Source organism: Phascolarctos cinereus, unplaced genomic scaffold, assembly GCF_003287225.1.
Source record: "Phascolarctos cinereus isolate Bilbo 61053 unplaced genomic scaffold, phaCin_HiC Scaffold_4;HRSCAF=312, whole genome shotgun sequence".
Lineage (NCBI taxonomy): Eukaryota > Metazoa > Chordata > Mammalia > Diprotodontia > Phascolarctidae > Phascolarctos > Phascolarctos cinereus.
In genome coordinates, this window is record NW_027555847.1 from 445,828,655 (window position 1) to 445,972,833 (window position 144,179).

Below are 144,179 nucleotides of genomic sequence, written 5' to 3' on the forward strand. Positions count from 1 at the left end.
CTTGTGTTTTTAGGAAAACCACTTTAGTAGCTAAATGAAGGATAGATTGGAATGGTGAGAGACTTGAGGCAGATAGAGGAACAGGCTGTTGTAATAATTGAGGTGTTAGGAGATGCGTGCTTATGCTAGAGTAGTAGCAGTATCAGAAGAGATAAGGGAGCATATTCAAGAGAAAGGCAAAGGTAAAAATGGAATAGCTTGGATATGGAGGGTGGAGGAAGGGATAATGATGACTCCTTGGTTGTGAGCCTGAGGTACTAATAAATTAGTATTGCCCTCTACAGTACTAGAGAAGGTAGTGCAGGGGTGGGGGTGGGGCAGAGGGGATAGAAGAACTTAAGGGAAAGATAATGAATTGTGTTTTGGACATACTGAGTCTAAGATATCTACTGGACATCCATTTCAAGATGTCTTAAAGATAATTGGAGATGTGAAATTGGAACTCAGGGAAGAAATTAGTACAGGAGAGGTAGATTTAAGAATCATCAGCATAAAAATAGTAATTAAATGCATGGGAGAAGATGAGATTACCCTCTGAAGTAGTATAGAGGTAGAAGAGAAGAGGACCCAGTATGGAAACCTGAGGTTTCCAGCTACAGGACATGATCTAGAGGAATATCCAGCAAAGAATAAAAAAAAATGGAGCGGTGAAATAGGTAGGTGGAAAACCAGGAGAGAATGGTGTCCTGAAAAGCTATAAAAAAAAGTATATATATATGTATATAATATTAATGTATGTAATTAATATATTCCTGTATAAAATATGTAATAGGGAAGAGAATATTAAGGATGATAGAGTGATCAATGGTGTCAAAGGCTGCAGAGAGGTCAAGGAGAATGAAGACTGAGAAAACACCATGCAAGTCATTTATATATTTATGTATGAGACCATATGATTTTCTCACTGGATCCTATGACACTAATGTCTAACCAGCATGCAAAAATCTGCATAGGATGAACTGATTTTTTAGCTGTTCTGAGAGTGCTGAGGAGGCCTACCATGAGATGTTAATTTCCAGTAAAATGGATTTTGTTGAGTAAAGCTGCTTATAAATGAACACATGAATGAATAAGAAAATTTTGGGAAGCCATGTCCAGTTTAAAAGGTGCTTTCACGCAAACTATTCAATATTGTTCTCCAAACAGCCTTGCAAGGGAGGTAGCAAAATTATTATTCCTATTTCACAAATGAGGAAGCTGAGGTATTGAAAAGATGGGTGACTTGGTCAAGCTTATTCTGCTAAGAGTAGGAGAGCTGAGCTATAAACCCATCTTTTGATATCAATTCCTCTTTTTTTACCATGTTATGCTGAAGAGACATTAAGTTTTCTGTTTGGTTGTTTCTCTTCAAGTGCCCACCTCAGGGTTAGGCCCATAATGGATCCAGCACTTGTTTGGTGCTGCTGCTAAACATATCATCATGATGGAATCACAGAATTGGAAGATATTTTGCATTCCATCTTTTGTACTCTACTACTCACAGAACTAGGACTCCACTTTTCAATATACCTAAGAAGTAACTATCTAACTTTTTTTCCCAAGTCCTCATAGTGAGAGGGACCTCCCAAAGTATTTAATTGTACTTTTAGAGAGTCCAAATTGTTAGGAAGTCTTTTCTATTATCAACTCTAAATTTGTGTCTTTTTAACTTATTTTCATTGCTTCTAGTTCTAGTTTTGATCTCTGGGGCTACTCAGAAAAATCCTTTCCTTCTTCTATGGGATGGCCCTTCAAACATTTTAGGACAGCTAAAATAGCTGTCCTATTTAGCTACAGTGTGCCCCACATGCACTTGCAAACTTTTTTTTAGGCTAAACAGGAGTCTTTAATTCAAGTAATCCTCATGTGACATGATCTCAAAACACTTCAAAATCCAGGTTATACTTCACAGATTTTTTTTCATTTAAATATTTTGCCAAGAATTGCATACAGTATGACAGATTTTTCTCATCAGAGCAGAGCAGAACAGAGCATCATCTCTGTAATCTCAGGTAGTATTCAGATCTAGTGTCTCCTGCTCCATGGATTCCCTAAACTATTAGAGCTGTTTACATCCCCTCATAGTATAATGTGTTTATTTTCATTTAAACAATTTATTTTAATTAAAAAATACATTTTTTTCTCTACCTATACTAAGCCCTATGTTTAAAACAAAAATAAATCCCCCTCTCTCTCTCTTACATGGTTTAAGGGTGATGGGACCCCCAAAACATCAGGATACAGGTCGGTGTCACCTGGAATGAAATCACATGTTCAAACCATCGTCTAGTCAAGTGGCAAAGTTTTATTGAGATGCTCTAACGTGAGCTAAGTTCTTTAGGGAACTTGCAGACTGACAGGGGTGACACTAAAGCTTATATTAAAAAAAAGGATAGAGAAAAGAATGTCAAGTATGCTAATTAGATGGTCTGGGGCAGGAATAGAGAGTGGTCAGTCTTCAAAGGAATACACAAGAAGTCCCAGGTGCATTGGTCGCAGGCACCAGTGGTCTGGACTTCTGGAGTGTGAGGAGTCAACATAGCTATCTCTGTTGACATCAGATAACTGGGGAGAAGGGACAAAATAGTTCTGTTTACACAAAGGGTTGCAGAGGCTTGGTCCTTGGAGACAAGGTGCCAGAGACGGGATCCTTGGAATCACAGGGTCAAGTCTGTATGTGCTTGAAATGAGGAAATGATTTCTTACAGAGGCCCACTGAGACAGTGGGTTGCTTCAAGAAACGTGGTCTTTCCTTTTGGGTTCCCATCATTATCATCATCTCTCTCTCTTTCAATACATACACACATACATATATACAACTATATCCATGTGTCTAGATACACAGACTTAGACTGATGATAAATTATTATCCTATCTAAAGCTATTTATAGATACATAGAAAGATCAAGCACATCTAATTCCCACATTGGAATGTGCAAGGAATATATAGTTCATTTTGGAACTTGAGTCTATTACCTCTCTAATCATGTTGGATAGCTGTGTGTATTTATTTTCCTGATCTAAGGGGGTACCCAGTAAGATCAGAAAAAGTTGATGGCATGTTTAAAGTGTACCTTTTTCTTGTCCCACTGAGCCCCCCTCCAACCCAGTTGTAATAGTGAGTTTATAAGTAGTTTATAAGGCAACAATAGTAGGGAGTAAGATTGCAAAAGGCAGAATTTAAAAGTCACTTATAAACTGTCCCATAAATTGATGGAGTACAATAGTTATTTGTAAATTGTCTCATAAATTAGGGGGGCATAGGAGTCACTGGCAACTGCCAAATAAATTAATTGAGGCCATATCCTGAGACTATGTGTTAAGTTATGGAAGCCAGATAGTCCCATAAAAAGGTCCCTCTAACTGCCCTCAGTCTGTAATTGCAGGTAAGCTCTTAATGTGCACAGGAAGACCAGTAAAATGTTATGGAAATCAGAGGACCCTAAATGGTGTGGATAACTTCTAGATTATGTTAATGAACTAAGCTAAAGGTGGCATGGATAAGAGTTAGACCACCTCCTACCACCAAACCCTATAAAAATAGGACCTAAAACTTCTGCCCCCAGAGGACTGCTCCACCTATAGGTTCCTGCTGCCTGAGTGTTCCCGACTCCAATCTGTCCACCCCTATTATTATCCCCATTCTAGATACACCCTTCCACTATTCTCTCCCCCATTCCACACTATTTCTTTACTCTCTAAGACATTTGTCTCTGTAATCTCTGTGTTGTTTCCTCTGTACTCTATACCTACATGATCAAAGCATTATCCCCCTTGCTGCTATCTTATTTTTTCATGGCCAGTATCCAAAGAACTGGGAATACTTGCTGCGACTTAAAGAAAATCCTTTGTGGTTTCTTCCCTCATTTCATAAATTGAGAGTACCAGAATTGAGATTTCATTCTGTCCCACAGCCACCTCTACAGGCAACAAACATGGCACAATGAATTCATTGATAGAATGCAAAGGTGGGTAGGTAAGGCTTGTGTCACCTTCTAGGAGATATTTTCCCATTATTTAGATAATAATAATTCCATAAATCAATTAATAATTCAAAGGCCTATTAAGTTTAAAAGAAAAAGACAATGAAATCTAAAGGGGAAAGCCTTTGGATAGAAAATAGCAATTCTACACCTCAGAAAGTCTGAGTTATATGTGTGAATAGCTCAATCATATAGGAATAAGTAAATGAGATAGTGAACTGGCCTCCTGGGGAAAGACTCTATTCATACCTTTGCCCTCAGACACTCATAGAGATAAGATCCCCAGAGAAGCTTATAAGGGAAGTTGAACAGACTGAACTAAAATGATCAACCTCAGGCAAGGTAGAGTGGTTCACTGTGGGAAGGGCCTTTTGAGTTGGGGAAAAAATGTCAGATTGTAAAAGCTAAACTTCTCCCATTTCCTTTCTAGAGGCTATGAAGGAATTAAGGGAAGTGTCTTCTTTGAAATCTAAGCAAAGAGTCATTGCCCCAGCAAAAAGAGCTCCATAGTACTGTAGCTGAAAAGTATGATACTTGTCCATGGTGATATCACAGCTGAAGAAGTATGGTATCCCAACCCCCACTCACACCCTCCACCCCCCAAGTCCCCACCTCCCCACCCCTGGCCATCTAATGGCTGAAGGTAGTAAAACAAACAAATAGAGAAAAAAAAATGTCCTTCAAAGAGTGAGCCCAGGGAGTCCAGAAGATTGATTGGAAACATAGAGTACTATAAAGAGCAAACACAACTGAACTGCCCAATCAATTGCCACATTGCACCCTGCAAAGAGCCAACCCAGCGAGAATAAGAGCCACTCTACCATCACCAATGCACTCCCCAGACCCTCAATCAAAAAAAAAAAAGAGGAGGGGAAGGATCCTCTTGAGAAAGGAATGGCATTGGGGCTTAACAATTCTAGAATTGTTAGTTGACTTGTACACACATGTTTCTTACATATGTGACTCCCTACAATTGAATTTTAAGGTCATTCTCACTCTTGTCCCTGTAGATTCTGTAAAAAGTTGTAGAAGTATGTCCTGTTTTCTGGGTCAGGGGATGCTTATAAATACTGTACAGTTATCTCTTCCACATGGAAGGGATTAAGAGTGTGATACCTGGGGATCTGGAAAATCTGCATAAAAAATTTTGGCCCTCCCTTCACATCAGAGAAGAAGTCTGAATTGTTATGGTATTAAAAGATAAAATAAATTTATATTCTGTAATACTACACACATATTTTATGCATTTCCAAACTTTTTCTGTCATCTGTTGGCCTTTGTGTTGTCCGTGGTTTTTGCAAAACTCAAAAAAATTCCCATTTAATTTTTTATGCCAACTCACCATACACTGAAATCACAATGGGGAAAGTCACCATGTGGAAGAGATAACTATACTTGCTATGACATTTAAGTAAATGTGTTAGCTAAATAACTGAATCTACTGGCTTAAGGTTAAGGGGATGTACCTTTTTGGGGACTCATGAATTATTGTTAGGATGACCAACCACAGAGTTACCCAAAGAACATTAAAAATAATAGCAGCCAAACTACAAGGGAATGAACCTACTAGTGTGAATGGGGAATGAGTGAGTGATCATAAGTAAGGTGTTACACCTATATTTTGCATTTATTTATCTGTATACTTGATGTTTCAACTCAATAGAATATAAGTATTTTGAAGGCAAATTTGTTTTGTCTTCCTGCTTCCTATACCTAGCACATTGTCCCGCACATATTAAGTGTTCAATAAATAAATTCAATAATGCAGTCTAAGGTTAGTTTTTTGGTTGCCGCAAGAGAAGATTGACTCAGAAAATTTGCAATTCACAATAAACCCCATATGATCTAAATTTATAGGCTGTACCTGAGTTTCAGTGGTGCCTTTCATAGGCATATGAGCAGTCAGAGGTTATTTTCAAGCGCATATAAAATGCTCTATGAAATTGAAGGGAAAAAAAAAAAGGATCTTCACATTAAAAACTAAGCAGCCCACTGAATGCTTTCTTCCAAGTTTTGATTTTAATGTCAGGCAGGAGCCTTAAGTCCTTTTTAATGGCTGAGTTGTAGCCCATTGATAGCAGGGATGAAAATAATGATTCTCACCATTTCATTAACTACAGTTGACTCCAGATGCTCCACAATGACTATTTTTGTTTACAGTTAATAAGGTCAATGTAAACTTTTTTGTCATTAGAGCAGATAAAGTGCAATGACAGAGATTTTTGATTTGCTCTTGCCTGGACCTGTCCACTCTTCAGGAGGCTTGGGTTGTTTCTCCATTGCTCTGGGTACTGTGATCTTCACCCTTCTCCTGCTGCAGGCGAGCAGGAGAGTTCAAGTATCACTTTGCTCAGTTAATCTTTACCTTACTGCCTTGTCTTCTTTGGGTATTAAGGATTCTATTCATTTTTCAAGTACACCCGAAATAAAGTGGCAGAGAAGGTAGCTGAAACAAAAGAAAAGGGGGGTGATGGTGAGACACATATATACTCAACATAAAAATGTCATTTCCACAGTTCAGCATTTTAATTACAGCAGGAAGAAAGCAGGGGCTTAGCTTAATTCTTGAGGAGTCCACAGAGATTCTCTCTGAGTTGCAGCAATTTCAGTGGTGCCAGGACATTATTTGCCAGGCAGGCAACAGCCTCAGTACAGCCAGAATCAGCTCCCAAATGTGACCAGTGAGGCAAGTTAGATCTTAAATAACAATCGTGCCCCGCTGTAGGAAAACCTCCCAAATGTGACCAGCGGGGCACATTAGATCTTAAATAACAACCATGCCTCTCCGTTTAGAAAATAAATCAGTGTTTAAAAGAAACCTGTCCATGCAGTATGGTGTGATTAAAATTAAGTGGAATTAAGTGCAGTGAAATTGGATGGATTTTTTTTTCTCCTTTTGGCAGTTCATACAAAATCGCAATACCTAGTCAGCCAGGTGAAATATATTTTCAGGAGACATCAGGCATGCAAGAAATATTCTGGCTACTGGGTACCCTTAGGGGTTCAACGTCTGCCCTGTTCTTTCACTAGTAATTTGCAATGTGATTTCTATGTACTTTGGTTATATTGAATAAGAGACACATTTGCATATAGCTATTGATTGTTGCTCATTTCTGGCCAAATGCTGAAATTTTCCAGGCACTTCACTGTTTAAGTTCTTTGCATCTATATTGTGCATATAATGATCATAACAATACCTTCAATTTGTATGGCCCATTTCTTCTGATGAGCTCAAACAACTTAATCCATGATCAGCCGTATTCTTCCCTGAACAAAGCAAGTAGGTGAGCCATTTTAAGGGCATGAAAGACATCCTTATGTGTTCTCATGCCAACGAAGGTAATTGTGCCATTCCCCACATCCCCCTCCCCCACATCTTTGAGCTGCATGCCTTATTGCCAAAGTACCATGCATAAAGCATACCTGGTCTGAGACACCCATAAAGGAAGCTTGTGAAAAAGCCAGAGGATAGCAGAGGCAGCCCAGGGAGCACTTGTAACCACAACACAACTGTGCCAACTTATCCATCTGGCAGCTCTGCTTCCAGGCAGCTCAGAGGCATAGTAGGCTTTGCTTACCTGGCTAGAGTCATAGGCCTATTTGGAGAAAAGAAGCTTAAGTCAGAATGGCAGTCATTAGAAATCCCATCACTCCTATCTCCTGCATCCCCTGAATGAAGTACAGCTGATATTTGCCTGGGCATTAGTAGCCCACGAGAGCCCACTGTGGATGATTTTCTTTTTTCTGTATATGGCATCTGAAGTGCTGGGGGTGAAAATCTCATGATAATCTTCCCACTACAATACTTACCATACTATTCTGTGCAAAATGGGAGAAAAAAATACTCTCCCTTCTCCCCACTTCCCATCTTATTGATTTCAGATGCACATGGTGTCTGTGAGGATCTGCACTTCCCTTGATTCAGTCAGAAACATTTCTTCACAAAAGGAATTTAAGTTCCTTAACAAATTCATAGTATTTATGTTAGGTGAAAAGCAATAAATGCTACACACAAACTACCAAGTTTGACTGGGATGTTTGCCACCACAGGTAATATGTCAATCAATCAATCAATCAATCAACATTTATTAAATACCTACTACGTGCCAGGCAATGTGCTAAATATTGGGTATGCAAGAGAGACAAAAGACAGTCTCTGACCAAAAAGAATCCACAATTTAATAAGGAGAACAACAAACAAATTTACACAAACAAGCTATATACAGGATAAATTGGAGATAATGAACAAAGGGAAAGCTTTATAATTAAGAGGGGATGGGAAAAGTTTCTTGAAGATGATATATACTTTTTTTTTTACTTTTTTAAACTTTATTTTTCTTGTGGTTTTATTTTGGTCTGTGTTTTCTTTTACAACATGACTAATATGAAATATGTTTTGCATGATTGCACACATACAACCTACAGCAAATTGCTTGCCTTCTCAATAAGGGAAGAAAGCAGGGAGGAATAGAATATGGAACTCAAAATTAAAAAAAAAAAAGAATGTTAAAAATTGCTTTCACATGTAATTAGAAAAAAGTAAAACATTTTGAAAAAAGAAAAATGAACTAGTTGATCGGTTCTTTTCAATTCTCTTGCCTTTGAGTCACTTCTAGTGCCGTATCTAAGTTGCAACCTTTCTCTTGCACGTGGCAACCCAGTGAACTTCTTGGAACCGTAGTCTTTCTTTTGAGTCTGAGTCTCTTTATCTTGGGCTGGCCAAAGTGCAGTGGCCACTCATGAGCCAGATCCAAGTGCTGATGGGTATGGGAGCTTTGATTTACTGTTTCTCACTTGGGCCAGTTCACCCTCCCTTAGACAGCCTACAATCAACTCCTGCCATCATCCTTTGCTCATTCTGCTCCACACACACTCTGAGGAGCTCATACTGATGTTAGACATAATGTGGACACCCAGTTGGTTTTTAGCTCACTTGCAACTCCAAAGTGCCAAGCTCAAGTGATCCACCAGCCTATGGCTCTTCAAGAACAAAGATAAAGAGGCATGAGTCACAACACCCAGCTGAAATTGCAGTCTTGTCAGGGCAGAAATGCTATTCAGCTGAACATTTTCCCTGGGGAAGCTTTCCTGGTTCCCCATGTTCAACAGAAGTAGCAAGTGTGCTATCCTTATTAATAGGTGGTATGACTCCTTCCTCAACATCTCATCCATCTCTGTCCTGTCCTGTTCACTTACCATATTCTAACTTGCACAAGCTACTTATATAAATATTTTATCCTCCTATTAGAGGATAGGATTAGAGGCAGGGATTGTTTTTTTATACTCCTATGGGATTATGTCTTTTTTTTTTCTTTTCACTTTGTATTCCCAGTGCCTAACATGGTAGCTTACCTATAATACTTAGATTGTACAATAATACTTAGGTAACAATAGCTCATACAGAAAAAGCACCTTTAAGTTTCAAAAAGCACCTTACATATAAGTATATTCTTTTATTCTCACAACATTTTTGTGAGGTAGGTACAATTATCATTACCATTTACAGATGAGGAAACTGAGGTTCAGAGAGGTTAAGTGACTTGTCAGGGTCATACAGTTATTAAGTGCCTGAGTTAATATTTGAATCTAGGTTTTCCTTACTCCAAATTCAGGAGTTTAGCCAGATGCCACACTGCCTTCTAATCTGAGATCTCTTTGGTATGTATGTTCCCTCTACTGGTATTGATTATAATCTCATCATATCTTCCCCTCTCAGGTACACAGTAGTTGCTTAATAAATACTTGTTGGTTGTTTTTTTTTTTAATATAAATTTATTTATTTTTAGTTTTCAATATTCACTTCCACAAGTTTTTGAGTTCCAAATTTCTCACCCCTCCCCCCACCCCAAGATGGCATGCATTCTGAATACCCCTTCCCCTGGTTTGCCTTCTCTTCTATCTCTCCCCCCTCCCTTCTTTTATCCCCTTCCCCTTCTATTTTCCTGTAGAGCAGGATAGACTTCTGTACCCCATTTCCTGTATTTCTTATTTCCCAGTTGCATGTGAAAACATTTTTTTTAAACATGTGTTTTTAAAACTTTGAGTTCCAAATTTTCTCCCTTCCTCCCTCCCCACCCACCCTCATTGAAAAGGCAAGCAACTCAATATAGGTTGTACATGTGCAGTTATGCAAAACACTTCCTTAGTAGACATGTTGTGAAAAACTAACTCTATTTCCCTTAATCCTATCCTGCCCTCCCATTTATTCTATTCTTTCTTTTGACCCTGTCCCTCCTCAGAAGTATTTGCTTCTGATTACCCTCTTTCCCAATCTGCCCTCCTCTCTATCATCCTCCTGCTCTCTTGTCCCCTTCTCCCCCTATTTTCCTGTAGGGTAAGACAGATTTCCATACCCAATTGAATGTGTATGTTATTCTCTCCTTAAGCCAAATCCTATGAGAATAAGATTCCCTCATTCCCTCTCACCTTCCCCTGTTTCCCCTCCACTGTGAGAGACTTTTCTTTTCTGTTTTTTTGTGAGATAATTTACCCCATTCTACCTCTCCCTTTCTTCTCTGAGTATCATCCTCTCTCACCCTTAATTTTATTCTCCAGATATGACCCTTAATCTTCAACTCACCCTGTGCCCTCTATCTATCTATATATACATACATACAATTTTTTTCCTTCAACTACCCTAATACTGACAAAGTTCTCATGAGTTACAAATATCATCTTTCCATGCAGGAATGTAAACAGTTCAATTTTAATAAGTCTCTTATGATTTCTCTTTCCTGTTTACCTCTTCATGTTCCACTGGAGTCCTGTATTTGAAAGTCAAATTTTCTGTTTAGCTCTGGTCTTTTCATCAGGAATGCTTGAAAGTCCTCTATTTCACTGAATGACCATTTTTTCCCCTGAAGGATTATACTCAGTTTTGCTGGGTAGGTGATTCTTGGTTGTAATCCTATCTCCTTTGCCCTCCAGAATATTATATTCCATGCCCTGCAGTCCTTTAATGTAGAAGCTGCTAAATCTTGTGTTATCCTGATTGTGTTTCCACAGTACTTGAATTGTTTCCTTCTGGCAGCTTGTAATATTTTCTCCTTGACCTGGGAACTCTGGAATTTGGCTACAATATTCCTAGGAGTTTTCCTTTGGGGATCTCTTTCAGGAGGAGATCTGTGGATTCTTTCAATTTCTATTTTGCCCTCTGGTTCTAAAATATCAGGGCAGTTTTCCTTGATAATTTCTTGAAAGATGATGTCTAGGCTCTTTTTTGATCATGGCTTTCAGATAGTCCAATAATTTTTAAATTCTCTCTCCTGGATCTATTTTCCAGGTCAGTTGTTTTTCCAATGAGATATTTCACATTGTTTTCTAATTTTTCATTCTTTTGGATTTGTTTTACTGTGTCTTGATTTCTCATAAAGTCACTGTCTTCCAATTGCTCTATTCTAATTTTTAAGGAAGTATTTTCTTCAGTAATCTTTTGGACTTCCTTTTCCATTTGGCCAATTTTGGTTTTTAGGGCATTTTTCTCCTCATTGGCTTTTTGGACCTCTTTTGCCATTTGGGTTAGGCTTTTTTTAAGGTGTTATTTTCTTCAGTATTTTTTGGGTCTCCTTTAGAAAGCTGTTGACTTGTTTTTCATGATTTTCTTGCATCACTCTCATTTCTCTTCCCAGTTTTTCCTCTACTTCCCTTACTTGCTTCTCAAAATCCCTTTTGAGCTCTTCCAAGGCCTGGGACTGATTCATATTTTTCTTGGAGGCTTTGGATGTAGGAGCTTTGATTTTGTTGTCTTCTTCTGGTTGTATATTTTGATCTTCTTTTTCACCAAAGTAAGATAATATAGTCTGACTCTTTTTGCACGTGCTTGCTCATGATCCCAGCCAATTACTTGAGTTTTAAACTCCTTGTTAGGGTAAGAGTCTGCTTCCAATGTGGAGAGTGTACTGTCCCAAGTTTCAGGGGTTTGTGTAGCTGTTTTCAGAGATACTTGTAGGGACCTGTAAATTTTCAGTTCTTCCAAGGTGGTATGATAAGGGGCGAGGTGTTTACTCCTTTCCTGGACTGCGACCACAAGTATTCCTCTCTGTCCTGTAACTTTGAGGAGGGGTTCCTCTCCACAGCCACTACAAGCTCCACCACACCAGCACTGCCGCCCAGAACTGTGACCCAGATCCACACACGGGCAAAGCAAGAGATTCCTGCCTCAGCACTGGCAAAGAGATCCCTGCAGTCCCTCTCTGATCAGCCACTGGATTCCCACTCAGTCTGTGGGCTGGAAGCTTGGGAAGCAGCTGCCCCTCCCAGGGCCAGGCTCTTGGGGAATGGAGCTGAGACCCCACCTTCCTCTCTGACCACCTACAGAAACAGACGTTTCCCACTGACCTTCTAAATTGTCTTTGACATTTGTGGATTGAGGAGTCTGGAAATCTCCACAGCTGGCAGTGAGTCAGTCGTCTGAGGCCTGCTCCAGGTTTGCTGCGGCCTGCGCACCCATGCCACGCTGCGCACCCAGCCGGCGCCATACACCTTTCTGATCAATCATCCAGGTTGTCTTGGGCTGGAAATTTGTTTCACTCTGTCTTTTTGTGGGTTCTGCTGCTTCAGAATTTGTTTAGAGCCATTTTTTATGAGTATTTGTAGGGGTTTGGGGGAGAGCTCAAGCAAGTCACTGCTTTCCTTCCAATCTTGGCTCTGCCCCCAAGATGACGTATATATTAATGAGTATTCTTCGCAGCCACATATAAGGGGAAAAGTGAGAAAAAGCCTGAAAGTTTCTACCTCTTTTAAAGTCTCTCCTAAGCTATGAACTCCAAGGCTTAAAGTCTCAGCATAAACCCATAGAAATTACACTAATATACACTGTCTTTTGGTACCACAAAAAGAAACAAAACAAAACAAAACAAAAAAAAGGAGAGGAAATTTGGGAATAAATAGTTAAGTCTTGGTATGAGAAATGGTAATGTCTGAAGCAGATGGTTTAATTATGGGTCCAAGTGGAAGACCAAAATAGGGTTTCTGGACAGCTAGGACTCAATCTGATTAAAAATAAAATACCTGTGGTGAGTAATGAATAAAGATGTAATCCTCACTCAGGTTGGGATTCAATTGAAGTCAATAACCAACCCTGATAATATCACATTTTGATCTAGAATAGTCATAATCATTATCATTTGTTACTGGTGGCCAAATTGGTGGCCCCAATTTGATCAAATTTCTTGAATTTGTGTCATCAATTTTTATCTGCTTCTTCCTTTTTTTTTTAAATCATTTCCCCATTAGTGACTTAAGGTAATATTTACCCCAAGCATGTGAGCACTTCCTCCAGTGGAATGGGCAGATGAAAACAATTTGTTCCAGCAGCTATGAAGGTGACTGAAGCAAACACTGTGAAGTGCTTAGAGCTTAGTCAGACATCAAAGACCCCAAGGTCATGCAATACATCCTGGGCCATCAACAGTTGTCTTGACTTTTGTCTTGCAACTCTACTTTGTTGCCTATGGAAGAGAGAATGAGGTTGATGATTTTGTGCAAATCTGCTTCACTTAAATCTAATTTACTCTCAAGTCAAGACATCACCCTGTGTTGTCATTCGATCTCTTCAAGAACAAAGGATGAACACTACCACCAACCCATTCGGATCAACATGAAACTATGCAGATTAACTAAGGGATTTATCCATTTTACTAAAACACAGTTTCTATGTTAATAGTTCCTAAATAATTGAGAACATTAGTGGTTTTCTTTCTTACTTTTTGTTGTTAGGTAATTCCTTATTTTTTCATTTGCTTTTCCAGGGAATCTCTTTAATACTCATATAAAATTCACAGAAAAGATTACTTAAAATGCCTGACAGCAGGGATAACTTTGTTTGATAACCCTCTGATTTTCATTATTATTATTATTTCAGAATAATAACTAATAATAGCATTTGTATAGTGATTTAAATTTTGCAAAGCATTTATAAATATCTCATATTATTTGTACAAAAATGGAAATGCATGTTCTCTAAATCTATTTACTCCTCACCTGAGAATGTCCATTACAAAATCTAAGTGGAAGAGAGGTTCCTTTAAATGTGGAAATCCTCTAGATGTCACTGTAGGTTGATGACATTATTCTGACTACATCAAAACCAGGAGTATTTAAGAGCCCCTAAATTAGATCCATAAGCAAAATATTTTAGCACATTTATCTATCAAGGAAAACAAAATGGATAAAGAATGCCAATTGCTTAGGTCATGTGCTGGCTACCTAGGTGCTGCCTTTTGACTAAGCACAAATTTTACGGAACAAATCATTTTATTAAGGGGTTTTGTTCTGTGAAGTTTGCTTTCATTTAAATGGCTCCACTTGAGGACCTAGAGGGTCACATGTGCCCTCAAGGCCACAGGTTCCCCACCCCTGCCCTGGGGCCAGTTTGCCTTGTCTAGATGATACATAGGTATAGGGACGGTATATACATTTATTTTGAACACATACTGTAGATAGAGAATAGACTGGAGCCAGAATTCATTACGAAAAAATAATAGTAATACATAAGTTTGAATGGAAGGCACTTCAATGGCTGTTCAGTTCATCTGGTACCCCCAAAAGTATCCCATCTCAACTTTTCAGACACATTATTATCTATGCTCTATTTTAAAGACATCTAGAGGGAGTTAACTCATCATGATCTGAGACAATTCCCATTCTAATATTGGGTAACTAATTATAGCAACTTTTTATTCCCCTAACATTATGCTACTTAAAGTTATGCTCACTATACTCTTACCTTGCCATATTTTCTGAAATTTTTTTCTACATTTCTTCACCATCAGGCTTCCCATCCTGGAGAATGTTTCTCTCTGAGGGCCTATTCAATCATGGATTAATTACTGAATCTCTAACTTAGGCTACTATTTCTAGAGAGGACTCAATCATGTGCAATTCAATCCTAGATGGACTCTCCAATGACAACAGCTTTGACTTTTAATTTCATACCCACTTCTGCTTTCTAGTCCTGTTTATATGCTACCTTCCCCTAATTACATGTGAGCATCTTGAATATATTAAAAAAATATATATCTTGTTGGTTTGTGTCTATATCCCTAGCATTTGGTGCAGTGCCTGGTATATAGTAGCACTTAATAAATTATATATCTGTCTATCTATCATCTAGCTAACTAGCTAGTTAGCTATAAATCTAAATTTGATTGAAATTAAGGGCAGCAAACTAATATATAGTGGCCTTCGGGGATATTGATCAGCATTTTTGGTGATCACATGCTTCTCCTTGAAACAAAAATCTGCCTTTTAATATTACTAATAGTCTCCCAGCCTCTGACATGTAATGAATGTGTGATCTTTTAACAAGTCATTTAACATCTCAGTACTCCTAGGCCAATCTCCAAGACTATAATTTGAAGATAATATCAATCTACACTAGTCAAGGGCATATCATCATCTGTTAGCTCCCCATATCAATGACCACAAAGGTGCATTCCTCCCTACCCAGTCTCTGTTTTTCTTCCAGGCATACCTTATGACTGTGAATTTTGGAATTATGTATTCTTTGAGGAATTGAAATTGGATGGCTCTCAGTGATCAAATGAAAGCTAATTGGAAGTCTAAATAGATTACCACACATTAATAAAATTATTTTTAAGTAAAGTTATTGTAAATAATCTAAGTCATTGGTAAGTTGTATCTTGGGGTGGGGGTGGGGAAGAGATAGAACAGTCTAGTGCCAAGAATAAAGAAAATGAAATGGACAGCTATATTGGGATTGGCAACTGAGCAGTGTAGAGGAAAGTTTCAACATTGTGTTGACCATTGTAGAGGTTTCACGGTATTCGAGGAGATAAGAAGAGTTACACAAGACAAAAAAAGAAAAGATGGATTTTAATTTGCACCACAGGAAAGACTTCTCATATCTATGAGATTGCAGAGCCACTATATTATTGGAACATTCTCCGTCATAATGAAACATTGTTCACTGAATTACTGTGAACTCTGTGTTGCCAATGAGAAGTCAGTCTCAGTATATACTAGGGGCACCATACATATGCTTTCACAAATTTTGTAGATGAGAATGAAAATTGTAAGACTGAGAATATCCTTCCAAATATGCGTTTGTCATTTTTTTTCACAAATGAATCTTTGACAGAAGGGCTACAATTCCTTTTTGAATAAGACAAATGGACTGGTAGACTCAAATAATCTCATAAACATGGGATGTTATTTAAGCAAAACATTAAATGAAGTAATGAATGGTATCCTTATGGATAAGACAGATATATTGACTAGATATGATACAGTGAGGGGGATTTAGAACTTTTGGAATGATGGTACAACTAGTAACCTATTGATGATTAGTTGATTGATATTATTCTAGAAGGAGGTCTATGATAGAGTGCTAGAGATCTTTTTTATTTTTGCTTGTTTTGAGCAATACTTATTCTAATTACTTGGATGACAAAACAGTGTCAGCATCTGAAAAATGAAAAATGGACTCATAGCTAACATGCATTACCACAAAATTGGGTTTTCAAAAAAAAAAATTAACAGACTGTACTAGGCCAAACCTGATAAAATGAAATTTCATAAAGATAATTCTAAAGACCTAAATTTGCATTCAATCAACAGAGCAAGCATTTATTAAATGTCTACTGTGTACTAGGTACTATGCTTAATCTTAGGAATACAAAGACAAGAATAAAATAGTCACTGTCCTCAAAGAGCTTATATTCTATCAAGGAAAATGTTATTTAAAAATATACACATACAGAATATAGTTTAAATGAATACAATGGTAGTTTCAGGTGGCAATGCACTAGTAACTTGGAGGAGTCAGCAGAGTTTGAGCTGACCTTTGAAAGAAGCTAAATGTCTTAAAAGAAGAAGGAAAGAAGAGAAGTGCTCCTGAGAAAGGCAGTGCCTATACAAATGGCACGAAGACAGAAGATAAATTATATGAGAAGAAAAGCAAGAAGGTCAGTTTGGACCAGAAAATCAACTGTGTAATTACAGGATTGGAGAGATGTAGAGATATAAACATTTATGTGAAAAGAATCTATCATTTTACCGGATTTCAATTTGAATATGAATTAACTGTGTGGCAAGGTTTCTACAAAAGAATATGATCCTCAGTTACAGCCAGGAGTGATAGGAGGCTCAAATGAGAGTGGATTCAAAGAAATTTGCAAACTTTAAAATTTTGCATAAATGCTAGTTATCCTCTTCCTCCTCCTCCTCCTCCTCCTCATCATCATCATTAATATTATGAAACTCCTGTCACCAGGCCTCCAATTCAGGTGATAATTTAATTCCCCAAGTTGTCTGAATCCTTCTATTTTACTCCTGATGAAAGGTTTATAGAGCAATACATGGTGTGCATGTAAATATTTATGAGCTAGATAGGAGGTAGTTGTATCCGCATTCATTTAAGTTTAATGTGTATTATTAACACTTTCTTAAGCTTAGACAATCAGAATAAAAAATCAAGTACTGATTTTTAGCACTACCAATTACTGAGTTGAAAAAGCTCACACTGAAAATTTAACAATATGCTCTTGCAGGCAAATTACAGTTTGCTCCTGCACACCCCTGACTATCCTCATAGAAATCTAGAATTCAGAAGGACAGTAGATGGAAGGAATAATTAAACTATATTTACTAATGGTGAAAATTAAGATTATTTTGCTCAGCTTTGGACATCATATTTTAAGAAGGGCATTGGAAAGTTAGGATATGCCCAAAGGAAGGAAACCAGGGTGATGAGGGTTCTCAAAATCATGCCATAAAATGATGGAATGAAATGGAAATGTATATAGCTGAGAGAGAAGAGAAGAAGTCTTAGAGGGAACAAGCTTATTTATCTTCAATTATATCTGAAAATCAGTCATATGGAAAGTAATCAGGCTTACTTTACTTGGATGCAGAAGTCAGAAGTAGTAATAATAATTGATTATTGCAAAGAGACAGATTTCAACTCAATATAAAGACAAACTTCCTTATAATTATTTTTAAAGTGGACTGGGCTACTTCAAGAGATGATTGATTTCATTGTAACTTAAAATCCTTTAGTTACAAATGAATGACTACTTTCTAATTCTATTTCAGTGGATATATCTGCACGCATATGGGTTTGACTAGGTGACTTCTTAGGTTCCTTGTAATCCTTCCAATTTTATTATTTTATTGTGATATGAGATGATCTGGTGCTTAATTTTATCCTAAGCCTAATTTGTTACTAATGTTTTAAAAAAAACTTGAGATAATAATCTGAACACTTAACATCCCAAGTTTTTGGAGGAGGGGTAGTATTTGAAAGGACTTTAGTTAGTTCAAATGTAGCCTCAGACACTTACTAGCTGTGTGACACTGGGCCAGTCACTTAATCTCTGCCTGATTCAATTTCCTTATATTTAAACTGAGGACTACCTATCGCCCAGTACTGTTTTAAGGATAATCTATGTAAAACTCTTTGCAAACCTTAAAATGTTCTTTATAGTAACTGGAATTATGAGGGGGTAGTTGCATGTTAAACATTGATGATTGAGTTCACTCAGATTTTGGAGAGGAGTCTGAGGGAATAAGATGATGAAATTGTATAAAGCCTTCTCTCAACATCCAACCTTTTTGGCAACAGGTGATGCTAAAGCTTGTGAAGCCCAGAAACCCACTATACAACAGCAAGGAGAATGTGAAAGTTTCTGAAGAACATTATGGTGTGTGGGAGGAAAATGTGGGGGGAGTGATTCTAGACAGGAAGTTGGAGCTTACAAAAAGAAGTGAATCTTGTCTGGGAACAGTGTTTGTATAACTGAAGAGGAGCCAGAGATCAGCTCTGAGGCTGAACAGGCCACCCTGGAAAGATTCAGATTCAAGGAGACCACATTCAGGCAGGATGAATTGTGCTGATGATGAGTCAATGGCAAAGGGTACAAGTAGTGAAGGCTGTGTCTGAGAGAAGCAGCTGTTTCTAGGAATGAATTTCTAGGGGCAAAAACATTGGCCATAAGTGGAAGTATTTGTTTGTTTGTTTCTGTTCCAGATATTTTACCAACCTTCATGAAGTCATATTGACCCATCATATTCCATATGTAGATGATTATGTAAGCTTAGGGATAGTGGTTGTTTAAGAGACAGGGGGGATGTGTTGGCAAGAGGACATCTGAACTGATTTCAAGGGATATGAAGGTTCAACTACTTACTCTGCAACCCATGAATCATCTAACTTCGGACAAGTCATTTAAGCTATCTGCATCTCAATTTCTTCATTTGTGAATTGGAGATAATACTTGCCATACTTAGCTCAGAGGGATATTGTAAAAAGCATGTTTTTCAAAACTTAAAAGTACTGTATCAATGGGAGTTATTTTCATCAAAATAGTTATATTGAACACAGTAATGATTCGCATCTGCTTAATGCCTTCCTTTTTCCATGCAAGTCACAAAATTGAAAACCAAACTCTAAATTTGGAATATTTCTTATTGCTATGTTTTATATCTAACAATTGAATTTTTAAAGCAAAAATCAGTCCATCAGTTTTCAAGTCTTTACAATTTATGATCACTCAAGTGTATTATTTAAAGAATGATTTTGGCCACTATGTTCCCAGAAAAATATTAGACAAGTAATAAGCTCTGTTTACCTGATAAACGCTCAGCAACATGTGAAGATGGTATACAGTCAAGAAGTTAAATATAAACATAGGTGTATAGAGAATAAATTAAATTGAATTGTATTCTCCACAACTGGATAAAGCAGACCTTCAAGAAAAACTCTGGAGAAATCATGCCCATCACATGCTAAGGGCAGGCAAAGTTGGCCTATTCTAATGAAGAAAAAAAAAGGCTTTTATAAAAAGACTATGATTTCCATTAATCAGTTGCAAAGGTCATGCTTATTTTCATGCTTCTATTTCATGGAAAATGAGTTTCTGCAGTCTCAGAGTGAGTTTAAAAACAATATCTTTGAAAGGCAATGCAGCTAATACCTCACTGGACAAAAATTAAAAAAAAAACTTTCTCTCACAATATTAATTAGGGATCCAACTCTGACTAATAACCCAAAATGAAAGCAGATGTCTGGCCTCCTGTAGATTATATTTAATCTAAAGAGTTCTTTCATTACTTTTCAACTGACTAGAATAATTGTTCTGGTTTTCAAACCTTCATAGAAGATAGATACAGGCAGAAATCAAGTTGAAAATCAAAAGTGTTATAATGTTGTAATTATTATAATTTAATATCAGTTCTATCTTTTAGATCAATGCAATTTATCTCAATCCAATTGGACATGCATTTATTAAGTGCTTACTGAGTACATGGTAATATTAGAAACTGAGGATTCAAGGACAAATTGGAACAATTCCTGACCACAAGGAGCTGGCATCCTACTAGGGGAAATAATATGGATACAGATAAGAAAATCCAAAATACATGCAAAGAATTTTTGGTGGTGATGGAGGTTGGGTGGGGAGTGGAGGAGCTAACCACTTTAGACAACAAGGCAGCCCTGTTACAGGAGTTAGAACAAGAGCTGATACCTAAGAGAAATGTGGGAATCTAAAGAGCAAAGGTGAGGGAGGAGAATACTCAAGCCAGAGAACAAAGAGAACCTGCGCAGAAGGCCAGAGGTAAGAGATGGCTTTCTTGCTATGGGAATCAGCACATGGATCCGTTTGGCTGAAAAGCAAAATGTGTGAAGGAAGTAATGTGAAGTCACTCTAGTCTAGAGTTGTAGAGGGCCAGTTTTGGGGAGTTGGAGACCTTAGGCCAGCCCGGGTCTTACCTATAGTTTGTACTAAGCCTGACAGCTGTGAAACTCAGGATGTTGGCTCACCACCCCCCTGTTCCATCTTGAGAACAGGATGCAGGAAGAGAGGAAACAGGGTACAGGACAGGATGCAGGAAAGAAAGCAACAGACTAGGTATGAGGAAGTAAGGAAATCACTTAATTAGGTTTCTGCTTTTTATAGAAAATAATGTTAGTATTGCTTGATCCAGTACCATATAAGCCTGATCAATAAACACAGTTTATTCTTCACTGCTCTTACGTGGGCCATGATTCTTTCTCTCTTCACACTCTGCCGGCGTCAGACCACTGCCCGGGTGGTGGTGCAGGAGCTCCCGGCATTTGGCACCTCAACAGGGACCTGAAAGGAAGGCTTCCTCTGGCAGAGTAGCCCTGGACAAGTTGGGCTGTTTGGCCAACAGCCCTAGAAAAGGATCTCCGGTCATCAAGAAATGACGGCTAACAAGGTAGAGAGATAATTTTCCTATACAGTTTTTTTATTTTTCACCAGTTAAGCGGGGATTAAAAAGAAACGAGACTGCCGCTTATTGGGGTCTCTTAAAGTGAAAGTGAACTTCAGAATGAGACCGGCCGCTTTTCAGCTTCTCTTACTTAAAGGGAAAGTAAACTGCATCAGCTAAGTAGTATCCTATAAGATAGTTAGCTAATATGGGGCAGAGCTTGTGGGCAGAACAGAGAGACAGACAATATTATTTGAAAGTGTTCAAATACAGGGGACACAACTAGAATTCCAGCATGCAAATAAGAACATTGTCTTTCTTTAAATTGTCAACTGCATCTTTGTCATTTCTATTGAGAACAACCAAGTGCCATCTGCTACTGAAATCTCTGCATAAGATACCTGTATTATCCAACCATTGCATTGCAAGTCATAGCTGAAATCAGTCCAGTGTATCACCAAGATTCAATCTGCTGACGATTTTGCTCACCTATTCCAAGACTGTACTAGTAGCAATGTTGATTACACTAGGAAATGGCAGTGCTCAGTCTTTGCGGTGTTGCAATTTTCACGTATTTGCTATTTTGTTGATTATTGTATGAGAACTTAATGATTATATCTTGGAATTATTTTGTATAGAAAATATACTTATAAAAGTGGTTACCATGCTGCTGTCCTGTTCTTGTTAAAAAGTCCCATGTGTACAAGAAGAGTTTCCTCATGTACAAGAGTCCTTTTGTCAGGTGAATATTAATTATTCTTCACATAACATTAAAACACAGCATAATTCTGGTAATTTTTAGTTGTTAAATAGAATCTACCAGTAGTTCTGGAAAGCCTTTTTTGGTTTCCTGGGTACAATTTTATGTAACATATATAAAAACTGAAGTGAGATTCATAAATATTCAGGACATTGGCAGCTGATCTCATTTACAAAGTCAGTGTGTAAGTGAAGTTATTACTCCCTACATAATGCCTTATGGACAAGCAGGAGCTGTGATGTGAAGCTACATTGTATTTCCCATTTTACATATGTCTCCCTATTTGATTTTATTCAAGTTATAGTACATTCTGAAAAAGTTGGCCTTAGGTGTGTGTCATTGTGGCATGCAGAGTTATGATGACTTTACATTAAATGTTAGAATTTTTAGTCATTATGAGATTAGAAATTTTTGTGGTTTTCAAGAGTCTCAAAGAAAATTGTGTATTAACATTTTTTGTCAGCCATCACATTTCCAAACAGTAGTTTAAAAAAAAAAAGGTAAATGCGATATGGCAGATGAGCAGACTAACCAAAATCAGTGGTTAAGGGTATTTCATTTTAGATCCTTTTTAATAATCAAAGAAAATTGGACATTTGCCATATATATATAAAGTTTTATTGAAGTTAGAGCTAAGATAGCATACTTAATTTTATAACTTTTGTAGATACAGCCTGACAGCTGTGAAGCTCAGGATGTCGGCTCACCACCCCCCGTTACATCTTGAGAACAGGATGCAGGAAGAGAGGAAACAGGGTACAGGACAGGATGCAGGAAAGAAAGCAACAGACTAGGTATGAGGAAGTAAGGAAATCATTTAATTAGGTTTGTGCTTTTTATAGAAAATAATGTTACTATTGCTTGATCCAGTACTATATAAGCCTGAGCCCTCAGATCAATAAACGGAGTTTGTTCTTCACTGCTCTCACCTGGCCCGTGATTCTTTCTCTCTTCACATTCTGCTGGCACCAGAACACTGCCGGGGATGCAGGCACTCCTAGCATAGAGTGATGGGTTAGAGTCAGATCACTCAGAGCTTTAGAAGTTTAACTTAAGAGTTTGTATTTAAGGCTAGAGATGATAGAAGACTACGAAACTTCTTGAATGGGAGAATAATATGGCCAGTTGTGTATGTTGGGAATATCAAAACAAGCTAAATCTAATCCCCCTTTTACATAATAGTCTTTCTTCATTGGAAGATAACTACAATGCATTATTCTTCCCATTCTCTTTTTCAAGGTGTAGCCTAACAATTTTTTTTATGACCTAGTTTCTCATTCACATCCCGAACTCAGCTTTCTTTTCTAAATTATCATAAACTAATTGTTTAATAATCTGTTCCTAGGTTCTGTAAAGACTGAAATTCCAAGATATGGTGGTTTCTCATAATGTCTGCATTAGCAAAAACTAGAAATTCATTGTTTATCAAAGTTAAATACAAAATGATAGTTTTTTATTATTTTCTGTAACATCTGAAATATTAAATTGTCAGTAAGTCACATGAATAATATATCCAATGTAATACTTTTTTTGCAAAATAAGATATCCAGTAGATGGCTAGATAGTAATTCCTTATCAACAGGGTAAAAAGAAGCAGTGGAAGCCAAGAGGAATTACAAGGGTCCAGTAGTTTAAAAAAAAAAAAAAAGAGCTTCTGAAGCTCAACTAGGATGCACATGGATTTTTGGTTTTCTTTGCATTTTTTTTCTCTCTCAGTAAGTGTCATTATTTGTCCATTATTTTATTACCCATTATAAAATTAAGGAATCTATTTACTAAAAATAATTTACATGCTGTTTTAAGGTTACATAGACTTTCACATATGTCTTTTCATTAAATCCTCACAGATTCCTGAGAGGTAGGTGATATTTTTATTGCCATTTTATAAAACTGAGGTTGAAGATGAATTGTTCTCCCACCCCATGGGCTCATTCAGATAGTAAGTATCTGAGGGACAATTTTATCTTAAGTCTTCCTGACTCTAAGTTAAAAATTCTATCACTTATGCCACATAGCTGCCTCCAATTTCAAATAAAGTAATCATATGAAAAATTCTGTCAGCACCCAATATATACTCTAATAAAGCAAATGTTAAACACCAAAAAATACATTTGTTTAAAATAATATTTATATTCATACAACATATGCATAGTCATATAGACAGAAACAGAGATATAACTGTAGAGACACATTGAGATATAAATAGAGAAAATTTAATTCACAAAATTCTAAAATCTAATTTGCCATGAACTGAGAATTTAGAAGTTTTTTCAACACTGTAAGAAAGTTCCTTTCTGCTTTTTGTGAGTGTTTCAATCTATTTTCATCATATACAACTGCATATTTTATGAATCAAGTGTTTTTTAAAATGCAGATTTTTACAAATAAAATTTTGACTTGAGAGATTGGAGTATAATTTTATTTTACTATGCTTATATGTGTGTGTGTGTATGTATATGTGTTTGTATGTATGTATATAACTAAATGTTAATCATTCTTTAATTACAAAAATAACATTGCATGGTATTATGAATAATGCTTTCCTAATGCAGATTACTAAGCTAGCACATAAGCAAAAGATTGTAGTTATAACCTATATATGTGTATATATATAGATACATATATATGTATATATGTATATATATATGTATCTATATATATATATATACATAATGAAAAGTATTTAAATATTTTAATTGAATTTTCTCTTAATTTTCAAATAAACAAGATTTCACGTCAAGGTTTTAGAAAATGGAAATTTAACATTCCAGTTAAAAAAAAATCAGCTGCAGGATTTTCCAAGTGAATAAATTTTAATATGTTGCATTAAAAGATTGTTGAAAGGGAGACAGCTTGATAGTATAGTGGATAGGGTATTGGACTGGAAGTAAAGAACTGAGTTCAAATTTGGATTCAGATACTTACTAGTTATTAAGCCTGGGCAAGTCACTTAAACTTTTTTTTTGCCTCAATTTTCTCAAATGGAATCACATTACTTACCTCACAAGGTTGTTTTGAGGATTAAATTAGATAATGTTTATAAAGTGCTTAAGACAGTACCTGACCAATAGTAAAGTGCTATATAAATACTTATTTCCTTCCACAATATTTTTTTGTAAAGTCGTTATATTCCAGGTCAAATTTTATATGTATTTACTACACCAGGCATTATAATAATGTGAGACATGACTTTTGGTTAGAGGTTTTTTTTTTTAATGTCCACCAATTTTAAAATATGTATTTACCAATTAGGAATAAACATTTCATTTCTTATCCCATGCTTCATTTCTATAGCCGGTACAATACACATATAAAATACAAGTGTCTATACACACATATGTGTATATGTATATGTATGTATGTATATATATGTGTGTGTGTGTGTGTGTGTGTGTGTGTGGTGTGTGTACATGTATGCATATATTTTAGATATTACTAAAAGCCATATAAATGGTTTTAACCTGTCTGAAAGGTCTCTCTTATCCCTTTCCATCCTTTCTTCTCTTGTCTTCTTCTTCTCCCTCCCTCATCTCCTCTCCTCTCTCTTTCTTCTCCTTTCTCTTCTTACCTGTCTTCATTTCTTCCTTGTATTAATTAGGGGTCATTTTCCTTCTTTTCTTTCTCCCACAGACAAGGTCTCAGTAGTACTCCCAATTGCACTGTGATGATTTTATACTTGCTTAGTAACCTACTTAATTAGAAAAATATTATTCATGTTATTAACACAACCAAGCAATGTGTCGTAACATACCTCCAAAAAACCTGCCATTTCTCTCTCCTTTTATGCTATCATAAATAGTGTCAAACAAGCAATGAGTTGTTGCTAGTTAGGGGTTTTAGGTTATTAAGAATGGGGGTGGGATAGGAGTGATAAGAGTTTTAGGCCCATGACAGAGGGAATGTCTAAGGTAAGTGAGAATGAGTAGAAATGCCAACTTTTGCTGCAGGAATAATAGAGTTGTATGAGAACTCAAAGACTATTCAATTCAAGACCTTCATTTTAGAGGTTAGGAAACAGAGGCACAAAGAAAGTAATGTGGAATATTGATAAATTGTTCCATTTGGGTTCAGGAAGACCTGAATTTGAATCTAAACTTAAATAGTAGCTACATGGCCTTAGGAAAGTCATTCCACTTCTTTTAGTCTCTGTTTATTAATTTGTAAGCTGGAGATATTAGGAGTACTTGCCTCAAAGGGTGGTTGTGAGAATCAAGTGAAATGATTTTTTATGAAGGGCTTTGAATACCTTAAAGTGCTACAGAAATGTAGACTATATTGATTATTATTCTATGGTTGGTATAATATTACTTTTACCAACTCATATAATTATAGAATATTAGAATTTAAAAGATTCATTAGAGATCGCCATTTCTAATCCTCTTCCATTGTAGAAGAGGAAACTTGGGCCTGCACAGTTTGAACAATTTACCAAAGGTCATTGACCCTTGCACATGATCAGAATCCAGGATTTCTTACTGGAAGCCCAATGTTCCTTCTGTTAGGCTATGGCTTATTAACATAAAGCTCTACTGACTTTACCCTTCTATTGAATCTGTTTCCTTTCAATATTACAGTGACTCAAGATTGCACAATGCATTGTTATTTCAACATTTAAGGCCATTATTATCATGACCTGTTATTTTCAACTGGAAAACATCAAACTCCTCTAGGTTATTTTTTTCTCCCATATCTATGTCACATGAGTTTGTTCTTGCCTCTACTTCTAGGCCAGATGTACTTCTCACCCAGGCTTTGACATTATACTTGGGGGTTGAAGTGTCTCTCAACACTACCATTGACTAGATCCACCAATGGAGTTTCCTTAGTTTTAGGGTCTAAGAACTCTACTTCCATTTAATTACTTAAGAGATTGGCTTTTAGAAATTAATTCATTAAATAAGAGATAAGAAAGGACAGAAGCTTCTACCTTGACATTACCAGTTATTCTGAAAATAAATTATTCATTTTGACTATTTAGCCATTGTTCTTTATTTAATATTGTGTACAACTTGAAATACATTGGTTTGGATAAAATGAATATTTGCTTCAATAATATTTTAAGAACAAATATAAAAATATTTCCACCTAACATGGTGATATAATTCCTCCTATAGCAGGTAGGTCTCTGGGCAGGAGAGAGGGATTAGGTGCAAAGTATAACTTGCTTCTTACATAGCATTAATTCAAATAGGTAGTCACTCCATCCCTGATAGCTTGTCTTCCCTGATAGGCTGGCAGCAACATACTGCCTAGATTCCTGGGCACTAACATGCCCCTTGGCTTAAGTTCCCAGGTGGAAGACTGTACTCCCCACAAATAGAATACAAAAAGGAAAAATGAAAGAGATTAAAACCTCAAATCCTTTCCTTCAGGACAAATGGCCTGGGGGATGTGTGTATGGGAAGGATGGAGGGAGAGAGAGGGAAACTAACAGATAGAGACAATCAATCACAGTGATAGAGAAAAACAGACTATCCCAGTCAGATACAGGCTGCAGGTGGTTCTGGATATAATGGAAAGAGGCTTCTTCCAACCACTTGTGGTTTGCAAACACCAGTCTTTCTCTTCAAGAAGTAGGTCCATTGCATTTCCTACATGTCTCCACCATTGATAATTGGGACATATACCAAACCAGTTATATTTATTTTTATTTGTTTAAAATGTTATCTTTATATCCTCTCCCTCTACCTTAAACTTTAAATTGTAACCCTCCTAATCAGGTCAGCAACTTTCTGCCATATCTATATACTCTACTTTTGAAAGATCACTTTATATTTCAATTTCCCTTCTCTCAGATTTTGTCAACACATACCTACTTATTTCTCTGTGTGTGTGTGTATGTGCTTAGCCTTTTATGCCCTATAGATGATAGACTCTTAGATGTAACAGACATCATATAAAAAAGAAAAAAAAAAATCAAGCAGACCTCCATGAGAAATGAACCAAGTTGTAGAAAAGAACCCAGGAAGAAAAAAAAAAGTATAGTTGCCAAACTATGAAATCACATGTAGGTCAATAAAGCTTCTAAACAAAACTAGATTCCAATACTATTCAAAATATGGAGAGAGAGAAAAAAATAGTAAAATTATTTACAAATCTTTAGTGAATAATGCAGAATTCTATGGAAGAAATTATGTCTTACATACTTATATAAAATATGGCATTATTGCAGGTAAATGTTTATGAGTAGAAATAAATTTAGAGTTGTCCTGCTATATATCTATATACCTATGACATTTCATCAGTGCAAGCTCTGTATTTATTTATTATTGATCTTCAATGGAACTGCTAAGAAAAGTAGGTATCATTAGACAGTAGTACAATAATAAACAAGAAGTAGTTGTTTAAAGGAAAATAAAATATTGAAATGTCATATTTTACATTAACTTGTACTGCAAGATTTACATTTATCAGTAATGTTTGATTAATAGAATCTTTCTTATTCTGCTCATTGTGTATTGATGATATTGTTTAATCATTTTTGCAATATAAATATAACAAAGCACTACCAAATCAGCATGAAAATGTAAGGTTGAAATATGGCTTAATCAACAGTTCAAATGTTTGTGGATATTAATTAATTTTCACCATCTTTTCCTTAGTTCTTTGACTTAAAAATAGGTATATTTTAGTCTGTCAGATACTAGAAACAAATTCTTCATCATGTGTCATCACTGAGGATGCTTTCCATTGAAAGATCTAAACCAATGTATTTCAGGTTGTATACAATATTAAATAAAGAACAATGACTAAATAGTCAAAATGAATAATTTATTTTCAGAATAACTTTGATGTCAAAGTAATAGCTTCTGTCTTTTCTTATCTCTTATTTAATGAATAAATTTTGTATCATTACATCAAGAGATTTATGATTTTGTCACTGTGATTATTTTCTTCAGTAATTTAGATCCCAACCAGTAAATGCTTTTCCATCCTCCATGACTCATTTCCACATACTCCCACAAATTAATCGCAAATCATCCACTCCACATGCTCTAAGAACCTCAATTTTCCCATAATTTTATTCATGAAACCCCATCAACAAACTTACCAAGGAAATCTACATTCATCTCATAGAGAAATATTCGGCATACAGATATAGCTTATATGTGTATATTTTGACCTTATTTTTATAATAGTATTAGAGAAAGCTTGACAGCATCATGACCATCTAGAAAGAATGTTTCAGCATGCAAGATCATAATGTTGAGTACCAATCAAGAAGAAGCAATGCAATTGAGATATGCCTTAAGCTGCTATGTAATATTACAAGGCAAATAGATACTGTTATCAAAATAGTTTTTATTATAATATCAGAAAACATAGGTTACCTGATTTCCAAGTAGATCATATTTCTCCTCAATTATGTTTACCTCTTTGGAAGAAAAATTGCATATGAACTAACTCACATAATTTTCAACATCTTTAGAATTCAATAAATATTTGCTGAATGGAAGTATGTTGGAGAAAATTTTTCTTGTATTATCAAACATTAAAATCTGTTTTTGATAATGATGATATCAATGGAGAACAATAAGGATGGGTCAAATGCTACTTGAACAAGTTCAAATATCTGTATACCTGCTTGTATATGAGCCTTTATTAAATAAAACACTAAACTAAATAATATAAATCCTAGCTATGAAGATGAAAGTATAATACTTGTAGAGCTACAGAGCACCCCCCCCAAAAAAAGGAAAGAAAATAGTAATTAAAGCTCTTAGCCTGAGACAGTAATAGTCTGATGCATTTAAGACAAGGAAGTATAAATGCAAAAGTTACAGAATGAGCTAGGTAGGTGAGAAAAGGACACCAGCAACAACAACCACAGCAAAATAGTGTTTAAGCCATATTTGGGAAAAAATAACATGAAAGAAGGAATAGAGTCCCTTCTGAGGAGAGATATGATGATGGTAATAGACAATGGAGTGAAGACATTTAAGTACTACTTAGTTAAGAGCTACTTAACTCTTATTTAGTTATTATTTTCAAAATTAAAGCTAATGTAATTTGTTTCGTATAGAAGAAAGTTGATGCTGAAAATGAATTAAGGATACAGGAGAGGAGTTATCTAGCTGTTGTTGATAAGTTATAGTAATAAGTCAAGGTATTCCTTTTAGTATCATTGAAAGATTATGGAGACTGAAAAAGGCAACTCAGCACTGGAGAGGGGCATATATTTTCTCAACAAAAAAAAATATATATATATATACACACATACTTTCTCAAATTAAAAAAGAAACATGATGGATTGGACAAATAACAGGCCTCTGAGTTTGAATTGCATGAATCAAAAAGATTCTGGAATGTATGTTTACAGAACTGCAATTGTATTATGGGTCAGTGAACAGGTACAAATTCTTGCTGTATTTACTGTCTGTGTGATAGATACATAACTGCTCTTTGAGATCTTTGATACTATGCTTGCGGTTGTGTTTCCTCGGGCATGGTCCCCCTTAGTTCTTAGCCACAACTCCTTCTGTGATAAAGCATGCATGTGCCGCATTCTTCCAGTTCCTATTTTGTAACTTCTTCTGAGCAATATATTTAAAATTCATCATAGGAGAAATAAATCATATGTTTAAGCTAAATGCAAATTTACTGGCACTCATGTTCAAAAATGAAGTGGTCAGTGTACAAATAACTTTTTATTATGATGAATGGTGTTATGTACATTGCTTCTATAGACATACACACATAGATACATACATATACAGTATACATATGCATACAAATATATAGAAATGTATCTGTGTGTTCATATTACATGCTTATATATCAATATAAATATATGTGTATATCTAGATCTACATCTATAATCTATCCATGGATATCTATAGATACAGATATAGCTATCTTGAACTGGATATCCAATAGACATCTAAAACTCACTATATCCAAAATAGAACACATTATTTTCCCTCTAAACCCTGCCCCCTCCTACCTTTCTTAATGCTGTAGAAGACAGCACTATCCTCCCAGTCCCTCAGACTCACAAGCTAGGAATCATCTCCATTCTCTCATTAATACTCCCATCCAAGCTGTTACTATGGCTTATCAATTTAACTTTGCAACATTTCTTGAATATGTCCTTCTCTTCTCATATACTGCCACCATTCTAGTGTAGGCCCTTGCCTCAGCATCTCACACCTTGACTATTGCAATAATCTGCTCATGGGTGCCTACCTCAAAGACCTCCCATTTCTCTCCACCCTCCAGTCAGCTCCTAAAGTGATTTTGATAAAGTGCAGGTCCAATCATGTCACCCAGATCCTGCTCAATAAATTGTAAGTTGTTCCCTATTCCCTCCAGGATTAAATACAAAATGTTTTGCTTAGCATTGAAAACTCTTCATTACCTAGCCCCATCTTACCTTTCCAGTCTTCTTATACTATATTCTTTAATACATTCTCTTACATCCAATGATGCTTGCCTCTTGACAATTCTATGAAGAAGAAACTCCGTCTGCTGGCTCGAGGCATTTTTTCTGGCTGTCCCACATGACTGGAATGTTCTCCCTCCTCCCATCCAACTACAAAGCTCCCTGCAATTCCCAACTAAAAATCCACCTTCTACAAGAAGTTACCCCCAATATCTCCTAATTCCAATGCCTTCCCTCTATTATTCCCTATTCATGTTACATATAGCTTGTTTTGTATGTAATTGTTTTTATGTTGTCTCCCTCATTAGATTGTAAACTCCTTGAGGGCAAGAACTTTCTTTTGCCTCTGTTTTCACAGCACTTAGCACAATGCATGTCATAGAATAGTTGTTTAAGAAATGTTTATAGATTGATAGAGATATACGTGGGTATATGTATTTACATCGTATAATTTATACTAATAATAACCAAACTTGTAGATTTTTTTGATCTACCCAAAATGACAAAGAACCCATCTCTTCTTATTTTTCTAGCTGTGCTTATTGCATATGCAAAACAGGAAGGAACTGCATTTTGATAGGATCAGATCTATGCCTATTACAGAGTCAAAATAAGGCCATACAATTTTGGATAGGTGCTTCTTGAAAAAAAAAATCATTACTTTAGAAAGAATTAAAGAAAGAGAAAGAAAGGAAGAGAGAAAGAAAGAAAGAAAGAGAGAGAGAGAGAGAAAGAAAGAAAGGAATGAAGGAAGGAAGGAAGGAAGGAAGGAAGAGAAAGAAGGAAGAAAGAAAGGAAGGAAGGGAGGGAGGGAAAGAGGGACTGGTTGATGTTGCCCTCCTAGAAGCTAGATATGGGCAATAAAGAGGCAACAAAGCTACATAGCATAACTTGGGACAGTGTCTTACATGCTGATATTCATATTTGCTTTCATTGGGATCTCTAGCATATACCAGAATCCAGGAAGGGTATGATGAATGGGGGTAACACTTTATGCCTAGCAATAATAGATCACTTTACTGCTGATTTACATCTGACCCTGGATATCCTTCAGTGAATACTAATAGCTTTATATTTGTAAGCTTTACTCATGTAGTCATTTCTATCACCTAACAATTAGGAACTTAAACACTACTTAGATATTTGACAGCCAAAAGTGATATAATTAAGGATAATTTAATCAGATATATACTAGTAAATGTTTACCAACTGGCTCTTCAAAAATGAAAGACACATTTTTTAAGTTTAATCTTTATTATTATCATTATTATCATTTTGCTTTTTGGTGAGGCAGTAGGGGTTAAGTGACTTGCCCAGGGTCACACAGCTAGTAAGTGTCATGTGTCTGAGGCCAGATTTGAACTCAGGTCCTCCTGACTGCAAGGCTGGAGCTCTATCTACTGTGCCATCCAGTTGCCCCTAATCTTAATTATTGATAATTTGTTCATTATTTTCTTAATTTTAGGCAATAAAGAAACCAATAAACCAAGTCAATTTGCTGACTTCTGAGATTGAAAAGCTCACAACAAAGATTTAACAATTGGCTTTTTCAAGCTAGTACAAGCAGAGTATGGAACACTGTTGGGGTTAATGAACATCTAAGTAATGAAAGAATGATTACAAAAGAACATATGTGGCCTTATCCAGAGAAGAATGTGTCTGCCTCAAATTATTTCATTTCTTTGACAGGGTTTATTAATTGATGGATGAGGAAAATGTGACAGTTTACATGGAACTTATCAAATCACTTTGCAAAATCACTTTGATGGGATACATGGAAAAATAAGGGGTAAGAAAGAAAATTACTGGGAGAAGAGGGAAGAGAGAGGTAGAGTGGGGTAAATTATCTCATATGAGAAAGTGAAAGGAAGAGAATGAGCATTACTTAAACTTTACTCTCATTGGATTTAGCTGAAAGATGGAATATTTCAGTATTTTTATATATTATCAACAAAGTTCAGCAGCAAGAGACAGAAAAAGAAATTTCTTTTAAAATAATTGTAGACAGTGTAAAATAGTTGTGAGTCTACCTGCCAATATAAACCCAGGAACTATATGATTACAATTACAGAGCACTTTTCACACAAATGTATTCAGATCTAAACCACTAGAAAAATATTAATTGTTCATGAGCCAATATAAAAAAGATGACAATTCTACCTAAATTAATTTACTTATTTAACACCACTTCAATCAAACTACCAAAATTATTTTATAGAGATAGAAAAAATAATCACAAAATTTATCAATCACAAAAACTCAAGAACATTGATGGACTGTGAAGTAAGGTGGCTAGCCATAGCAGATCTCTAAATGTATAATAAAGTGATAATCATCAAAACTATCTGGTACTGACTAAAATAAAATGGCATATTAGTGGAATAGATTGGGCACACAAAACTCAGTAGTAAATGACCATAGTAATCTAGTATTTGATGAAACTAAAGACTCTGGATTTTTGGACACTATTTGAAAAAAAAACTACTTGGAAAACTAGAAAACAGTAAGACAGAAACTAGGTATAGACCAACTTATTATACCACGTACCAAGATCGAAATGGGTAAATGGTTTATACCTAAAGAATGATACCATAAGCAAATTAAGATAGTGATGAATAGTTTGCCTGTCAGATCTATGGAGAAGGGATTGATTTATGACCTAACAAGTGAGAGAGTATTAGGAGATATAAAGTTTAAAATTGAGTATATTGATTATATTAAATTAAAAAGGTTTCATACAAAAAAAAAAAACTAATGCAACCAAGATTAGAAAGAAAGCAGAAAGCTGGGAAACAATTTTTACAACAAGAGTCTCTTTTAAAGGCTTCATTTCTCAAATATATAGATAATTGATTGAAATTCATAAGAGTACAAGTAATTCCCCAACTGATAAATGGTCAAAGGATATAAACAGTCAGCTTTCAGACAAAGATATCAAAGCAGTCTATAGTCATAAGAAAAAAATGCTCTGAATCACTATCGACTAGAGAAATGAAAATCAAACAATTCTGAGGTATCACCTCACACCTATTAGATTGGGTAATATAACAGAGAAGGAAAATGATAAATGGTGGAAAGGATTTGGAAAGGAAAACTGAGACACTAATGCATTGTTAATGGAATTGTGAACTTATCTAACCATTCTGGAGAGCAATTTGGAATTGTGTCCAAAAGGCAATCAAACTGTGCATACCCTTTGATACAGCAATACTCTTACTGGGTCTATATTTCCAAAGAGATTTTTAAAAGGAGAAATGCCCTCTTTACACACAGATATTTAGAATAGCTTTTTTGTTGTGACAAAGAATTGGAAATTGGGGGAATGCTCATCAATTAAAGAATGGTTGAATAAGATTTGGTATATGATTTTAGTGGAATATGCCATAAGAAATGATGAGCAGGTGGATTTCAGAAAAAAAAAAACATCTGGAAAGACTTACATTATCTGATGCAAAGTGTAATGAGTAGAACTAAAAGAACATTATACACAGTAACAGCAATAAAGTATAATGATGAACTTAATGGTTTAGCTATTCTCAGCAATACAATGATTCAAGAAAATTCCAAAGGACTCATAATGAAAAATACTATCCACCACCCGAGAAATAACTGATGGAATCCGAATTAGATTGAAGCACACTATTTTTCACTTTCGGTATTTTTTTATGTTTTTTTTTTCCTTCAGGACTTTTCTTTCTTTCATAACCTGACTAATATGATAAAATGTTTTGCATGACTGAACATGTATAACCTATATCAAACTGCTTATTGTCTCAGGGAAGGGGGAGGTGATGGAAGAAGAAACTCATTTTTTTGGTTTTTGCTTTTTGGTGAGACGATTGGGGTTAAGTGACTTGCCCAAGGTCACACAGGTAGTAAGGGTTAATTGTCTGAGGCTGGATTTGAACTCAGGTCCTCCTGACTCCAAGGCCAGAGCTCTACTCATTGTGCCACCTAGCTACCCCTGGAACTTATTTTTTAAAATGTATGTTTACATTATCTTTACATGTAACTGGGAAAATATTATTTTAAAAACAATATTTTTTAAATAAAATAACAGAAGTATGAAATGCATTGAATGCATGATTCAGTGACATGCCTATCAAATTTGAGAATAACAAAATGCTGGGAGAAATTGCAAACTTATGGGATGTTGGAATATGTATCAAAATAGTTCTTGTCAGAATAGAACATTGGGCCAAATAAACTAAGATGATATTTAATAAGAATAAGATCTTTATAATTTAACTTAAAAAGTTTTACAAGTGAAACCAAGAAATGTGATGGACAGTAATTTTTTCTGAAAAAAAAGATCTATGTGTTTAGTTATATTAAAAGTTCTATATGTGGTTATGATTATAAATGGATAGGGACTAGACATATGATTCCATTACTATATGGAACTCTGGTCACTGAGGTAATGAATTATAGAACTGTTTTTTCATCCTGTCACATCTAACCAATTGATAATTTTCCCCACTGTCCAAAGATTTGTTCTGCTTGGACCTTGATGGTAGACCTAGGAGCACATGTGTATATCTGTAATAATAGCACCTGAGCAGTAAACATAAAGTAGTCACACTTTAGTTGTCTCATTCTACTACTAAAAAAAGATAGAGTAAATTTCCCCAGTGGTACAAAATAATGGAAATCACTTTCAATAATTATCTCGAAACTCTCAGGTCCTTATAAATAAAATTATTCATTAATTAACTCTACAAATAAATAAACAAACAAGCAAATGAACAAATAAATGAATGAATTACATGTAATGTCCTGTGTTCATCATGGAAAATACAAAGACATATATGACACCAATTTTGTCTTAAAGCATGCTATAATTTAATGGGGAGGAAAGGTATGCCCAAAAATAACTGACTGGAAATGAAATCATCAGTGGAGGTGGGGTTGGGGGGTAAAGCATTTATACAGCACCTACTATATGCCAGCATTCTACCAGCTGTTTCAGTTACATATGACTCTTCATGAACCCATTTGGGGTTCTTAGAAAAGATATTTCAATGGTTTATTATTTCTTTTTCCAGGTAACTTTATAAATGGGGAAACTGTGGCAAATAGGGTTAAGTGACTTGTCTAGGACCACATAGCTAGGAAATGTCTAAGGGCAGATTTAAACTCAGGAGGCTGAGTTTTCTGTACTACAGGCCCAGCACTCTATCCATTGTACCACTCAGATGCCTACTGTGTGCTAAATGCTTTTTAAAAATAAATATAAATAACATCTCATTTGAACATCATAACTCTGAAGTAGGCTCTATTTTTTATGCTCAGGAAATTGATGAAAACAGAATTTAAGTGACTTGCACAGGTCACACATCTAGTAAGTATCTGTGGCTGGATTTGAGTTGAGGTCTTCCTGACCTCATTCCCAATGCATTATTTACTCAGTAACCAGCTACCTCTAAAGATAGGAAGCTATTAGCGAAATTTAGGTGAAAAAGAAATGAAGGCATGAAAAAAAGGAGGTTGCAGTGAGATTTGTGAAAATGATATGAATATGATAGTTATGGTGGCAGCAGAATTGACAGCACTTGGCCACTGATTGGAGCTATAAGCAGAAGGATATGGCAGTGTCAAAGGTCAACATTTTTGATAAGCAACAAGCAGGACTGATTAAAAGTACGGTGTGTTTTAAGAATACAATCTCACATATACCATTGTGTTTTAATATTTGCTAAGTATTTTGCTCAAAACAACTTTTTCAGGAAATTTTTATTAGTATTATTATACTAGCATACATCTGCCAGGATACCATAACCTACCAATCACAGGCATGTTATCATATGACGAGAGATCCTTTTAACTTTGACTCCCAGAAACTATCAAAGGAGTTAAGTCATTAGTTTGGGGACTCATCTAGATCTTCAATTTGTCAGAACAGAGGTTGAATGAGTCAATCCTCACTTTAGATATCTATTTGTTCTGAGCCCAAGATCCCAAACAGTATTTCATCCTAATCCAACCAGTGATAAGACATGATAGCCTAGCCAACTTCATTAGCTTTTCTTTCTCTCATGACATTACGGTGGAACTCATCACTTGCCTTCCTACATACCCCACTTTTTGAATCAAATTCATGGAATAAAAATGAGCATAATGATAACATCAGTATTAGAAGAGCATAATAATTTACCACTATAGGATCCAAATAGAAAATCATTAAGACCAAATCACCTTTTTCTGGTCACCATTTCTATGTGTGTCCTTTCTACCTAGGAGATAATGTTATTTCCTTCAGTGTAGGCACTATCTTATTTTTCGCATTTCTATCTCTCATGGCACATAACAAATGCTTAATAAAAATTTGTTGAATGATTCATGCTTGGTGCCCATTTCACAAATGAGGAAAATGAGATTTACCAGCTGTGGCAGTTTCTGGACTTCTCAACCCATGAACACCAAAGACAACTTAGATGGTCAGTAGGAAAAGTCTGTGTCTGTGGTGAGAGAGAAGGACAGGGTCCCAGCCCTAGTCCCTGAGCATGGCCCTGGAGTGGCGGCTACCTTGGGAGCTTCCAGCCCACAGACTGAGGGGGAATCAGGAATCAAGTGGCTGATCAGAGGGGGATTGCTGGGATCTCTCTGCTGGTGCAGGATTCTCTTGCTTTGCCTGTGCTTGGATCTGGGTCACAGTTCTGACAGGTGGTCCTGGGGCAGGGAGGAGTGCTGGCGCTTTGGAGCTTGTAGTGGTTGTGAAGAGAGAATCCTTCTCCCAGTTCCAAGACAGAAAAGAGTGCTTGTGCTCACTCATACACCAGAGCACAGGCCAGGAAAGGAGTAAACATATCGCCCCTAATCATACCACCTTGGAAGAACTGAAAATTTACAGGTCACTAGAAGTATCTCTAAATACAGGTGCACAAAACCCCTGAAACTTGAGATAGTACATTCTCCACACTTGAAATAGGCCCCTACCTTAATAAAGAGTTTATAACTCAAATAATTGATTGGGATCATGAGCAAGCAGCACAAAAAGAGTCAGACCATAGAATCTTACTTTGGTGACAAAGAAGATCAAAACATACCACCAGAAGAAGAAAACACAGTCAAAGCCCCTACATCCAAAGCTTCCAAGAAAAATATGAATTGGTCCCAGGACATGGAAGAGCTCAAAAAGGATTTTTGAGAAGCAAGGAAGAGAAGTAGAGGAAAAACTGAGAGTGATGCAAGTCAACAGCTTGCTAAAGGAGACCCCGAAAGATACTGAAGAAAATAACACCTTCTAAAATAGCCTAACCCAAATGGCAAAAGAGGTCCAAAAAGCCAATGAGGAGAACAATGCCGTAAAAAGCAAAAGTGTCCAAATGGAAAAGGAAGTCCATAAGAAAACTTCCTTAAAATTTAAGAAGGAGCAATTGGAAGGTAGTACCTTTATGAAAAATCAAGACACTGTAAAAGAAAACCAAAAGAATTAAAAAATAGAAGACAATGTGAAAAACAACTGACCTGGAAAATAGATCCAGGAGAGAGAATTTAAAAATTGTTGGACTATCTGAAATCCATGATCAAAAAAAGATCCTAGACATCATCTTTCAAGAAATTATTAAGAAAAACTGCCCTGATATTATAGAACCAGAGGGCTAAATTGAAATTGAAAGAATCCACCCTGAAAGAGATCCCCAAAGGAAAACTCCTAGGAATATTGTAGCCAAATTCCAGAATTCCAAGGTCAAGGAGAAAATATTGAAAGCAGCCAGAAAGAAACAATTCAAGTATTGTGGAAACAAAATCAGGATAACACAAGATTTAGCAATTTCTACATTAAGGGATAGCAGGGCTTGGAATATAATCTTCTGGAGGGCAAAAGAGATAAGATTAAAGTCAAGAATAATCTACCCAGAAAAACTGAGCATAATCCTTCAGGGGAAAAAATGGAAATTCAGTGAAATAGAGAACTTTCAAGCATTCTTGATGAAAAGACCAAAACTGAAGAGAAAATTTGACTTTCAGATACAAGACTCAAGAGAAACATGTAGAGGTAAACAGGACAGAGAAATCATAAAAGACTTATTAAGGTTGAACTGTTTACATTCTGCATGGAAAGATATTTGTAACTCATGAGTCTTTATCAGTAATAGAGTAGTTGGAGAGAAAAAATTATATGTTTGGATAGAGAGAGAGAGAGAGAGAGAGAGAGAGAGAGAGAGAGAGAGAGAGAGAGAGAGGGCACAGGGTGAGTTGAAGATGAAGGGGTGATACCTGAAGAATAAAATTAAGGGGTGAGAGAGGATTATAAGAAGAGAAGGAGAAAGGGGGAGGTAGAATGGGGTAAATTATCTCACATAAAGCAGACAAGAAAAGGCTTTTACAGTGGAGGAGAAACATGGGAAGGTGAGAGGGAATGAGTGAATCTTATTATCATCAGATTTGGCTTAAGGAGGACATAACACACACATGCAGTTGGGTATGGAAATCTATCTTACCCTACAGGAAAATGGGGGGGGGAAGGGGCAAGAGAGCAGGACGATGATAGATAGGAGGGCAGATTGTGAAAGGGGGTAATCAGAAACAAACATTTCTAAGGAGAGACAGGGTCAAAAGGGAGAATAGAATAAATGGGGTCAGGATAGGCTGAAAGGAAATATAGTTAGTTTTTCACAACATAACTACCATGGAAGTGTTCTGCATAACTACACATGTATAACTAGTATTGAGTTGCTTGCCTTCTCAATGAGGGTGGGTGAGGTGGGAAAAGGGAGAAAACTTGGAACTCAAAATTTTAAAAACAGTAGTTAAAAAAATTGCTTTCATATGCAACTGGTAAAAAAGATATACAGGAAATGAGGTATAGAAATCTATCCTGCCTTACAGGAAAATTGAAGAGGAAGGGGATAAGAGAAGGGGGGAAGACAGAGTGGGGAAGACAGATTAGGAGAAAGGGTACTCAGAATGCATACCATCTTGGTGTGGGGGGAGGGACAAGGTGGGGAGAAATTTGGAACTCAAAATCTTGTGGAGGTGAATGTTGAAAACTAAAAATAACAAATTAATTTTAAAAAAAAAGAAAATGAGATTAAGATAGGTTAAGTGATATTCTCAGGATTACAAAATTAGTAAAGTCTGAGTGAGGCAGAATTTCAGCTCAACATCTCTACTGGTTCTAAGTCAAATTTCATTTTCATCATGCTATTGTCAGGGAGAGAGACAGACAGAAAGAGAGGGAAACAGAGAGAGAGAGAGAGTCAGAGAGAGAGACTAAGAGACAGAGAGACAGAGAGATAACAACAGAGACAGAGACACAGAGAGACAGAGAGAAAGGGACAGAGACACAGAGAGAAAGAGAGAGACAGATACAGACACAAAGATACAGACAGAGACAGAGAGAGACTGAGACACAGAAAACAAAGACAGACAATGACACAGACAGAAAGACACCATGAAGAAGAAGATGGAAAGCTGTCAATGTGATTTTCCTACTCAGAACTCAACAAGCTCCACTGGTTCCCTATTACTCCCAAGATAAAGTACAAATTTGTTTGAAATTTAAAGATTTTAAATTCTTCACATTGACCACTATTCTTTCTTTCCAGTCTTCTTCTGCTTTATTCCTTTATCCTTGCTATTCCTCCCATATAACACTACAGCTCCCAATTCATTTTCTTTTCTTTTTTTTATATTCCTTTTCTTTACATTGGCTCTGCCCCCATGCCTCGATTGCTTTTGTTCTTCACCTTTTCCTTTTTTCTGGCTTCCATATCTCTCCACAACAGACTGACAAGATCTCCAATCTCACACATCCAACTAGTTTTTCAAACATCTCAAACTGCAGTCCAACAGATATATTAAATTCAATGTGTCCAAACAGAATTCGTTAACTTTTCCTCTAAATACTACCCCACCTCCTTCCCACCTTTCCAATTATTATAGAGGGCAACAGCTTTCTCCTAGTTCCTCGAGCTTACAACCTAGGAATCACCCTTAATTCCTTGTTATATCTCACCACTCCGAATCCCCATCCCCCATCCAAACTATTGCAAATACCTTTCATTTTCACTTTTGCAACATCTCTGGAATATGCTCCCTTCTATCCTTTGACACTTCCACCACCTTAATTCAGGTCCTTATCACCTCATAGCTGGATTCTTGCAATAGCCCAATAGAAGTTTTGCCTTCTTCAATTTCTCTCCATTTCAATCCATCCTTCATTCGGTCACTAAAGAGATTTTTCTAAAACAGAGATCCAATCATGTCACTTCCCTACTCAGTAAATTGCAGTGGTTTCTATTGTCTCCAGGAGAAAATACAAAAATACTCAGTTGTGCATTCAAAGCCTTTCATAACCTAACCCCCCTCCTACCTTTCTAGTCTCCTTATATCTTACTCTTTAACATATATTCTTTGATCCAGTGATGCTGGTCTCTTGGGTATTCCATAAACAATACACAAAATCTCCTAGCTGCAGGCATTCTGTCAGCTTTTCACTATGGCTGAAATGGACTCTCTCCTTCCATCCAACTACTGACCTCCCTAACTTTCTTTAAGTTCCAAGTAAATTTCCACCTTCTACAGGAAACCTATCCCAACCTCCTTTAGTTCTAATGGCTTCCTTCTGTTAATTATTTCCTATTTATCTGTTTAGAGCTTTCTTTCTATAAATGTGTTGGCATGTTGTCTCCTCCAGTAGATTATATGATCTTTGAGAGCAGGGACTCTCTTACTTTTGCTTTTTTTTTTGGGGGGGGGAGTGCTGGTATCCCAGCACTCAGCACAGTGCTTGGCACAGAGCAGGTACTTAGTAATTTTTTTAATCTATTGATTCCACATTTCCCTTGATACTTATGTCAGATTTAGTCTTCTGAAAGAGACTTTCCTGGTCATCATCACTGTTATTGCCTTATTTCTAAGATTGTATTCCATTTGTCATGTATGTGTATGTCTTTAAATAAAACATATTGGTAGATTGACAAGAATAGCTTATATTTAAAGTTTTGCCATGTGTATTATGAATATACACCAATCCATTGTCAAGACCTGCCAATTTTACTTTTGTAATTTCTCTCATATATACCCTTTTATCTTTTCTGACATAGGAACCAACCTGGTGGAAGCCTTCAGAATGACCTTAGTTTAGCTTTCTCTAATTATTTTTGGAACTTTTTTTTTATGTCTATTGATGGCCTTTGTCTCTTTTTTTAAGAACATTCTTTTTAATATCTTTAAAATAAGCCACTCTTAAGCATTTAAAAAATAGATGAAGAAACTGAGTCTAAGAAGGGCTAAATGATGTGCCCAGAGTCAGATGACCAGTTTGTGTCTGAGGTAGAATTTGAACTCAGGACTTCCTGACTCAAGTTCAATTTTTATTCATTTTAATGGGTTGAACAGTGGGCAGAGAGAAAATAGATTTGTTTCTCAAAATTAAAAAGAACCCTTTTATTAAAGGTTCACATTAAATGGCAACAAAACTCTAATTAAATGCAATAGACAATATCACCCATTTAGGATTAAAGAGAATCTTTGTTTTAGCAAAAAGATACAACAAAATATTGTAATTACTCTATTTTATTTTGCTTCTTTTTGGGAAACATACTTTGCAAATTTATGTTTTTTAGCTCTATTAGAACAAAAATTTATCAATGAAAATACAATAATATTTAAAAAAAAGGAAGACTAACAAATATAGAAACCAAGGAAAGAACAAATATTGAAATAAAGTTCTCAGATAAAGAGGAAGGACTAGAAATTAAAAAAAAAGATATCCATGGGTTTAAAAATAACAATTCAGAGGAAAACAACTGAAATATTTTTTCCTGGGATTGGACTACATAAAGAGAGGGTGCAAAAAGGGAGAGCAGGAAGAGAGAAAATGAAAAAAAAAATTGTAATATACTTTAATCAAGTCAATGATAAACAAAGAAGTGAAAATAACCCCTTTATTCTCTCAGGAAGAAGAGAAGCTAGGGAGAATGGGTGAAGTAGCAAAATGAAATACTGAAAGAGAGGAAGAAATCTTCATTCAGTGGTTGAAAGAGGATCCATTGAAGAAAATTCCCATGGGAAGGGAAAGTTAAACTGTTTCAGGAAATGGGGACCTTGAAAGGGTATGATCTGTAAGGATTTGGTACATACAGAGACTCCTCCCTCTGAGAGTTGTGTTTCCATGGACAGCATCCTGTCTCAGAGAAAGTGGCATCAGACCTTATGAGGAGCAACTAACATCAGGATGGTTGGAGAGTATGGACCCAAAGAGTAGCTTTTACAGCAAATAAGTAAAAAGGATTCATGGGGAGGGAAGGGGATAATAATGATCCACACAATCTTTTACACTGGAAAATTGCTGTCATTTAGCAAAACTTCTATTATCTATGTCACCAAAAGGTATTGATACCTCTAAAAGGGAAACACAATAGCAAAGAGAGTGTAATGGCCAAAGTATACAAAGCAACAACATAGGCACATTTTAGAGGAGGGAACTCAAAGTAATGCCTAAGAAGCTTTAATTCCATGAAAAATAAAGAAACTAAATAAAGGCTAAATGAATATGACAGAATCTTCACTTAAAAAGTTTAAAATATCAGTCAATTAATAAATATTAATTGAGTGCCTTCCATATGCCAGGCATTGTGCTAAGCACTGAAGAAATGAAGAGCAAAGGGCTATCCCTGATGTCCAAGATCTCAAAGTATACAGTAATGAAGGGAACAATATACAATTATGTAAAAACACACTATTTATAGGAAAAATTGGAGATAATCAACAAAGGGAGGACACTGGGGTTAACAGGGATTAGAAACAGCTGCTTGTAGGAGGCAGTATTTCAGTTGAGGGAAGCCAGGGAACACAGGAGGAGGAGATGAGGAAGAAGAACATCCCAGGAATGGGGGGCAGCTGGTGAAAATGCCCAGAGTCAGGAGATGAAGTATCTTATGTGAGGAACGGCAGGAAGGCCAGTGTCAGTGAATTGAAGAGTATTTGTGCGTGGAGAGTATAAAGATTAAGAAGAAGTGAAAGGTGGGGGTGGAGTAGGTTATGAGCCTGGGGTAACAGGAAGCTTTATTGAGTATATTGTGTGTGTATATATGTGTCTGGAGGGGAGAGAGGCATTGACATGGTCAGACCTAAATTTTAGGAAGATTGTTCTCATAGCTGAGTGGAGGGTGGAATAGTGTTGGGAGAGATTTGTGGCAGGCAGACCAACACAATAGTTCAGGTGTGAGATGAACCCTTCTGAGACTCAGTTTCTTCATCCATTTTGTAAATGCTTAAGAGTACTATATCCTAAGGATATGAAAAAGGCTGTTCTTAAGAAAAGAGACTAAAGCCATCAATAGAAACTTTAAAAAAATTAAAATAATTAAAGAAAGCTAAGTAAGGTAATTCTGAGGTCCTATCTCACACCCAAAAGATTGGCAAACATTACAAAAAAAGGGGGAAATGATAAATGGTTGAGAGGCTGTAAGAAAACAGGCATATTAATACACTGCTGCTGGATCTGTGAATGGCAACAACCACTTTGGAAACCAGTTTGGAATTATACACACAAAATTGCTAAGAACATGTGCTGTTTGACCCAATTGTACCACTGTTATCCCTGTTATTCTTATACATTTGAATCAGATCATTTGTAGAATTTATTTTCCTCATTGAAGTTGTTAAATTTCATCTTTATATATCTTTGAATTTGCAACATATGGACTTAAAAACACCTTCACCCCATCGTCTTTCCAACAGATCTATGGGTTCTTTCACTTGACATTTTTATTTTTATTATTTCTATTTACAGAGTGATGTTTATTTTTTTATTTGTCATGTCCTTCTGAGAGAACTATGATGCTTAATTTTTCTTCAAGCATTTTGTCTGAGATTAATATGTTTCGCTTATAGAAAGATCGTATGTCCTTTTAACTGGTTTTCTTCCTGGTGAGATCTTTGGTAATTGCAGTCTTTATTTCCTCTAACCTTATTATCTCTTCTCACTTTTTTCCCCCACTTCTTCATGGTGGCTACCCTGAGGACTACATCTTAAAGGCATCTAATCCTTGTTTCACACTGCGGGATTCATTTTTTTCATAGGCCTAAGAGTCTTTCCCCAGTGACTACCGAGGGGATAGAATTGACTTCAGCTGGGTACCAGATTCCCTTTTTACAGAGCTGATGGTGTCCCTTCTACTCTTTTCTACACATGTAATTACTCTCCTCCAGTTCTTCTTCCTTATTTCTCTGGGCAAATACTGTTCCAACTTTTCCGAAAGGGATAGAGGGTAAGTTGATTATTCTCACTTGTTTCCACAGAACAGTTCAGTGAGAAGTGGTGTAGTGAGGTGTATTAGCGGTCAGTTCCTCAGTTAATCATGAACTATTTATTAAGAACCTCTTATGTGCCAAGCCTGGTGACAAACACAAGTGAAAGGAGTGTAACCTGGGGAAGAATGAAGACTCATTTGGTCCAGAGTTGGAGTGAACTTAGAGAGTGAAGAGGTTTGTGGGACATTGTAGAGAAAGTCTAGGAGAGACCAGAATAGTCTGGAGATAGCATAAGTAGAAAAGAAATTGCTGAGGGATTGTTCCAAATGCTGGGATGAAGGGGGGCTGTCAATGATTTTAATCTATTAATTTCAAATTTTTTTAAAAAATCATTTATACACCATCTTAGCTTTGTGGGAAGATGAAAGTCCAACAAATGCTATTAGAGGGAAAAAAGCATTTAGAAACCCTGGGCATTTGCCTATAGAGAAGTTTTGAAAAGGTCTCAAGTAAAAGGAGATAGATCTTGGAATCTGTCTTACACTAAATCTTGAAAATAGTCTGAAAGATGACCGTCCTCTGTTTCAGAATAGAGTGAAGGAATAGAAAGGAGTTTAGAAAACTTGCCAGATTTGCTGTCCTAAACTACTACACCACCCTGATAGAACTTGAATTTAATTTACATATTGCAAATTTATTATTTTGTTTCAACATACATCAAGAGGTATGTAGGTAAGTAGATGAAAGGTAGAAATTATCGAGATGACAGGGACAGAAAATTGAGAAACTGTTACATGCATGATTATCCAATCATAAGTACAAAAAGTGTGATCAAAATAACAATATAAATGATTTGGGTCTTAGCAACCACTTGGGATTATATACACCATTATGCTCCTTTTCCATTTACCATAGATAATTGAGAATTATCACATATGAGACTTTTCCTAAGGTTCTTTGATACTTAGTGATAAGATTCAACTATCTATAACATTTTTTTAAAATCTAATTGCTCATTAAAAGCAACACCACAAAAGCCTTTATCCTTAAGATTTTCTTTGTGTTCTCATTAAACTGATATATCTACTACTGTTATGTTACTGGTAGAAGGCTAATTTGCAAGAGGACAAAAATAAATTTAAAGAGAATTAGCAGTTATTTCATTGTGCTAAATGGAGTGAATCATCAATAGCAATGAATGCTAAAGACAACAAAAGCTGTATCAAGATTGACTAATACAGAAACAAGGAGAATATGGCTTCCATCCTGAATAATTAAGCTGTGAGGGGCTGGTGCCAAATTCAAAACCATATAGGAATACATACCTTTCTTATATTTGGAGACATATTTGCATTCTGTTCAATTTTTGTCCATTTGTGGTATCAACAGCATCCAAAATTATTAATGAAGTTATTGGATCATGATATTTTGCCAACTATGATATTTCAAGCATGCTTCAACCATTAAGAAATTACAACTGCTGAATGAATGCAATGCCCTGACATTTCCAGAAACACTTGTATGAAGATAACCTTACCTCCACCCATTATAAATATTTCTACAAGGAAAGTACTGAACAGGCAGGAGAGTCATTTCTTAGGTCCTAGGTAATAGCAAGCTTTGCAGGGGACTTGAATGCTTACTAGTCTCTGAATACACACAAAGATGAAACAAAATAGCTAGCACACTGTGATTGGAAAATTGAAAAGAAGCATAAATGATGCTGCTGAAAGGAAGAGCATAGAGGAAGATTTATTAAATTTTAAATTAAAGATTTGGAACTGATAATTAAAAGCCTTAAGAAAGACCCTTTATCAGGTTTTCCTAATCTGTGGCCTAGGTAAATTAGTTATGCATAATATTCAGGGTAAAATCTTACTAGCTGACTGGACCTTGACCTCCTCTTCATCAAGCCTAAATTGCAATAAGTTAGCAAATATCTGTTAAATGCCTAATGTACACAGAATACTGAGCTAGGTCAAAGGAAAGTACATTTTGATAAGAAACATTTTCTGCCCTGAAGGAGCTTAGGCTTCGATAAGGCAAAGGATGCTTTCTCTGATAGTTAACATGCACGATAGTACATGTTGATTCTATGAGAATGAAGCAAATCAAAATGCTTTATAGGCTCTAAGAGGTTAAGGAAGTCATTATTGATGATGGTGGTGATTATGCTAGCTTCCAAGGAAAGGTACGAAGAGTCATAACATGCCAGGCAAAGGACATAGTAGAAAGGGGAAAAGAAAGGAATAAACACTTATATGGAAACTCCTATGTACCAGACACCAAGTTAAGTGCTTTTGTTTAAATATTATCTCATTTGATCCCCACAATAATCTTGAGAAGTAGATATCATTATCATTATCATCACCATCACCATCACCATCATCGTCATGATTTTACAATAGAGGCACTTGAGGAAAACAGTGGTTAAGTTACTTGCCCAGTGTTATGCAGTATGAATAAAATCAAAATTGTTCAAAGTAAAGAATGAGTTCATGAAACAAACAGTAGAGTCTGCTTCAGTCATAGATAGAGTAAAAAGGAGAAATACAAAATAGGGCTATACCATAAAAAAGTACTAAACTGTGGAGGTCTTTGACAAGTAAAGGAGTAAGAATGCTGCTTCCAAGCTCAAAAGGTTTTGCTTTAATTTTTTTTTTTTTGTCTCCAGAGTCTAGTGCCATGTCTGCCACAGAATTGTGAATCAATAAGTGCTTACTGAATGAATGAGTGAGTGGTATTATCCATTAGGCCCATGGATACCAAAAAGTGTGCGTTGTTCTAGAGTCCTTCGGTAAATTCAAAGGTGTATTACAGGAAGTTCTACATTTTCTAGAGAAACATCAAGCTACTCTACAACTGTTGGACACTGAGTATATTATTACCTCTACATAGTACATAGTTTCAAAATTAAATCTTGCTGCACCCCTTTTGATGGTTTTCTGTAATGCTGAGACCTGGTTTTTTTTTTTTTGGTTACTTGTAAATTTGGTTATACACACAACTTGAACTTTCTTGTTTAATATATCATATCCCTGAAAAGCTAGGCTTTTGGTAGTTTCTGTTTTAAAAAAGCAGGTGACACATGAAAATCAACATAACAATGGAAGTGGGGGCTGTAGTATTGATTCCAAATTTAAAAAGCTGTGTGCTGACCAACTGGCACACACTTCCCATTAATGAGTAATGGTGGTTATTTAGGAATTATCTTTTCAATTTATGCAAATTATTTTTCAAAGATGAATAAGTCGTTAGGACATAAATATTTATTAAGTTGTTTGGACTTCACTACTTAATCAATGTAATTTTTAGGTATGTTTGTATAGATATAGATGAGAGATGATATAGATAGATATAGATATAGATATAGATATAGATATAGATATAGATATAGATATAGATATAGATATAGATATAGATATAGATATAGATATAGATATTGTTTTGTCCTAAATTCACTTGAAAAAATCACTCTGACATTAAGGGCACGGTGAACAAAAAAGTGTGAGAACTTCTGAACTAAGCAGCAGGAAATCTGTTAAAGATTTTCAGAGTTACATACTCCTACATACAGTTATATAAAAATAAAATAAATCTAACAATGATGTGAAAGATGGGTTGGGAGAGATGATAGATGTAGGAAAATATATTAGAAGACTATCACAATACTTCAGGTATTGAAGATTATGAAACACGTAACTACTCAGACACCCAGATTACAGTATCACAGTTTACTTAAGGCAGGGTTTCTCAATGATGTTATGTCTGTCAGGGATCCCTTTGGCAGAATGCTAAAGCCTATAGGCCCCTTCTCAGAATAATGCTTTTTAAATGCATAAAGTAAGATATATATACTTACCAAGAAAATAAATTATATTAAAATTAATGGATTTTTTTTTGCTCTAACCAATTCTCTGGACCCCTTATATCTATCCATTCAAGTATATACTATTTGAATACTATCTATACAAGTATTGTAGACACTAAAAGTTGACTTTATTAATTTGTATAATAATAATGTTAGTTTGGTTGCAAAGAGATGTAGAAGATGCTAGAATATAGAGATGTATACTTCTGTAAATAATAGCTTAATTGTTGGTATTCTAAATGCAAGATCCTTATTTAGTGACTAATGAATCTACTATTTAGGGAGAAAAAAACTTAATATCACATTAATTCTGACATTCTCATGATAAATGAAAGCAGTACACAGAATAAATTTTTAACTAATTGGAGGGTGATCTGATAATTTCTCCTTGGAGAGGCAAACAATTGCATGGGTAGAGTTGTTCATTTTCCAAAGGAAATAAGAGATGCCTTTTTTTTATGGGACAATTGGTTGTCTCAACTTGTAGTACTTCTTGTAAGAATAAGCAAAAAGAGAATTGTGGTGATAAATTTGGCTTCAGCAGCTGTATCTGATATAGAAGATGAGAAAAGTAGAGAAATTGTATAGAGTTTGACAACATTTCCCAAACCGAGTGAAAACATACTGTGACACTTGATGCCTCCAGTGTGAAGGTAGACTCAGGGGAGGCAATATGTTGGAAAATGTGTTTTGGGTTTAAGAAATGAAAGATGATAAATGCTTTTTAGGTTACTCAGGAAAATTATACCTATACATATGATGAATATTGCTGTCAAGGAGCATAAGAAAAATTAAATTGACTACATCTTAACAGATACAAAACATCTAGTTACACATTCAGTTCAACTAAATAAACGTTAAAATGGTTATTTTCAAATATTGTGCTATGCAATGGGGATGCAGTGATAAAAATTTCTAACCTAAAGGAGCTCAAATTCTACTTAGAACCACATACAACTGGTACACAATAAAATATGTTCAAAGGCACACTGAGGAGAGAAATAGGAGACCTGTGTCATAAGAAAAGCACTTTGTATTTATCCTTATATGAAGGATGAACTACAGAATATAGGGACTTTATATAGGGAGGCTAATTAATAGGCTATTACAATGTTACAAGCAAAAGGTGATGATGGACTGAAATATGGTAATGATTACTTAAATGGAGAAAAAAATCAATTATAAAGTGTAAAAGTAGAATCAAACGACCTGACTCTTGATTGAAAATACTGGTAAAACAGAAGGAAAAGAACAGAAGAATCCTTCTGTGGCTATGAGCCTTTGGGATAGAGTGGTAGTAATATTAATAACAATAAGAACATTTGGAAGAGGGGAAAGTTCGGGTGGGAGGGAAATGTGTTTCTATTTTAGATGTACTGAGTTTACAGGTATTATTTTTATGTAATTAGACTAATTCTCATAATTTCTCTGCTTTACAGATAAAATATTATACAAAATGTGACACTCTACCTGCCATGAACAGGGATAGGGACAGTTCTGTTTCAGACATACCAAGAATCCTACTTACGTGGAGGACGATGTGTCCGGTGAGTAATTGGTGATGTGAGGCTGAGATTGAGCAGAGGAATTAGGGCTGTTTGGAGAGCTGTCTGTTGTGCCATTATACTTTAAACCATGGGTTTAAATGTGTAAAAAAAAGAAAGAAAATAGAACTAAGTCTAGGACAGAAACCTAAAAGGGAGATAGGAGATCTATGATGATTCAGCAAAGAAGCCTAAGAAGAGACTGCACAGTCTGTGCAGTGACTTAAGTGAATAGAACCAGGAAAATATTTTTTCTCAATTATATTTAAACAGAATTTTTAAACTTTATTTTTATTTGAATTTTTAATTTTTTCTTTCACTTCCTCTGCACACCTCCCTGAGAAGGGAAGCAATTTGATACAGTTTATACATGTGAAATCACAAAAGCACATTTCCATATTAGCCAGGCTACAAAAGAAAACACAGACAATTTTTTTTAAAGTATGCTTTAATCTGTTTTCATATTCCAGTACTTATTTCTCTGGAGGTGTGAATAATTTTTCACCATAAATTCTTTGGGATTGTCTTGAATTATTTTATTATGTAAAATATCTAAGTCATCTACAGCTGATCATTATACAATATCCCTGTTATTGTATACAGTATTCTTCTGGTTTTATTATTTCACTTTGCAGCAGTTCATATAAGTCTTCCCATGATTTTCTGAAACCATCCTGCTCCTCATTTCTTAGCAATCACAATCATATATCACAATTTGTTCAGACAATCCTCAATTGATGGACATCTGCTCAATTTCCAGTTTGTTGTCACCACAAAAAGAGCTGTTATAAATATTTTATACAAATAGATCATTTTTCATTTTTTCTGATCTCTTTGAGATACAGACTGAGTATTAGTATTGCTAGGACAAAGGAATGCACAGTTTTATAGTCCTTTGTGCTTAGTTCCAAATTCCTCTCCAAAATGGAAAGATTAGTTCACAACTTCATCAACACTGCATTAGTGGATCAGCTTTTCCATATCCCCTCCCACATTTGTCATTCTCCTTTTATGTAATTTTAGCCACTCTGATAGGTATGAGGTGGTACCTCAGAGTTATTTTAATTTTATTTATCTAATCAATAACAATTTAAAACATTTTTATTTGTCTATAGATTAGCTTTGATTTCTTCATCTGAAAACTGCTTTTGAGTATTTATCAATTAAGGAATTACTTATATTCTTATAAATTTGACCCAGTTCTCTGTATATTTAAGAAATAAGCCCTTTATCAGAGATACCTGCAGAATTTTTTCCCCAGTTCCCTAGTTCTTTTCTTCTATTCTTGGCTGCAACGGGTTTACTTCTGCAAAATTCTTTTAATTTAATGTCATCAAAATTATCCACCCTGTATTACATAATACTCCCTATATCTTATTCGGTAATAAATCAGGAGAATGTTTTTAGCAATAACAATTTTGTTATATATAAAACAATTTGCATAATATGAAAAAAATCTATTAAATGTAATGAATGGCCAACCATGACTCCATAGCACAGATATTAAAGTATGATATAGACCTTCTGACAGAGAGATAATGGGCTCAAGTAGAAGCAAAGGGCAAATGTTGTTGGACAAGGACAATGTGGTCATTTGTTTTGCTTGACTATCCAGTAGAAAATAGAGATTCACATTTTTAGATACAATCCTCTTTTTATCTTCCACTATATATGGAAAGCTTATTTTATTTGGTCTTTGCTAAGTTTACACTAAAAATGAAAAGAAAAAAAAGGAAAATTTTCTCTGCAGCAGGAGAGGATCTCTATAGGACACCCTGGAACAAATTCTCACATTTGTTTGAGTTACTGGGCCCCTACTTCATCTTGGATGCTGGCTCAGAAAGAATGCTGAGTGAGTGCTTTAAGGATTAGTGTTCTCTGTCATTAATTCATCAGGGTTTTACTTTGTTTGGGTATATTCTTATGTCCTGTGCATTCAACTGAAATTGTTCTATATTTTGCATATATATTCATTTTGGGGAGACTAATTATTGGGGAGTGGAAAAAATCCATTACACATGTGGCCTCATGACCTAGTATGACTCTATAATTATTTCAAAACTATTAGAACTTTATCCATCCCTGTTCATGATGAGGATAATGAACCATATTTTGCACAGTCTTTTATCTGTAAGGCAGAAAAAAATGAAAATTAGTCTAATTATAAAAAATGCTATACATTTTTTTGTTTCTCAGAGGTTGTGACTGTAAAATTTGAATGTTTTTGTGATTTGAAACATTATTACATGAATCTTGATCAAAGACAGAGTACTCCTAAATAGTTCAATATTTTTAAATCCCATGTAATTTTACATATATTAACATCCATTTGGAATACAATAATCCCTTGCCAGTTGTTCAGATGTTTCCAATCAAGATTGCCTCTTGTAGTGTTCACAGTTGCATAGTCTGTGTTTTCCCGGAAGTATTATATTATGGACAAAATGACAAAATACAAACATTTATCACAAGTGTTTACTGCATTAGAAAGTGCCTGAATCACATGCTTCCTGAGAAAGGTGAGATAAAAAAAGCATTTGTCTCTGAGGATTTGTCTAGTAGATTTTAAAACACTTCTTCATTCTCAGAAATCTCAATATAAAAATCTCCAGGTGTAGCTATTCAAAGAAACAATTACAGAGGTGTAGCTTCACAATATACTTATTTTGGATAAGTGCTGCATAATATAAAAATGTTTGCATTCACATTGAGTGGTAGAGTGGCGGATGGTCACACAGTTTCTTCCTCAGTACATTTTGTCTACTCTTATTTTACCTTCTTTGAAATGACCAGAAATAGAGAAAGAACTGATTTAGGAAATGAAAATGGTCTCGTTTTTGTATATAAAAATTTTTTTCATAAAATATTTCTATTAGGAGGCATCCTATAACATTATGGAGGTCTGCCTTCTTTCCTTTCAAAAGCATGGTAATTATCCATAAGGCATCAAATTTCTCATCTCTTAGCATGACTAAAAAGCTCTGTTGAATAATTGAACTACTTTTCAACCATTTCATAATGATAGGTATGACTATCACTTGACACAAAGTTTATAACTTAAAAGGAAAAGTACTTTTACTGAAATTAATTTCAACCTTTAAAAACCAATTTACAATAGTGACCAAGATTTAGGCACAAAAATGAATGGGATAACTAGCTAGTTTCAATTCATTGTAAATCTTTCTTCTAATTTGCTGATCATAATTTTAGGCAACTAAGTCAAATGTCTCTCTTTTAATGACTGATTTTTATCAGGAAATAATGAAAAAAATAGAAGTTCATCACAAGGTTGTGGTCAGAGAATTTTTTTTTGAGGGATGAAGGAGTCTGACAGCAAATTTTTATGAAAGTGGAGCATTGCCTACGTGATAGAGTCCCTCCTTTGAAACATACTAATTGTGTGGCTCTGTTAAAGACACTCCCAGGCAAGCATAGAGAAACTATAATTTACAGTGAAAATGCAGACTGGCATTGTTAGAGAAAGTTCCTTCCTGGGCAATATAAACCATGAAGACATTACTGCTGGCATTAGTATAAGTATTAGTATTAATAAAAAACATCCTCTTGATGACTGTCTACTCAGTTGTTAGAGGGTTTGCAATTTGCATTGGTTGAAGGAGTATGAAGCCCAGTAGAATTATTCGTCCCTGAGGCATTAAAAAAGTTTAATGAAAAAAGACCATCATGGACTGTTTCATTTCTGTCTTGGTATCTCCAGGACCTAGAACATTTCTTGGCACATGGCAAAAGCTTAATAAATGTTTGTTGGTTTATAGTTTGATTACTCATTTAATAGAAGCTTATGTATAAGTATCCATTTTAAAATACAAAGTTAAAAAGAAAATGATTTTTTAGTATGAAAAGATTCTTTAAAGTATCAGCATATATACGCATGTATACATATATATGGACTTTTAATCAAACTCAAGCCCAACAAAAGATGGTTTAAATATGTGAAAATACACATTTTAGAATTAAGAAGGAAAAGGCAGTTAAAGGCTTACAAACCATCTTGAAGTTTCATGCCTATGTATCAAGTAGATAGTTGGAAGAAACTTAAGTAAGTGAGGACTAAGGGGGGGAAAAAGATCATTCATCATAATTAATAATTTTATAACAGGCAATAATAATTCATTACATAGCAGAAATCAAGGGCACTTGCAATTTAGCTTGGGTGTGGGTGCCCTGTCTCTATAAGAAGAGGCATGGACTCAAAATTGATCCAAAGTGTATATATTTATCTCTATAGAAATGCAGTGGATAAAGATGCTCTCTTGATTGCCCCCATTGCATAAAAATTCTGTCTGTAAGATTCAGATTATAGACTTATTAATTGGTCAAATCCAATAGCAAATTAGAAGAAAGAAGAAAGAAAGTATAGCAATCTACTTTACTTGCTTCAAAAAGTTATGGATATCAAAAAAATGGGAAGCACTCAAAGAAAAATATATTAATTCTCACCGTCAAAATTTCTTTTAAAAAATTAGACAGTGAAAACATTTTCTGAAATAAGGAAGATAAAAGATCCTAGAAGTCACCTAAAGAGGCAACATGGCATAATTTTAAAAGATTTCACCTCAGTGCTAGGAGGACCTATTTTCTGTCTGAGTCTTGTCAAATTACGTAATCTCTCCTCGCTCTAGGTAGTTCACTCACAGTATAAGTTTTAGAGAAGGTTCTTATCTGCATTAGCAGAGGACCTTATATACGGAGTTCCATATTTCAATGAAACCATAGGCTTAATTTCCAACCTTTCCTTTGCTTGGCAGAAGGGATAAAATTCTAGATTTGAAGTCAGCAAGACCAGAATCGAAATCCTAACTCAATCATTTGCTAGATGTATAATGGAGCAAGAAACAATTTCTCTGTGCCTCAGTTTAACCTGTAAGAACAATAGGCTCTAAGGCCTTTCCAATTCTAAATCTGTGATCATGACCTCATGAAGAAGAAAGTCATGGAAAGTGATGAATACACACAAATTTAGAATATAAACTCATCTGGCAAACTATTCAGAAAAGGACGGTTACATGCTATGAAAATATGGCCTCTCAAAAATTGTAAAAGAAACAAAAACATGTGAAAACAAGTGTGCCTAGAGGTTATTATAAGATCCAGCTAAGCCAAGTTTTCCTAATATGCAAATGAATCCATAAAGAAGATGCCAAATAGATGCAAAATGAAACATTTCGGTGTGGATTTCTATAGTGATTTGTTCTCACCAGTGATGACATTATAAAAAAAATTGGATTCTATGACCTTAGGTCCAAATATATTCTATGAGGATAAGGCAATAATTCTTAACAAAATGTAATCAAGGTATAGCTCAGGAGAAATCTGTGCTGGAAGCACTGCATGATTAATTTCAAGCTAAAAAGAGGAGAAGATTCTGAAATAATTAGGATGATTACAAACAGAACTCTTTACAAAGTCAGATAAGAAGACATTAACATCTACTAACCCATATTTAATTTCTTTTTTCCAAAAAATACTTTCAATAATGTTATGTGCATGCATTTGGAATGTATCTTTTTTTCTTTAATAAGAATTAGAACAGAAATGAAACTTTGAGGTCAATCAATTCAAACCCCTGATTTTATGAAGAAATGCGGCCCACATAAGTTAAGGTAAAAGCTATTTCAAATGTGTTAACAAATATACAACATTGTATACATCTTAAAACACTACACAAAGGTAGAAAGTATTATCATTACTTATATACCAAACAAAATGTCTGATTGTAATTGAAAATTTTTTCCCATATCCCAATATCCCCAAGTAGCCCTATGTTTGATATTATGCAAATACAATCTACAAATTTGGTTGAATTTTACAATTTTTACCTAGAGGTATAACAATATTTTATCCAAATTATTTTCTTGATTAGTGGGAGAGATAGGATGCCAAATGAAATACATGTAAGATTATTTAAATGTAATCAACGTATCATAAATAACAACAACAACAGTAACTAGCATTTATATAATGCCTACTGTGTGTCAGATGGAGGCAGCTAGGTGTCTCAATGGATAGAGTACTGGGCCTGGAGTCATTAAGACCTGAGTTTAAATCCAGCCTCAGATACTAGCTGTGTGACCCTGTGCAAGTACTTAACCTCTGTTTGCCTTAATCCAATGGAAAAGGAAATGGGAAACCACTTCAGTATTTCTCCAAAGAACATCCCATGGACAGAATTAGCATGCTATTGTCTACAGTATCAAGAAGAATGGAACACAACTGAATGAGTGAACAACAATGTGTCAGGCACTTTACAAATATTATCTGATTGATCCATACAACAATCCTTAGAGATAAGTGTTATTATTACTTCCATTTTATAGTTGAAGAAACTGAGACAAAGAGAGTGTGACTCACCCAAAATCATACAACTAGTTAGTCCCTGAGTTTGAATTCAAATTCAGGTTTTGCTGACTCCAGGCCTAGCAATCTACTCACTGTACCCCAAAGACAAGCTCCAGTACTTTTTTTTAACTTATCAGTAGAAACTAATCAATTCAATCAAGAAAGCTTAATTCAGTATCACGTTTTAAATGAGAAATGACTTTATAAATAATTGTGTAGATAAGAAATAATTTATAAATTAGAAACAGGCACTTAGAGAAGTTAAGTGGCTCCCCCTGGAATCTCATTGGTAGAGATAGGAGATACTGGATTCAAAGCCAATTCCTTTGGCATCAAATCCAGCTATCCTGTGCTGCCTATTTTAGTGTGTTTAGTACTTTAGTAGCCTCTGGTAGGGGATGCAGTTTCAATCTTCGAAGACCTTGTACTTGAATGTCAAAGACAAATAATAGATTAAATAACTAAAGGATAGAAAGCACCCACAAAAAAAAAGAAAATCACCTTTTCTATCCAGTATATAAAATGTACTGACTTACCTTGGACATCCATAAATGAATTTAAGAGGCTTTCTACCTGTTTGACAGTCTTTTACCATCAACAACTTTTTAAAAGCCAACATGAGAGGCAAGGAGGAAATAACGGTCCTAGCAATTTCCATACCTTCTGATGAAAAAGGCCTTTTGGGTTTGGTAATAAGAAAGTGAAATTCTTAGATGTCAAGCTGAGCTGTTCCTCCTCTGTCAAACTGATGTGCATCCTTGGCTCCTTAGGGAATAACATGCATTTGTTGTTATGCTTCCAGATCAACATATCATTGTAGGTTGGATTTGCTGTCAGTTAGAAATATAATGTAGAAATACTCTAAGGGCTGCTTCTCTTATTCTATAGATTTAAATGTTTCCTTGTATTGGGCATCAGAATTGTTTGTGCCCTTCCCAGATTGCATTTTTATATACCAAAAGAGATTCATAAGGTGTGAGGTTAAACCTGGTTTCATTTTATATTACATTATTAATATGAACTAGTTTTAAATTAGCATTACCATTCATGTACATTTCTTTGTTGCAGGGGAGTAGAGAAATAGTTATTGTGTTTGAAGGTAAATTAATTGCTTGAAATTAAATCACAAAGAAGCATAGAAAGCAGATTTATATCAATTTAGCAAATATTTTTACAAGGCTCATGCCATGAGCATAGTACTCTGTTAGACAAATTAAAGACTAGAATAATAAAACATGATCTCTACTTTCACAGACCTTACACTATAGTAGTAGAGATAACACACACATATACACAGTGAAATATAAAATGACAGTGGAATTTAATAAATCTAGAGATAGAAGAAATCATTAGGAAGTGAAGCGATCACAAAAAGCCTTATGGATGCAGCAATAATGGAAACTGGCCTTGAAAGGTGAACCAGGTTTTAAAAATATTGTAACTACTGTTGTAGATGGTGATGAGTGACATTTGTATAACACTTTCTAGTTTACAATGTATATTGTGCATCTTATTTCATTATAACCTCTTTTTCTAGATGATGAAAGCAAGATTGAAATACATAAAGTTATATGTCCATATTCACACAACTATTAAATGGTCAGTTGATATCTGAGCTCCCAATATGTCCAATACTCTCTCTTTGATCCAAATTGACCATAATAAGTAGAGGTGAGAGATGAAGTAATGTCAGTCAAAAATAAGCAGAATAATGAAAGGCAGAGACAAAAGAGATATTTGGCAAATGGTCAAGTAGTCCTAATTGGATTTAGCATGAGATTTATGTTGACATGTAGTGAGAGACAAAGCTAAAACACTAGATCGTATTCACCTTGAAGAGGGAATAGGAAGCTAACCTAAAAATTCTATCCTTTTAGCAAATGATTATAACTGCAAAAAAATAAGCAGTGGGGGTAAAAAAAAAAGAAAGCAGTGCTTGAAAAGAATGAATGTGGTGGCAGCATGTAGAAAGAACAATAGCGGGGGGACACTGAGCTAGGGGAATAGTTATGAAATTACTGAAGCAGTCCAAGGGTGAGATGAGAAGGATATGACGTGAGCTAGTAGTGGTGGATGAGACAACTATGAAAGATGTTGAGAAGGTATAATTCATAGTATTTGACCATTGCTTACATATAAGGACTGAAAAAGAGGGAAGAACCCAAAGTAATGTTGGGTTTTTTGAGCCTGGGGAATTTAAAATATGTTAATATCCTTATCAGAAAAATGAAAGTAGGAAAAAAGATATAATTTGGTAGGTAGATAAGTTCAGTTTTAAGAAGGCTATAATTGTGCTGACCGCAATGTCTGGCATATGGTTGGTAGCTAATTTATTCTCATTAATTGATTGATGGCAAAAGTTGAAGTGATGGTGGAATATCTGTTATTATCCATTTCGATTTAAGGAAGATAGATATAGCTCACAGTAAAAAAAAAAAAAAAGGAATTAAGCATCATGTATTGATCTTCTTGCATTTGACTCCAGATGGCAAGACTATAGGCAGTGCTGTGAAGTTGAATGGAGACCAGGTAAGGCCTGGTGTCAGGGAAAAGAAAGAAAAAAACCCCATCATAACAATTAAATCTATTCTGGAGTGGAAGTAGCTACCTCAAAAGATATGGGTTCCCTTTACTAGAAGTCTTCAATCAGATGTGCTGGAAAAACAAAACAAAACAAAACAAAACATTCCTATTTAGGAGTATGAGACTGGATGGCCATTGAGGTAGACCAATATATTTTATAGATAGATATAGATATAGATATAGATATAGATATAGATATAGATATAGATATAGATATAGATATAGATATAGATATAGATAGATAGATATTATAGATATAGATAGATATAGATAGATATTATAGATATAGATATAGATATACACACATACATATATATAATATACACACATATACATATATATACACATATATACATGCACACACTCATATACATATACATACATACATACCTATACATATGCACACACACACACATATATACATACACACACATATGTATATATATATACATATATATATGTGTATATATATATGTGTGTGTATATATATATATTTTAGGCAATTGGGGTTAAGTGACTTGTCCAGGGTCACACAGTTAGTAAGTGTTAAGCGTTTGTCAAGTGTCAAATGTCTGAGACCAAATTTGAACTCAAGTCCTCCTGACTTCAGGGCCAGTGCTCTATTCACTGCACCACCTAGCTGCCCCATCAACCAATAATTATTGATTAAGCATGTGTTATGTCCCAGACGCAATAATAACTGCTGGGGACATAGAAAGGGGCAGGGTTGTCCTTGACCTCAAGGAAGTATTTACATTCCAATCCTTAAATTCAATGGTTCTCTGAAAATGCGTTGTTACTATATTACTATAATGCAACGTACTATTATATTACTATGTGTCAAGGATAAACCTAAATTCCTGCCAGAGTAACCTATGTCCTTTTTCTCCTTACTTAGGATATGTCAAAGCATTTTTGAAGTCCATGCGGTAGCTGGAGAGCTCCTTCAGAAATACTCACTGAACTGAATGACTCCTGAACATTAAGGCTTACATTATTTTATACTTAGTATTGACAAGAAAATTGGTGTCCTTTGAAATGTACTAATATGTTATAAGCAGATCCCTAGGTACCTTTGAATTCACTAATTTTTTAGAAGGAAGGAAGGAAGAAAGGGAGGGAAGAAAGAAACATGAAATAAGCAATTATTAAGTTCCTACTTTGTACCAGACACTGTGCTAAGAACTTTATAAATATTCAATTTCATCCTCACAACAACTCAGTGGGGTAGGAATAAACTGAACAAAGATGTACAAAGGGAATAGTATAGTGTGTGTGTGTGTGTGTGTGTGTGTGTGTGTGTGTGTATGCAGTAGTTATACTTTGCAATACATCAGTCATGCTAAATATTTTGTATGTATGAATCCTCCTCTCTACTAAAGGGAAAAAAAACCTCAACTGATAGACTGTATTCAAGTAGACATCTACAACTAGCACTTGGAATTGCAAGCCTAAACTTTGTGATCTTAGGTAAGACTGTCAATATGAATTTGAAAGCTGTATGCATAGAGATTCTATTTGAAGCAATGAGGATAAATGTGATTTCAAGGTGACAGAATACGACAAGCCAGGAAGAAAGGACAAGGGCTGAACTTTGGGGAATGTCTGGATTTAAAGAACAAGAAGTAGGAGGAGAGTCAACAAAAGAGATAGGAATATTCAAAGGAGCAAGAAAACCAGGATAGTACATGGCTATGAAGTCAAGGGAGTGGTGGACTTCATGAAGCTGAGAAAAAACTGTTAAATAGAAGTATGTATAGAATAGTTTTACATATATATGTATATATGTGTATGTGTTTGTACACACATACAAATTTGTGTCTAATGGGAACCAAAGAAAGGGGAAAAAATATATAACTTTATCATATATGTAAAAGGAAAAGCAAGTTGTACATAACAGATTAGCAGTTTCATGTACAAATCATATTTTTATGATTTAACTATACTATCTTATGTGAATTCTTGTTTTATTCCATAAATTAAAAACAAATTTTTTTTAAATCAGAGTAGAGATTAAAAAACAAGAAATGACAAAAAAGTATTTGATGATTAGAAGGGTTGTGTGACCCTAAAGAAGGCCATCTCAGTAAATTACAGTGAGAATGTGTGCAGAGAAAAGAGGAAGCATTCATTATACAGTAGTCATTTGAATAATCTGGCTATGAAAGGAAAACAATAGAATATAATATTAGCTAGAAGAGTAACTAGGTTCAGATAAAGGTTTTCTTGTTGTTTGTTTAAATAGGGGCAACACAGTACAATAGAAAGGAAACTGGACATCATGGATGTAACTGTGTAAGAAAAAGGATGTGGAATCCTGTAGACTCAGATTTGGGAGCCCAGAGTTCAATTCATGACTCAGATATTCACATGATAATATCTGTGGCCATAAATGTCAATTTGCTTCTGTGACCTGCTATTTCTCCTTTGTAAACGTGAAGATAACTGTTAGATTGTTTTCCTACAATGACACTTGTACCTACTACAGCTATCAATCAATGATCAAACACTTATTTAACCCTCATTAACTATCAAGCATTGTGCTAAGTGATGGGGACAAAAATAATTTAGAAGAAAAGCTACAAACACCGAGTTACTGCGAGGAAAACCCATTCTAAACAAAAAATCTTTATAAATATACCTTATCTTTGTAAATGGGATATTATTAACATAAAGAGACAGAGGGATAAAGAGACAGTGAAGGAAAGGAGTTGAGGGGGGTTGATATGGTAATATATTTCTAAAAATAGTCTTAGAAGTGAGAATGGGGTATGATATTAAAAACAAATGTAAATGCTAGTTCTGGAAATAAGTTATGAGCTTTGCTCTGTTCCTACTATGGCATTCTATCTCCTATCTCCATCGAAGCTCCTGGAATATACTGTCTCCTATCTTCCTTATATAATGTTTCACTCACTTTAAGATGTAGCTAAAGCACTAATTTCTTCATTAAATCTTTCTTGCCCCCTAACTGCTAGTTGTACTTTTCCTTTGCTAATCATCTTGGAGTTATTTATCCTTAATTTCATTTGAATTTTTATATAGTTTATCCCAATAAAATGTATATAATATTATACATGTAATATCAATGTATATAATGTATAAAATATGTGTATATACACATGTGTACATATATGTTATATATATATATACACACACACATACATACACACACATGTGTACATACATATACCAGTAGTTCCCAGCACTAATGAAAAAGGTTCATACCAAAACAGGAGAAAAAATACTAATATATGTATAAATATTTCATATTTGAAAATTAATCAATTAATGATATACAAAGCATAATTGGTGCAGGAAAAGGCCAATTTGTAAGCAGATGTCTCTCTATAGTTGGGTTGACTGATAATGCCGAAATGTGGAAGTGGGAGTAGTGTCAAAACGAATTGAAATGCAAGTATACTTGGACTAGGTTAATTAGTGATAAAAAATATATATATATATATAATGTTACATGCTAGGGTGACACAACAAATAGATCAAAATAATCGATTCAAACAAAACATTTAGGCTTTTGGAATTGGGCTTTGATGAAGCCAAAATTGGTTCTACTTTCAACAGATGATTTTTTATCAGTTTGTTTGATGTCAGATTCAACAATCTTGAAGATTTTGAATGACCCTAAATAATATTTCTCATTCTAATTGTTAAATATGTATATGTACAGACATATTCATCTATATATGTATGTGTATATAAATACATATGTAAAATTTATAATCATATATGCATATGTAATAAAGCAAAACATAAAGCACAATAAAATATCTGATTTGGCACTGGCTGAGAAAATCTTGATGATTTGGAATGACAAACCAGGAATATTTATACATCTGTGATAAATGTAGGGGGATTGGATTTCTCCCCTGAAACACTGAAATTTACCCAGAGCTACATACCAAAATTATGAGATGCAGCAGAAACAGTCCTTAGTGGAAGTTTTATATCCCTAAATGCTTACATGAATAAAATAGAGAAAGAAGAGATCAATGAATTGGTCTTGCAACTTAAAAAGCTAGAAAAACAGCAAATTGCAAATCCCCAATTGAATACCCAATTAGATATTCTGAAAATCAAAGGAGCAATTAATACAACTGAAATTAAGAAAACTATTAAACTAATAAATGGAACTAAGAACTGGTCTTATGAAAAAAAAACAATAAAATAGGTAAACCTTTGTTTAATTTGATTTTTTAAAAAGAGAGAAGAAAACCAAATTACCAGCATCAAAAATTAAAAGGGTGAATTCATCACCAATGAAGAAAAAATCAAAACAATAATTAGGAGCTATTTTGCCCAAATGTATATCAATAAACTTGACAATCTTAGTGAAATGGATGAATATTTACAAAAATGCAAATTATCCAGATTAATGGAAGAGGAAATAAAATATTCAAACAACCCCATTTCAGAAAAAGAAATTAAACAAGTCATCAATTAACTCCCTAAGAATAAAATCTCCAGGGGCAGATGGATTTACAAATGAATTCTATCAAATATTTAAAGAAAAAAATAATTCCTATACTGTATAAACTGTTTGGGAAAGTAGGCAAAGGAGTCTTACCAAATTATTTTTATGATACAAATATGGTGCTGATACCTAAACCAGGAAGAACCAAAACAGAGAAAGAAATTATAGACCAATTTCCCTAATGAATACAGATGTAAACATTTTAAATAAAATATTAGCAAAGAGATTACAATAATTTATCTTGAGGACAATACACTAGGGAGGATTTATACCAGGAATGCAGGGATGGTTCAATATTAGGAAAACTATCAGCGTAATTGACCATATCAGCAACAAAACTAACAGAAATCATATGATTATCTCAATAGATGCAGAGAAAGCATTTGACAAATTACAACACCCATTTCTATTTAAAAAAAAACACTACAGAGTATAAGAATAAATGGAGTCTTCCTTAAAATGACAGATAGCATCTATCAAAAAGTCATCAGTAAGCTTTATATGTAATAGGGTTAAGTTAGAAGCATTTCCAATAAGATCAGGTGAGGAAAAAGGATATCCATTATCACCATTGTTATTCAACATTGTGCTAGAAATATTAGCTGTAGTAGTTAGAGAAGAAAAATAAATTGAAGGAATTAGAAAAAGCAAAAAAGAAAAAAAGCTGTCACTCTTTGCAGATGCTATGATGGCATATCTAGAGAATCTTAGAGAATCAAGTGAAAAATTACTTGAAATAATAAATTTAGCTAAGTTTCAGGATACAACATAAACCCGCACAAATGATTGGCATTTCTGTATATTACTAACAAAGCCTGGCAGCAAGAGATGGAAAGAGAAATTGCATTTAAAATTACTGTAGACATTATAAAATATTTGGAAGTCTACCAGCCAAAATGAAACCAGGAACTATATGAACACAATTACAAAACACTTTTCACACAAATAAAGTCAGATCTAAATAACTGGGAAAATATCGGTTGCTCAAGAGTAGGACAAGCTAACATAATAAAAATGACCTAATTTTTTGTACCTAATTTAATTTACTTATTCAGTGCCATACCAATCAAACTATTAAAAATATTTTAGAGAACTAGAAAAAAAACAATAACAAAATTTATCTGGAAGAAATAAAAGTCCAGAATATCAAGGAATGCAAAGGAAAGTGGCCTACCCATACCAGATCTTAAATTGCATTATAAAACAGCAATCATCAAAACTACTTGGCATTGGATAAGAAAGAGAGTGGTGGATCAGTAGAACAGTTTAGATATTCAAGACACAACAGTCAATGTCTGCATTAAACTACTACTTGATAAATCCAAACACTCCAGCTTCTGGGATAAGAAATCACTATTTAACAAAAACTTCTGGGAAAACTGGAAAAAAAAATATGGCAAAAACTTGGCATAGACCAACTTCTTACACCTTATGCCAAGATGAAGTCAAAATGAATATATGATTTAGATATAAAGACAGATACTATAAGCAAACCAAAAGAGCAAGGAATAGTTTACCTTTCAGATCTACAGAGAAGGGAAGAATTTATGACCAAATAAGAGATAGAGAACATTATAAAATGCAAAATGGATAATTTTGATTACATTAAATTCAAAAGTTTTTTGCACAAACCCAATGTATCTAAGAATAGGACGGAAGCAGAAAAGTGGGAAAGAATTTTTACAACCAGTGTCTCTGATAAAAGACTCATTTCTAAAATATATAGAGAACTGAGTAGATTGTATGAGAATACAAGTCATCCTCCAGTTGATAAATAGCCAAATTATATGAACAGGCAGTTCTCAGAGGAAGAAAACTAGAGCTATCTAGAGTCATATGAAAAAAAAATTTTCTAAATCGCTATTGTTTAGAGAAATGCAAATCAAAATGGCCCTGATATGCCACATCAAACCTATCACATTGCCTAACATGACAAAACAGGAAAATGACAGATGTTGAAGAAGATGTGGGAAAATTGGAACACTAATGCATGATGGAATTGGGAACTGATTCAACCACTCTGGAAAACAATTTGGAACCATGTCCAAATGGCTATAAAATTGTGCATACCCTTTGACCCAGCAATATCACCTCTAGGTCATAAAGAGATTACAAAAATGGGAAAAGGACCCACATGTACAAAAATATAGGTAGCAGCTCTTATTGTGGTGGCAAAGAATTGGAAATTGAGGGAATGCCCATCATTTATGGAACAGTTGAACAAGTTATGGTATAAGTATGGTATATGAAATACTATTGTGCTATAAGAAATGATGAGCAGGCAGACTTCAGAAATACCTGGAAAGACTTACATGGACCAATGCAGAGTGAAATGAGCAGAACCAGTAGAATATTGTACACAGTAAGAGCCATGTTGTGGGATGACTGACTTTGATAGACCTGGCTCTTGACAATAATGCAAGAATCTAAGACAACTCCAAAAGATTCACAATGGAAATTGCTATCTACATCCAGAGAAAGAACTACTATTTGCTGTCCTTTTCCTTTATTGTTTTGTTTTATTGCTTCATTCTTGCGCTTCCTCCTATTGGTTTAAATTGTTCTTTGCATAATGACCAATGGAAAAAATATGCTTAATATGAATGTATAAGTAGATCCCATATCAGATTGCACACCATCTTGGGGGAGAGGGAGAGTAGTAGGAGGGGGAGAAAATTTAAAATTTAAAAATTCAAATTTAATTAAATTTAAATTAAATTAAACTTAATTTAAATTTAAAAAATATAAAACTCAAATGGGGCAGCTTGGTGGTGCAGAAGATAGAGCACTGGCCCTGAAGTCAGGAGGACTTTAGTTCAAATCTAGTCTCAGACCAAACATTTGACACTTACTAGCTATGTGACCCTGGGCAAATCACTTAACCCCAATTGCCTAAAAAAAAAAAAACAAAAAACCTCAAAATCTTATGGAAGTGAATGTTGAAAACTAAAAATAAATGAAAAAAAAAATTTACCCAGGGCTTTAACAGCACTGGTATTTCTTGGATAACTAAAATGATTTAGTTGGTACATAATTAGTACAAAAAAGTATTTTAAAAAGAAAGAAACTACAACTTAGGAAAGACACTCTTTTGGCCAATTCTCTTCCTCTCTTTCCCTCATCAACTACTTCTGCAGAAGTCATTTTCAGGTAGGTCTCTCTCCAATGTCTCCTCTCCTTCAAATTAATTTGTATTAAAATATTAATTTGAAAAAAGCTTTCATGATTCTTTCCCCAGGCATATTTTCTGGTACTTGCCCTAGCAACTGGAATTTTAAAAAGTTATAACTCTGAATTTTTGAATATTAGAACATAATGCACAATTTTCATTATATAAAATTTTAAGTATTTTTTGCACAGAGGAAGAAGTGCAGCCAAAACAAGAAGGAAAGCAGTTTATGGAGAAATATTTGCAGTAATGTCTTAGTTAAAAGTTTCATATCTAAGATATGTAATGCACTAATTCAAATTTGTGGTGCAAGACAATTCACTAGTAGATAAATGGTTAAAGAATATAAACAGAAGTCCTCAAGGGAAGAAACCTAATTTATCAACAAATAAAAAATGTTGCAAAAAACTAATAATTAGGAAAAATGCAAATTAGGGTAACTCTGAGTTGCCCATCACATCCACCAGATTGGTAAAGATGACCAAAAAATGATAGTGAGGTTTTAGAGGGACTTCAGGAAAATAGGTACACTAACACACCATTAGTAAAGCTAAAAATTTTTCTAATGATTCTTGGAAACATTTTTGGAACCATGCCCTACAAGTGATTGAACTGTGCATATATTTTGACTCAACAATACTTCTGCCAGGCAATATTCTAAAGAGATCAAAGAAAGATGAAAAGGATGTTTGTACAACACTATATATAACATCTCATTTAGTAGGAGCAAAAAAATTAGAAACTAAGGGAATACTCATGTATTGGGGAATGATGAAATAAATTGTGGCATGTAAATATAATGGAATATTCCCCAAAAAAATCAACATAAAGAAATGATGAAATTGATAGTTTCAGAGGAAACAGCCTAGACCTTTATATATAATGTAGTAAAATCATGATAAATTATTGAATATCTTATATAATGATAGTAATATTGTTAAGAAAAAGTTTTATGGTCTGATCAGCACAAAGACCAAATATAACTCAAAAGTGCTGAACAAAAAACATACTACCCACTTCTCCACAAACACGTTATGGACTTAAAATTGAGAATAAGATTTTGGCCAATATGGGGACTTTTCTTGGTCTGAAGATTTTCTTTACCTTCTCATTTATTGGTCAATTAAAGGAGAATAAGGATGAGAGAATATAAATATTTGAATAAATTAAATATAAATGTACATTTTTAGTTTTACAAAAGAGAGTAAGTCCTTGTTTATGGGAAAAATTCAATCCGGTTGGGTAGATAAGCAATAAATATGAGAAACAACCATTCAATGTTGTATTGGTGTAGCATGGATCCACAATGGATCCACAATGGACATTAGCCAAGAGGCCAGGTATTAACTAGATATAGATATAAATACATGTAAATTGAGACTAAAAGCTTAACCTTTAACCAAATGTTGACATTTCCTAATTGGGGTCTCAGAACAACTGTAACTAAAATGGTAACTTTTCATGTAAAACAAACTCCCTAAACTTGCAGAATAATGGGGCCAAGTGCATTTCAGGGGAGTATTGCTCCTAGGCTCAAATTTGCCAATTATTGTAACTGTGTTACCAATCAAAGATCAAAGAAAGTAGCTGACTATTTAGTGTTATGCAGGTACTATGACTGAATACTTGCAGAGATAAACTAGATTTGTTTAACTTCCTGATATGATTCTCATGATGTACATTTAAGTTTTCCACTAATAGGAGGTTAGCATCAAGAGTCTGTCTTCCAGACTTTAGAATTTAGTGTTAATATGAGTTGCTATTAATGCAGTGCTTCAAGGTTCACTTTTTTTTAAGATTTTCTCATTTAAAATATATCATGATACTCTGAGATAGTTGGCACAATCATAATTTCCATTATTAAAAAAAAATCCTTTACTAATACTTCAAATACTTACAAACCCTCGAAAAGTTTGAACCTAGAACTATTCAGATAAACCCAAGAAAAAGTAATCTTTATTCTTTTGCCATGCAATCTTTATGCAATAATGCTTAAGATAATTAAGCACAGTATATAATTGGATTCAAAAATGAAGATTACTTGCTTGTGCATTCTCTGTCCCTCTCTGCCTTGTACACATGCATACATATATATCACACCTATATACTTATGCATTTTATATGTGTATGTGCTCATTACATATATGCATATATGTGTGTGTGTGTGTACACACACACACACACACACACACACACTAAGGTCTATTTATATATGAGTATATGTATGTGTGTGTGTGTGTGTGTGTGTATATGGGGCATTGTGATTTCAGTAATATAGGGAAGCAATAATCAATCAATCAATATTTATTAAGCATGCACTATGTTCAAGGCAATGTGCTAAGTGGTAGACAATATAATACTACATAAGATGAGACTTTAGTTGGGATGGGATAGAAATTACTAGTAAGGAAATTTCTTGTCCAATGAACATATAAAACAAATTTCTTTTGCAACTTAATTCTTAGACAACTACTAAGGACAAAAAAAATTAAAATAAAAAAGAAGGTTAATTTCCTTGTTGAAATGCATTAGAGGCAAGACTTGAACCAAGGTCAGCCTAACTTAGAGGCTAATTTTCTTCCAACTCTGTGACTCTACCTCTCTCTATAGAAGAGGGTGTCTCATTTTAAAAATTGCTTTTTGCTCTGCCAGAAAGGCATTCTGAATTGTGAGGTAAAGATGGTAGAAAGAACACAAAATTGGAGTCACAAGACTAGTATGAGAATTCTGGGTCTACAACTTATTAGCTTTGTGACCTTAAAGAACCTAATTAACCTCTGAGTTCCAGTTTCCCTGTCCTCAAAATATTGGAAATAATGTTTTGCTACTTACCTCATAATGTTATTGTATTGTTCAAGCAATAAAATATGAAAAACACGTTTTAAATCTCAAAGCACCATATAAATGTCAATTTTCATTAATGCTAGTCTGAGAGGTAAGCACTTGACATTGACCACTTTTTTTTATAAAACTTCCATATATGTGGACTAATTTACATAGACCATTCAAGGGAATCTGCATATATGAAGCATGTTATAAATCAATTTCGATTTATTCATGTAGTTATTCACTTTTAATCCTTACCTAACAAAAAGAAATTCTTCAATACTTCCTCTGCTCTTTCACATAATTTCTAAATAATGTGTTTGGAAAGAAGTCATTGTCTTCCCTGGAGAGTATCCAATCTTTCAGGACATTTGTAACTAAGTTGTCATTAAGCTCATGATTGTTTACATTCTCCTCAAGATACTGGAAATGAAATCCAAACCTGGTGCCTTTTGACTTGTCTTGAATAAATCTAGCTGTAGGTTATTGGCTGGCAGCAGAGAAACATATTTTCTTTGTCAGGAGGCACTTGCCATTTTAAAATGGCACAAAATGAACCATCATTATAAAATGAAGCATTCAAGTTTTGATGATCTGTTTCCTCTCCATTGACAGCTGAGAAAGGCTAAAGTTGTGCAGCTGTCAACTTCCAACCCTGCATATGCTTTACCTTTCTAGAAATAGGAGTCATTGCTGAATACTTGCTCTGCAAACAAGCCATTTAGCAGTGACAGGATTAGAAGGCAGATATAGAGAAAAGCTGCTGGAACTTTCTGTGCAGAAAAAAGTGCATGTATTTATTTATTTATTTTAAATACATACAACAGATATGGATGATTCATGGGGGTTCAGAATTTCCAGCTGATTGGCTTCACTTGCTGCAGATGGAACAGGTTTCTCGTTAAAAGAAAAGTTCATTTCTTCATGCAAACAGTCTGAAAAGTTAATGAGGCACACTTTAATTAAACAATGTCAGTTCAGCTGAGAGTGAACTCAACTCTTGACAATGTTATGAAACAACTGTGCTTAATTAAATGTTGGTTGCAAAAGTAGGCTGCTGAATGAATATAACCTTCCTTCCAATATCAGATTTGTTCATATGGCAAATTACTTGGATGCCCCCAACTTTCCACCATCCATTTCCTTCATAATATTGTCCAAATTGGGTGAAAAAGTGATGTAAAAGTCATTCTTGTTGATTAAAAAAAAAAAAGAGAAACTGGGAGGAAGTAGCTGGCCATATAGCAATCTAGAGCATCAACAAAGGTGGATAACCTGAACTACCCCTTGGTGAACTCAAGATACTAGAAGAATGAAAGGTCTCCAGGACATAGGGCAGCAGATTCCTCATGAAATATTTCTGGAAAAAATTGAGCAATAATCATACAGGATGAATTAATTTAAAGAAGTTACATTTATGGAAGGATATTTTTCCCCCACCTCCCACAATTTGAAGGGAACTTCTCCATTACTTTGTGTAGTTTCTAAAAGGTCTCTTAATTTTTTTTTCAGATTTGTGAAATAGACTTGGTCAATCATTCACTAAGGGCCTATTTATGCCAAGCTCTATGATAAACATTAAACATTCAAAGACAACAATGAGATAGTGCCTTCTGTACATACAAATCCCAAAGTATCAAACTTGTTAACCTGCAGTTCACTTCATAATGTGGAGGACACAACATCTACACAAATAAACAATGCAAAATACAAACTGTAAAACTTATATAAGAGGCAAGGCATTAACAACTGGGGTAGGGAACATAATCAGGAAATACTTTATGTAAGATATATTGAGCTTTGAAGGAACTTAGGGAATCCTGAGGGCAGAAATGTATACTATTAGTATTAGAGATACCTTGCATGAATGTATGGAGATAGGAAATGGAATGTCATTTATAGGGACGAGAAAGTAAGCCAGATTTCCTGGAAAGCATAGTACATGAAGGCAGCAAGGGGGAAAAAAAAGACAGGGTGGGGGGGGAAATAGCATCCATTAAGCACCTATTATTTGTTATGTACTATGCTAAGTACTTTATTAATATTGTGTCATTTGGAGGTAAGTGCTATTATTATTCCCATTATATAGCTTAGGAAACTGAGGAAAACATAAGTGACTCACAATTATGTCTAAGAAGTGGTGGACACTAAATTTGAACTCCTGTTTTGATGAGTGCAGATCTAGTGTTCTATCTGCTCAGTTACCTACCTAATAGGCAGTAACATGCAATAAGCCTAGGAAAATAGAACTAAATGGGGGAGGGTTTGAAATGTCTATCAGAGGAATTTATATATTTTCCTAGAAGGAACAGATAGCCAGTGAAGTTTTCTGGGGGTTGAAAGGGCAGACCTTTGCTTTCAAAAGAACAATTTGACATCTCTTTGGAGAAAAGAATGGAGAAAGAAAAGATTAGAGGCAGGAAGGCCAATCAGGAAACTAATGTAGTACTCCAGGTGATACATGTAAAAGGTCTAGTCTACATTGAAATTTTCATTATTCGTATTAGTAATTGTATGTGCATTTTAAAGGCTGACATAACAGTGTTTTATTTTTAAATAATATTTTATTTTTCCCAGTTACACATAAAGACAAATTTTAACATTTTTTTTTTAAATGAGTTGCAATGTTTCTTCTTTCCTCTCTTGATGTAGGTTATATAAGTGCAATAATGTAAAGCATATATCCATATTCATCATATTGTGAAAGAAGAAACAAAAAATAAAGTGGAAAAACAGTATGCTATGACCTGCATTCATACTCCATTAGTTCTTTCTCTGGATATAGATAGTATTTTTCATCATGAGTCCTTTGAAATTGCTTCACTTCATTGTATGCTGAGAACAGCTGAGTCATTTACAATTGATCATCATACAATATTGCTGTTACTATGTACAATATTCTTCTGGTTCTACTCATTTCACTTTGCATCAGTTTACGTAAGTCTTCCCAGGTTTTTCTGAAGCCATGCTGCTCATCTTTTCTTATACTACAATAATATTCCATTAAAATCATAAAACATAAATTGTTCAGTCATTCTCCAATTGATGGCCATGCTGTCAATTTCCAACTCTTCATAGAAGTATTTCATGAGGATCATTACTGGTGATTGGTTGGTTGGTAATAGAAAAGTAATTTTAAAAAAGCTACACTCATCTATCATTAAAAAATGTGTTGTGAAGATGGTGGAGAGAATCTGGGAAGTTGCCACAGTTCTCCCCAGTTTCCCTTAGAAACAATGCTAAATCAAGCTTCTAAAAGAATTCTGGAGCAAGAGAAGCCACAAAAGATGGTGTGATTTTCCAGACTAACATAACTTAGGACTTCGGGAAGGTCTGTCTCACTTGGGTAAAAAGGGAGTGCAGCCCAGTGCGGGTGGTGGGTAGGCAAGCCAGCAGGAGGCAATTAGCCACAGCAGAGATCAGCAACTGAGGCCTTGTGGTTCTGGCTCAGTAGGCTAGTGGAATAGCAAGCCAGCTGTGAAACCTCTAACACCAGTGCAGCAGGCAAACTGACAACTCTGGAATTCAGGACAGATCTAGGCAGTCCACCTTAGCACACTGGGTAAGCCACCAGCCACAGATGGCCCAGCACAGAAAGCCAGTGAATAGATCCCTGATGCCCAAAGTGAGAGGAGTTTGTGGCAGTGCCTCTGCACCCCAGGAGCAGAGCTCAATTTTAAAAATGAACAAAAATCAAACAAACAAAAAATTCCTGACCATAGAAAGCTACTGTGCTGACAGGGAAGATCAAAACACAGACTCAGAACAAGACAGCAATGTTAAAATGCCTACTTGTGAAACCTCAGAGGGGAATATGAATTGGTCTTAAGCTGGAAAAGTGCTATTAGAAGAGCTCAAAAAGTATTTTAAAATTCAAGTAAGAGAGGTGAAGAAAAATTGTGAAAAGAAATGAGTTATGCAAGAGAACTATGATAAAAAAAAATAGTCAGCAGGTTGGAAAAGGAAGTACAAAAACTGACTAAAGAAGACAACTCCTTAAAAATAGAATTGGCCAACTTGGAAAAACAATGTTCTATAGAAAACAATTCATTTAGAGGTAGAATTGGCCAAATGGAAAAGGAGGTATAAAAGCTAACTGTATAAAATAATTCATTAAAAATTAGAATTGGGAAAGTAGAAACTAATGACTCTATGAGACATAAAGAATCAGTCAAACAAAATTTTAAAAACAATTAAAAAATAGAAGAAAATGTAAAATACCTGACTGGAAAAACAACTGTCATGGAAAATAGATCCAGGAGAGACAATTTAACAACTATTGGACTACCTGAAACCATGATCAAAATACATCCTGGACAACATCTTCCAAGAAATTATTAAGGAAAACTGGCCTGATATTCTAGAACCAGAGGGTAAAATAGTCACTGAAAGAATCCTCCAATCACCTCCTGAAAGAGATATCAAAATGAAAAGTCCAAAGAATATTGTAGCCAAATTCCAAAACTAACAAGTGAAGGAGAAAATAGAGCAAGTAGCCAGAAAGAAGCAATTCAAATATCAAGGATCCATAGTCAGGATTACTTAAGATTCTTCATTAAAGAATTCAAGAAGGCAGCTAGGTGGTGCAGTGAATAGAGCACCAGCCCAGGATTCAGGAGGACCTGAGTTCAAATCTGGTCTCAGACACTTGACACTTACTAGCTGTGTGCCTCTAGGCAAGTCACTTCACCCCAATTGCCTCACAAAAAGAAAAAAAAAAGAATTCAAGAGCTTGGAATATATATTCCAGAAGGCAGAAGAGTTTGGATTACAACCAAAAATCAACTATCCAGCAAAATTGAGCATAGTACTTGAGGGGAAAAGATGGACATTCAATGAAATAGGGGAATTTCAAATTTTCCTGATGGACCAGAGCTGAACAGAAAATTCAATCATCAAATACCAGACACAAGAGAGCAAAACAAAAAAAAAAAAAAAGGAAGCAGGAAATGAAAACCAAAAAAAAAAACCCAAAACAAAACATGGTATTCAATAAGGTTAAACCATTTGCATCCCTACATGGGAAGATGATACTTGTAACTCTTAAGAACTATATCTCTATTAGAGCAGTGAGAAAGAGTATAATTTAGACAGAGGGTGTGGGTATAAGTTGACCTTGATGTGATGATAAAAAAAGTTAAGGAGTGAAAAAAAGGATTATAATTGGAAAAGATGAAAGGGGGAGGCAGAATGTTATAAATTATATTACATGAAGAGACATGAAAGACCTGTTACAATAGAGAGAAAGAAGGGAACGGGTGAGCATTGTTTGAGACTTACTCCTATAGGATTTGGCTCCAAGAGGAAATAACATACACACTCAAGATATTGAAATAATAAAAATAAGAGCTGGTTTTATTTAAAAAATAGATAAGCGTTTGACTAATTTGATTAAAAAAGAAGAAAACCAAATTACCAGTATCAAAAATGAAAGCGGTGAATTCACCACCAATGAAGAGGAAATCAAAACTATAGTTAGGAGCTATTTTGCCCAAAACCAGTAAATCTGATGATTTAAATGAAATGGATGAATAATTACAAAAATATAAGTTGCCCAAATTAACAGAAAAGGAAATGAAATGTTTAAATATTTCCATTTTAGAAAAAGAAGTTTCACAATTTATCAATGAACTCCCTAAAAAAAATGTCCAGGGTCAGCTGGATTTTCAAATGAATGCTACCAAACATTTAAAAAACAATTAATCCCAATGCAATGTAAGCTATTTGGAAAAAATAGGCAAAGAAGGAGTTTTAGCAAATTCATTTTATGACACAAATATGGTGCTGATACCTAAACCAGAAAGATCTAAAATGGTGAAAGAAAATTATAGACCAATTTCCCTAGTCGACAATGATGCAAAAAATTTTAAATAGAACATTATTAGCAAAGAAATTACAGCAATTTATCACAAGGATAATAAACTATAACCAAGTGGGATTTATACTACCAGGAATATAGGGCTGTTTCAATATTAGGAAAACTTTTAGCATAATTGACCATATCAATAACAAAACCAAGAGAAGTCACATGATTATCTTAAATTCAGAAAAAATCTTTTGACAAAATAGAGGGCACATTTCTATTAAAAACACTATAGAACACAGGAATAAATGGAGTTTTCCTTAAAATGATAAGTAGTATTTATCTAAAACCACCAGCAAGCATCATCTATAATGGATAAGCTAGAAGCCTTCTCAATAAGATCAGGGGTCAAACGAGGATGACCATCATCACCACTATTATTCAATATTATACTAGAAATTTTAGCTTTATCAATAAGAGAAGGAAAATAAATCGAAGGAATTAGGCTAGTCAATGAGGAAAAAAGGTGTCTGTCTTTGCAGATGATATGATGGTATACTTAGAAAATCCTAGAGAGTCAACTAAAAAACTACGTGAAATAATAAACAACTTTAGCAAACCTGCAAAATTCAAAAAAAAAACTACATAAATCATCAGTATTCCTACATATTATCAACAAAGCTCAGAAGAAGAGATAGAAAGAGAAATTCCATTTAAAAATAATTGTAGACAATATCAAATATTTCAAGTCTACTTGTCTAGACAAATCCAGGAACTACATGGACACAATTATAAAACACTTTTAACACAAATAAGTTTTACCTAAACAACTGGAAAAATATCAATTGCTAATGGGTAGGCTGAACTAACATAAAAATGACATTTTTTACAATCAGTATCTCTGATAAAGGCCTCATTTCTAAAATATATAGACAATTGAGTCAAATTTATAAGCACACAAGTCATTCCCCAATTGATAAATGGTCAAAGGATATGAATAGCCAGTTTTCACATGAAGAAATTAAAGCTATCTATAGTCATATGAAAAATGATCTAAATCACTACTGATTAGAGAAATGCAAATTTAAACTCTGAGGTACCACCTCACATTTATCAAATTGGATAACATGAGAAAAAAGGGAAATCATAATTTTTGAAGAAGAGGTGGGAAAATTGGAACACTGAGTTGTGAAATGAACCAACCATTCTGGAGAACAATTTGGAAACAAGTTCAAAGGGCAATCAAAGTGTGCATACCCTTTGTTCTAGTAATACCACTACAGATCTGTATCCCAAAGGGATCAAAGTGGGGAAAGGACCTATATGCAAAAAAAAAAAAAATTATAGGAGCTATTTTTGTGGTAGCAAAGAAATTGAAATTGAGGAATGCCCATAAATTGGGGAATTGCTGAACAAGCTGAGGTATACAAATGTAATGGAATACTATGTATTGTTCCATAAGAAATGGTGAGGGAATTAAGGTATTAGAACAGCAAGTGGTAGTAAGAATTGAGTGAATCACACAGACTCCATTTTGTGACTCAATTTTAGAGCTAGCTCAATTCCCTTTCTCTTCAATTATGGGTCTGATCAAATTTCTCTCTTGGGAGAAAAACTTATTCAACCGTGAGAATGGTTAGAAAACATCATTGTGTTGTTTAAACTTAGCCCTGAGTAGTTTGGCAGATAGACTACTACCTGCTGCTTAGAGATCCTTAAATAAGGACCTAGGTTATACTAATCATGAACCCAGTCAGACCTGAAGATTGATGCAAGGTGTTTTCTCACACTTAAACATATCAAGAAACCTATATGTCTTATCTGAAAACTAATCAATCAGTTATTATTTCCATGTTCCATTGGTAGAATACAGACACTGGAGGGGGAAGACATTTTTTTTTCTGAATTCAGGGAATTTAACCTGTCTGTTCTCCTCTCAACTTGGAAAGTCCTTAATCTTTCCTCCAATTAGAAATCACATTATCTAAATTTGTATCCTGGTTAGTTTTAATTAATTACTCTTGTTTGATTAATTGTTTTAATATATAAAATCTGTCTTCCCCTGTATTTGAGGTCCAGTGCCAAAGCTGAAGAAGGCCACTGGTCCCAATCTATTATGCAATTGGCACTCACTGCTTAATACATCAATATACTTGGAAGCTCAAACTTTTGTTTTCTCATTTATTTTATTTGTCACTTGCCACAGAACTGAGGCCCCAAGAATTTAAATGGCATCCTCAAAGTAATGTGGCTAATTCATGAGACTAGAATTCATGTTTTATGGCTTCTATTACCATGTACTTTTCAATACATTTTATTCTTGTCTTGAGACAAAGAATGAGCTTAGAGACTAGGTAATAAGGTTCTTAGATTGTATACCTAGAAAGCTTCTTTTGCTCTTTGCATTAGGCAAAATCTGCATGCAGAGGGCTCTATACCTGTATCACTTAACCCTTAAATAAGAAACCAACTTGGATGATTCTACATATGACTATTCATACTAAATCACTGTTATTCTGTATTTTCATCAGATACTCCAAACATGGTCCCTCTTATCTCTTTCCAGGCCTTGAAATATTTCAACCTCCAGTTTAGTCTTCAAAGTCTATAAACAGGTTATAGTTTCCTATCATTAGTCATTTTTACTCTACCATTCACAACTTAGAGTCATCTCTCTAACAGCATCAATTAGTTCTTGATGTTCTTTGACTTTCACACTGCTTTTCTAGAATGCCTCAGTTCTCTTGTCTTATCTTACATCATGTTTATAGTATTTGTTTCTATAAAATAAATTTGTTGAATATTCCCTTCATCCAAATCACTCAGTTTATATTTCTGTAATGCCACAATTGAGTTTTCAATCTAAGCTATGGACAGAACATCATTGGTATAAAAAAAACAGACTTGGAGTGTGGCTGGTCAATTGGACCACAGACAAGTGTTTATATAGGCTGATGGGTGATAGGGAAAGAAATGAATGAAGGGAAATAACGGCATCAAATCCAAAAATAAAATGTTGGTGAGCCCTGATGGAGAAGAATGGTCATAAAATATCTTTAGAACAACAGTCAAGAATCCCCAATAAAAACTCCTTGGAATTTCCACCTCCAATTGAGTATTATCATATCTTTCTTCTTGTTTTTTAGCTCAGAGTCAAGATTACAGGTGCTTACCAGAAAGTTGGGTACCTATCCTTTAATATAAGTCCAGGGTTATGCAGGAAGAACTTTAGAAGGTAGGGTTTAATTGTATTGCTTGCTTCTAGTTAAAAAAAAAAGACAGTTAACAGGATGAGCTGATGGGTGGGTGAGGATATTAGAGATTAAACATAAAGATTAAATGAAAAATCTAGGGATGGGAGTTGAGAGGCAAACCCATAGCCTCACATTTAAAATAACATCCCTTCTAATCTCACCACATAACCCTCATTCACGCATTGATAAATGAATATGTGTGATTATGTATAATATGTATACACACATATACATGTATACACATGTATACACCCATACATATATAAAATTATTTATGTCAACGTGTGTATATGTGTGTATACATGTGTATATGTGTATCTATCTGCACATACACACATATACATACATACATACATACATACCGATCTGAAATATAGCTTTGAGCAACTTGGGGAAACTTCCTCTTTTGCCATTACACTAATAAATCTATACTAATTAGAAATGACTAATTGGTAATTCTTTCTATGAATTCTTCTGTTCTCAACACCCACTGAATTAATTGATCCCTTTGCTTACATAAAATCTAAATTCATTCAGCAAATTTCAGTAAACATTTATCCAGTTTCTATTATGTAAAACCGACTTTGCGAGGTGCCATGGATTAAGGTATAAAAAGTATAGAGGGTTGATGTTCTACAATGGAGAAAAAGACCATCTTGGAAGTAGAACAACTACATTCCATATTCAAGTCTGACCCATACTGGATATGTGACCCTGATAAGCCAAGTAACCTTTTAGTTCCTCAGGGAATTCAGTAGAATTATAAATAAATAGAGAAGATTCTGCTGTGCTTCAATAAATAAAATTAACTTAAGTTTTTAAAAGTCTAGCAAAGTAAGCAAATAATATATATGTGTGTGTATGTGTTGTGTACACACACATATGTGTATGTACATATTGGATTTAATAGGTAGATATGTATTGCTATATATGTATGTGTGTCCATATGTGTGTAGCTCTCATATGTACATATGTGTAAAAAATATTTATAGCAACTCTTATTGTGGTGGCAAAGAATTGGAAATTGAAAGAATGTCCATTAGTTCAGGACTGGCTAAACAAGTTGTGGTATATGATTGTGGTGGAATTCTTGTTCTATAAGAAATGATGAGTAGGATGCTTTCAGAAAAGCCTGGGAAGACTTACACAAACTGATGCCAAGTAAAGTGAGCACAAAGAGGAAAACATTGTACCCAGTGACACCAATATTATGCGATGATCAGCTTAGAATGACTTAGCTGTTCTCAGTAGTACAATGACTTAAAACAATTCCTACAAGGTCAAAAGGCCCAGAAAATCTGGGGAATTCTGAATAATAGATGTGCACACAAAGATACTCATGTCAGCCTAGCAATTACCAGTACCAGCCTAGTACATGGTAACACTTCTGTGAAATTTAGTAACAATATAATAGTGACAAATGCATATATGTATATATTTATGTGTGTGTATAGAATTGTCATATTGTCTCAGCCTACTTATAAGCAATTACTGTTTCTCAAATTATTTAGATCTGACTTTATTTGTGTGAAAAGTGTTTTGTAATTGTGTTCATAAGGTTCCTGAGTTTGTCTTGGCAAGTAGATTCTCATGTATTTCATATTGTCTGCAGTTATTTTAAATAAAATTTGTCTTTCTATCTCTTACTGCTGGACTTTGTTGGTAATATACAGAAATGTGGATGACTTAAATGTGTGTTTATTTTAATCCTTCAATTTTACTAAAGTTGTTAATTATTTCATTTTTTTTCTTAACTTCCTAAGATTCTCTAAGTATATCATCATCAAGGAGTGATGGTTCTGTTTCCTCATTGCACATTCTAATCCCTTTCATTTTCCTTTTTTTCCATTTATTTTTCTTTTCATTCCTTCATTTTCTTCTCTTATTGCTATAGCTAGCATTTGCAATACAAAGTTGTAATAATACAGATCTTTGCTTTATTCCTTATCTTACTGGGAAGGCTTCTAGTTTCTATCCATTACATATAATGGTTTTTATCATTTTAAGGAAAGTTCCATTTTTTCTTACGCTTTCTAGTGTTTGTAATAGGAATGAGTATTTTATTCTGTCAAAATATTTTTTTCTGTATCTATTGAGAAAATCATATTTTATTATTGATATGAATAATTATGCTGATCAATTTCCTAATACTGAATCAGCCCTGCATTCCTGGTATAAATCCCACCTCATCATAATGGGTGTTTTTTTGTGACATACTGCTGTAATCTCCTAGCCAGTATATTATTTAAAGTTTTTGCATTAATACCCATTAGGAAAATTGGTCTATAGTTTTCTTTTTCTGTTTTTGCTCTTCCTGGTTTAGATATCACCACAATATTACTCTTCTAAAAGGAATTTGGTACTACTATTTCTTTGCTTATTTTCCCCAACAGTTTATACAGAATTAGAATTAATTATTCTTTAAATGTTTGGTAGAATTCACTTGTGAATCTGTCTGACTTTCAGGAATTTTTTTCTTAGAGTGCTCATTGATAGCTGGTTAAATTTCTTTTTCTAGCAGTCATTTAAGTACTCTATTTCCTCTTCTGTTAATCTGAATATTTTATATATTTTTTAAATATCCACCCATTTCACTTAAATTGTCAGATTTATTGGTACATAATGGGACAAAATAGCACCCAATAATTTCTTTAATTTTCTCATCCTTGGTGGTGAATTCATTGTTTTCAGTTTTGATACTGTTAATTTGGTTTTCTTCTTTTTTTTCTGATTAAATTAACCAATGATTCATTTTTATATAGTTTTATTAGTTCAATTGTTTTTGTACTTCTATTTTTTAATCTTTCCCTTGATTTTTACTTTCCCCTGCTTCTTTTGAGTGGTATCTAAGCAATATATCCTCTATCTACCTGCTTACTATTTTCTTTCCAGTATCTCCTTAACAGCAATAGATTGGAAACCTAAAGGAGTAGAGAAAGAGAAAAAGAAGAAAATACTTCTAAATGAAATACATATGTCAGCCTGTTATGCCTAGTATATGTGGTTGTTTTTGTTCTTATACTATTTGAAAATTACATATATTTATAATGATTTAATGATTTCAGTTTAAGCCACAAGTATGAAGTTCCAGATCCTGAGCAGTGATGCTAGTCTATAGAAGAGAGGTTTATATTAAATTCAGGCAAAGAAGTATCATAGAGCTAACTAGCAGGAGAATTTAAGTAGATGTTATTAATCTCTAAGCCTATTCCTAACTCAGACTATTACTTTAACCCATAGAGAGACAATAAGTAATTAGCTACTAGTAGTAAGTGTTGGGTTGTTGATCAGGTAATCATTTATATCACCCAAAGCCCACCATAGTAGAGCCATAATGCAAAATAACACCATGTGCAAGAAAGGCATAAAGTGCTTTGAAAAAACCAAAGGAAAGATTTTTTTTTTCTTAATGTGTGAGGGAGTGGAGGACAGAAAAAAGAGGAGTCAGGGAAAATTTGTGGAAAATATGGAATTCATTATTTTTTAAAGTAAGCATAAATGAGGAATAAGAACATTCTGGGCTTGTATGAATACTATTTACTTATTTAAAAGAAGTGCCTAATATTGTTCCTTTCACTTCTTCCTTTAAGGAGGTAGATTTCCAAACCTTTCCCAATTAATGTTATTTTTGAAAGCCTAGATACTTTAATTCAATCAATTAAGTTCTTTAGGTTAAAGAATTACCCTACCCATGTGTGAAAAGGTCCTTAACCGATTGAGGAGCTAGTCATTTAATAATCATAAGATAAAATCACATTGTCTCACATAGAAACACAGGAATACCTTGTGACTGAAAGAATCAGACATAATTCTGGGACTATGTAGAAAAATAGCAGTCAATACAGCAGTAAGACAGTCTAGTGGTGGATGACTTCAAGTTTCAGTGCTTAAGATTCCAGCTTCAGAGCTAGTGCCTGAAAGGTAATCACTCTTGTAAATAGTAAAGTGCTTCTCTCTCTTTTCCCCCTACCAATAACCATGTCATTAAAGAGACTAGACCAATAGCAGCAATGAATTCAGCAGGGCTTGGAGGAAATGGAACATTGAGAGGCAACATAAACACTGGGATCAGAACGTCACACTAAGAATAAATATATGTAGAAAAATAGTTACCAAAGGAGGGAGACAACTTCTACAAATATGACCCCTCAAACCAGATAAGATTGCTAGCTATGAGTTCAAGAAAGGACTTTAGGGTCTAAAGTGTCCTTAAGTTCTGAGCCAAATATATATTATATACTACTCTAAGTTTCAGTATATTCTTCCCATTGACATTGAGTGAATATATTTTAGGAAGTGCCCTATGTATTTAGAGCGAATGTATTTTATCACCTGTTCTTACTATACTATCTCAGTAGATACCTTTGCTAAGAGTTAAATGAGATTACTGGCTGATTGTTTATGGAGTACACCACTGGGGGCTTGTGAGCAACTTATAAACTTATAAGCAGCCCAGACACTCAGGGTTACTCCTAGAACTTTTTATAATATTAGTAGACTATCTTTTGGGATTCCAAAATTTGAGTGCAACTGAAAGTTTGGGAATTAGCCACAGAAGAGGTGGTAAAATTTCCTTTCTTATATTCTTTTCCTATTTCCCATCCTAAAATAATGAATGAATGAATGAATGAATGACAACCATATCCAAGATATTGTTTGATACTACTAGAGATAAAGACATGGAGATAATATATATTTCCTCTTCACAAGGAATTTGCAATGAAGAAGAGAATATCCAAATGTAATGTATCTATAAAGAATTTCTGCTGCCCATTTTAGCATATAGGATCATACATCTAGAGTAACAATAATAAAATGCATGGAAGATGATCAGATGAAGGGATCTCAGAGGCCATCTTGTTCAACCCCTTTATTTCAATGGTGAGGAAAACCAAGGCCTATAGAAATTAAGTAACTCATCCAACTTCACACAAGTAGCAAATATAGATCAAATAGCAAAAGAAGGGAACTTTATTTCTGAGACTGACTTTAGGGCCAGTGATCATTCCCCTTTATCATGCTATCTTCGGATGTAGAATTCATGTACTTAACTTTTATTGTGTAGTGACCATAGACCTGTTTGATCAGTTCTTTGAAGGATGTATTCATTTACCTTTTTCTACTCTAAGGTAAAGACACTCTCAAATATGATCTTGTATGGGACATCTTGCTTATGTACCTAGTCTCCTTGTTTTTTTTTACCCCAGACTAAACAGAATCATGATTACAGAAGCTTGGCATTCTTCAGGGCAGAGGTTCTTAAACTGGGTAACCTAAAGCTGTAAGGGCTGATAGAATAGATTTCTAAGTATGTGTGAATTTGGATTGGAAAATGTGTTCATTTTCACTAATATTTGAATTCTGTGCATTTTATTTTATGTATTTAAAAACATTCTCAGAAGGTTTTTTTTTTTAAGGTTTCAGAAGATTGACAAATGGGTGTATGGCATTAAAGTCAGGAATCTCTGCTGCAGAAAGTTTTCTCATATTTCCTCACCTAAATACTCTAGTTTCTTATGAACTCATTTGAAATATGTTCCCAATTCCATGATTTCCTCATAAAATAAGTCTGGTTTGATAAAAGTTTGAATTATTATTTTAAAATAATTATCTAAGGCAGAAACAATTAGGAATTAATGATGAATCCATCCTGTAAAAATCAGGAGAAAGAGACTGAAGATGGGGAGAAACAGGAGAGAATATGATGGGAAATGGAGAGAGACAGAGACAGAAAGACAAAGAGAAAGAGACAAAGGTAGAGAAAGAGATAGAGAAAGTGAGTGAGACAGAGACAGACAAACTGAGGCAGAATGAGAGCAAGAAGGAAGACAGAGACAGTCAAAGAGAGACTGAGAAATGCAAACTTGTTCTGACAGAATGATATTAGCTGGAATGCTTAAAAGACAGAGAGAGAGAGACAGAGAGAGAGACAGAGACTACTCAGTTTCAAAACAAGACAGCAGACAATTCTTGTTAGCCAAACTATTAAACTTTGAGTCAGCACCAAAGATGTAATCTTGAAAATTAGTGGAATCCCTGAGGGGTAAGACAACAACAATAACAACTGATTTCATTCAAGCCTTAATTAAAGTTGCACTCATTAAAACTATGAATCAAATCGCCTCTCACAGGCTGAAATCTACTGTCAGTGAGATACTCCCTAGAAATCTAAGTCTTGGAGAACAACTGTGGCTGATTCTCACCATGTTTCTGAATTCCAAGTACAAATTAATTGCATGAAAATTCATCAAAGATAGCAAGTTTGCCAGAGTTTAGCATACTCACTAAAAATAGAGTATAGTTCTGCAAGACCATGATTTGGAATTATATGAGGAAAAATGATCTTTAACTATAAAATTCCATATTTTATGAAATGTCTTTAATGAACTTGAAAAGGTTATTGACTTTATTAAAGCGAAACTTTAATAGCATGAAATTACTCCCCCTGGTTAAACTTTGAAAGGCTCTCTGAGGAAATAACCTTTCTTCCCCCATTCATCTAAGTCTTATAATCCTTTTATTTGTTCCACTTTTGTTTTATTTCCATAGACAAATATCAAAATGGGGTTATTTCCCCATGTGAATTGATTTTTACTACTAAACAAAAATCCTTTAGCTGAGTTGTGTCAGTTCTAGATAATAGATAATGTAGAGTTAGGATGATTCACAATGAAAAGGAAACTCAGAGTCAAATATCCTGGATTTAAATCCTAGCTTTGTCTCTGATGTGTTTTCTAGCTCTAAACCTATTTTTTGTTGCCACAGAGAAGTGCCATTCAGGAGATGGAAGAGGAAGTCTGAGTCATGTCTAATAATTATATAAACATGACTCTTTGAGAATTGAACAGCCAAAAATAAAGCAGAACTGCTTTTCTTGTCACCTTCACACTTAGGCTGATGTTTTGAAAAGTGTGTTTTCACAATTCCTATATGTTCCTCTCAGACTTCTCTGTACAACTGAGCTCATAATTTAAAAGGTAGCTAACAATAACAACAATAACACCAAAAAAAATTATGTTTTCCCTTTAATAGCTTTTTCACATTAATTTCCTTTTTGCAAATACCCTTGCATCTGATGAGGCAATCCTAAAATTGACTTATATACAGTTCCCAGTAACATCTTTACATATTTTTGAATGGTTATGCAATGGGTACATATACTACATTCCTTTTCTCATCCTCCTTTCCCTGCAAACCAAATATATGTACCTTTCCCAGGACCCAAATTATCTTGTTATCTTTCATAGTACGTTTTTTTTCTTTGTTTTGTTTTTTTGTTTTGTTCTTGGTTAAGTGACTTCCCAGAGTCACACAGGTGTATCTGAGGCTGGATTTGAACTCAGATTCTCCTGACTACAGAGCCAGTGCTCTATCCACTTTGCCACCTAGCTGCCTCCTATTTTTCATAGTAGTTGAGACTATTTGATACCATGCCAAGGCTGTTCCTGATACAAAGATCATTTTATTTTTTCTCTTAACTCTTGTATTTGTATTTCAATGTTTCTTCATAGCTCTGGTCTTTTTATCAGGAATGTTTAGAAGTCCTCTGTTTAATTTTGCTGGATAAGTTATTCTTAGCTATAAACCTGTACATTTTGCCTTCTAGAATTGCTTATTCCAAGCTCTCTGCTCCTGGATGGTAGTTTGCTGCTTAATCCTATGTAATTCTGACTATGGTTCCTTAGTATTTCCAGTTGTTCTGACTGCTTGAAATATTTTTGCTTTAACTTAGAAGATTTGGGTTTGGAGCAATAATGTTCCCATGACTTTTCATTTTGGAGTTTCTTTCAGGAAGTGACCAGCAGATTCTATCTCTTTCACTTTATCTTCTAGTCTAAATGATCTGGGTAGTGATCTTTTATATTTATTGAAATACAATAGGCTCATTTTTTTAACAGAATTTTTAGATAGTCCAATGATTATTAAATTTTTCTTTCTTGATTTATTTTCCATGTCAATCATTTTGGCTCCCACTGTTTCCCATGGCCCCCTCCTTAGCCACCTCCTCTTTCCCTTGGCTTTCCTTTCCTTTTCCTCTAACCTACCCCCCTCAGTTCCTGCCTCATTCACCATCTATGTCTCCTATCTTGCATCTCTTCCCCTGGCTCCTCCCTCAGTGATCCCCACCCAGGTCAGGACTACCAGCTTAGCTGAAGTACCTTCTCCTCTGGCACTTCCCTACAAGGTGACAACCACACAGGTCCCAGCTCTAGGCTCCACCTCCATGACAGTCCCTGCAATATCTCCTCTAACCCCCCTCCCCCTCCTCAGGTGCCAGGTGATTTCCTCCCTTGGCCAGCCTGATCCTGCAGCCTTACAATCAAATCCAGTTCAGCCAAGCACTGCCTAGCCCCTTGCTCACAAGAAGTGGGACTTACTATCTCCCTTCCCAAGCCCCCATTCCCACAGAGTCTTCAGAGCTTTTTCTTCTAAGGGAAGTACCTGCCTCATTTAGTGGGACAATCAAAGTTAATGTTCCATTCTCTATATTAGATCTCATTCAGATTGAAGAGAAACTGGAGCAATACTCAGAAGATACCAATAAATTTACTGATAGAAATGTGTCCCCACAATTCAACTTTTCTTGGGGTGATTTGCATATCCTTTTCTTCACCTGTTGTATCACTGAGGAGAATCTGGGAGCCAGTCCAAAAATTTGAGGACTGTTTGGCTAGCAGTGACACCACAAAATATCCCCCGAGGAACAACTCCTGTTCCCACTAGTGATCTGGGATAGTATTATGAGAAGATGAGGATAAAGGGAAAGAGAGGCCATATGGTAATTTTCCTGTTAGAAGGCCAAAGAACTGAATTTTCAAAGCTAATACATTTTTAAAAATTTAAGGAAATTGCTCAGGGAGAAAAGGAAAAGCCTAACCTTTTCCAAGACAGGCTAGTAGAAGCTATTAAGAAGCATATAGGGTAGATAGGTGGTGCAGTGAATACAGCTCCAGCCCTGAAGTCAGGAGGACCTGAGTTCACATCTGGCCTTAGACCAAACACTTGACGCTTACTAGCTGTGTGACTCTGGGCAAGTCACTTAACCTCAATTGCCTAAAAAAAAAAAAGAAAATTTTAAAAAAAGTATATAAATTTAGATCCCGACTTTATAGAAGGGGCAGCAATCCTTAGCATGAATTTCATTGATCAGTCTGCCCCAGATATTAAAACAAAACTGCAGAAATTGGCAAAGGGACCTCAAACACCTCAGGCCCAATTAGTGGAAATGGCCTTTGGAGTTTTTAACAACAGAGCCCTAGTGGCAGTAGAAGAAAGAGAGAGAAGGGAAAGGGCTAGAGAAAGAGAACGTGCTCAATTATTGGCTGCTGCCAAGGCCAGGAAAAGACCCAAGGGTGTGCCTAGCAATTCGAACAGTAGGGAAACCTATTTTTGATGCCACCAGGAAGGTCACTGGTACAAAGAGTGCCCCTCCAGGGTGCTCCCTTGGAAGAAGCCTGGTGACTCAGACAGTGGGGGCCACAAGGAGGGCCACTGGTCCAAGGAATGCCCCTCTAGGGCACAGAGGGAGTCCCTGGGAGTGACACCTCTGGGACTGTGCCCAAGATGTGACCAGAAGGGACATTAAAAGAAAGATTGTCCTTGAGGTTGGAAAAGTGGCCCCCTCAGTACCCTGTCCTTCAATCTGCTCAAGATTGAGAATGACAGGAGAGCCTAGGGCTTGGCAGTACTCCCACCTTCTCCATCTCCCTCACCAAGCCCTGGGCAAAAATCAAGGTGGAAGGTAAGGTTACCAACTTTATCACAGCTACATTCTCTGTTTTAACCAATTACTTTGGCCCTACTTGCCCCTCAACCTGGTAGGTCATGGGCTTTGAAGGGGAAACTAAGGGATGTCATGAGACATACCCCCTTTCCTGCCTACTTGAGGATCTGTTGTTTGAATGCTTGTTATCCTCTCCTGTTGCCCTGCCCCATTGTTGGGAAGGGACCTGATGGTGAAGTTGGGGAGCCAATTTTCTCTAGTTAAGCCTCCCATCTTCCTTTCCTCCCTGTTCACCAGGCTTTTCCACATTCCCCCAAAAGTGTGGCAAATGAACCAATTGTTTGGGATCAGGGAATTCCTAGGTGAGCTACTCATGCCACCCCAGCCATTGTTCACCTCCAACACCCTAAAGTCTTGCCCCATTGCTGTCAATATCCAAGACTACAACCATTAATTGATAGCCCCACCTGGGAGGCTTCTTTAGCTGCTGTTGCTACAGAAGCTCTTAATTTCTTGGGCACTTAAGGCTATATGGTCTCTTTGAACAAAGTCCAGATAGCATGCAGTCTAGTAAACTATCTAGGCCATAAACTAACTCCTACTTCTTGCTCTTTAAACTCAAAGAAGAAAAAGACAATCCTGGCTATCCCTGTCCCAGCCACTAAAAAATAACTTTGAACTTTTCTAGGCATGGCTGGATTTTGAAGACTCTGGATCCCTAATTTTGATCTTTTTTGCTAAACCCCTTTATGACTTTACGCAAGACCCTGACTCACTCCTTCTAGAGTGGGAGGCTACAGCTTTTGAGACTTTGAAAACTAAATTGACCACCACTTCAGTATTAGTTCTACCCAATCTAGGAAAAAAAAAACAAAACAAAACAAAAGAAAACACCTTCATTCTATATGTTGATGAAAGGAGAAGACAGGCTTTGGGAGTCTTAACTTTGTCCTTAGGACCTGATCCCAAGCCAGTTGCTTATTTTTCAAAACAACTAGACTCCATGGCTGCAGGATGGCCTTCATGCCTCAGGCAGTGGCTGCTCCAGCCATTCTGGTCAAAAGCCTTCTGACCAGCAGTAAGCTAGGAGAAACCACCAAACAAGTATGTTGGCCTTGCCCAATATGTATCCAGAGACTCTGGAATATACCTGTGAATCCTTGGAGTTCCTCAAGCTACTGTTTGCAAAGGCCCCAGCCATCTCCAGCAGACAGGTGGATAAAAAGAGGTGAAATCATAAATGACCTTTTCCTTTTATATTTTTGCCTTGCCATAGTCATCTTTAATTCCCTCCAGGGAAATTGTCTTTTCTCTATACTCTTTTTGTGGCTTTTTGGTCCTTGTTTGCTTAACCTCCTTGCCAGGTTTGTCTCCTCCTGGGTCCTAGCCATCAGCTTCCAAATGACTGCTACTCTGCCACATTGATTGCACTCCTCTTTAAAAATTGCTGTTTGATTAATTAATATTTTATTTTATTTCATTAAAGAATGATATAAATAGAATGATTTTTGAAAATATAAATGGTCCATTGCTACTTGTTAATCTTTTGCATGTTTTGTATTAATTTTAATAAATGAGAACATGTATTAGGTATTTATTTTATGCTAAACAGCAATGATACAAACAGAAAACAAAAATAGACAGTACTTGTTCTCAAGTTTTCACACTCTAATTTGAAGAACTCTTCTCCTAGTTCTCCTCTTCCCCCTTCTCTTTCTTCTTTCTTCTTCCTTCTATTTTAAGTTTAAAGAGTGAGGACAATTTGATTTTATGCTACAAGGTTTTCATTGTTTTTTTTTTGTGAGGCAATCAGGGTTAACTTACTTGCTCTGCGTCAAACAGCTAATGTGTCAAGTGTCTGAGGCCAGATTTGAACTCAGGTCTTTCTGACTCCAAAGCCAGAGCTCTATCTACTACACCATATAGCTGCCCCTCTGAAAAACCTTTTAAAAGTTCTTTTAGCTTTTAAAAAAGCCCATTGTGTTTTAAATGGAGCTACTTGACCATGTTTTTATACACAAATCATTCTGGTTTTCAATGAATGGCAAATAATAGGTCCAGGTCCTAGCTCATTGTTTAGATATGGAGAGCTTAGAATGAATGTAAATAGCAATTGTTTTCTAGTTCTGGCCAAATTCCTTGAGGGTCTTTGACTCCCAGATTGGTATCTTTTGTATAATAATTTGAGCATTCTATTATCTCAATTCTTATTAGCACTTCACCATTGAATGGGCATTGCCTGAATCTAACTGAGACCTAGAAAAGACCTTAATTTAGAAAAGTCAAAGTAACTCACTACATCCTGGGCCAGTAGCTATTGATTAGTCCTTTCTGTTGCTATTGGACTCCAATGACTCTGGAAGAGAAAGTAAGGCTGATGATTTTGTGCAGCTATGACTCACTCAAATCCAATTCATGCACAAGCTAAGACATCACACTCATGATGTCACTGGTGCTGTCTGAGAACAAAGGGTGAACAATAACAATAACAATTCAATATTAAAAGTTCTGAAAGGATTTCTGCTTCCCAGCAGCCAAGATGGTCAAATAAGATGTAAGTTGCTCTCACTCTCCCTCAGTATCCTCTGAAAACCCAGAAAATATTGACCCAGAAAAAAACTCTGAGCCAGCAAAAAGACAGGGCACAGTGGTATTGTACCCCAGGTAGCTTAGGGGATTAACAGGAGGCCCCTCTTGCTATGGGAAAAGGGGAACAGTACAGACAGGAGGCATCCCAGAAAGCCAATGGCAAGCCCCACCTCAGCATACCAGGGACATAGCCTGAGACCCATGTTGGTGGAGCAGGCAAATGTCAACCTGAGGACCCAACTGAGAGCCTCAATACATGCAAGGGAACTGGTAGATACGAGCTCAGAAAACCACCACAGACAACAGTGGTGTCCAGCAATGAAATCACCCAGTGCCTTAACAGAACTCTTAGAAGCACAAATCCAGAAGGCAAAGCTCCAGGCTGACAGATATCCACCAGCAGTGAAACATCCCCATGAAAGGCCCAGGTGAACAGGAGGCAAACATTGAAGTGCAAGGCCCGGGTGAGCAGGAAAAGAAGCTTGGGTAAGTGCCACCTTTGCTCCAGCAGGAAAACCCAACATTTTTTTTTAAATAAACTCAGGCAATAGGCAAATACCAAAAAAAAAAAAAAAGCAGAAATGGAAAGGGAAGATCAAGACACAAATTCAGAAGACGACAACATTGTCAATATACTCACACCCAAAAACTCAAAGGGGAATATGAACTGGTATCAAGCACAAAAAAACCTTCTTGGAAGAGCTCAAGAAGGATTTTAAAAGTCAAATAAGAGAGGTAGAAAGAAAATTGGGAAAATAAATGAGAGGTATGCAAGAGAGAGTCAATAGCTTGGAAAAGGAAGGACAAAATTAACTGCAGAAAACAAGTTCTTAAAAAATAAAATAGGCCAAATAGAAAAGGAGTTACAAAATCTAATAGAAGAAAGCAACTCATTAAAATTAGAATGGGCCAAGAGGAAGCTAATGACTCTATGACAGAGCAAGAATCAGTCAAACAGAAACAAAAGAATGAAAAAATAAAAGAAACCATAAAATACCTCATTGGTAGAACAACTGACCTGGAAAATAGATCCAGGAGAAAAAATTTAAAAATTATTGGTCTCTCTGAAAGCCATGATGAAAAAAATAGTCTGGACAACATACTTCATGAAATCATCAAGGAAAGCTGCCCTGAGGTCCACAGAACCAGAAGGTAAAATAGAATCCACAGATCACCTCCTGAGAGAGATCACAAAATGAATACATCAAGGAATATTGTAGCCTAAGTGTTTGTTTCTGATTACCTCTTCCCCCAATCTGCCCTCCCCTCTATGACCCCCCATATCTTATCCCCTTTCCCCTATTTTCCTGTAGGGTAAGATAGATTTCCATACCCAATTGAGTGTATATGTTATTCCTTCCTTAAGCCAAATCTGATGAGAACAAGATTCACTCATTTCCTCTTACCTCCCCCACTTTCCCTCCACTGTAAAAGCCTTTTTTTGTCTGTTTTATATGAGATAATTTACCCCATTCTACCTCTCCCTTTCTCCTTCTCCCAGTAAAAGCTTCTCTCACCCATTAATTTTTTTCTTCAGATGTCAACCCTTCATCTTCAACTCACCCTGTGTTCTCTATCTATCTATATGTACAATTTTTTTTTCCCCTCAAACTACCCTAATACTGACAAAGGTTTCATGAGTTACAAATATCATCTTTCCATGCAGGAATGTAAACAGTTCAACTTTAATAAGTCCCTTATGATTTATCTTTCCTGTTTACCTTTTCATGCTTCTCTTGAGTCTTGTATTTGAAAGTTGAATTTTCTATTCAGCTCTGATCTTTTCATTAAGAATATTTGAAAGTCCTCTATTTCACTGAATATCTTTTTTCTTCCCTGAAGGATGATACTCAGTTTTGTTGGGTTGGTGATTCTTGGTTGTAATCCTCTCTCCTTTGACCTCCAGAATATTATATTTTATGCCCTGTGTTCCCCTAATGTAGAAGCTGCTAAATCTTGTGTTATCCTGATTGTGTTTCCACATACTTGAATTGTTTCTTTCTGACTTCTTGCAACATTTTCTCCTTGACCTGAGAACTCAGGAATTTGGCTACAATATTCCTAGGGGTTTTCTTTTGTTTCAATTTCTATTTTACCCTCTGATTCTAGAATATCAGGGCAGTTTTCCTTGATAATTTTTTTAAAGAGGATGTCTAGACTCTTTTTTTGATCATGTCTTTCAGATAGTCCAACAATTTTTAAATTATCTCTCCTGGCTCTATTTTCCAGGTCAGTTGTTTTTCCAATGAGATATTTCACGTTGTCTTCTATTTTTTCATTCTTTTGTATTTGTTTTATAATGTCTTGATTTCTCATAAAGTCACAAGTTTCCAATTGCTCCATTATAATTTTTAAGGAAGTATTTTCTTCAGGACTTTTGGACTTCCTTTTCCATTTGGCCAATTCTGCTTTTGAAGGCATTCTTCTCCTCATTGGCTTTTTGGACTTCTTTTGCCATTTGGGTATATGAGAAATCAAGATATCAAGAATCAAACAAATTCAAAAGAATGGAAAAAATGGAAGAAAATATAAAATGCCTCATGGGAAAAACAACTGATCTGGAAAAAAGATCCAAGAGAGAAAAACTGTCAGAATCATTGGACTATCTGAAAGGCAGAATCAAAAGGAGGACATGAACAGCATCTTTCAAGAAATTATCAAGGAAAACTGCCCTGACATCCTAAAACCAGAAGGCAAAACAAGCATTGAAAGAATCCAATGATCACCTCAGGAAAGATATACCAAAATAAAAACTGCAAGGACCATTATAGCCAAATTCCAGAACTATCAGGTCAAGGAAAAAGTACAAGTCACCAGAGAGAAATATTTCAAATATCAGGGACTCACAATAAGGATTAAGCAGCACTTCACAGCTGCAACATTAAAGGATTGGAAGTCATAAAACATGATATTTTGGAAGGCAAAGGAGCTCAGACTACAACCAAAAATCAGTTACTCAACAAAATTAAGCACAGTACAAAGCAAATAAGCAAAAATATTTATAGCAGTCTTTTATGTGGTAACAAAATATTGGAAATTGAGGGGATGCTTCAATTAGTGAATGCCCATACAAGTTGTGGTATATGAATTTAATGGAATACTGTTGTGAAAGGGGGAAATGATAATTCAATGAAATAGAAGGATTTCAAGCCTGTATGAGGACAAGACCATAATTAAACCAAAAATTTGACCTCTAATATCAAGACCAATGAGAAGTATAATTGGGTAAAAAGGGAAACACAAACCTAAGGGATTCAATAGAGATAAACTATTTGCATCCTTACCTTGGAAGATGATAGTTACAATTTTTAAAAACTGTATCACTAATAGTACAGGTAGAAGAACTATAGATAAACAAAGGTATAAGGTGAATTCAAAGGAATGACATAAAAAGATTTGAGGAATGAGAAAGAGGAGTACAATGGGTGCAGAAGGAAGAGAGACATAGAATGGGATTAGTTATTTCACATGAAGAAGGGCAAAAGACCTATTATACTAGAGGGGAATATGGGAAGGTGGGCAATTAGCATCACTTGAACCTTATTCTTATCAGTATTGGTTCAAAGAGGGAGTCATATACATAATCAGTTGAATATAGAAATCTATGTTACCCAACAGGATAGTAGGAGGAAGGAGATCAAGTAAGGGGGGTGTGGGAACTAACAGAAGGGAGGGCAGATCATGTAGACAGAAGCAAAATACTGGTGAGGAGGAAAAAGGTGAAAGGAAAAAGAGGACATGCAAGTGGGAAAAAAAAAGTATGGATGAAAATACACATGTAGTAATTATAACTGTAATGTGAATGGGATAAACTATCCCATAAAAAAGAAGTGGATAGTAGAGTGAATAAAAAAAAAAAGAATCCTATATGTTGCTTACAAGAAACAATTCAATTGGAGAGAGAGACACACACACAAAGAGAAAAGGTAAAAGGCTGGAACAGAATCTATTATGCTTCAGCTGAAGTAAAAAAGTGAAAAATAGAAAAGCAGGCAAGCCTGATCCCAGACAAATTAAAAGCAAAAATGACACTAATTAAAAGTGATAAGGAAGGACCTAAAACTTACCATAGACAATGAAGCAATATCAATATTAAACATATATGCACTAAGTGATATAGCATCCAGATTCTTAAAGGAAATGTTAAATAAGCTACAGGAAGAAATACATAGCAAAACTATACTAGTGGGAACCTCAACCATCTCCTCTCAGAACTCAATAAATCAAACCAAAAATAAACAACAAAAAAACTGAGGAGGTAAATAGAATATTAGAAAAGTTAGATATGAGAGACCTTTGACATAATTTAGACATAAAGGGTGACACCATAAGAAAACTAGAAAAGCAAGGGATATTCTGTCAGATCTATGAGGAGAGGAAGAATTCATGAACAAATAAGAGATAGAGAGTATTACAAAATATAAAGCAGATGATTTTCATTATGTTAAATTAAAATAGCTTTTAAACAAGCAAAACCAATGAAACCAAGACTAGAAGGAAAGCAGAAAGATGGAAAACAATCTTTATAGTAAATCTCTGATAAAGGCCTCATTTCTCAAATATATAGAGAATGGAGTCAAATGTACAAGAATGCAAGCCATTCCCCAATTGACAAATGGTTAAAGGATATGAACAGGCAGTTTTGAGATGAAGAAATCACAGGCAAGTATAAGCACATGAAGAAGTCCTCTAAATCACTTTTGATTAAGAAATACAAATTAAAACAAATCTGAGGTAGGTACCACCTCATACCTAACAGATTGGCTAATATAACAATAAAGGAATATGATAAATGCCGGAGAACATGTGGGAAAAAAAATCAGACATTAATGCATTGTTAGTAGAGTTGTGAACTAATCCAACCATTCTGGAGAGCAATTTGGAACTATGCCCAAAGGCAACCAAACTATGCATATCCCTTCATCCAGCAATATCACTACTATGTCTGTGTCCCAAAGAAATCATAAAAAAGGAGATACATGTGTAAAAAATATTTATAGCAGCCTTTTTTCATGGTGGCAAAATACTGCAAATTGAGGGGATGCCCTTTAATTGATGAATGGTTATATAAGCTGTGGTATATGAACTTAATGGAATATTATTGTGCAATAAGAAATGATTAACAGGCAGATTTCAGAACAACCTGGAAAGACTTGTATGAACTGACACATAATGAAATAAGCTGAACAAAGAAAACACTGTACACAGTGTCAGAAATACTGTGTGATGACCAACTATGAATGACAAATACAAAGGACTCACAAAGAAAAATGCTATCCATATCCAGATGAGAAGTGAAGGACTCTAAATACATATTGAAGCCTTTTTTTCCCTTATTTTTTTCTTTCTTATTTTTCACTTTTGATCTCTTCTTTCAGAACTGTGACCAATATGGAAATATTCTTTTATATGATAACACAGGTATAAAATACATTAAAATGCCTAACATTTTCAGAAGAGGAGAGGGGAAGGAGAGAGAAGTAAAAAGTTGGAGCTCAAAATCTTGTAAAGACGAATGATAATTTTTTTTGACATGTAACTGGAGAAAAATAAGACACTATTTTTTTTAAAAGATAGATTTCTATACCCAATTGAGTGTGTATGTTATTCCCTCTTTGAGCCAATTCCAATTAGAGCAAAGTTCAAGCATTCACTGCCACCTCTCCAATTATCCCCTCCATTATAAAAACTTTTTTTGGCTGTTTTATGTAAGCTAACTTACTCTATTCTACAACTCCCTGCTTTTTTTCCCCAGTGCAATCCTCTTTTTCATCCCTTAATTTTATTTTTTAGATATCATCCCTTCATATACAACTCACACTTGTGCCCTCTGTCTTTATAACTGCCCTAATAATGAGAGAGAAAACTCTTATGAGTTATAAGTATCATCTTCCCATATAAGAATGTAAACAGTTTCAACCTTATTAAATCCTTATGGATTCCCTTTCTTATTTACCTTTTTATGCTTCTCTTGAGTCTTGCATTTGGAAAACAAATTTTCTATTCAGCACTGGTCTTTTCATCAGAAATGCTTGAAAGTCCTCAATTTCATTGAATGCTCATCTTTTCCCCCTGAAGGATTATATGAAATTTTGTTGGGTAGGTGATTGTTAGTTGTAATCCTAGCTCTTTTAACTTCCACAATCTCATTTGCCAAGCCCTGATCCTTTAATGTAGAAGCTGCTAAATCTCGTGTTATCCTGACTGTGGCTCCAAGATACTTGAATTGTTTATTTCTGGCTGTTTGCCATATTTTCACCTTGACCTTGGAACTCTGGAATATGGCTATAATATTCCTGGAAGTTTTCATTTTAGGATATCTTTTGGAAGGTGATCTGTGGACTTTTCAATTTCTATTTTAATATCTGATTCTAGAATATCAGGGCAATTTTTCTTGATAAATTTTTTGAAATATAGTCTCTAGGTTCCTTTTTTATTATGGATTTCAGGAATTCCAAGAATTTTTAAATTATCTCTCCTGGATCTATTTTCCAGGTCAGTTGTTTGTCTAATGAAATATTTCACAATTTCTTCCACATTTTCATTCTTTTGATTTGATTTTATTGTTTCTTGATGTCTCATACAGTCATTAGTTTCACCTTGCTTAATGCTAATTTTTAAGGAATTATTTTCTTCAGTGAGGTTTGTACCTCTTTTTCCAATTGGGAATTTCTATTTTTTTTTTAATGAGTTCTTTTCTTCAGTGAACTTTTGTGCCTCTATTTCCACTTGGCCAATTCTGCTTTCTAAGAAGTCCTTTTTTTCAGTGAATATTTATATATATTTTTCTATTTGGCCAATTCTGCTTTTCAAGGGATTCATTTCTGCATTGGATTTGTGTACCTCTATTACCATTTAGCCCTTTCTTTTCTTTTTTCTAGATGTTATCTTGTTCAGTATTTTTTTGCCTCCTTTAACAATATATTAACTTGTTTTTCATGATTTTCTTCCATCGCTCCTATTTCCCAATTTTTCATCTCTCTTTCTTACTTGATTTTTAAATGATTTTTGAGCTTTTCCATGGACTGAGACCAATTCATAGGCTTTCTTTGGGGAGTTTTTACTTTGCTGTCTTTTTCTGAGTATGTGTTTCAATCTTCCTTGTCACTATAGTAACTTTCTATACTCAGAATATTTTTTTCAGTTGTTTGCTCATCTCCTAGCCTATTTCTTGACTTAATTCTTTGCTAAAGTAAAGCTCTGCTTCCAGGGTGGAAGGCACACCCTGTCCCAAGCTTCAGAGTTTCTGTGCAGTTGTTTTCAGAGGTGTTTTGAGGGACCTCTAACTTCTCGTTTCTTCCAAGGTGGTGTGATCTAAGAAGTGTGTTTACTATTCTCCTGGACTGTGATATGATCTGTGAGGGACTGCAAGACTTCTTCTCTGCCCTGAAACTGTGATGAGGGTCTCTGCTCCAGTGGGGCCCCAAGTTATGGTGTGCTAGTGCTCCCCCTCAGCCTAGGACTGCCACACAGGACTGGGCCCAGATCTGAGTATGAACAAAGCAAGAGAATGCTGTTCCCAGTGCCAGCAAAGAGACTCCTGTAATCTCCTTCTGACTAGTTGTTTGACCCCTTTACTATCTGTGGGGTGAGAGCTCCAGACACAGCCACTTCTGCTGCTAATTCAGTCACTCCCAAGGCCTTCTCCTATTTGGCTGTGCCCTGGTCTGTGCTGGTTCAGCTTGCACTAGACTCTGTTCCACCCTCACCCTGGTATGACAGACCTTTCCTGCTGACCTTCTAAGTCGTCTGGGGCTGGAAAATTGTTTCAACCTGTACTTTTGTGGGTTCTATCACTCCAGTATGTTCAATCATTTAAGTAATGATTTAAAGGTGCATGGAGGGGTTTGGAGGAGTACTCATGTGAGCCCCAGACTTTCTCTGCCATCTTGGCTCCACCGCTACTGTAGTCATGACTTTGAAGAGAAAGGAAAGTATTTAAAATGAAAAATGTGACAGGGATATAATGAAAGTAGAATTGATGATTCACCCAATTGGTTTTTCAAAGGGAAAATCAAGCACATATTATATATGTTTTCATAAACTTTATAATAAAAAAAAGAAAAAAAATCTCACAAGTATAAGAAATATGAGAAGAGACAGAATAAGTAAATATGGCTTTCCAATAATCATTTCTGAAATATTTCAGCTGACTTTATGGCCTAAATAAATTAAATTTTTAAAATCATTTTGGGAGAACAGATGCTGGCTATAGAAAGGGCTGGTAGCCAATCACTGAATAGCTCATGCATAGCTGATGTAATTTAATCATTACTTTGGTAACCTCAATAATTGGTCATAATTACATTGATTAGTAATTGGATTAAAAACACATGATCTGTTCCATACAGAGGTAAGGCTTTCATTTTTTATCCTTTCATTTTTATGAGGTATTGGTTCATAGTCTTTATGTCATGTTTGTTTTTTTTTTCTTGATAATACTGACATTTATATGAAGCAATTGTCACTGATTAGGAAATTGTTTCTTTAACATCACCCAGGGAACAAATGTTAGGATTGGGACTCAGGTTGAGATTACTCTGACCCCAAGTCTGGTAGCTTTTTCTACTGTATGGTCAGGGGTGTAGTGAAGCCAGCTAGAACCAGCTCTGGAAAACCACTTATTATATTTTCAGTGTAAATATTTACATCTGAGAAATTGTAAAATGCTATAAATCTGAGCTGGATTTATTGTTTTGTTGAGTGTCTCTAGACAATCTAGACAATCAAGAAAGTGGTGGAGAAAATGTTAATAATGCAAATTAACTTCAAAGTGTTTTGAGGATAATTTTTCCCCCAGAGAGCTGATTGTTAAACACTTATCAGCACTCCCCTTACTACAACCATTATTTCAGTCTCTCATACTCATCAGAGTAATAAATAATCTAACTGCTGATACTTACATAGTGATTTATATTTACAAAATATTTTATATAGACATTATTTTATCCTCATGGTAACCATTTATAGGAATTATAATACCTCTTTAGAAGATAACTGAAATCCAGAACTAGGTGGAGTAAGTTATTCCACATGAAACAGCTAGTAAGTGTCAAAGCTTCACTTTGAACACAGAGCTACAAACTCCACTATAAATATGTGTGTGTGTATATACATGTGTGTATGTATATATATATATATATATATATATATATATATGTATATGTATATACACACACATATGTGTGTAATATTCTTTATCTTCTATTTTTCTAATTTTGATACAAGAAAGAGAGCTACTATGTATATATGTATGTGTATGTATATAAATATATATGCACAATACACATATATACACACTATATATTGAGAATATACATATGCATATATATATATACATATAAATAAACATTTAGTATCTTCTTGCCCTTAATTCAATGCTTTTCATAAATTATTAACTTAACTGAGACAACATTTTCCTTTATCTTTTTTCTCATTCATCATAGAGTAAACTACTTTATATGTTTCCTTTCCATATGTAAATTGAATCTCATTTCCTACTTTACCTTTTCAGATTGCTATCTGAAACTCAATTGGGTTTGTTTGTTTTTTCTTTCTTTTACTGTTCAGTTTTCTCCTTTGTTACTTCTCATTCCAATCCTGCAATAGGAAAATTTATTTTTCCTTGCTCCTTTATTGTTTACATGAGGAAGAGCAAGTACATATTGCTATCATGCTTATAACTTGCTTCTTATGTAACATTTTGTACTATTTACCCAAATTGTTCAGACATTGTCATTTTGATGAAATTCAATGAAGAGAGGAAGCATGAAAGATGTGAGACAGACAGACAGAAAGAGACAGATACACAGAGACACAGAGATAGAGACAGAAAGACAGAAACAGGAGTCAGAGAGAGAGAGAAAAGACAGAGTCAGAGACAGAGAAAGAAAAAGACATTGACAGAGACAGAAGCAGAGGCAAAGAAAAGACAAAAACAGAGACAAAGACAGACTGACAAAGACTCAGGGAAATATAAAGACAGGAAGAGAGATATTCAGAGAAAAATAGAAACATGACTCACAAAACCATGAGAACAGTAGAAATGGGGAAAAAAATAAAAAAGGACAAAGAAATGGGGGATTTGGGGAGTGAGCGGTCATTTTCCTGTCTTCCAGCCCTTATCATAGTAAGTGGCTAAAAGCCAGTGTATTGTTCAGAATACTGCTTTAATTACCCTTTTGTCTTCCCTAGAGAGGACCAAGAGCCTTCTACTTTATGAGCAATAGTATTCCCTGAAGAAAACTTTGTACAATCTTTCAGTTGTATGAGAACACTCCTAGAAGCTTCGTTGCCATTATGTTTACTATTTAAAAGTAGAAAAAAAAAAGTTTGTGTGCTTCACAGAATTTTCTTTTCTTTTTTTTTTTTTATTCTTAGAATTATGAGAGAGATAGAAAGAGACAGACAGTGCAAGAGGGAGATAATGTGCAGGTAAATAAGGTGTTAGGTAGAAACAAGTTCTGCCAGGGCTGATGATATTCATAGTGACCAAGAAAGCATCCTGCCAAACCAGTGATGAATCAATGTGAACACTCCAGAGGGGTATCTGAGGACTGCTCTGTGCCTCCCAACATTGTATCACTTCCAAATGAAATGCAGTCAATAAGTCAATGAACTCTATGGATTGTTGGCTCAGTCCATAGCTTTGTATAGTGTAAGACAAACCTGAAAACCTGGTTTGTGATCCAACAATGGTAACAGGAGATTGGTTACAATTATTGCATGGCCACTAGAATGAGAGAAGAATGAAGGAATGAAGGAAGCAGGAAAATGTCAGAGTATGAGACCAGCAAGAGATAGAATAATTTCTCTCTGTGTCTCTGTCTCTCTGTCTCTCTGTCTCTGTCTCTGTCTCTCTGTCTGTCTGTCTCTCTCTCTCTCTCTCTCTCTTATCTTAACCATTTTGGAAGTGTAGTATTCATTTACATGTCCAATCCACTACTAAACAACACAAGAACTTTAAGTTACTTCCACTTCTATTTTGGGACAATTTATCTCTCCTTAGTGAATGTGGTGGACCTCTGCTCCAGAGACTCACTGTATTGGTATTAGTGTGAACTGCTCACTGAAGCTCAAATCTTTCAAATTTGAATGATTTCCAAACTTCAACCTTCCTATTAGCAACAGTTATGGGAGTGTGTGACTTTTAAAGGCCCTTGAAGTTTTTGAACACTACATTGGAGGAATGTTGAAGAGTGGACTATTGATTAGATATGGACAAGAACTGATGGCTTTTCAGGTACCTTGTCAGTTTTTGTGTTCCGTGATTTTTTTTAAATTTAAAATGTGCAAACTTTTATAAACAGAGCAGAGTGGAAGAGAAAATAAGCTTTGCCTATTTCCTAACATTCACCCTCAGTGTCCATGGGAATTTAATTGTCTGAGCACAGTTATATTTTCATTCATTTTCATGATGATGTTTTCTTCTAAATTTGAATATTACATATGAAGTTTTCCTAGCTCTCAGTTTACCAGTCTTCAGTTTACTTTATTTTAAAACTAAGTGAAAACAAGGTATAGTAGAATCATATCGTTTATAGCAATTTGTATTTCAAACCAAGGAAGCTTTTCTGCTCTTAGTTCTGAAACCTTGGATAAGTCTCTTAATCTCTATTGTCTTCAATTTCATCATTTGCAAAGTGGGGATAATAATATCACTTACCTCGAAGGACTGTTGTGAGAAATAAATGTGATAATGTATGTGTACCTTGCAAAGCTTAACAATTTTTATTCATTCCTTCATTAACTCACTCACTGTTTCACTAATTTAATTTTTACAGCTTTCTCCTGACAAGTGTAAATCTTCTTTCTTCAGACATCAATAAAGGAGGTAGAAACATTCTTGAAAAACAATATTTATAAAAAACACCACATAAAGGCTGAGAAGTGTTAAGTTTGGATAAAGTCATGTGGGTACTTTTTGATATCCCAGGTGTTTCAGATCAATTCAGTAAGAATTTTGCATTTAAAAAATTATAGGCATATTAATTAAATGCTAGATGTGTAATCCCTAAGGTATTATCTTTTCCTGTTAAAAAATGTAGTCACTACAATGACCCTTTTCCAGTTTTAGTCATCTTTCCAATCCTGTGATAGATCTCTAAAAGGCTGGTGGGCCCTTGCAATCAAGAATGGATAATCCTAGGAGACAGGCTTGTGATAGAATGAAAATTTAATATTCAGGATTATTTAATTGGATGTAAAAATACTTTCCTGATTCCCTATAGTGATATCATTTGTCCATCCCTGCTCCCTCCCAGCTTCCCTTCCCTAAATCACCAAGAGTACATAGTGGTCATCAAATTTGACAAATCTCATCACATGGCAGACATATTCCCCAGGAAAACAGTTGATCTCTGTGTCGTTTATGTCAGATTAACAAATATCTATGTCAGTACCTCTCAGCAGGGACTCCCTAATCACCACTATGCCTCTCTTCCTCTGACCTAGTTAAAGCTATAGATTTAAATCATCATTCCTTGAAGTACAAGTTGATGTCTCCTACAAATTTGATACAGTTGTCTACTGTAAAGGAAGCAACTTAGGTCTTCTATTATAAATTTCCAAATATTCAACTGTGCTAAATGCTTGGGATATAAATGTGAGCAAGCAAAATAGTCCCTGTCCTAAACAAACTTACATTCTAATGGGGGAGTATATGACACATTCAGGGGAGCAAGATTGGATGAAAAGGATACATACCCTATGTAGAGTTTAGAAATGGCAAGGTAGTTTTCAGAAAAAAGATATCAAAGCTATCAAAAGTCACATAAAAATGTACTAAATCAATATTGGTTAAAGTAATACAAATTAAACCACCTTTGAGATACTACCTCACACCTATCAAATTGGCTAACATGACAGAAAAGGAAAATGACAAATGCTGGAGGGTATGTGGAAAAAATGGGACACCAATATACTGTTGGTGAAGTTGTGAGCTAGTCCAACCATTCTGCAAAACACTGTGAAACTATGGCCAAAGTGCTATAAAACTGTGCATACTCTTTCACCCAGCAATACCACAACTAGGTCTATATCTCAAAGAAATCAGAGAAAAGGGAAAGGGGCCTATTTGTACAAAAAACTTCACAGCAGCTCTTTCTCTGGTGGCAAAGAATCAGAAATCCAGGGGTTGCACCTCAACTGGGGAATGGATTAACAAAATGTGGCATATGATTGTGATGGAATACTATTGTGCTTTAATAAATAATGAGCAGAAATAATAATTTAAGAAATAGTAATGCTCAGTTTGCCAGTTCACTGTGGGGCTTATACTGATGTAACTACTTGATTTGGCATACCTTCATTTTATTTTTCATGTCTTCTCTACCCCTACCACCAATTTGCTTATAAGGACAGTTATGCTCCAGGAATGGTACTTCAGTTACATAGAATTCTGTTTGTGAAATGGCATCATTGTCCCATTCATAATTCTTGTCCTGTTAGGGTTTTTCAAGTTTGTAAGCTAAACTTTCAGAGCTCTTGCTTTTAAAAAGTGGAAGGGTCTCAGTTTTGGATATTGTCATATTTTCACTCTTTCATTTAATTTTTGTTGGGGTTTTTAGGTTTTACATTTTTTTAAATAAAGTTTGTCAACTAAATGCAATAAATTTCTAAATTAAAAAAAATAATAATGAACAGGATGATTTTAGAAACACCTGGGAAGATTTACTTGAACTGAAATAAGGTGAAGTAAGAAGAACCAGTAGAACACTGTACACAGTAACAACAGTATTGTAAGAATGATTTGCTGTGAAACACTTAGCTATTCTGATCAAGATAATGATCCAAGATAATTTCAAAGGACTCATGATATATATATATATATATATATATATATATATATATATATATATAAAATGATATCCAACCCCTAGAGAGAGCACTGATGAAATCAGAATGCATACTGAAGCATTCTATTTTAAACTTTATTTTTTTTCTTATTTTTTTATCATTTTCTTTTGCAACATGGATAATATGGAAGTGTGTTTTGCATGGCTTCACATGTATAGTCAATATCAAATTGGTTATCATTTCAAGAAAGGGGGAGGGTTTTTAGGAAGGGAGAAAATTTGAAACCCAATTTCTTAAAAGAATGTTAAAAAATTTTCTGTAGGGGCATCTAGATGGTGCAGGGGATAGAACTCTAGCCTTGGAGTCAGGAGGACCTGAGTTCAAATCTGACCTCAGACACTTGACACTAGCTGTGTGACCCTGGGCAAGTCACTTAATCCCTATTGCCTCACCAAAAAAGAAAAAAAAATTCTGTAATTAGAAAATATTTAATAAAACATATAAAATGCATTTAAAAATAAAAAAATGGCTAAGAAATGATATTGGATCCTTGTTGAGGCCTCACAAGACTGAATCTCAGTGATGAGAGCATAAGGATGCAGAACTATTACATAAAACTAGCAGAAACACAAAAAAAGTACACTCTCCAAAAGTTATGCTGAAATCATCCCTGCCTTTTGCACTTGCCTCCAAGAAGTTCCATAATCCTTTGTTTTAATTTTCTGAATCTGTCTTGACTAACCCTTGTGGCTAACTACTATGGCAAACTGCCTAATTTGGAGAGATGAAACATAACACATATATAATGAGATCAGTGCACCTTATTTCAATTTTTCTAACAACTTCAGAATCTTTTCTATGCTTTCATGGATATTAGATTGTCTTTCAAGATTTAGCTTATACTCTACATCTTTCATAAATGATTCTCTGATCATTCCAGCCTCCTCTGAAATTCTATATCAATTGTGGTCCTAACAATTAATTTGGCAATTAATCAGGTACTCACTCATGACAACTCTCCTTTTATTGCCCTAAAATGTTATTCAAATATCTTATTTAATTTTCAAATGCTTAATTCTTATCTCTCCAGGTTAATTATCAGCATTTTTTTTTTGTAAAAGGACTTCTCTGTAACCCTTCAAGTCCCTGGCAAAGTTACTTCTATATAGTAGAAATTTAATAGACCTTGACTTGTTTTGGCTGTTTCATTTTAAGGAATACAAAAGGTACCCAAGTGAATGAAATGTTTTAGTATGTGTATATACTGACAAATGTCTTCTTTGTGACATGATGTTTTAGTAGAATTTTTCATGTCTACATCAGTTAATTTGTACTGAATAAAGGATCTACAATGAAGATAAAATACAAAATAGTAAGTTCAATGAAATAATGAAATTTTGCAAAAAATATAGGCTGTGAATTTACTATGGGTAGACTATGTCACCCCACCACAAATTGACCTATAAATAAGCTTTTATCAAGCACTTCTCATGTGTCAGGTGTTGGGGATACAAACAAAGAGAGACACATAAATCTATCTCCATATCACTGACTTGTTAATTACTATGACCATGATTTCTCTTTAATTAGTGGTCTGTAGCATCTAGAGTTGTGCTATTTATACATAAGAGTTTAGCATAGACGATTTCTATTAGTAGGACTAGTGATAATTATAAAGATGAGGGAGGAGTTCTTTTGTGACTGTGCAAAAAAAAGTTATGTGAAATTTTATCAGCTGAATTTGATTAGTGTTGTATTGTCTTATAAATGATCAGAAAAGAAAAAGAAAAAAAAATACTTGTTCCCTGTAAGGGTTCGTTTATCATGTATCATGCCTACACACAGAGAGTTTCTGAATGGTGCTATTTCCCTTGGTCAAGTGACTTCTGAAAGAATAACTAAGGAAGAGAGGGCAGCATAGCACTTTCTTAGGCCCTGAGAGTCAGATACTTCCTCTCCCACTCCTGGAGATTTGAGCTTTATCTTCCCCATGTGCCACCCCTAAAACCTGCAGTAAACTAGATCCCATTTAGGCATCCAGTTAGATTTTCAAATGATTCCCCAGAAGAATGTTTTGCACATCAGGCCTCTTCCCCAGGCAGGCCATTTGGGAGATTTCTGTCACTTTCAAATAAAAAAAGTGAACAAGTATAAGCACCCAGTTCTTTTGTTTACATATCTCTCTTATTCTGTTTTTTTCCTGGGGCCACAAAGTGCAGTAATGGAAAACTTGTTAGAAAGTTCCTAAAGTGATTACCATAGGAATTCCCTAATTAACAGAAAAGTATGTCCACAAAGGGACTTAGAGTTCAAGAATAATTCAGCACATACTGCACTGTATAATTATGTTGTTTCTCTAATCCTTCTTATTAGTGCCTTCACTTCTCTTTAATATCAGGTAGTTCTTTTCAAGTGAGGAAGAAAAGGGAATGAACTTTAAAAATTTACATATTGTTTAAAGTTATGTGCTGTTTTTTTGCAGATAAGGCAAATAGGAGCAAAATGGGTAGTTTCTTCATTTTCATATCATGCTGAATTTCATACAATGTAAAATGTGTATATTCTTCTTTTTAAAATAGTCTTAATCTCCCATTCCACACTGAAGATAGAGAAAAGTGGTTATGGGGAGATGGGACATTTAGGTATGGTAGTTAGGAAAAAAAACCCTATTTTTCTGTGACCACAATTTCAACTGAATATGAATTTTCCTATTTACAGATACTTTTATACCAATATACCAATGTATGTTTTTTTTAAATCTTCATTGTCTTCATTAATACTCATCTAATGAGAGGGATCACGGTATAGTGGAGCATATTTTCCTAATGGATGCTAGATTTAGCCTGAAAATGATCTCCAATAACATTTATATAATCCAAGTCTTTCATTTTACTGATGAGCAAACTGAGGTCCAAACTGATGTGGTGAAATGACTTGCCCAAGTTCAAAAGGTAAGTGCCAGGATTGGAATTTGAACACAAGTCTTTTGACTTCATATCCACTATTCTTTTCATTGCCCCAAATAGGGTACTGGATTTGGCATCAAAAAGACATGAGTACAAAACCTATCCTTCTATTCTGCAGGGTGAGCATGGATAAATAACAACTCCTCTGAGTAATAATTTACTCATATTTAAAACAAAATCCACTGCAGAAGGAAACAGCAAACCAGCCCAGTATTTTTGCCAAGAAAAAACCTTGGACAGTATGGTCCAACAAGCCACTAAGAATTAGACATGACTGAACAAGTAAACAACAAATTGAAAGGGATGGATTTCAATGACTCCCAATTTTTTGGTTCCACAAAATGTTTTCAAAAACAACCATAAAAATGTTGTGATGCACCGTATAAATTAAAATATAAATATATAAAATGTCTTATTATTTAATACAACATATATATGCAATTATATATACATATGTATACATTATTGCTTAAGGTTTCATTAAATAATTTTAGAGAAAATCACTTAGAACATTGTCATCAGAATCAGTATCACCATCATGAACCCTAAGATTTGATAAATCAATAAATGGAAATGACTAGTTTAAGGGATAACCAAAGTCCCTTTAAGAGTCAAATTTTTATGATTCTATGTGTGAACTTAGTGGCTCCTCACAATATTACCTCATATTTGCCTTGTGTATTTTTGTACACACAAAATATACACAACATTTTATACTATTTAGAAATAAGGGTGAAACTATAAGAAAACTGGGAGAGCAGGGAACAGTTTACCTATCAGATCTATGGAGAAAGGAAAAATCATTGACTAAACAAGAGATAGAAAACATTATGAAATGAAAAATGGATAATTTTGATTACATTAAATAAAAAAGTTTTTGCACAAAGTCAATGCAACCAAGATTACAAGGGAAGCACAAAGATGGGAAATAAGTTTTACATTCAGTGTCTCTGATAAAGATCTCATTTCTAAAATATATAGAGAACTGAGTCAAATGTATAAGAATACAACTCATTCCCCAACTGAAAAATGGTCAAAGGATATGAACAAACAGTTTTCAGATGAAGAAATCAAAGCTACCTATAGTCATATGAAAAAATGCTCTAAATCACTATTGATAGAGAAACACAAATCAAAACAACTCTGAGGTACCACATCATACTCATCAGAAGGGCTAACATGACGAAACAGGAAAATGATAAATGTTGGAGATGTGGGGAAAATGGAAAACTAATGCATTGTTGGTGTTGCGAACTAAACCAAGCATTCTGGAGGACACTTTGGAATTATGCCCAAAGGGCTATAAAATTGAATAAACCTTTGATCCAGCAAAAGCACTACTAGGTCTTCATCCTAAAGAAATCATATGAAAAGAAAAAGGACTCACATATGCAAAAATATTTAAAGCAGTTCTTTTTGTAGTGGCCAAGAATTGGAAATTGAGGGAATTCCCATCAATTGGGGAATGGCTATAAAAGTTGTATTCTTGTACAAGTATATGAATGTAATGGAACACTATTGTTTCACAAGAAGTGGTGAGCAGGTGGACTTCAGAAAAACCTGGAAAGACTTGCATGAACTGATGCTGAGTGAAGTGAGCAGAACCAGAACACTGTACATAGTAACAGCAACGTTATACGATAACCAACTTTGTTAGACTTAGCTCTTCTCAGCAATGCAATGATCTAAGACAATTCCAAAAGACTCATGGTGCAAAATGTTATCTGCATCAAGAGAAATAACTGTGGAGTCTGTATGTGGATTAAAGCATACTATTTTCTTTTTTCTTTTTTTCTTTCTCATGTTTTTTTTTCTTCTCTTTTGTTCTGATTCTTTTTTCACAACATGACTAATGTGGGAATATGCTTAATATGATCATGTATGTATAACCTATATCAGATTGCATACTTTGAGGAATGGGGAGTGAAGGGGTGGGGGACTTTAGAACTCAAAACCTGATAAAAGTAAATGTTGAAAACGTTAAATACATTTTTAAAAATACACAAAATTTGTACATTTTGTCTCTTGTAATTAAAGTTAAGGTCACTCTTTAAGGGAAGGGATTGTTTCATTCTTGTACAGTGCCTGGTGCCTAGAAGTTAATTAATAAATGTCTGATGTTTGACCTACTAATTATTTATTCAAAGCAGAAAAAATTTTGAAAAGATATCAGGCAAATGAGAATAAAGATATATTGTACATGTATTTTATAAAAAACTATCCATGTGTGCCTGTGTGTCTTTTTAATAGCTGGAATTTTCTGTACTTATTTTCTGTACTTATGAGTTTTAAAAATGAAATGTGGATCTTTGGGGTAATATATTTTATTTCATATCACTAGGAATTTCTCCACCCACTAGTGCTATTAAACAATTCTGTTGCACCACAAATGAGTACTTCTGGGTTAGTATTCTAATAGAGTACCTAGTTTGCATCATTTTATTCATCTTCTTACAGAAGAAAGTAGGAAGCAATAGAGAACCAAAGAATTGGTACAGGAAACAAAAGTCATCTTTCCATGACTTTCCAAAATGATGTATGAGACAATTTCCAACCACTGTCTGTGGTTAAAAATGAATTGATCTATTCACTGAGTAGATTTGTATAGTGGTACATGCAAGAAATAGGACAATGGGGCAAGCAATTGAGGCCAAGACACCTATATTTTTTGGATAATATCCATATTGACATCAATTACTCTACAATAAATTTAAAAAATATCGTGAGTTGTTTTTTTTTCCAGAAACCCTTACTTACCACCTTGCCTTTTCATCCAATTATCACCTTGTTATGTTCATTGTTATATTGCTATCTCATGTATTATATGATTATTATATTATATTGCAAATTTATATATTGTGGGTGGACTTCTTTTACTCATTACAAAATCTAACCATAATTATAGTGTCAGCTGACCAATTCTCAGCTAAATTTAGGTTTTCTAACTTGTAGAATCTGAGAAGAGAAAAATTAAAGGGTTTTTTCATCCAACCCAGGGTATAGATGATTTCTTTAACACCATCCAGAATGAAAAGATGAAGAATTAGATTCCTCTTTCACAAAAATATTCAAACAATTTTTCTATGTCACACATTTAATATGTCATGCTCTTACTCAGGAATCATTGATCACTATCTAATGTCTCTTGGATAAAATATAAGTTCCTTAGCCTTGCATTTAAAGACCTTTATAATATGTCTACAGACAACTGAATCTATTTCCCATATCATGGTAGTCCCCTCCATACATGCTATGTTTTAGGCAAAATGTGTTACTTGCTGTTACTCAGAGGTAAAATTCTAACCTCTAACTTCATGTATTTGCACAGACGATTCCACATGCCTCCAATATACTGCTCCCTTTGCTCCAAACTTAGTATTCATAGCTTCCTTTGTGGCTTACTTTGGGCATCCTGCATTACCCAAGCATTACGTAATAGTAGAATAATCTTTGCTCGTGACCTTCTGCATACTAGACTAGAAGGAAGTCTAAGGAAGTTCCTTGTTTCTTATTGACAGTTCTATATTCGATTTCCCACTCTTGAGTACCTCGTTTCTTTTAAGGTTCTTTTCATCTAGATTTATGCATCTATATATGCATGTATGTATATATTCATGTATGTATGTAAGTACATATCATCTTTCTGTCTCTATTTTATGCATATATATTCACATATAAGTAGAATGTATGAATTCATATATATCTACATATGTGTGTAGATCTATATATGTGTATATATATGTGTGTGTGTGTGTGTGTGTGTGTGTGTGTGTGTGTGTGTGTGTGTGTCTGTATACCTACACACATATACACACATATGTATGTTTGTTTCTCTATTTCCATTTCGTGGTACAGTCTATATAAAATCATTCTCTTTCCTTTCTCAAGTATTTGAATACCTTTTACATAGCCTTGCTCTTCATTCCAAACTGTGCCCTTTTCTTTGGGAACTTCTTTTTACATGTTGATATCCTCTGTAAATTTTGCTTGCTAGTTCACTCATCAATTCACCATCTTTGATTTTTACCTTCAGTCTACCTTAGACAAACACAGGATGCTCATACCTTTGATCTCATCACCATCAACAATCTTCCACAATACAAAATTCTCTCTGAATACAATGTCCTATTATTATAACTCTATACTATGATTTAGCTCTCCTAAAACATATCCTTACATATTGCAGCCTCTAATCATTCTCCCTCTTTTCTGCTTTCCCAGGCCCCTACACCTAGTCTAGTTTCACTTTTGTTCCTTACAAGATTTTAATCATATGATAAAACATTCTCATCAAGTCCCTTACTCCTTTGTCTTAATCACTGCTCACTTCATTGCAAAATTCAATCTTAAATTGTCACCTTTTTTTTTCTCTGATGTTAGTCAATTTCTGCTGAATTGTACTATAGAAAGCCCCATAGCTTAGCTAATTCGGTACATTATAAATTTACATTATATAAACTTACTTGCACCACTGCTACATGACAACTTTTTCCAGTTTCTATGTTGACTACCTATTGAACTCCCCACCATCTCCCATTGTATGTTGGAAGTCCTTTTTCCTCAATTTCCCTGAAAAACTAGAGGCCATATATTACAAGATCCTTCTTCGTTCTAACTTTTGCTTCAGATAACCTCAAAGGCACCACAAACACACACACACACACAAACACACACACTCTTTTGTCCCTTTGCCTAAATGTCCTTTTTGTTTTCCTTGACCTCAGTTCCTCTACTTATGCCATTGATACCATACCCACCTTTTCCCTCCTAGACTATGTCCCTTCAATTGTCACTCTCTTTCTTTGATTTTTAATCTCTCTTCTGATCTGTCATTTTTCTTCACTACTTATAAACATGTGCATATTTGCCTGATCTTTGACTCCATCTCTCATAGATGCTTTCCTTTCATCATGAAATTCTTGTTAAAAACACCATCTTTGAATTCTAGTTTCTTCCCCACCAGTTTAGTGAAAATGCTCCTTCCCAAGTTACCAATCTATCTGTTTGTTTGTTTATTCATTCATTCATTCATTCATTCATGTATTTATTTTGCTAAGACCAAAGGCTTTCCTCAATCCTCATAGTTCACTACCTTTCTATAATGTTCAACATGTTTCACTTCCTTTGAATATACTGCCTTCTCTGGGTTTTAGTGACATTGCCGAAGTGGTACTTCTAAAATTACAGTTCGGTTTACAGGTCTTTCTGTATCCTTTTTTTTTTGTATTATGGAATCATAACTTTAGAGCTTGAAGGGGGCTTAGATGATATTTAGTCTAATCTCCTAATTTTACATATGAGATAACTGAAACCCTAAGAAGTTAAGAAACAAGCCTAAGATCACTGAGGTATTAAGTGGCAGAATTAAATCTCAAATTCATATACTCTCTTGAATTCATGTCCTGAATAACCCACCACATGCCCCTATGTGTTATTTTACCCCCAAATTCTGTCCTAAGCTTTCTTTTCTTTTTTATTTAGATCTTTTTTTCTTTTTCATCAGCTCCGTTAAGTTCAACCATCATCTCTATGCATATCCATATCCATATACTCAGGCCTTATCTCTTTACTATGATCAAGGCCCATGTCTCCAATTGCTTAATGCACATCTAAACCTGGATATCCCATAAAGATCTCAACTTCAAAACATCCAAATCTGAAATCATTATCTTTTCTCCTAAAACTTCCCTTCTACTCAAACTGACTCTTTATTTTGAAGATGCCATCATCCTGTCAGTCAAACAGGTTCAAAACAGAGTAATCATCCTTGACAATTCACTGTCATTCACTCCCACTATTCAATTTGTTACCAAGTCTTTAATAATAATAATTATAATGTAAACAATATACTAATAATAGAGTAATAGTTAACATTTGTATCATACTTTCATGCTTGCAAAGTGATTTACATGTATCAGATTATTTGTTCCTCACAACAACTCTGTGAGTTAGGTGCTAATAATATCCGCATTTTATGTATGAGAAAACTAAGGCTGACAGAGGTTCTTACTTGCCTAAAAGTTATATAGCCGATAGGTGTCTGAGTTAGGATCTGAACTCAGGCCTTCCTGATTTCAAGTTCAGTGCTCTAACCAATACAATACATATTGGCTTACGAATTCTCTTTCTGCAAATCTTGAATCTGCCAACTCTTCATTCTCCCATCCCCCCAAATACAAACAGCCAGGCCCTCATCACTTGTTGCTAGGACTATTGATAACGGTATCTTTGTAGCCATGCCCTGAGTTCTCCAACTTGTCCTCCATATAGCTGTCACCTTGATCTTTGTAAAGCATAAGTAAGTACCATTTTACTCCTTTCCTCAAGAAGCCTCAGTAACTCCCTAGTGCATCTAGGATGAAATAAAAGTTATCTTCTTGAAATTTGAAATCCATCAAAATCTGAATCCACCCTATATTTTGAAGCTTTTTTTAATTTATTGTACCTCATCCACTTTATAATCAAGCCAACTTGCTATTTCTTATTCACTGTGAAAGGCAGTCCAACTCTGGCCTGCAAGACTTTTCATAAGCTGTTCTTACATAGTTTGGATCCTCTCCCTCTTCATCTTTTAGTGTATGTAGCTCTCTTCAAGGTTAATTTCATTCGCCACTTCCTACAGGAGGTATTTTGGATTGCTTCTTTTAATGTGCTCTGTTTTATCATATGAAACTTACTTTGTATTTGTTTTGAATAGATATTGGATTTATTTGTCTGTGTACATAGTATAACCCTTAAGTGGAATGCAAGTTCTTTGAGGGCAAGGAGTGTCTCATTTTTTTCTTGAAATCCTCTGTTCCTAGAACAGTATCAAGCCAATAATAGACACTTAATAAAGGTTTGTTTGTTGTTGTATTCAGCTACTACCTTGCACAGAAAACACTTCCTGACCTCTTACATCATTAGTGGTCACCTTCATTAAAATTATTTTATATATAATTGTGAAGGCAAAGGTTATTTTGGAGGATATGTTGATGAATGGTTAACAACTCATATAGATAGATACATAGGTACACACACACATAGTCATTCTCTCTGTGTATGTGTATATATATATATATATGTAATACACACATATATGTATATATATGTGTAATATATATATATGTAATACACACATATATGTATATATATGTGTAATACACATATATATACAATGAATATATTTAAACATAAATTACTAAAGTTTAATATAAATTAATAACATTTTCTTAAGTCCAAAATCAATAAAACAATATATCTACATTTGATTTGTAGTTTTTCCCAAATTTTGAAGTATAAATGCTCACAATGAAAATTTAACAATCAGGTCTCTGGGTTAAAGCTGGCTTCAACACAACTCTGCTTTTATGTCTGTCATATACACATTCACACAAAACCACACATCTATTGTACACATATATGCACATATCTATTAAAATATAAACTCCTTGAAGGCAATAATTTTTTATTTATGTACACAGCAATCAGCACAGTACTTTGTACATGAGAACTGAATAAATGCTCACTGAACTTAATTGAACTATTGTGTACTATATGTAAATGTTATATCCACCCACTGAACCCCATTAAATATAACCTACTTATGGTCAATGATTTTTGAGTTTATATACTTAGAAACTAGTAAAATGTCCTGTAAGTAGTGACTGCTGAGTAAAGGTTTATTAAATCAAATTTAATTAGTTTAAGAGCCTATGAAATGTGCAGTAGTTTCCACATTAATGTGCTAAGAAACCAGACTCACATGATGTGATTAAAAGTATATTTTATAAACCAAGGCCCATCAGCTATAACAAAGAATTTTTAAAAATGAGCAGAAAAATCAGTACAACTAAGCAATACATTGAAAAATATTGCTATTATATGCAATGTCCTTCATCTATAGTTTCTCAACTTTGTAAAGGGGAGTGGATGCCTTCTCATATACCTTTTTTGGAGTCAAGATTGGTCACCTAAGTTTTTCAGCATTACATTTTGATTGTTGTCATTATCTTTCTTGCTATTTCTCTTGTTGTGTGGTGGTGGTGGTGCTTTTTTTTTTATTCTTCATCATCATCTTCTTCCTCTTCTTTCTATTTATATTTTTGTAGTCATTTTACATAAGCATTTGCTAGTCCTGCTTACTTTACTCTTAATCAGTTCACATCTTCTTGTGTTTTTCTGGATATATTATATTCTTCATGTGATACCACATAGTACCATTCCAAGGCATCCATGTATGAACATTTATTTAAATATTTTCCAATAAATGAGCATTTGTTTCCATTTCTTTGCTACTAGAAAAATATGCTATCAATATCATGGTATATATGGGTCTTTTCTATCATTAAAAGTTGTAACTAATGTTGATGTCATTAATTGACACCTCACTGCTACTTTCTACCGTATTAGAGGGGAATAGATTGATCTACAACTATATTTCTATCTATCTATCTATCTATCTATCTATCTATCTATCTATCTATCTATCTATCTATCTATCCATCTGTATTTGTAGGCATTTCACACTTTGTAATGCAGAAGTTTTAGAGCTCTGGCCTTACGTCGTTTCACTCTTGATCTGGGCAGCCAGAAGGACAAAAGCAGAGACATGATAAGAGGTTATTTAATTTATTCTTGCAGGGGTTACCAATAACGGGAGCACCAACTCCTACAGTCTCCCCTAATTACTCTTTGAGGAGGGCTGGTGAGAATTAAGAGCAGGAGCTCCAACTCCTCCAACATTCCCTTAAGTCTCTTTGGGGGTTGGTCGGAACAAGAACAGCATTCACATCGTCCCAAGCCTTTGTGGCAGCAGGTCAAGGTATGCACAGCATTGCAGCTTGTGCATTCCAAAAATCTTCTAATCCGCACTCAGTGACCAGTGCTCATTTGATTTATAGAGGAGCACACAAAGAAGAAAATTTGCCAGCAATAGCCTCACAAGTTTACATTAACTTTAGCAATATCATGATGACTTAGCATAGAACAGGTGCAGTATGCTCCAACTTTAGCAAAAATGTTTATATTATTTTAGTTACATAATGCTATAGAAGCTCAGTAAGATTGTTTACAAGCCATGACCCTGGGAACTAGTAGACTGTTTATGGCCATGGATCTTTGGAACTAGTATCTAAAAAAGAAAAACAAATCTACCTTTCATACACACTGCTATTACATGTTGAATCTATACTCACCAAAACCCTCTTTTTTATATAAACCGCTAATAAGTTATGCATGCCTTTCTATATTTGAGAAAAAATAAATTAAGCTCATGTCTTAACATTGATCCCTTTTAAATGTCATCTGGTTAGTTTAGACTTATTATTCTAACTTTCTAGATGCCTTTCATTGTAGATTCCATATTTTTCTATAAAAAACTCAAAAGAAACAGAAAACTACAAAATGATATCTCTGTTGCATTGCATTTTATCTATTTTGTTAATTATTTCCCAATGACATCTATGTATGGTTTGCTAAGAGTTTGACTCCTTTGTTATAGTTGTAGTTCCTAGTACTGGGTTATCTATAAGATTGCCAAACAGCTTCATACTGAAAAGAACGATGGGTTTAGAGTCTGAATTCTGGCTCTGCTCTTATGGTACATTTGGTAAATTACTTAACTTTTGGGTGTTTCAGTTTCCCAATATACAAAATTAGTCTAGAAAAAAAACAGTCTCCCTACTTACATGTGTGTACATATATATATATGTATATATGCACATATATAATATATAATTATATATACACATATATTATGCAATATATATTTATTTCTAATTCCCTATTACTTTTATTTTTTTTTCAAAATACATTGTTACTCTCTGGCATCTCTTCTTTATTTAAAGTTTTAATGCATTTCTTTTACTCCAATTTAGTTTTATTTCTTTTTTTTTTGTTTGTTCTCTTTTGTTTGGTTTTTTTTGTTGTTGTTGTTGGTTTTTAGTTTTATTTCTAAACTATGTTCTAATCTCTTTGAGGCCTCTAGGTCTTCAATGTAGCCCTTTAACTGAATCCAAACTTCACGGAACAAATCCCCTTAATAAAATAATTGGTTCTGTAAAACTTGGACTCATTCAGAAAGATGCACCCAAGCACCTAGAAGGCCAGATATGGCCTCAAGGCTTCAGGTTCCCCACCCCTGGCTCAGACAATACCTTTATATTTTTCTATTATCTCCCAAGGTACCTAGCATTGTTCTGTGCACACAATACGCATTAACTGTAGACTTACTTTGGTAGTGACTTACTGTGACTGTGTCTGTGATTTACGGCAGAAAGGGTATTGACTTTGAATTTCAGTTCTTTTCTGAGTTCTAATCATGACGTTATACTGTCTAGCTACATAAAGTTGGACAAAGTTTTCACCACTCTGACCTTCAGCATTTATGAAAACTGAATGAAAATTATAACAGTTATTCTGCCAACCTTGCAGTATTATTGTTGAAATAAAATGAGATGATGAATTCAATGAAATATTTTTCACAATATTCCAAAATGTTTCCTTGGACACTTCCCCCAACTACTTATGCTTACTCGTGCGAAAACTGAACAGTAGCAGCTGTAGCAACAACAAATAGAAAAACCCTTAGGAAAACAAATAGAAAAAGGGGTACTATCTTGAACAAGATATTAAGTCCATTTAATTCATACAAGAAATAGAATTTGCAATATTGCAGCATCAAAAATTCCTGTTATCAAATGCCAACATTCAGACAATATGGAGTGACAAGTGATCTCTATGTAATCACTGACACTGATTTAGCATGTTAAAATGTACAAAACTTTTTTGAGTTCCATAAATCTCCATAAATCCACAAATAATCTTCCATGCCTTTTGCTGTTGTTGTTTGGATTTCATCCATTTGGGCATCTGCTAAGAGGTTAGTTAGAGGTAGAGAAGTCTAATGGTGTAGCTTAGCAAATCTTTTGCCACTTAAAGTCTCAATGAGCTGGCTTGGAGCACTAAGGGAGTGAGTGACCTGTTCATGTTGAAATAAGTAAAAAGTGTTTCAGTCAGGGCATGAATAGAGGTCTTTCTAACAACCAGTCCAGGATTTTATCCACTACATCACACTGATCTTGCCTCTCTAGCATACCTTAAGAATCATTTCTCCAAAGACAACAAACATTTGTTTATCACTTACTATGTACCAAATACTGTGGTAAGTTTTCTATATATATATATATATATATATATAATATAGATCTAGATCTATCCACAAATAAATACAATCCCTGCCTTAAAGAACATCATATTGTAATAGTGAATGACAACAGATAAAAGGTAGCCAAAAAACTAGGGGGGAGTATGAGGTACCCTTTTGGGGGCATGGTCAAAACACGGCTGGCAGGGGAATGAAGCATGGCTGAACAGTTCCCCAAATGGAGACCACAGAAGGAACTCACCAATGGAAGAAGGGGTTTGACATGGCAGATAGATATTCCAAAGGAGAGGGCTCTATACTAGTAGGGAATTTCCAAGCTGAGAAGGTAAGCTAAAAAATGGTATAAAAATTCTGTGTTCTACTCCCTACTAGGAAAAATTTATCCCACTTAATTGAATTAATGTTTTAATATCCTATAGTTCTGTCATAATTTAGATGATCACTGTTTCTCTTTAAGAATAAAAGTCCTGCTCAAAGAACAGTGGGTTTTATAACATCAAGTTTGTGCTAGCATCAGAATATTTTCATTTTCTAATAAATATAAAAAATTCCATTAAAATAGGAATTTTTTTAAAAAGATAAGTTCTTAAAATATAATAACACATTAAAATTATATGAATTATTTAACTAAAATATCAAGAAAGTTTTAACATATGTCAGAAATGTGATAAAGGTGCATATTGGATACAGTTGGACTTTTGAAAAGTATTTTCTATTCTAAGATTTAAGATGACTTATGAAGTTTTGCTTTTTTTTGCCCCAGAGAAATGTTCAAAGAGGTTTATATTTGGGCTAGTTCTTTGTTCCCAGATCTTTGTAACAAGCAATGAGCATAATTCTGCTGACTTCATTGCTTATATCTGCAAAATAATTAATAGGTGCTTTTCTTCTGACTGTGGGTAGGAGTGGGTGGTGACTTGTGAAGTGACACATCTGAAATAATCAATTTCAGGTCCACAGTACTTATGGTTGGAGAGAAGTCTCTAGTTTTGATGATCTTCCTTAAGGGTGATAATCACTGTGCTTTTCCTCCATTTCCCTAAAATCTCAACCCTGATGATGAAAAGAACACCCAGTGTACTTAGCAAGTTGAACAGTTTGATGCTTTTTTCTCCTACAAAGCAAGAATTTTGCTTTTTCATCAGTTATTGTTTATGTTTCATCAGACAACCTCCTTAGCCCCCTGCATAATGAAAGCTATTCACGTCCTGGTATAAACGCTAATTGGCAGGAAAGAAATTTTCAGAGGGGAGGAGGTCACTGATGGAAGAATAAAAGTGGTTCAGTGAGAATTCTGAGCAAGAATATCAGTGCTGACGAGGGTTCTTAGGGGAGGGAGGAAGGGTTAGCAGTATCACAAAGACAAAAATATCATGATAGAACCTTAGGATGAGCGAAGAAGTTTTCCTGTGAATATACACCTGCAGGACTTGAAAAATAAACATTTTAAAATAAGTTTCATTAATGCCTTCGGTTTTTACATTATAAACATTTCTGTATATACCCCCAACTCCCCAGTTTTACTAGGAATTGACTCTCCTTCCTAGGAAAAGCACCTAAACAAAATCAACCAACACAGTGTTTGTATCTAATAATGAATGTAAACTTTTAACCCTGTAGTTTTCAGCTTTTATCCTGGAATATATTTCATTTGTACTGAGAGACAAAGACTGGTCATTACAATTTACTTACAATAAGTCTTTTCTTTTTGTTTTCATTTTAATTGCATTTCAGTTATCATTGAGCTTATTATATGGTACTAGTTTTGACTTTGCATCAGTTATTATTTTTAACATTTTTTTCTGGATTTGCCAATTGATATTTCTTATAGAGTATGAATTGAGATTTGGAAAGGAATTTGGAGAGCATCTAGTTTAATCCCCTCATTTTAGAGATGAGCAAACTGAGCCTCATAGAAGTTAAGTGACTTGCCCCAAGTAATATTGGTAGTAAATAGAAGCAGCTAGGATTCCAAATAAGGTCCTATGACTCCAAAAATCATTTTCCTTTCAGTCAATCTAGAAGTATTTATCAAACACCTACCGAATGCTAAGAATACAAATGAAATGACTAAATAATGCTTAATGACAACATGTGTCTATTCTGATGAGGAATATAAGACTTTTGGTACAACCTAAGTGTATGTGCATGCAAATGGACATGCATGTTTCTATGCACACACACATATATATATATATATATATATATATATATATATATATATACATACACACACATACACACACACACACATATATATATATATATACATACACACACATACACACACACACACACATATATGCATACACATACATGTACATGAATGTACATACAGAATAATTATTGAGCATAAATACAAAGTAGTTAAATACAAAGTAGTTTGTAAGAGAGGGCACTAGTAGTAAAAAGAATCTATCTGTCTGTCTGTCTGTGTCTCTGTTTCTCTTTCTCTTTATGTTTCCTTACCTCCTACTGTCATACTGCAATGCCTCTATTCTGTATGTAATGATGTTGTTTATGTAAGGCTGTCTTTCGTTGTCTCATTAGTGTATAATTCTTTTCCAAAGTAGACTGAAAAGTTCTTATAATAAATAATTGTCTGATGCTTTTTTTGAATCCTTTATGGTACCTAACTACCTGAACATGAATCATAGTTGGCACATTAATATTTATCTATTTGCTGACTGAATGAATAAGAGAATAGTTAAACCACAAATCCGGGGCAATAGGTGGGGAATGGGAAAAGGAAAAAGATAAATAAAAAGAAAATTTGTTACTTTAGCCAGATATGTAAGTGAAACATAGTAGGATTTCCTCACATGTTTAGGTAGTCAAGACAAAAATGTTTTATTGTCAAAAATCAGTAGATTTTGAAAATATCTTGGAAAAACCTTATTAACAATTTGCCTTTCTAAACTCTCAGTTAATAGTTTTATGTAACAAATGGAAGGTGCTTATTGTTATATAATCTGTTTATAAATCATCAATTCATGTTTTAGAGAACTCCAGGATTTCCTAAACATCTACACTTGTGTGACAGCTGTCAATCAGATAAAGCCATAACCCATGCAAATATGGGGGAAAAGAAGAGACAAAAATAAGCAAAACAAAAACAAGCAAGAAAAGACTAGTCAGGAGGATTTGGTCATGCTTGAGTGATTTTTTTTAATGTTGAAATGTTATCAAAATGAAAATGAAAAAGCATTTGTTTGGACATTTTTTCACTTTCAAAGTGTTTGGGGAGACGCTATTTTATTTAAGTTAAAATTAAATTTCATTTTTTTCCATGAACAACAACATCTGTCATTCACTCCTGTCCCACTCACGTACAACCCTCCTCCCCATTTCAGGAAGAAAAAAAATCAAAAAAGGAATTTGTATATGTCATATTCTGAAACATTAATCCATCACATTTATCATTTCTCTCCAAGCAAGTGGGTATCATGTTGCAGCATGAATTTTTATGATTTCCAAAGGTTTTTTACTCTGTATTTTGGTTGCCATTACATAAATTGTCCTCCTGATTTTGTTCACTTTACTCTGTTCAAGCAATCTTCCCTGAATTGTCTGAAACCACTCTTTTCATCATTTCTTAATAAATAGTAGAATTCCATTAAATTCATATGTCATGTTTTGTTCAATACATGAATATTCCAGTTCTTTGAGAATGACTATAAATGTTTTTGTATATGTCAGTCATTTCCTTTTTTTTTTCCTTTAATCTCTTTGGGAGTGTAGGCCATTAACATGTCAAAAGGCATGCAAAGTTTAGTAATGTGGGAATATGATTTCAAATTCCAACCAAAAATGTTTTCTAATTCAGGGTATAACCAACAGTACAATGATGTGACTGTTTGCTGCCACCAGGAGGAGCTGTTTTGGAAGAGCCATTGACATGCTATGTTACAGGGTAAATCAGTAGATAAGATCACTTAGGATAACTTCAAGGAAAACAATAACTTCCCTTGTATATTAGTAGGCTACTTACTGAAGTGTTTTTGGAGGGCTATATAAATATGCCCAGTAAGATGAACAGAAGCTATAGGAAAGATTGCAGAAGCAGGTTTGTGAAGGTGGTGGCCAGAATTTTCTGAAGGACCCATTTTATTCTTCACATTGAATGGGTTATTGAAGTTTGTTAATCATAGTGTTGACTATACAACTCAATGGTTAACAGTTAAAAGGACAGACGTGGGTGTTTGAGTATAGAGAGAAAGAACATATTATGGAATCAACACAGAAGTATGGCAAAGTACACAGAAGGCTAGATTTGGACTTAGAAGGCTTGGATTAAAGTCTTGACTAATTGTGTGACCTTAGGCTATTCACATAATCTCATGTATCAGGTAATTCTTTAAGATTGCAAATTGAAGATAAATTGCCAATACACATTGTTGGAGAATGTTTCTGCCCTGAGTTCCGTATAATACAGAAAATGACACTATATTCTTCACCCTTCTCAATTTTTTTTTAAAGGCAATGTTATGAAAACATTGTCCAGAATCCAGAAGTGATTAAAGGAGACCTGGACAAGTAGAGCTAAGCAAGATCAGTCTGAATTTACGTGCAAAGGTATGGCATGGAAGAAGGCATTATAGATGTGTTCAACCTCTCTAACAGATGTAAGTGCCTAAATGTGGGTGAAAGAAGCAAAATCTATTATTTCTGGCCAACTTTGCATGGAAAGTGATACATTTATAGAAGGACCAGATAGGTATATTAGTTGTAGTTGAAGTTTTTATGTATATAATTAATTTTAAATGTATATTTTCAAATTTTTCATTATTGCATTTTTATGAGTTTCACATGAATTAAACTGCAGATGTACCCCAAAACCACAAGTATACCAAAAGTCTTAATTCATTTTAAAATTTATTGTTTATACATGTGTATTTGTATGTGTATGTATTATGTATGTATATGTGTATGCATAAATGTGCACATACATGTTGATAGACACACATTTTTGGCCAATTTTGATCTCATTTGGATAGTGAATTCCCAGTGTGGACAAAATCCTCCAGTAATATAGATTGGCAACTTGTCTGTAACTTATAGCATTAAAGAATTGTCTGAGAAACTGAGATTTTGTGCCCATGTAGCTAGTATGAATCAGAGGCAAACAGGATTTAGATCCACAGGTTTCTGTGTTGTAGACTGGGTCTCTTTCTACTACACTAAGCTATTTTTGTGATTGCTTAGTTATGGTAATTAACCTTCTAGTTGCCAAGGGGTATTTTTTTTCATTATAGTTCTAAAATAATTCAAGTGGAGTTAAAGGATTGCTTCCACTACAATACCTTATTGTGACTGGAGATACCCCTAGGTATTACATAACTATGTCAGCAGAGCATGAGTTATTGTAGAATCCAATTGAAAGTACTTTTATTGCTGTCCCTCCCTGCCTATCCCAACCATGCATATTGTGTCTCCTGGCCAAGGACTATACTGACATTATTGCTTCATCAGGAACAGGTCATGACCAATTAACCTTATTTCTGTTTTTGGAAGGCTTACTGGACTGTTAGGTTAGGGGTATGTTAATAATATATCATACCTAGATTACAGCAGAACATTTGCTGGATTCACAAAAGCTTCCTCATCTGAAGGTTTATCACATTTTGTTTGTTTGTTTGTTCATTTTTTCCCATTGATAGACACTTACAAAGATCATCTAACAACACACATAAGTGCTATTATGTAGAGGAAGACATGAAAATTAAAACAGTGATTTAAAGGTAAATATAGAGCTTGAAAGTTCATGATTTAAAAAATCAATGAAGGTCATAGAATGTGGTTTCATTTAGAAAAAATATGAATCAAATTACTTTAAATGCTGTTACTCATGCTAAGAGTTAAATATAACAGAGAACGCTGAAATCCTTCCTTTAGCAGGCCCTATAATTATAATCATTAGGATTAAATTTTATGTATGCCAATATAATTTTCTCATCCTTTCTATGTTGATCTGCCCATTCATCTTTGGCTATGAATTCTCTAATCAACATCTCATTCAAACAATCCAGACTTGCCTTCAGTCTTCACTACTTTATCATTGTATCACTGTTGTTGTTGATTTTTTTCCCTCTGTTTTGCCACTGTACAGTTTCTATCTTTATTTTTTGTTATTCAGCAGTTATGCATTAGATATGGATAAAGTATCATTTGGCCTGCTGTCCTCATATGAGAAAATAAAATGCAGCAATGTCCTTGTCCTAACGATCCAGTAAAAAAGGGTGAATTTAAAAGAGGCATACTGATCCAAAGGACAGAATTGTTCATCTTTGCCCAGAAAATATGTCAGTTTTCAAATGTATTTTCTTTCATCCTTTACTCTGCCAACCAAAGCAGAAAAACATTTTTCAAACAACAGATTCAAGTCTCTCTTTTCTTGCAGAAAAAATACATGAAAAACACTTTTTAAAAGAATAGTTTTTGAAGATATGATGCAGTTGATATCTTTAAACCTCATGTACAATATACTTTTTTTCTACAAAAAAAATCTATCATCGGGCTCAACAATTATAGGTAGCTGTGTCTTTCTCATATTTGGTTCATAGCCAAAAATAAATTAAATTAAAATTATTTAACATTGCATGTTACACTTTGTTGAATGGGTCAAACTCTTTGCCTATATGTCACTTGATTTTTCCATGTGGATTAGAATTATTAGACAAGTTAAGATATGACATAATCAAAAAATAATCACCAAATCTCAAAGACCATATAATCCAAACCTGAAGGAGAATCTGCTCTACAATATTCCCTATCAATTATCATTGATCCTCTACTTGAAGATTCCCCTTACAAGGAAATTCACTATTTACTGAAGGAGTAAAAGTCTCATTTGGATATGTATAATTCTTAGGACTTGTTTTTCTGACATTGATCCTAAATCTACCACATTGCAACATCCATATACTGTCCCAAGTACTTTTTGCCAGCCCCAAGCAGAAAAGGTGTAATTCTTCTATGCTATATCAATCCTTCAAACTTGAAGAAAGAAAAAAAAGCAATAATCATATCTCCTGAAGACTCCTTTTCTTTTGAAAATATTTCCCTGTTTTCCTCAGCTGATCGTCATATAACATAATCTCCAGTTACCTCATCATTTTTTGGGTCCATTTTGGAAAATGCCCAACTTTTTAATGGCTCTTCAAAATGTGGTACCCAGAGCTGAACAAACTCTACCAAGTATAGTCTGGCTAGATTTGAGAACAGCTGGAATATAATTTCCATCATTCTGAACTCATGCTTTTCTTACTGCAGCCCAAGATTACACTAGCTTCTAGTAGTGGTATGTGAATAATGAATGAATGAAGAAAAAAATAAAGTCTTATTATGATACTTTGCCACACTGATGTCTCATATTGAAATTATTATCCATTAAAATCCCCACTATTCTCCACAGTTGCTAGAAACAACTCCCCTCACCGTCATTTTAATTTTTTTTTCAAGTAGAAGGCTATATTTTCTCCATTAAATTTAATCTTATTTGATTTGGTCCATTATTTTAACCTGTTAAGATAGTCATAGAATAACATCTCATTATCCATTACATTTACCATCTGTTACAGTTTCACATCAAGTAAAAAACTGAAGAGATGATATTCATGTATTCATTCAAATTGTTAATAAAATATTAAACAGTACTTAGTCAAAGGCAGATCCCTGAGGCACTCCACTAGAGACACCCTTGAAATTGACATTGAACCAATTACTACATTTTGATCCTAGTCAACCCAAGCTACCTAACTGTAATTTCATGTAATCCACATCTCCAAAGATAACAAAAGAAACACTGACAAATATTTCACTGATATCTTGATATATTATTCCTGTTGATTTGTTTTTTAATAATAATTTTATCATTCCTCTTATCTAACATCAAGCAATTCTTTAAAAAACAGGTTAATTTTGCATAACCTATTCCTGATAAAGTGATTATTACTTCTCCTTCCAAATGCTCATAAACTATCCATTTTGATATATTTTATGTAGGTTTGTTACAAATCATGGTCAAGTGAACAACTGTGAAGCCTCTACTATTTTACCTTTAAAAAAAAACTTAATACATATGCCTCTCTACATTCCTATGGCATTTCTATTATTTTCTGTAGCTTTGTAAATATCAGTGACTTCCTTTTACTATCACATTCCTAACTTCTTTCAGAACCTTTATATATATTTAATCTAGTTATGGTGACTTGAGTTTACTAAAGCTGGCAAAAATGTTTTCTTAACATTTCACTTTTCTTGGCTTTTAATTCACAGTAATCAAATTTTGTACTATATCTTCTTACATAAAGAAGATCATTCTTGAAAGAAAACAGAATTAGAGTTGAGTAGTTCTGCCTTAGCTTGTGGTATTCATGATTAATGTCTAATAAAATGTAGGAAAAACACAAATTCTGTTTTTAATCTTCCTTATGATTTAATAAGAGTTTATGAAGCTGTATTTTTTTCTTTCAAACTTAGACTGTAAGGACATTTTCAGCTCATTATGAGTTAGTTCACCAAACACTATTCTTACAAAACTCTACTTCTGTCTTCTTTCTCTGTTTGCTTGACTTGCATCCATCTTTTTTTGTTCAGTTGTTTTTTCAATCATATCCAACTCTTCATAACTCCATTTCGGGTTTTCTTGGCAAAGATGTAAGAATAGTTGGCCATTTCCTTCTCTAGCTCATTTTACAGATGAGGAAACTGAGGCAAACTTGGACTTGCCCAGGCCAGATTTCAATTAACGTCTACCTGACTCCAGGGTCAGTGTTCTATCTACTGCACTATCTAGCTGCTCTGCAATTTTTAAATATCAAGCTTATACCTTTAATTTTACAAAGAATACAGAGACTCAAGAATGACATTATCATTGCTCAATTGTGCCCAATTCTTCATGAGCCCAGTTTGGATTTGCTTGGTGAAGATATTGAAGCAGTTTGCCATTTATTTCACGAGCTCATTTTATAGATGACTAACTGGGGCAAACTGGTTTAAGTGATTTGCCCAGGGTCACAGAGCTAGTAAGAGCCTGAGGTCAGATTTGAACTAAGGAAGATGAGTCTCTCTGACTTCAGGTTCACCACTGTATGCCACCTAGCTGTACCAAATATGTATATTTGACTAAGGAACAAAGGAAACAAATTACACTTTATTTCATTTATTTATTTGTGTGTTGACAGTTGAGGTTAAGTGACTTGCCCAGGTCACACAGCTAGTAAGCGTCAAGTGTCTGGTCTGAGGTCAGATTTGAACTCAGGTCCTCCTGACTCCAGGGCCAGTGCTCTATCCACTGCACTACCTAGCTGCCCCGCAAATTACACTTTTTATTTAAAGTTAAAAAGTTGGTGGGATGTGACTCATGCCTAAAATATATATAGTTCTAGAAGAATATACCTTATTGTAAAGGAACATGGTAGGGAAAAGAGGTGTTGGGATGCGTTATAATCTTGAGAAAAAATATTAGAAAATTGAGAAAGAATTGTTGAGAATAGCTCATTTAAACCCTTCAATTCAAAAATGAGAAAACAAATCTATGACTTGAAAAATGAGTTGTTTAAGGTCATATAGGTATGAAGTACCAAAGTTCTCTGAATTCAGATCTAGAACTATTTTCACCATAGTATACCTGGAGTGATAAAATCACAGGCCTTCAAAAGTATTGAAAGAAAATTAATAACAAATATTTGTAAGGTTGGAATGAATTGATGGCTCCATAGGTTTCGTCTATATTTTTAAAGGTATATAATGAATATTAATATTTATATAGCTTTTAAATTTTGCATATATATTCTCACTGAACCTATATATGTATACATACATACATACATATACACATACATATACATATGTCTGTATGTATGTGTGTGTGTATATATATATATATATATATATATACACATATATATATTCTCAAATATACACACTGAGTAAGTGCCATCATGTTATATGAACCTCTATCCTGGAATGTTAATTTAATTTTTGTAAATTTTTACTTCAATTAATGGTCACATAAGGGAAGGAAATGGTTATTTATTAACATGGGCACAGCATCTCTTACATTATTGCCTCCTTCACCTCTCACTCAAAAATCTGAAGAAACCAGTGGCAGAAAGAAGACCTTCCTTGTACTTATCAGGACTCCAAGGCATGAAACAATTATTTAATCTTTTCTCCCTCAGGCAATGAAATTCCTGTTGGCAATGAAGCAGCATTTTTGTTGAATTTCATTTTTTTTTTTCTTAAAAGGAATTTCTTGTATCCTCTGTGGGTGTTCAGAGCTTCAGGACACAATTAAGGATCAAGGAGAGTAGTACATTTGTTTGTTTATTGGAGACGGATTATTGTTGAAGATGGGGACCTGGAATAGTACCTGTCTACTGGACTCCCCATGACCTTTATTATCTATGCAGCCTTAAAATGTAAGTTACTACAGGATGGTGGGGGGGCAGGTAATGGGGAGCATGTTAACATTCTCAGGACATTATGAACACTCTGAGTATTCAATATATATAAAAAGACAACCATGATATATGATCTTTATATGAGCCATGATTACTAGTGATAAGCATGTGATTTCTATCTTCACTTTACTACTCCATTCTCTTTTTGAATTCCATCTAAAATTTCACCAAAATCTTTTTGAAGACAAAGTATCACCTTTGATTCCGTTTTCTTCTTCAATCACACTTGGTTAAGCATATAAAATAGTTTAACAAATGACAAAACTTACCTTTGAATAAAGAAATATAACCTCAGGATAAGAAAATGTAATTTTGCAGTTGCTGGTGAGCAAAAATAAGGCCTGACTTCAAACATTCATTTTGCCTTTTCCTATGCAAATTGAAAACCAACTCTTTCTAATAATGTAATGTATTTTCATCACAGCTTAAAAAACCTTTACACAGTAGGCCTTCATGTAATAATTTTGAGGCTTATTTAATTGAACAAATTTTTATCAACCACATGCAAGATAACAGTAAAAAAAAATAATGAATATACAAAGCTAAAAAGGGTATCCTGAAAGTCTTAGTACTCTTTTAAGCTTTAATAGCTATTAAAAGTGCACTAGTACTTTTAGGATATCCTACATAAATTTCAACTTTGATAGCTATTAAAGTTTGAAAGTACACTAAGATTTTTGGGACACCTATATAAATTGTGAAGCCAGATTGTACTTGAAGAACTTACAGTCTAGTTTAGAAAGATAAGAGGTACAACAATAATACAAAAAAGAAATTGCCAAGTTCATAGCTATGAAGTTTTATACATTAAGTTATTAAATAATTGTGGATTGTAGTCCTAAGAATATGATAAATAGAAGGGGCATAAAGAGACATCTTCCTTAACCCCATCCCCAGTTTGACTGATGATAAAACTAATGTCTAGATAGATGAATATATTTACCCCAAAGTCACACATTTATTGACAAAACTGTGACTGAAATTTTCTCTCTAGAGTTTATAAATTAATTTCTTCTAATTCACTTTTCTCAGGCAATTGGCTCATGTTAAGAAATGAAAACCTATTATATTGGAAAGGCATCAATCTAAGATATTTTGTTGTTGGAGTGTCACAATAAAACATTCAAAAACAAAACTGACAAAAACCAAATATCATTCATGACTAGAAGTTTTCTTTCATGCCACATATATTTAAAGGAACGGTGATATCATGGAAGGAAACCATTAATCAGAACAGTATTTACCTAAAAATAGCTTCCCTCTATCCATTTTTGAAATATTCTTTCATGAAAGTTAATTGTTAAAGGAGTAAAGTTGCTCTACATGCAAAATAAATTTTAGAATCTCCACAAACAAAAATAAATGAGCAGTGAACAAAGGAAGGTACGCCTTATGGGGGTGTTGATCACTGAGGTTCTTACTAAATGACATGCTGAGCCAGAGTCTGGCAGCCATCATCCTATTTCACGGTGGCAATTCAATAGCTCAAAAAGATAAATCTACTAATTAAAGCCACTTATATATTATTTATTATTCAGTTTAAATTTTATAGATTTGTCTTCAAACATATTAAAAGATAATTTTCTACGAAATTCTTTGATACGTTTGAGCCCTTCTGTTACTTTTAAATAGAAAAGTATGTAAAATAAGTTGCTGTTCACTTTAACATTCACAAGTTTATTTCTTGCCATAGAAAGTGAGTATGTGAGGGGCACAAGGTGCTAAAACTAAAAAGGCATTATCCCACTAAGGAAGTCAGAGTAACTGGATTGTGGGAACAATGAGAAATAACTAGAACCAATACACCTGAGGCCTATTATAGTCTTACTTTCATCCTAGATGTGTTTATAACTAGAATATAAAAACAGAGAGATGTACATCTTGTACGTTGTTATAACAGGCTTATCCAGTCCCCTGCTTTTGGAAAATTCTTTATCTTAGGAGGACAGAGAGTTAATGTGTTAAGTGAATCCCCTTTACATAGGAGTGTAGGTTAGGGGGTGTCTTTTCCCTGTATGGCTATTTCTTTGTGCTACTATCTTCCTTTGTGTATTGTATTTCTTTAGGAAAGTCTTACATACCAGGTCATATATCCAGAGGTCTTGAGTTCAAAGAACAATGAAGGATCTTGCAGTGATAATTTATTTTACAAGATTAGCAACAACTGAATCCTTAATAATACCCTTTAAGGTTTGCCCATTATCTCAAGTTTACACATATCAAGAAGTTGTGGGACCCTAGAGGTCCTAAGATACAGGAATTCTGAGAGGAAAGATCTCTCCTTTTTAACAGAAAAAAGGAAAAGGAAAAAAAAAGTTTTCTCAGAAGTAGATAGTTAAAAGGCTGGCATTCGTGCTAGGATGACCTGAGCTTTCATGCTAATTCTAATTCTTAGTACCTACATGATCCTAGATAAATCACTTAACTTCTCAGCCTCAGTTTTTCATCTGCAAAAATGGGGAAAGCAATCAGACATACTTCGTAAGACAGTTTTGAGGTTCAATGTAAATGCTTTGCATTTCAAAGCTATTATTATTGACAAAGATCATGACCTTACCTACCCCTTAAGCTAATCTGTTTGGTTTTCATCAGTGAAAATTGACTACTAGCTTCTATCATGATTTTTACTGACCATTTTCTTTTTTTTTAATTATGATGTATTGAAGCATTAACCTTCTAGCTAAGTTGATATAATCACATAAAGTAAGTGGCACATGAAAGCTAACAAGATATTACTGTGATAAAGTAAAAAGATATGTCTATACCTTGTTTTCTCTTTTCAGATTTTCCTTTGATGGAATTGGAAGGTCAACTTAATATTGATTTGTTGAAGATTTTCCATGCCCATTGTGGACTTTAAAAACCTATGCTTGCTAGAGTAATACAAGCAGGAAGCAACTTTGTGGAGTGTGATATCTATACCTTTATGACTATACAAGAAATGAGATATCTCACCTCTCACCCTCAAATAAAGGAGGCCTTGGAATTTCACAAGAGGGTTACTTGCCTATTAGGAATGAGGGAGAGGACTTCCCGGAGCCAAGATAGTGGAACAAGCCAGGAAATTGCCTGAATTCTCCCAAATTCACCTCCAGATAACTACAAAATAATGTCTGAAAATGAATGCTGGAAAGGTAGAACCAACAAAAAGAAGGGGTAAGAAAATTTTCCAATCTAAGACAAAATAGGAGGTTGTCTGGAAAGATATGTCTTACACAGGTAAAAGGGGAACACAGTCCAGGGCAGGTAGTGTCTGAGCAAGCTAGCAGCAGGCTACATCACAGCAAGCCAGTAGCTGGCCTTTAGCTCCAGCACAGGTCAGTTGCCAACTGGCCCTGGCACAATATCAGGCCAACCTACCTCTCACTCTTGTGCATTAAAGTCTCCCATTGTGACACTACTCCCCAGACACACACACACAGGGGGCTCTGGCACAGCACCAAGAAAGCTGTCAGGCTCCCCAAGAGCACCAAAGCAGTACTAGGTGAGAAACCAGGCTCCCCTCCCACCCACAGTCCAGCACTAGGTTCCCTAGAGGTCTCAGTGGTGTACCAGGAAAGCAGTCAGGCACCCCTGCCGCCAATGCAGCACCAGGTGAGTGGCCAGGGCCTGCAGCCTCTGGTGCAAGAAGCTTGGGACAATGTCCCCTCCACCCCAGGAGCAGAGCTTAACTTTAAAAGTCATGAAACAGGCAAGAAAAAATGAGCAAAAAAGCAAAAAGAATCTGACTGCAGAAAGTTAGTACAGTGATAGGGAAGATCAAAATGCAAACTCAGAAAAGGACAAAAATGTCAAAATGTGTACATGCAAAGCCTGAAACAAAAATATCAATTGGTCTCAGGGCCAAAAAGAACTCTTACATAGCTCAAAAAGGCTTTAAAAACACAAATAAGAGAATATAAGAATAAAACAAAAAAGAAGAAAGAAGAAAAACTGGGAAAAGAAATGAGAGTGATGCAACTGAATCATAGGAAAAAGTCAATGACTTGATAAAGGGAGCACAAAAAATGAAAACAAGGTACAAAAATTGACTGAAGATAGCTCTGTAAAAAGTAGAATTGAACAAATGGAAAAAAAAGGTACAAAAGGTAACTGAAGAAAATTACTCCTTAAAGAATTAGAACTGGATAAGTGGAACCTAATGACTCATGAAGCATCAAGAAACAATTAAACAAAATCAAAACAATGGGAAAAAATAGAAGAAAATTCAAAATATATCATTGGAAAAACAAATGACCTGGAAAATATGTCTAAGAGAAATAATTAAGAATTATTGGACTACCAGAAAGATATTATCACAAAAAGAATCTGGACATAATATTTCAAAAAATTATCAAGGAAAACTGCCCTGATATCCTAGAATCAGAGGGTAAAATAAATATTGGAAGAATATACCAATCACCTCTTGAAAGAGATCACAAAATGAAAACTCTAACAAACATTATAGTGAAATTTCGGTAATCCTAGCTCAAGAAGAAAATACCAAAACCAGCCATAAAGAAACAACTCAAATAATATGGAGCCACAGTGAGGATTACACAGGATTTAGCAGTTTCCACATTAGATCTGAGGGCTTGGAATATGATATGCCAGAAGGCAAAGGACGTTGAATTACAAACAAGGAGCAACTACTCAGTGAAATTGGTCATAATCCCTTGGGGTTGGGGGAATGGTCATTCAATGAAATAGGAAAGCAAAATTAACTATAATCCTTCAGACAGGGTGGGACAGGGAATAAGCATTCAATGAAATTGAGGATGTTCAAGCTTTCCTGATGAAATGATGAGAGATGAACAAAAAAATATGATTTTCAAATAGAAGACTCAAGAGAAGCATAAAAAGGTAAGCAGAGAAGAGAAAACATAAGGGATTCAATAGGGCTAAACTTTATGGCCACTTTTTTATATCCCTACATGGGAAGGTGATACATGTAACTGTTAAGAACTATATCACTGTTGGGGTAGTTAGAAGGAGAAGATAGCTAGCTAGCTAGCTAGCTAGCTAGCTAGCTAGCTAGATAGATAGATAGATAGATAGATAGATGAATGGATGGTGTGGGTATATAAAGTAACTTTGATGGGATGATATAAAAAAATTAAGAGGTGAGAAAAATGATTACACTGGGAGCAGTGGGAAAGAAAAATAGATTGGGGTAAATTATCTCACATGAAAAGGTATAAAAAACCTATCATAGTGGAGGAAACATCGGGGATGGGGCAATAGACATCATTTGAACCTTGTTCTCATCAAAATTGACTCAAAGAGGGATAACATACACAATCAGTTGGTATAATATATTATACACAATGAGTTGGGTATAGAAAACTGCCTTAATATCTTAGATACAGGGGATACAATATAAATTTAAATAATTCATTGATCACCAATGGATTCCAAAATATTCAAAAAGTTATTCCAAAATGAAAACTCCAAGGACTATTATAGCCAAATTCCAGAGCTCCTAGGTCAAAGAGAAAATATTGCAAGCAGTTAGAAAGAAACTATTCAAGTATTCTGGAGTCACAGTCAAGATTACACAAGATTTAGCAGATTCCACGCTAAAGGAATGGAGGATTTGGAATATGATATTGCAAAAAGTCGAGGAGCTAGGATTGCAACCAAGAAAAACTGACCCATTATAATTCTTCAGGGGGAAAATGGATATTTAATGAAATAGAGGACTTCCAAGAAATCTTAATGAAAAGACATGAGCTCAATAGAAAATTTGATATTCAAACACAAGACTCAAGAGAAGCATAAAAAAACTAACCTTGAAAGAGTAATTATTAGGTACTCAATAAAGTTAAACTTTTAAAACTTAAACAGATAAAGAACTCAATTCTCAAATATATAGGGAACTGAGTAAAATGCATAAAAATAAGACCCATCCTCCAATTGACAAATGGTCAAGGGATTTGAACAGGCAGCTATCTCTAGCCACAGGAAAAAAAATTCTCTAAATCATCATTGATTAGAGAAAGGCAATTTTAATACCTCTGAGGTACCACCTCCACACCTATCAGAAATGACAAATGTTGAAGGACATATGGGAAAACAGGTACATTATTGAATTGTTGGTGGAGTAGTGAACCGGTCCAATCATTTTATAGAACAATCTGTAAGTATGACCAAAGGGTTATAAAGTTGTTGATACTCTGATCTAGCAGTATCACTAATTGGTCTGTACCAAAAAGATTAAAGAAAAGGAAAAAAAGACACCTATATGTATAAAAATATTTATATCAACTACTTTTGTGCTCTCAAAGAATTGGAAATCTAGGCAATGCTCATCAATTTGGGTATGACTGAAGAAGTTGTGGCTTATGATTGTGATGAAATACTATTGTACTATAAGAAATTTTGAGAGGGGTGGTTTGGAGAAAACAAAAACAAAAACAAAAAAACATGGCAGGTCCTAAATAAATTGATGCAAAGTAAAGTGAGGAGAACCAGGAGATTATTGTGCACAATAACAGAAATATTGTAATGATGATCAACTACTCTGATCAATACCATGATCTAAGACAATTCTACTCTGAGTAATTTTTTTTTTGTTTTTTCTATAATTATTTGTATTTGCCTGCCTCCCCCATTACAGTTTGAGATCATCCTGAACACAGCTATATTTCACTTTTCTTTGTATCTCCAGGCCTCAGTTCAGTGCCTGACATGCAGGATCTTTAATAAGTAGGATGCTTAAAAATAGCATGATTAATAATAAGATGCTTAATAACACTCACTTATAAGTATTATCTCTGTTGAATAACACTTGATGGAAGCAGATTTAAATAGGTTTGGTCAGTATTTCTAAATAAATGTAATCTGATACAGATATGTAAAGAAATAACTTTTAATTTATTTGAAAATTTAACAGATAGAAAGGATCTGACATCTAGAATACCTCTAAAAGAAAGATCCACCTGTGTGCAACTTATTTTTAATCATAAAAATCAGAAGAGAACATCCAGAATAACCCAATCTATGTCATATTCTCAACATATCCTTTCAACATGACCTTTGTCATGTTTTTGTTTAAACTCCAGAACAGGCTTAGTTAATGCCCCATGTCTTTTTCTAAATGACCATTCTTAAAAAAATCTAGAGTATTTATTTTGAAGTAAAACAGATTGGAATCTTTTATAATGCTGTTGTCAGACAGCAACAAATGTATTATACATGGTTATGCTATGAGATATATTATCTGACCTGAATATGATTAAATAACATCAAGAATAATTAAAAATAATAAATCTAATGTTAAGAATATAAATAGAGAGAAATCCTTGAAGTCAGAAAGACCTGGATTCAAACGTAGCCACTGAAACACACTGGCTATATAATTATGGGAATGTCACTTAACCTCTTAAGACACCAGGCAGTTCTGTAAGTTGTAAAGAAAGTGTACATCAGCATCGGTAGAGAAAAGCTCTCCCTAGGAGCTGTCTGTACAAATGAAATTACAACTTTAATTTTTTTTTAATTTGCTTATTTTTAGTTTTCAACATTCATTTCCACAAGATTGTGACTTCCAAATTTTCTCCCCATCACATCTTTCCACCCACCCCAAAATGGAATGTATTCTGTATACCCTTTCCCTAATCTTCCTTCCCTTCTATCTCTACCCCACTTTTCTTATCCCCTTCCCCTTCTATCTTCCTATAAGGCTGGATAGATTTCTCTACCCCATTTCATGTATTTCTTATTTCCCAGTTGCATGTGAAAACAACTTTTTTATCATGTGGTTTTAAAACTTTGGGTTCCATATTTTCTCCCTTCCTCCCTCCCCACCCACTCTCATTTAAAAGGTAAGCAACACAATACAGGTTATAAATATGTACTCATGCAAAATACTTCCATAGTAGTCATGTTGTGAAAAACAGTATATTTGCCTTCATCCTATCCCACCCCGCATTTATTCTATTCCCTCTTTTGACCCTGTCCTTCCTCAGAAGTGTTTGCTTCTGGTTACCCCCTCCACGTAAGGTGCCCTCCCCTCTAATCATTCCCCTGCTCTCTTGTCCCCTTTTCCCCCTTTGTTCCTCTAGGGTAAGATAGATTTCCATACCCAATTGAGTGTATATGTTATTCCCTCCTTAAGCCAAATCCAATACCTTCCCCACCTTCCCTCCACTGTAAAAGTCTTTTCTTGTCTGTTTTATGTGAGATAACTTACCCCATTCTACCTCTCCCTTTCTCCTTCTCCCAGTATAATCCTCTCTCACCCCTTAATTTTATTCTCCAGATATCACCCCTTCATCTTCAACTCACCCTGCGCCGTCTATCTATCTATCTATCTATACACACACACATACATACATATATATATACATACACATACATATATATATATACACATATATACATACACACACACACACACATATACACACACACACACACACACACACATACATACATACATACATATTTTTTTTCCCCTACAGCTACACAAATACTAAGGTCTCATGAGTTATAATTATCATCTTTTCATGTAGGAATATAAACAGTTCAATCTTAATAAGTCTCTTATGATTTCTCTTTCCTGTTTAGCTCTTCATGTTTCACTTGAGTCTTGTATTTGAAAGTTAAATTTTCAATTCAGCTCTGGTATTTTCATCAAGAATGCTTAAAATTCTCCTATTTCACTGAATGTCTATTTTTTACCCTGATGGATTACACTCAGTTTTGCTGAGTAGGTGATTCTTGGTTGTAATCCTTTCTCCTTTGCCCTCTGGAATATTATATTCCAAGCCCTCTGGTCCCTTAATGTAGAAGCTGCTAAATCTTGTGTTATCCTGATTGTGTTTCCACAGTACTTGAATAGTGTCTTTTTGGTTGCTTGCAATATTTTCTCCTTGACCTGGGAACTCTAGAATTTAGCTACAACATTCCTAGGAGTTTTCCTTTTGGGATCTCTTTCAGGAGGTGATTGGTGGATTCTTTCAATTTCTATTTTGCCCTCTGGTTCTAAAATATCAGGGCAGTTTTCCTTGATAATTTCTTGAAAGATGATGTCTAGGCTCTTTGTTTGATCATGGCTTTCACATAGTCCAATAATTTTTAAATTATTGTTCCTGGATCTGTTTTCCAAGTCAGTTGTTTTTCCAGTGAGATATTTCCCATTGTTTCCTATTTTTTTCATTCTTTTGTATTTGTTTTACAATGTCTTGATTTCTCATAAATTCACTAGCTTCCAATTGCTCCATTCTAATTTTTAAGGAAGTATTTTCTTCATTAAGCTTTTGGACTTCCTTTTCCATTTGACCAATTTTGCTTTATAAGGCATTCTCCTAATTGGCTTTTTGGACCTCTCTTGCCATTTGGGTTAGGTTATTTTTTAAGGTGTTGTTTTCTTCAGTATTTTTTTGGGGTCTCCTTTAGCAAACTGTTAACTTGTTTTTCATGATTTTCTTGCATCACTCTCATTTCTCTTCCCGATGTTTTCTCTGCTTCTCTTACTTGTTTCTCAAACTCCTTTTTGAGCTCTTCCATGGACTGGGACTGATTCATATTTTTCTTGGAGGCTTTGGATGTAGGAGCTTTGACTTTGTTGTCTTCTTCTGGTTGTATGTTTTGATCTTCTTTGTTACCAAAGAAGGATCTATGGTCTGATTTTTTTTTGCACCTTTGTTTGCTAATGAACCCAGCCAATTACTTGAGTTTCAAACTCTTTGTTAAGATAGGGGTCCACTTCCAGTGTGGGGAATGTACTGTCCCAAGCTTCAGGGACTTTGTGTAGCTGTTTTCAGACATACTTCTAGGGATCTGGAAATTTTCAGCTCTTCCAAGTTGATATGATAAGAGGCGAGGCATTCTGCAAGTGATTACAAGCACTCTTTTCTGCCTTGGGACTGTGTGGAGGGTTTCCTCCACGCCAGTACGCCTCCTTGCCCCAGGACCACCATCCAGAACTGTGACCCAAATCCAAGCCAGGCAAAGCAAGAGAATACTGCTTCAGCACCTGCAAAAGACCCCTAAAATCCCCTCTAATCAGCCACTTGATTACCCCTCAGTTTGTGGGATGGAAACTCAGGAAGCAGCTGCCACCCTGGGGACAAGCTTGGGGAGTGGGGCTGGGATTGCGTTTTTCTCTCTCTCACCACAGTCACAGACTTTTCCCACCAACCTTCTAAGTTGTCTTTGGCGTTCATGGGTTGAGAAGTCTGGAAACTGCCACAGCTGCCTTTGATTCAGTCCCCTGTGACCTGCTCCAGGTTTGCTGAGGCCTGTTCTACCTGTGTGCCCATGCCGAACTGTGCTCCTCTCCTCACCCTTTCTGAACCATCCAGGCTGTCTTGGGCTGTAAATTTGTTTCACTCTGTCTTTTTGTGGGTCCTGCTGCTTTAGAATTTGTTTAGAGCTTTTTTTATAGGTATTTAGAGGGTTTGGGGGGAGCAAAATTACAGCTTTAGATAAAAACAAAACAAACAAAAACCCTCACATTCCTATAGCACTTAAAAGTTTCCAAAATGCTTTATATATATGAAATTTCATTTAATCAATGAAATAATACTGTGAAACAAAATAAATTATTATTCATATTTTATAAATGAGGAAACTGAGGCTCACAGGGATTAAATTATTTGCCCAAGGTCACAAGATTTGTAAGTCTCTGTTTAGATTTGAACCCAATTCTTCTTGAATCCAAATCCAGCATTCTAGTGACTACATTAGTTGCTTCTAAGAATCTGGCATAACATTTATTCTTTAAAAAGCTCTTCAATTTTTACAATTAGATTTACTTCCAATATTCAAAGTTGCTGTCAGTAAAGGTGAATTTTTATTCTCTCAGAAAACAATAACTGTTTCAGAACAACAAAGTAAGTACATTTACAGAAGACGATTTGGTTTTCCTATTTTCATAGATATGTCAGGTTTGGAGTTCAAAGGAAATGTTCACCTGTCCACATGTCTATCCAAATTTTTCTGTTTGATTTGTTACTTTTGCCCAATAAAGTTTGACCTTATCTCTCAATTTTATTCACATGATTGTCCAAGAGCTTTTCTCAATGGGCTATACACAGTTCTAACTTTGATGGACAAGAAGATTCTGACATTAATAACTTATCTCTGCCACATATTAGAATGCTTGACATCTTCTCCAGTGATCTTTAACATTGTCCCTTACAAAACTCAACAAAATTATTTTGTCTTCTCAGACTTTTTTTTTTTTAATTTTTCATCTGTTGGAATTGACATAGCATTTATTTATGGCCCAGAATTTTGTTAACATCTTTATTGTGCTGACATTTTTTCCTGTCATCATTTTAGTTCTTGGATTTATATTTATATGCATTTTCATGTCATTTTCAATTTGACTCTATATCAATTCGTAATTTAATAGTTCCTCTATTTTGTAGGGCAATGACTTATTAGTGAACTCTGCCCTCTTTCATTTTCTACAACTATCAGTGCATCTGATATATATTCCCCAGGTATATCCCACTCATCTTAAGAATGCAATTGATGGAATTTAGAAAGATGCATCAAAGGCTCCCTAAAATCAAATGTCATAAATGTACAAAAAGGAATATTCTCAAAAATTTATGACAAACATTTGATATTTTTTAATCTTCTGTGAGCCTGATAAGTTACAAAGTACATACACTCCCAAGTTGTATATTTTCAAAGTTGAAAGGAATCTCAGAGATTATCAAATACAGAATATTTTTGAACTGGAATCTCCTTTATGCCATTACCAAAAAGTAACTTTGCTTGATGACTTGGAGTGTTGGGTAAATTCACAATCCAATGAGGCAGCACATTTGAATTTGGGATGAATCTAATTCTTGGGACCTTTGCCTTATTCTTAACTAAAATGGTTCCTATTCAGTTTCCATACATTGCTCCTAGTTTTTTTCCCTTCTGAGGCCAGGCAAAATAAATCCTAATCCTTCTTCCAAAAATGGTCCTTCAAATAATTAAAGATAGCTGTTACTTTACTCTCCCTCCCTCCAAAAATAAACTCTTCTCTAGACCAGAATCCCCAGTTGTTGTTTTTTTTCAGTGAGTGTTTCTAGTTCCATCATCATCATCTCTTTCCTCAAGATACTCTTCGACTCGATAATATAGTTACTAAAAAGTGAGAACAAGAACTGAAGGCAGTTACGTCAGAAGTTACCTGACTAGGGCAGAATTGGAGGCAGCATGACCCAGTGCTAAGTGTACTGGATTTCGAATACAAGGACGTGAACTAGAACACTTTCTTTGCTATTTGCTACCCATGTAACTCTGGGGACGTATCTCAAATTCTTTGGGTCTAACTCTCACATGAGTAAAAGGAAGGGTCTGGCAGGGCTGATGGGTTCTTTTTCACAAGGGTTTATCTCCTTGATGTTTGCTAGCATAGAATGGAACTAGTGATTAGGTTTGGAGGGTATTGCTATTTCAGAATCCCTTGGCCTAGGGCCCCAGACTGCCTCTGCTTTTTTTTTTTTAAGATTTAATGTTGCATCTTGTTTTTGCATTACAAACATTTACATATCCCTCCCACTTCATGAGAATTCTCTTTCAATATAGTCATTTTGTCTGAAGATCATGCATCATTTCACATCATTTCACCAATATATATTGCTCATCTCTGTCTCTGTCTCTGTCTCTCTCTGTCTCTCTCTCTCTCTGTCTCTGTCTCTCTCTCTCTCTCTCTCTCTCTCTCTCTCTCTCTCTCCTCTCTCTCTCTCTCTCTCTCCTCTCTCTCCCATCTGTTAATCTGCCTGGTTTATGTTATACCTTGTCTCTCTCTCATAGCGTCTTGCTTCTCCAACTAGAGTGGCTGACCTGCTCTCTTGGCTTTGACTAATATTGATAAACTTAACCCTCCTCAGTCGTACAAGGATCTAAGACATCTCCAAAGTCATCATGCTGGAAAATGCTATCCACAAAGAAGAAAGAACTATGGAGTTTGAATGCAGATCGAAGTTTTTTTTCTTCTGTTGTGCTTTGTTTCCTCTTTCTAGTGGTTCCTCCTATTGGTTCTAATTCTTACTTACAATGTCACTAATGTGAAAATATGTTTAATAGTAATGTATATGGATAGCCTATATCAGATTATGCACCATCTTGGGGAAGGAGGTGGTAAGGGAGGGGAAGAAAAATTTAAAACTCAAAAGCTTATGGAAGTGATGGTTGATAATTTAAAATAAATTAATACAAAAGATATTATTCTTAATGGTTTACAAAGTCATTTACACATATTCTCTTATTTGGACCTCACAAAAATATTGAGACAAATGTTATGATTGCATTAATTAATTTTACAGAAGTATATAGCATTTTAGAGTTTGCAAAATATAGGAAAGGTCTGTTGTACCAGGCTGAGAGAGAAGGGCAGTCCAGTGCAGGCCATGACAACATAGACCAGGCCTCAGATGACTCAGAGCTGGAGTCAGGGGACTGAATCACTGGTAGCAGCGGTGGTTTCCAGACTTCAGCCCACAAATGACAAGGACAACTTAAAAGGTAAGTATGAAAGGTCTGGTGGATATGGATCAGATAGCCCCAGCAAACCAGGAGCAGGCCTCGGGAGTGAATAAATCATCAGCAGCAATAGCAGGGGGGTGTTTTTGGAGCTCTCAGCCCACCAACAGTAAGGGGTTGGAACAAATGATCAGAAAGAGATTACAGGGGTCTCTTTGTTAGCAGTGAGGGAGAATTTTGTTGCTGTGACCATACTTGCATCTGGGTCACAGACCTGTGTGGCAGTCCTGGGACTAAAAGAAGTAACTAGCATAGCACAGCTTGTGGCAACAATAAGAGGGGACTCTCCTCACAGTTACATGGCAGAAAAGAGTGCTGGTGTTCACTCATGGACCATAGCACAGGCCAGGAGAAGAGTCGATACCTTTCCTTAAATCATACCCCCTTGGAAGAACTGAAAACTTATAGGTCCCTAGAAGTATCTCTGAAAACAGCTGCAGAAAACCCCTAAAACTTGAGAGAGTTCACCCTCCACCCTGGAAGCAGAGCCCTAACTTAACAGAGAACTAAAAAGTCAAATAATAAGGCGGGAAAATGAGCAAACAATAGAAAAACACTGTCTACACAAATTTACTTTGTTAACAAGGAAGATCAAAACATACACTAAG